The following is a 117,157-nucleotide window of genomic DNA, read 5'->3' on the forward strand; positions in this document are numbered from 1 at the left end:
GTTTGACCGACAATATTTTCGATCATCATATAAAAAATCGCCACGTGAATAAGTTTTTTTGTTGTTGTTGTTTTAAATAAGTATTTCAATACTTTTATTACTAGCATATGTGGTATGTGGTATGTTGTTCTAATAATTTACATTCATGTTGTCTTTTTATAAGAATTTCACCATTATTTTTTGGGGAAATGATCGTTTACCCAATTTCAGCTTAACAATTGCCCACTTGCACAACGAAGAGTTTAAAAACCCCATTTACCCAAAACACTCTAAGGGATTATTTCCCCTTTACCCAATTAATTCTTTTTTAATTCTTTTTATTAATTTTTGAGACTTTTTTGCCCTTTCCTTCTTTCTCACTTAGAGAGAGAAGTCATCCTCCACCTTGCTAAGCTCCGGTGACCAGTGGCAGCCGCGGACTCCTGTGACCGGATTCTGGCGACCGGTAACCTGATTCCGGGAACCGGTAACCGAAATCCGGCGGCCATTGACCGGAATCCGGAATCCGGATATTATTGCCCCCCAGTAACCATATTATTGCCCCCCAAAAATCATATTATTGCCTCCCAAAAATCATATTATTGCCGTCCAGTGAATTGTATGAACTCCCAAAACCAAAATGAATACACTACATGCACAATTGATCAATTTATAATCATATTATTGCCTCCCAATATCCATATTATTGCCTTCCAATAATCATATTATTGTCTCCCACTAATCATATTATTGCCCCACTAATCATATTATTACTCTCCAATAATCATATTATTGCCCTCAAGTGAACCAAAATGAATACATTACAGATACAAAAAAAAAAATAAAAAAAATCTCAGTATACCAAAAAAAAAAAAAAAACTCTGGGCACCCATCAGAGTGTGAGGCTGGATGGTTTTTTCGCCGGTGCTTCCCCAGCGGCGGTTTGGAGGTCGTTACTGGATTGCGAGGCGGAAGATGCGACCGGGTTGGGTTGGCGAACTAGCCGGTGGTCGGGGCATGGTTGTGTCTGGGGAGCGGAGTCGAATCGGGCTGGGATCACTGTGGCTGTCTGGAGGGGGAAGATCGAGTTGGTAGTTGGTTTGGATTGCTGCCTCGCTGTACTCATTGGCGGAATGGCTTGGAGGTGCAGGTTTGAGGGTTGCCGGCGATGTCGTATCTGTGGCGGCCTGGATCTCAACGGATCGGACTGATCCGATCTGGACTGGGGTTCACAGATCCAAGCTGGGGATCGATTTGCTTGGAGGAGGCGGCGCTTTTATTTGGGCGACGGGGATGGTGGAATGACTGCGTTGCCGGATTCGGTTTCCGGTGAAGAAATCGGTGAGGGGGGAGGAGAGAGAGAATAGATCGGGGAGGGGAGAGAGAGAGAGAGAGAGAGAGAGAGAGAGAGAGAGAGAGAGAGAGAGAGAGAGAGAGAGAGAGAGAGAGAGAGAGAGAGAGAGAGAGAGAGAGAGAGAGTCTGAGAGAGAGAGAGATAGATGAGTGTAATTTATTAATTAAAATAAGGGCAATACTGTCAAACACTGTTAGTTTGGGTAAATGGGGTTAAAAAACACTAGGTGGAGTAAGTGGGCAATTTGTAGACTAAAATTGGGTAAGTGGTCACGGTTGCTATTACTGCTAGTTTTGTAATTTTTATTACAAATTTGTGGATAATATTGGCGGTAGGAGGCGCACAAAGCTAGAAAGTGGCTATTACATGATTTACATCTCAATGGCTGCCTCTGCGTGGCTCCCAAAACCTAGCCGCATCTGTGTGGTGCTCCAACCATGGAGACCTACGCTGGTCTTCTCTCTAAGTGGGAGTTCCCTCTCCACATATTGTTGTTGCTTCTCAACCCTCCAACGTCAACGTTTCTCAACGACAACCCATCCATGCCAAGGGTTGGGTGCTGTCACTGCAAGCACATCTCGCCAGAACGATCTCGACTCGACGAGAACAGCAAGCAAGGAGGAAACTGTAGATGACTTGATCGTTGAATTAGATTCTTGGCAACCAAAATGGGGCAGTCTTGGTTGGGTTGGACAATGAAGAGAATGAGAGATCTGTTGATCTCGAAGGAGGCAGTCTGGCAAGCAACGGCTAGGCAGCTTTGGCAGAAGAATGCAATCTCGATATGTCTTGAAGGAAGGGATGCTTGGGTGCGGCGGAGATCTAACTCAACACCACTCGTCCTCCACCTCTTGAAGGCTGCTGATTGGCGAGCATTGCTAGGGTTGTAGATTGACGTTGGGATTGGAAAGCAGGTTCGCCCCAGCCGCAAACGCGTTTCCAGTGCCTAGAGATGGAAGGCAAGAGGCGACGCTGATGTGCCCCTATCTGAGGGTTCAATGACGGTGGCCGCGATCGGGAGAGCTTCAAGAGACCGGGTGCCCAAATCATCGTTGCCCTTAAGTCTTTTGTACTTGGCCCATTTACTATGTCGTATTGTTATCATAGTCTATAGGCTTGCTTTTTCATTAAGTGAGCAGTGTGTGTCTATCTTTATATACCACTGTGGTACCCCCACAACCTCTTGTCTGTTTTGTTAATGATAACGGATAGGTATATAATGACCTGCTTAAGTAATGACAATTATTCATGGATTAGTTCAAACAAACAAAAAATAAAAAAAATAAAAAAATGAAAGAATGAGTGTGGATTACAAATTAAGGAGTGTGAATTTCATTCTCCTTAATAACTTACTAATGTATTTAGGGATGACAAAAATCCCCAGCGGGGCTCCATTGGATACCAGCCCCTAATGGGGGAAGAATTCGGGGACAAATAGGGAATGGGGATGGGGCGGGAATGATATTGTGTCCATCCCCAAACCTGCCCCAATAGTATATACATATATTTAATTTATATATATATTATATTAATTTATTTTTTATAATATAAAACACAAATATATACATTTACTATTTCACTTTAATGGCTACACTTTTACAATATAAAGGCACCATATAAACTCTAACTTCACAAACAACAACCCAACCATTCCAACACAAAGAGATGTCTCTTGCTTTTGCTCTCGCGAACCCTAGCGGCACCGTCATTAGTGTCGAGCACGTTGCGCGCAATCTCAGTTACGGTTCTACCGTTCGCGATCACCCAAAACGATCGAGTGTGTTGACCTCTCTTTTCTGGTGCATTCCTGATGGGTACGGATCTGCCATGGAAAATCTCTTTTGGCTTTCTATTGGCTGGCGAGGGCGACCATGAAGAGGGCGGATGAAAGGTGGCCTTCGGTTCCGATGTGGTGAATCTCGGAAGGACTAGTGACTAGTCATGATGGATGGCGGCGCTTGTCTGGATTGTGGGGTCATTTGCGGCCATTGGCTGGTTTCTGCTCTGGTGGGTGGCCTTGACGCGGTCGCCGTCGGGGATCTATCTATTCTGGTCTTGGTCCCTCGAATTTTGGGTTTGGGCGTTCGGACTCCGGGTTGTGATGCTGATGGTGGTGTTTCAGGGAGGCAGAAGGTGCATGAAGTGGTGGTCGGTCGGTCGGCACAGGCGACGGCGGCTTTCAATGGCAATATGCTGCAGCATAAGGGTGCCTGACTTTAGGTGTCCAGATCAGATCACCCTTTCAAGATTTTGGGCTGCTTCTAGGCCCAGTTCAACCTTCTGTTGGGCCAGACCTCTCCATGGATTTGGATTTGGGATCCAGGTGGTTTTGGGCCTGAGTTTTTGTTCTTTTATGCTATTTTTATATGTTCTGGTCTGTTGATTTTAATTTTAGGTGGATTGAGCCTTTCTAGATTCTATAAAAAGTCTCGGTATAATTACGCTGTGAGTACCACAATTGCATGCATTGGCGAGCAGTGTCCCTTATGCTGGGTCGAGTCTAGTTTTGTTTGGTTTGCTAATCGTCTGCATACTCGGATCGCAAGTTTTGATTGCTGGGTCTACAATTCTCAAGGTCATGACAATGGTTCATTTGTTGGTAATTATCTTGTGGATGGTGAAGATTTACCTTCAAAATTTTCTAGTGTTTATAGAAAAGTTTCAGAAATGAGCTTTATTGTACAAGAACAAGTGGTTGATGTAGTACATCTTCTAGTTTGTTTTACTTTAGTTTTAAGATCTAGGCTTTTCTGGCCTTTGTATGCTCCCCATTGGGATACCCTTCTAAGCAATTTCAATCGCTAATCAATGAACTTTTCTTTTCAAAAAAACAACCCAATTCCTATCGTTCTCTCTTTCTCTGTTTTTGACTTTTGCACTTACTGAATTATAATTTATGAATTTAATCATGCCTTAATTTTATTTGTTGTAGATTTTAATTTTAAAAAATGCAATATGAGAAAAAAATTATTTTATTTATTAAATTCTTATTGGAGATTTGGGGCGGGCGTGGAGGCCTAATCCCCAATTGGGACGAGGACAGAAAATTCCCAATTGTTTAAGTAAAATAGATTCGAGAGAGAATTGTAGAGAGAGATGTGTATTATTATTGAGAATAGGAGCCCTATATATAGGGATTACAAAGTACTAGTTCTAATGTTACAAGGAATACCAATCCGTGTAGGATTGGGAAATCTAGAACCTTCTCTCCTATTGCTACTCCTAGTTTGATAAGGCACACTAAATCGATATTCCTTCAACACTCCCCCTTGTGCCGCTTCAAACTTGGTGGTGACGCTTCATCCGTTGCCTCGTTAAAAACCTTGCCAGGTAACAAAAACCCTGTGGGATAAAAATAACCCTGGTCGAAGGACAAAAAGAGCACAACACGTCCTTCACTCTTCGAGATCGAACATGTAGACATCATAACTCCCCCTGATGTCGATATCTCCCCCTGATTGCTACAATCGTGGGAGTTCGGATAACTTTCTCAATCCGATGCTCTTCACATGTTTCTCGAAGGTGGATTTAGGTAACGACTTAGTGAATAAGTCCGCTACATTATCCTCTGATCGGATTTGATTCACTTCAATCTTTAGAAGTGATTGTTGTTGCTGATTATAAAAGAACTTAGGCGATATATGCTTGGTGTTGTCGCCTTTGATGAAACCTAACTTCATTTGTTCAATACAAGCTGCATTATCCTCATAAATGCATGTAGGTTCATCTGTGGTAGACTTCAAACCACAACTTCCTTGAATATGTCTAATTACAGACCTTAGCCATATACATTCATGAACGGCTTCATGTAGAGCAATAATCTCTGCATGATTTGAGGAAGTAGCAACAATGGTCTGTTTTGTAGACCTCCAAGATATCGCAGTGCTTCCCATGGTAAAGACATAACCTGTTTGGGAGCGACCTTTGTGAGGGTCAGAGAGGTACCCTGCATCAGCAAATCCCATCAAAACATCATTGTCGTTTTGATGGAGGGGAATAGGGTGAGGCCGGCCACCATGGGCGGCGGCGGCGCTGGCGGTGACAACATGGCCGACGGTCATGTTATGGACGGCGGCTCCATGCCTAATGGGGTCCGATCCCATTCTTCCGTCATTCCTCTTCTCTCTGTAGGGATAAAATAGGCCCATATCAATCGTACCTCTTAGGTATCGAAAGATGGTCTTTACACCAATCCAATGGCGGCGTGTTGGCGCAGAGCTATGTCGAGCTAACAAGTTCACTGCAAAGGAGATGTCTGGTCTTGTGCATTGAGCTAAGTACAATAATGCGCCTATTGCACTTAAATAGGGCACTTCAGCCTCTAATGGTTCTTCGTCCTCATCCTTTGGACGAAACGGATCTTTTCCGGGCTCAAGACTACGACCAATCATGGGAGTACTCACAGGCTTTGCTTTATCTTCATTAAAGCGCCTTAGAATTTTCTGAGTATATGTAGACTGATGGATCAAAATCCCATCACTACGGTGCTTGAGTTCTAAACCGAGACAAAACCGTGTTTTCCCAAGATCTTTCATCTCAAATTCGGATTTCAAGTATTTAGCAGTTTCCTTCAACTCATCTAGAGTTCCAATTAGGTTCATGTCATCGACATAAACTGCTACGATTGCAAATCCGGAACTTGTTCTCTTAATGAACACGCATGGGCATATTTCATTGTTAATATATCCCTTCTCAATCAAGTAGTCACTTAGACGGTTATACCACATCCGTCCGGATTGTTTTAATCCATATAGTGAGCGTTTTAATCTTATTGAAAACGCGCTCCGTGGTTTAGAGCCACTTGATTTGGGTAATTGAAGTCCATCTGGAACCTTCATATATATCTCTGAATCTAGATCCCCATAGAGATATGCTGTAACCACATCCATAAGCTGCATGTCAAGTTTTTCAGAAACTACCAAACTGACAAGGTAGCGGAACGTTATAACGTCCATTACTGGAGAATATATCTCCTCGTAGTCGATTCCAGGGCGTTGTGAGAAACATTGCGCCACAAGGCGGGCTTTATATCTTACCACCTCATTTTTCTCATTACGCTTTCTAACAAAGACCCATTTATGGCCAACAGGCTTTACATTTGGGGGTGTCTGTGTTACAGGCCCAAATACCTGTCTCTTTGTTAGTGAATCCAATTCAACCTGGATCGCATCTTTCCATTTAGGCCAATCTGCTCTTCGTTGACATTCTTCAACAGAGCGAGGTTCGATATCATCATACTCTATAATTCCTTTTGCAATATGATATGCAAATGCATCATCAATCGCCATAGAATTTCTATCCATCATCTCATGTACACTAGTGTAATTTATGGAGATCTCTCTATTCTCTGGAGTTGGTTCTGACATTGGAGTCCCCCAATGATGTCTCTTGGACATAACCATAATCCGGAATATTCTCATGAGATGGATTATTCACATCGATGATTAATGGATTATTTTGTGCCAAACTCGCTTTCTTTCTTGGGCGAGAATCCATCGAACCTATGGGCCTCCCGCGCTTCCTGGCAGGAGCCATGGGCCTAGCCAAAACGTCACCATCACTGTGAGAGGGGACGTTGGCGCCATGCTCATATCCTCTTGAGTTGGCGTCATGTCCTCTAGTTTTAGGGACATCAATCCTTGCAGGCACGTTTGCAGCAGGTATGTGTGATATCGTCACTTTAGCGATATCAGAAAACGCATCAGGCATCGATTCTGCTACGTTCTGAAGATCGAGAATTCTCCGCACTTCAATTTCGGACTGTGCGGTTCGGGGATCAAGATGAGACAGAGTGGGCACAGACCACGACAATTCCTGTCGTTCCTGTTGATCATTGATGTTCTTATCTCCCCCTAACGACGGGAAGACTGTCTCATCGAAGTGACAATCCACAAATCTAGCAGTAAAAAGATCGCCTGTCAAGGGTTCTATGTAGCGGATAATCGTTGGAGAATCATATCCAACATAAATGCCTAATCGTCTTTGAGGACCCATTTTGGTGCGCTGTGGTGGCGCAATTGGCACATAAACTGCACACCCAAATATGCGTAAATGTGAGACATTAGGCTCATACCCAGTCACCATCTGGGACGCAGAAAAGGGTTGAGTGGCAGTGGGCCTCAGACGAATAAGCACAGCTGCATGCAATATTGCATAGCCCCAAGCAGAAATAGGGAGATTGGTGCGCATTACCAATGCCCTAGCGACCATTTGTAGTTGTTTAATGGCGGCTTCTGCGAGACCATTTTGGGTGTGAACATGAGGAACTGGATGTTTAACTTCTATCCCAATGGACATGCAATAATCATCAAAAGTCTTTGATGTAAACTCTCCAGCATTGTCTAATCTTATAGACTTAATAGGATGATCAGGGTGGTGAGCCCTTAACTTAATTATTTGTGCTAGGAGTTTAGCAAATGCAGCGTTCCTTGTGGACAATAGCATGACATGTGACCAGCGTGTCGATGCGTCAACCAACACCATAAAATATCGAAATGGTTCGCATGGTGGTTGAATAGGTCCACAAATATCACCTTGGATTCTTTGCAAGAATGGTATATTGTCTTTGGTGTCCTTTGCATAGGATGGTCTCGATCCTAACTTTGCTAAAGAGCAGGCTTTGCAGAACGAAATATGGGCTTTAAAAACAAGGGCTAATTACTGTTTAGTACCCTGTGGTTTGAGCCCAACTTCGATTCTGTCCCTCGACTTTCAATTTCATCAAAAACACCCCTGCATTATCAAATCTCATCTAATAGGTCCTTCCGTCAACAATCCGTCAATTGGAGCCGTTAACTCGCTGACGAGGCATGCCATGTCAGACCATGTGGGCCCCACCTATCAGGCAAAATTCCAAAATTGCCCCTGCCTCTCTCCCAGCTCCCAAAGAACTCGGCTTTGGCTCAAAACTCTGCATCTTGCCATCTTCCCTCTGTTTCTGCATAGTTTGGATCGAAATTATGTGTAAGTTCCTTCATCTCTTCCTCTTCACTCTTCATGCTCTTATTCGGCATCCCATTGGCACTAATCACCATTCCACCATTCTGCCCCATATTAGGCCTATGCCATCGACCTCAGCGCCATCTCCACCGCCAGAATCCCTCTGTTCTCTCCGCCCACCTCGCGCGGCGCCGCCTTCGCCTCCGGTTCTCGTCCATGGAACTGAAATCTGGGGTCGGGTCTTGGGTCGGGTCGGGATTGGAAGAAAGGTTGGGGCTTTCGGGGAGGAGGCGACATCCCTCTGGTATCGATTTGGTCGTTCGTCGACCCTGGAGCAGGAATCAACGCCATGAAGCTTCGTGTTTTCCGGCTGTTCTTCGACGAATTCTGGCAACGGAATGATCTACATGAGGTAAGGAAATTGATCCCCTCGTCGTACTGTGTTGGTGTACTTGGTTTTGATATTAATTGAGTTTTGATCGAGTTCCTATTTTTGGGTGTTCTTGGCCTTCATCGGAGTTCACTATTCACGATCGCTGTTCTTAAGGTTCTGGGTTCGATTCCGAAGTCGATTCTTGCTCTAGATGTTATGTTGGTACTCGGGTACACCAGATTTCAGAATTTGGGAAGTGATGTGCAAAGCTAGGCGTTATCGAAGAGTAGCCGAATTTTGATTTCGGGTTAGGGGACATCTGCTTGGAGATTGTGTTCGCAGCAACCCAGACTCAATCACCATAATTCATGCAATTGAGGTAAATCTCAGTTTTTCAACTCAATGTGTAGTGTTGTTGCTTTTGGCAGTAAAGGTTTATGGGCGGGTTGGGGTTGCTGCGGCGAAGGGAGAAGGGGTTGTTGTAGGGAGGGAGGGCCTCGCGGCCGTCGGTTTTCCGGCGGCGTGATGGAGCCGTCGATGTAGCCTATTGTGTGCTTTGAATATGGTGGTCATCAGAAACTTCCGGATGGTGAAGTTGGAGGAGTCGAGTCTCTTATGGGTATAAGACTGGAGATGGAGGCATAGAGAACATCCGGCGTCTTGGAATAGCCGGAGGTCGGAGATGGAGTGGCGGTCATTGCAGAAAAGGTGGTGGTTCTCTCTCTGTGGCCTGGGCCTGGGTAGGGGCAAGCCGAGTTCTTCTGGAGCTGGGAGAGAGGCAGGGGCAATTTTAGAATTTTGCCTGATAGGTGGGGCCCACATGGTCTGACATGGCATGCCTCGTCAGCGAGTTAACGACTCCAATTGACGGATTATTGACGGAAGGACCTATTAGATGAGATTTGATAATGCAGGGGTGTTTTTGATGAAATTGAAAGTCGAGGGATTGAATCGATGTTGGGCTCAAACCACAGGGTACTAAACAGTAATTAGCCCTAAAAACAACCAATGAGGATTTTGGTTGAGCCACGAAGTCACAAAAGACTTGAGAAGTAAAATTTGGATGGGAAAGAGCATAGGTGGCGTAAATGCCACACTGAGGCCGCATAGGGACGGCGGCGCCGGCCAAGGACGGCCGGTATTGGGGGTGAACGGCGCCGTGAGGCGCAGGTGCTCTTTCGGTGTCCAAAATCCAATTTTTACTTCTTTTCGTTCTGAAAAATGGATGTCCGTGTAAAGTCTTTAATATACGGATCATCATGTCACGACCTGGGTGTCCCAAACGGTCATGCCAAAGCCTATATGTGTCAGAATCCCATAAATCATCTCTCATAACATGATTGGATTCAATGATTCGAATAGTGGTTGCATACAACCCACTAGATCGACACATAAGTTTCTCTAATACTCGTTTATGTCTGTAGTCATTAGAGGTGATGCAAAGGAACTCTTGTCCATTCTCACAATGTGTTTCCACATGAAAACCATTGGCTCTTATATCTTTGAAGTAATAAAGTTCGAAAAAATATGTCCATGACATGAAAAATAAATCGATACTTTATTAATAATAGCCAATGATTACATCAAAGTTTTCTTGACCAAAATCTAATCCAGCATAAAAATCAAACCGTAGACAAATCGTAGTCACTCAATCCGTTCGGTAATTTCAATTTGGTTGTGACCAGGTAAGGTAAGGCGCGATTTTGGTGGAGCGTTGCTCACTTTTAAAACCGTTCTCTCAGATCAAACCTTGCCTAGACATCACAATTACTCTTGAGTACGCCTAGAGGGAAAGAGTTTGTCACGCCCCGGATTTTGAATGATAAATTCAAATCCGAAACCTGAATAATTACAATTACAAAAAAACCAAATCTCGAAACTTCGAGTTCATTATTACAATTCACTCTCACAATATATTATAAAGCTCAAATGAGCATAACACACCTCACAACTTACAATTGTTGTAAAACTCTAACAATTGCTCTAACCGCACGATCACCGTCCTGGTTCTCCTGTCCTGTAGGATTACCCGCTACACAATTTGAATAGTGTACCGGGAGTTGCAACAACACAAAACCCGGTAAGCTTTTTACAGCCAGTATGAGTAAACAAGAAAGAACTGTTGATTTATTAGATTTCAAGACTACCACAAACCCACGTTACTTTCTCACTCTCATATATATATATAGACACTTATGAGTTACTCTCAATTTAGCTCATAAGATCACTCACTCTCATATATATATATAGACACTTATGAGTTACTCTCAAATTCGCTCATAAGATTTCCCAACATTTGGTAGACAGACTCATATATATATATAGACCCTTATGAGTTACTCTCAATTTCCCTCATAAGGTTACCATATATATATTGACACTTATGAGTTACTCTCAATTTCACTCATAAGGTCACTCCACATTTGGCAGACAGACTAGAGCTCTAACTGAACGTAACCACTCGTCCGGCCACAGACGTGATTACGATTTAATACTATTAATAACCACCAGCCCGGTACGAGAGCGTGATTCACTAATAGATGCCATGGTCACCTCGTGACCTAGTGATCTCCACAGATCACAACAATTTATTGTTCCTCAACAATAAAACTCAACACCTCTCACAATATATTGTTTCTCAACAATAAACTCAATATCTCTCACAATATATTGTTTCTCAACAATAACTCAACACAACTCCAACAATACATATTATTTCACGTAATAATATATATACAGACATTCACACAGGAATGTCTAATAACACCAACAATAGTTCATATGATTGCAACAAAATAAAGCAATTAATTGTATTGGGTTCGTAATATGAACCACGTGAGGTTTACTCACCTCGATAATCCCGCTGCGTCTTCAATTCAGCTCAAAATACGATCCACAATCGTCCACCAACTCAAACCGTCAATCACCTAGTCCAATAATGATCTTGACTTAGCCAACAACTCAAATATGTAATTAAACGACGATCCAACGCTCAGATTCAAATTAAACGATGATCCAACGGTCGGATCTGAATTTAATGATGATCCAACGGTCGGATCCTCACGGATCGCCTTTAGGATCATCCTCCAAAATTATCACGAAGATCCAACGGTCAGATCTTCCTGAATTGCCTTTACTAACATCTCCACAAAATTATATGAAAATCCGACGGTCAGATTCTCACGAATCGCCTTCCGAATCACTATTTCTCAATTATACGAAGATCCAACGGTCGGATCTTCGCCCGTGACCTCACAAAGTCACCGGGACAGTCATACGATCAACATATCCAAAATTGAAGCAAAACCGATGGTCAGATCTTCACAGATCGTAAACCGAAGATAAACGTAAAAACGTTAAATAGTAACGTCAAAACGAAAATCCACTATTTATCAACTTTTTCTAACATGACCATGTTATATATCAAAACGCTCGTATGGATGCATAGATCATCGCCTAGATAATGAAAACTCGAAATATGGTCTGATGCGCCGCCACAAGCGGTGGTCAGTGGGCGGTCAACGCGGCGGTCAACGCCGGTCAACCACCTCAGATGGCAAAGTGACCAACTACAAACTGGTTCAAAATGAAAGGGTGGTCGACTTTCATACCTGGAGCTAAGCCTGGTTCGGCCTAGATCGTCCTAAATCAAGCGTTGAAGTTGGATTAATCTCGTGCGTCTGATCAGATTCCAGATTGAATCAGGGACGTCGAAATCTTCAACTCGTGATCTTTCACTCCACACTCCAAATCGTCAAGCAAGGCCTATATGGGGATGATCAGGGGGAGGAGGAGATCACGAAAATGGGGAGGATCGGCCCGTGCAACGCCGGCACGGCCAAGATCCGGTCGGGTCGAATGCTAGGCTCTGGGGGGCTTCGATCCACGTCTGGGGGCAGCGGCGGTGCAAGGGGAGGCCACCAGGCGGCTGGGCGTGGCACGGCGAGTCCGGAGAGGGCCGGGTCGTGGCCGGAGGACGCCGGAGGAGGGAGATGGGTCCGGGTCGGGTCAGTCGGGTCGGCTGCGTAGGGAGGAGAGAGAACGGAGGAAACCGGGGGCCAAAATGCAAAATTTGCATTTTTTCGTCCTTAATGAATAAATCTGATATTTTTCCTATTTATAGAAAATTCCCAATTTTCAAATATTCATAACTTAATCATACGAACTCCGAATATTGCGTTCCACATGTCCACGAACTCGTATCGACGAGCTCTACAACTTTCATGAAGGGAGTTTTCCCAAATTTTGAACGTATAAAAAGTCAACTTTGTTGACCCCCTAAAAACGTTCGTTTTCGAAAATAAAATCGTTCGAACTAATTCCACAACTTCTCCAAGCTTCGTACTCGCTCCTACTATCGTGAAATCATTTCTAAAAATCCACGGAATTTAATTTGGATTTTCCGGGGTATTACAGTCTACCCTCCTTAAAGAAATTTCGTCCCGAAATTTGAGCGTAAGTCAATTCCTCTCGATTAAGGTTGACCTAACCATCGAATATCCATCTTTCCCAAAGCTGTAGTAATCTACAAAGCCTCAACCCTTGTATAAAAATACATTCCTATGGCCACTAAATCCTTTCATCACAAACGTAAACGCACACAACAACTGCTCAACAACACTCCACATCACATACACAAAATCGTCACATGGATCATCTCATAGATCCTCACATAGATCTTCACATAGATCATCACATAGATCATCACTCTGTACTGGCATACAAGCACAGTAAACACTCCCACAAAGTGTTTCGCTACTCAATTAGCATCACGGTAAATCTCCATAGTAAAACTTAAGCATGCACCACTCTTCACAACCATAGAGATGCATCACTCAAAACAAATCATCCCCAAAAGCACGCCAATAAATTATGTCATCCAATGATGATGACTTGGGCTTGCTCAATCCTTGGGCTAAGCACTAGGGCTGGCCAATTGGGCCTGAAGAAATCGGACCATCCACATTTCGAACCGGCCCAAACCACTTTGGGTTTAACATTTGGGCCTACTATTCGGGCCGAACAATTGGGCTTACCATTTGGGCCTACCATTTGGGCCTACCATTCGGGCTTACTATTTGGGCTTACTATTTGGGCCTACCATTCGGGCTTACTATTTGGGCTTACTATTTGGGCCTACCAATCGGCCCACCAACTTCCAGCTCGGCTACGGTATGAAATTGTACATACCGTATATACGTATGCATACCGTACAGATCGTATATACGTATGCATACCGTACAACTGTATATTCGTATGCATACCGTACAGACCGTATATACGTATGCATACTGTACAACTGTATATAAGTATACATACCGTACAGACCGTATATACGTATGTATACCGTACATACCGTATATACGTCCGTATATCAAGCATATACGAGATCCAAAAATATTTGTAAGAGGTAAGGTTCGAACTCCCGACCTCAAACACGAAGGTTTTGCTCCCAACCACTGAAGCAAGAGCTGCCTTCATTAATATATGCTCACGTGTTATATTTATTATGTCATAAGCGACATAAATAAAATAACGGGGGAGGCAAGGTTCGAAACCTTAACCTGCTGCACAAGGGCTTTGCCCACCAACCACTGGAGCACAAGCTGTGCTTAATATAATGTGTACAAATGTTTTACTTATTATGTCATAAGCGAACATAATAAAAATAAACGAGAGGCAAGGTTCGAACCTCTGACCTCTTGTACATGAGCCTTGCTCTTCAACCACTAGAGCACCAGCTGCTCTCGTTACTATCCATGCAACTTCTTTTATTTATTCTATCATAAGCGATAGAATAACAACAAACTGTCGGTACACTCCACGTGCCACGACACGTCTCTTCCGTGATTTACGGAAAGCAAATCACTTTCGGCTAAAGCTGTCTGCCACAGCGTCTCGAGGTTCCCTCGGTCCCCTTACACGCTCTCCACGCGCCAACAGCTTTTCCGGGTTTCGGGGCGACTTTAATCCAACGCGTGGATTGAATCTCAGAGATCGTCCATCCAACGGTGGAGATCTGCTCACCTCGTTCTATAAATAGGTGCATCCTGGAGAAAAACTGTTCACACCAAAGAAAAGAAATTTTCCCCAGCCATTCTCTCTCAAACTCTGCAGCCTTCCTCTCGAAACTCAAATCCTTTCTTCATCAATTTCAATCCTTCTCTTCTGATCTTCTCTCCCATCTAGTTGATTCAATCCCATCTTTCCTCTGAACTTTCAGATCTTCAATCTTTTCCTCCAAATCTTCAATCCTTCTTTCTCAGATCTTTTCTTCCATTTGAAGATTCGATCTCATCTTTCCTCTGAGAATCTCAGATCTCCAATCACCAGTTCAACAACTCCAATCCTTCTAACAAAATCTCCCTCAAACACTAAACCATGTATTCCTCGATTTCCACATCCTCTCACCCCATGACCCAAGAGCCACGAACTCTGCAACTAATGGAGCTCCAAACCCCGCAACAAATGGAACCACAACAACAGCAACCAACAGAGGAGGGAGGAAACACCCAAGCAGCTGGAAGTAGTGCCAACATGGATTTCTGGCGAAGCCGTACCAGGTGGATTCCTACTCCAGAACAAATAAGAATCCTCAAGGATCTTTACTACGTCAAGGGATTTAAGTGCCCAACTACAGAGCAGATTCACGAGATCTGTCTCCAGCTGAACCAGTATGGGTATGTTGAGGGTAAGAACATTTACTTTTGGTTCCAGAACGTCAGGGCTCGAGAGAAGCAGATGAATAGGTGTAATCAGGCTGCTCCAGTGCCCATGAGAACTAGTTCTCTTGGTACTGGTAGATCCATTGATCTCAATTTTGGGTCCACTGGTTCTACTGGTGCTGGTGGATCCATCGACATCAATTTTGGGCCAGCTGGTGGATCCATTGACATCAATTTTGGGTCCACTAGTTCTACTGATGATGGTAGATCCATTGATCTCAACTTTGGTTCCACCTATTCTACTGGTAATGAAGGATTTATTTACTTAAATTTTGTTTCATATTCTTCCTCACACTTCAACACTAATACCAGTCCAACTCTTTTGGCACAACAGGAGGACAAACATCCCTGCAACAACGAGGAGGAGATCACCAGGAGGTTCAAACTCTTCCTCTGTTCCCCGTGCACGGCGAGGACGTCTTTGGTAACCTGAAGACTACTTCCGAGGAAGGTAGTGCACATGATTACTATTTCGGTGGCTCAGGCGGTTACAACCGTGGATCTCCAGTTTCTCTTGAGCTCAGCCTCAACCCATCCGGAGCTACTGATTAGGCTTAGTATAGCGTAGTTCCAATTTCCTTTTTGTAATAATAAATCAATAAGATGGTGTGCATGTTGTTTCTTCTTTTTGTTTAACCAACAACAACACCAAGGATCGAACCTTGGTCACCCAATACTATTTTCAAAACCATAAACAACTCTACTGCACACATCTTTCATAATGATGCAATAAAAACAATCACTCAAAAAGAATCCAACAATCAATTAAGTTGCACAGAGGTCTAGCTAGCATCCTCTGAGTCAAACCAAACACAAACAATTTCGTCGCTAGAATTCAGGGATTAATAAAGCTAAACACTTCCCATTCAGAAACACCTATAGAGCACCAAACTTAACACCTCTTACGCTCGTGATCTTTAGAACTAGAACACTAACATATCCTTCACTGGGCAGGAAAGTACATGTCTCAAAAGAATGCTACAAATTCGCTCCAAGTCATTATCGATAATTCATATCCTTAGTACCAAATCTAATCATGGTCATGTTTCACCTTAAAGAAGGAACATAGCCACATTCTTCTTCTTTCTCAATACAGTACCATCATGGAAAAATACTAGCTCTAATGAATCTCTACTCAAGTAAACTCTCACCTTGAACTTTCAACTCCTTAAGTTCAGTTTCATTCAATAAGGCGACATTAATATAGGTATCTAACCTGGTATCACCTCGATAACAAACTCCACCACCCTCCTTATAGATAACCTAAGTATCTCCAAATTACCTCACTACACTCAAAAATTTATATCAATCTCTTCCCAAACCACAGAGTCAAGAATCCTGTTCAATGGCTAACACCTTAACCAAGGTGAGTTCTATCAAATGGTTACATCACACAACTACCACTAAAGCACTACAAGCACTGCCATAAAAACTGTTATAAAATAAACACTACTGGCACCACCACAAGGCTGCCATATGCACAAGTCTGCTATAGACATCAGGGAAAAACCCATACTTTTACTCATAACTTTTCCTTCTAAAAGTTCATCACGTAGTGTATATAAAATCACCACACAACCTTCTTAGTCTACACTAAGAATTCAATCTCACACAAGGTCAGCATAATTGCCTCAGAGTCACTTTAATCACGTATCACATGTCAATTACCAAAACTCCACTAAGACGTCTCTTTATAAAACAAGATATCTAATCCTTGATACGTACACCTCATCTAAACATCTGTACGTCCAACTTAAGAAGACAAAATTTATAACAATTCATACTCGTATCCACACTAGGTACGTGCATAGGTCCACACCATGTCCTCAACCAAACACTTCAACAATCAAAAGAACCTCATTTCCATAAAACAATCCTCGTTGACTTAACAGAGTTGAATCAAGAGGTTCCTATTCCTCAAGGATTGTAACTCGCGGCCACTGAACTTATTCCAATACGAACCTACAAGACAACTGTAAGGTTCTAAGTACAACCCCTTCGAATCTCCATCACCTAAGGAGTATAGTATGTTTGGCTAAGACATGTATAACACTTAAAACACAGTATAAGTCAAATACAAATTCATATTAACCAAGTCAATACTATAGGGAAGGTATTCACGTTCCCTAAACGACCTAGCGGCCTAAACAACTCCCAACACTCACGCATACCCAATGACTTAGCCAATACCGAAGAGCACACGATGGGGATCCGCTGCAGACGGGCCATCACTCGGAAGGTATTGACACATCACCAAATATGCACCTTACGCTCTGATACCAAACTGTCACGCCCCGGATTTTGAATGATAAATTCAAATCCGAAACCTGAATAATTACAATTACAAAAAAACCAAATCTCGAAACTTCGAGTTCATTATTACAATTCACTCTCACAATATATTATAAAGCTCAAATGAGCATAACACACCTCACAACTTACAATTGTTGTAAAACTCTAACAATTGCTCTAACCGCACGATCACCGTCCTGGTTCTCCTGTCCTGTAGGATTACCCGCTACACAATTTGAATAGTGTACCGGGAGTTGCAACAACACAAAACCCGGTAAGCTTTTTACAGCCAGTATGAGTAAACAAGAAAGAACTGTTGATTTATTAGATTTCAAGACTACCACAAACCCACGTTACTTTCTCACTCTCATATATATATATAGACACTTATGAGTTACTCTCAATTTAGCTCATAAGATCACTCACTCTCATATATATATATAGACACTTATGAGTTACTCTCAAATTCGCTCATAAGATTTCCCAACATTTGGTAGACAGACTCATATATATATATAGACCCTTATGAGTTACTCTCAATTTCCCTCATAAGGTTACCATATATATATTGACACTTATGAGTTACTCTCAATTTCACTCATAAGGTCACTCCACATTTGGCAGACAGACTAGAGCTCTAACTGAACGTAACCACTCGTCCGGCCACAGACGTGATTACGATTTAATACTATTAATAACCACCAGCCCGGTACGAGAGCGTGATTCACTAATAGATGCCATGGTCACCTCGTGACCTAGTGATCTCCACAGATCACAACAATTTATTGTTCCTCAACAATAAAACTCAACACCTCTCACAATACATTGTTTCTCAACAATAAACTCAATATCTCTCACAATATATTGTTTCTCAACAATAACTCAACACAACTCCAACAATACATATTATTTCACGTAATAATATATATACAGACATTCACACAGGAATGTCTAATAACACCAACAATAGTTCATATGATTGCAACAAAATAAAGCAATTAATTGTATTGGGTTCGTAATATGAACCACGTGAGGTTTACTCACCTCGATAATCCCGCTGCGTCTTCAATTCAGCTCAAAATACGATCCACAATCGTCCACCAACTCAAACCGTCAATCACCTAGTCCAATAATGATCTTGACTTAGCCAACAACTCAAATATGTAATTAAACGACGATCCAACGCTCAGATTCAAATTAAACGATGATCCAACGGTCGGATCTGAATTTAATGATGATCCAACGGTCGGATCCTCACGGATCGCCTTTAGGATCATCCTCCAAAATTATCACGAAGATCCAACGGTCAGATCTTCCTGAATTGCCTTTACTAACATCTCCACAAAATTATATGAAAATCCGACGGTCAGATTCTCACGAATCGCCTTCCGAATCACTATTTCTCAATTATACGAAGATCCAACGGTCGGATCTTCGCCCGTGACCTCACAAAGTCACCGGGACAGTCATACGATCAACATATCCAAAATTGAAGCAAAACCGATGGTCAGATCTTCACAGATCGTAAACCGAAGATAAACGTAAAAACGTTAAATAGTAACGTCAAAACGAAAATCCACTATTTATCAACTTTTTCTAACATGACCATGTTATATATCAAAACGCTCGTATGGATGCATAGATCATCGCCTAGATAATGAAAACTCGAAATATGGTCTGATGCGCCGCCACAAGCGGTGGTCAGTGGGCGGTCAACGCGGCGGTCAACGCCGGTCAACCACCTCAGATGGCAAAGTGACCAACTACAAACTGGTTCAAAATGAAAGGGTGGTCGACTTTCATACCTGGAGCTAAGCCTGGTTCGGCCTAGATCGTCCTAAATCAAGCGTTGAAGTTGGATTAATCTCGTGCGTCTGATCAGATTCCAGATTGAATCAGGGACGTCGAAATCTTCAACTCGTGATCTTTCACTCCACACTCCAAATCGTCAAGCAAGGCCTATATGGGGATGATCAGGGGGAGGAGGAGATCACGAAAATGGGGAGGATCGGCCCGTGCAACGCCGGCACGGCCAAGATCCGGTCGGGTCGAATGCTAGGCTCTGGGGGGCTTCGATCCACGTCTGGGGGCAGCGGCGGTGCAAGGGGAGGCCACCAGGCGGCTGGGCGTGGCACGGCGAGTCCGGAGAGGGCCGGGTCGTGGCCGGAGGACGCCGGAGGAGGGAGATGGGTCCGGGTCGGGTCAGTCGGGTCGGCTGCGTAGGGAGGAGAGAGAACGGAGGAAACCGGGGGCCAAAATGCAAAATTTGCATTTTTTCGTCCTTAATGAATAAATCTGATATTTTTCCTATTTATAGAAAATTCCCAATTTTCAAATATTCATAACTTAATCATACGAACTCCGAATATTGCGTTCCACATGTCCACGAACTCGTATCGACGAGCTCTACAACTTTCATGAAGGGAGTTTTCCCAAATTTTGAACGTATAAAAAGTCAACTTTGTTGACCCCCTAAAAACGTTCGTTTTCGAAAATAAAATCGTTCGAACTAATTCCACAACTTCTCCAAGCTTCGTACTCGCTCCTACTATCGTGAAATCATTTCTAAAAATCCACGGAATTTAATTTGGATTTTCCGGGGTATTACAGAGTTAATACAATAAGTCATTTTATTGATTGAAGGCATAATTGCCATTACATGATTCTTGGAAATAATAAAGACTATAAAAATCTGCGGCATTTTGTCTTCATCGCCAGATTTAAAGTCTTTGTGAACTCGATGTCTTGATCACCCTGATGTGAATACCTTCGTAGGTACATTGCAAATTCAGGTCCATTGATCAGACATTCCATATCAGAAATAGACACCATAAAGAGGATTCTCCCTTGATTGAGGCGCATTGGCGCAATATGCATAGTCCCTAGGACTGGTGGCGTTGGAAAGTGGTGCCCATGGCCAACGTTGGCTCCATGGTTTCCAACCCTATGCCTCCTATGGTCGTGGGATTTTCGCCTTGAGCGATTACCTTCTTGAGCATTTCGATCGTATGGATCATGACGTCGATGGCGACTTTCTCTAGCCATAGGACGATGCTCTTGATAGCTATCTTGAAGCCTATCAAATCTTCTTTGCACAAGTTCATTGCCATGTCTTTCAGTAGTGGCCATAGCTTCAATAAGCTGTTGAAAACTTGTGATCCGTCTTGCATTTACATGAGTCCGGAGTAAGTCAGAGGACCTCATAGCATAGACGGGGAAGGTATTGAGGGTTTTCTCAATCAATTGGTCTTCTGTGATTGTTTTTCCACAGAGACGCATCATTGCTCTGATGCTGAGAGCTTCCGAATAAAATTGCATGACAGTGTCAAATTCAGAGAAGCGAAGATATTTCCATTCTGCTTCTGTATTCGGAAGTATGGAGTCACGAACATTTCCATATCATTCGCGAAGCGCATGCCAAAGCTTTATGGCGCTATCCTCATTTATGAACTCAAACTGTAGGTCACTATCCATGTGACGTTTCATGAAGGCAAGTGCCTTGGAATTATCTTTCTCAGTTTGAGGGTCTGGAGCTGTTTCTATAGGACAAAGCTCTTGGATTGTATGCAATAAATCACGGGAAATAAGGTGGACCTCGACATCAGTGACCCAAATTAAGTACCTTTTGCCTGCATAATCCAATGGAACAAAATCGAGTTTGTTCATGTTTGACATCCTGAAAGATGAAACAAGAACAAGTTAGTTTCGGAGTCAATGCTTCCACGAAAACTAATATAAATAAGATTTCCGAGCTATGCTACCAAGAAATCGATTTCCAAGAATAATTGGATTAGACCGAAACAATGATGTTTGAATGGTCAAAATAGATGCTCACGAACACTCTTAGTCCGTAGCATACGAACGCTCTTAGTTCGTTAAATCAATGCTTACGGACGCTCTTAGTCCGAAGTCTTACGAACGCTCTTAGTTCGTTAATTGCGTGAATCCCCACGATTCCGCTTTTCAAGAATCGAACCCACGTTATAAGAAAGGTCGTGGGATGTAGAAGAAGGGAGGTTTTCAAGTCCCCGAGAAAAGAATAAATATTTGAATTATAGGAACTTCAAAACTTACTCTTGAATACTTACTTGTATTTGGATCACGCGCGTGTCGATGCAGGCATGATGGAGCGAAGCAATCCGAGTAGAGGCGTGCAGCGAATGTTTATAAGGTCAAGCTTGTTGAAATTCGGAGCAAATTCTCTTCTGAACAGTTTTCACTTTGATTGTTGTACTGGTCTCAAAATAACTCCGATAAGGCTGAAATTCGGAGGTCAGATGGAAGAGACAGAGATGAACAACTTTGATGAAGAAATGATTTTGATCCGAGGTTCCGAACTAGATGTTTCGGAGCCTGCAAACAGACGGACGTGCACAGGAAAGGGGAAAGGTGCAGTCGGTGTGCGTTGGTGCTGCAGGGGCAGTAGGGATGCGTGCGCAGGGGCGCGTAGGTGCTGCAGGGACAGCAGATGTGCGGCAGAGCTGCAGGAGCAGCAGTGCAGCGACGCGGGGCTGCAGACTCACGGGCGCGTAGGCGGGCAGCACGGAGCGCAGGGGCGCTTAGCGCTGGGCGCGCAAGGAGCAGGCTGCAGCGAAGGCCTTGCTAGCTCGGGCTAGGGGCTGTTGGGGCAGTAGGCACGCAGGTAGGCAGAATAGTTGGTTTCGGTTTTTGTGGCTAGAGTCGTGCTGATAACGTGTTTAAGTAAAATAGATTCGAGAGAGAATTGTAGAGAGAGATGTGTATTATTATTGAGAATAGGAGCCCTATATATAGGGATTACAAAGTACTAGTTCTAATGTTACAAGGAATACCAATCCAAATCTAGAACCTTCTCTCCTATTGCTACTCCTAGTTTGATAAGGCACACTAAATCGATATTCCTTCAACACCAATATATTTTTATTGGGATTAGGGCGGGGATGGGGGTGGAGAGTGACCCCGGGGCTGGGGATGGTATTCCAAACCGCCCCATTACCATCCCTATACGTATTGTTTTCTTACTAATTAGATTGGTCAGCTTGCCTACCTAATATCTACTTCGTAAAATAACAATTTCTTTTTCCATTTCATATCATATAGATATTTTCTTCAACAGGCATCTAACTATCTTTTGGTGGAATCCACGCTAAAATTCCAATTCATTCTCTCTGGTCCTTGCTCATACCCATTGTAAGCGATTTCTTCGTTTACTACACCAAGTAAATCAAAAATCATGTAGACAAGAGTCACAAGACATAAAAATGAAGAATCACATTCCTCTTCCATAAATAATATTGAATGAGTAGGCAAGAAACCCTATGAACTCAACTAGAATATCAGTAGATCGAGTTAACCCATTACCCATATTAATGACAAGATAACTCAAAACTCTACCCCCAACAACCCCGTTACGGTCAAGTTACGTCAGTCGATCATTATGATCTTTAAAATACTCTAGGACAGGTTCTTTACCACAGTCCTTTATATGTGATAGGACTATAGGGTTTAGGCCATCTCCAACCCAAAGGGCTAAAAATGGCCCTGGGGCTAAATTTTAGCCCTAAATTCTGTACTATTCATTGATCTGACATCAACCGTCTCCAACCCGTCAAGGCTAAATTATAGCCCTAAAATATATTTTAACATTTTGGATTGGTTATATATATATATATGTGCTTATTTTTTAAAGTCAATTGACTTATAGTAATTGAAATAAATTATATGATAAAAAATATTTTTTCGGTTGTATTTTTTTTTTAAAGATAATTAAAAATATCTTTAGCTAATGTTGAAATGAAATAAAACTGCAATAGAATTTTTAATATTTATTTTATTCATGACATAAGCATTTAAAAGTTACACAACAAAGTAAGACAAGGAAAAATTATTAATAAAAGATAAAAGTTACAAGCAAAATTTATTCATAATAAATAAAAGTTACAAGCAAAATTTATTCATAATAAATAAAAGTTACAAGGAATTTTTAATAGATTATAACAATTTATTTGGGCAACATTAATTACTCATCCGAGTCATTGAATGACATTTCCGGGTGGTACTCATTCGACGTCGAACTGGATGACGGAAACAACTCACGGCGCCGAATTTTCTCCATTATCTCCCTTTTCTTTCCGTCATAATACTCTTTACTCAAAGGCTATTATTTTTTTCAAACCAACGGCTATATAGCCAACGGTAAAAAAAAAAAAAAAAAAAGCAACGGCTAGCTGACGTCAGCAACTAGCCGTTGCTGACGTCATGCATATGTCACACAGCACTACACGGGTGGGCCTCCCATTTCTGATCCATTTGGCCCTAAGGGCTAAAGTGCTATCCTAAAGGCTATATTTAGCCCTTGGGTTGGCCTTTTGGCCCTAAAAAATGGCACTTTACCCCTTAGCCTCATGGGTTGGAGAAAGAAATGGCTATTTTTTGGCCCTTTGGCACTTTGGCCTCTTGGGTTGGAGAAGGCCTTAGGGTTTAGGGTTTAGGGGGTGAAGTAATAATAATAATTAATAAGTGAAACTCACTGAATCACACATCGACCTCATTAAAGCTAAACCAATCTGTACTTCTTTTGAAGAAAAACCTTTCAAAAATACAAGATTTTGCTAACAATATAAAGGAAGGGAGACGAAAAACCTTTCAATTCCAAAAATACATGAAATTACTAAACAAGAGTTTAGAAAAACAATGAGCCATCAAGACTATATGTCTATTATTTAGTGACATTATTAGATGAACTTCAAAGTCCGATTTTCTTCCATCAAATAAAGAAAAGAAAGTCATCTAGAATCAACTCACAATACTGATCAATAGCCCATATTCATGACAGTGATAACTAAGTTACTCCCAACAACACAAGATAAATATGTCATTATGATCTTTACCATACTCCCTTACTTATGAAAAGACCGGACGGATTGAAGTAATAAGTGAGACTCATTGAACCAGACACATCAACCACATATGGTTAAACACAATCAATATCCAGAAAACAAGCTGCCTGAAGAAAATATAGGAAAGCAAAAGTAAAGAAGAAAACGAAAAGAAAAAACACAAGTACTTATTATAGTTCCAAAATCTAGTTTTCCAATTTCCATATTCGATGCTTTCAGTCTTCATTAAAGTCACACATTGTTCATCGTGGGACAGATCAAGATCTGTGTAGGTAGGTAGGTAGATGAAGTTGTCAGTGTTCCCATTCCCCAATGCTTTCACACCTTTATACATTGCCACACACAAATAGTACTCCCACAGAAAAGAGGAAAGTTATATTTCTCAAAGTGATAGTGTAACTGTGCAATCAAATATAGCCAGACTGGGTAGGTTAGGTTCATACGTCAGGAAGATAAAGAAACAAAGTGCAGGGTCCCAAAGGTCCCAAATGGGTTTGGACTTTGGAGGATAAATCGTATATTTAGCAAAAAAGAGGAAAAGTTCATGGACCCAATTATCACAGTAAGGAGATAAAAGGCTTTTGTAAAGCCACACACATCACAATTGGTCACATCTAGCTTTAAAGTTGGGAACTTAGTCACTTCTGCAATTTACATTAGAGGCTGGAAACCAGTGTTATAAATAGAGATCACGTAGTATGTAAGAGGTGGAAGTAATTTTGGACAGAATGTAGCTTTTACAGCAATGTAAAACAACGGAGACAGTTCTGCAATGTATACACTTGAACAGCTTGGAAAAGCTGGACATACGAGGATACTTGATTTTCGGGATCTTTTACATCCTTGAATAGCCTCTGTCATCTTCATATTGCTCCATGAACTCATTATTGAACTTCTTGAAACTGTCCATGATAGCAGGCATATCTTCCTCAGCTGGTAAGATGGTTGTCCTCAAGTGGAAGACCCTACATGAAACATAATTTCCACGCTCATAATTTTCATATTTCTATTGCAGTACAGTGTATTACATAAGTATTATGCATCATACTCTCAAACTGAGAAACGAGGATCATTAAAAATAATTACCCATCTTTCTGTCCAAACCCTGAACCAGGAACAGTGGAAATGCCTGTGGCTTCCAAAAGCTTGAGACAGTAGAAAACATCAGGAACTTTTCCAGCGCTTTTAGCGGCCTGTATTGCTCTTGGTGGCAAGCGTATCTGAGGGAATGAGTACATGGCACCTAAAACCAATATTCTCAACTGTTGCTTAGCATGAACAACCAATTGTAAGAAACCTGTATTATTTACTTTATGAATATTTTTACCTTCTGTGAAATTACAAACTACGTTTCTGCAGCTGTTAAATCCATCAGTCATTAACTGTGCTCTTCTCCTCAGAGATTCAAGGATCCCTTTGCTGCCAAGTGAGCAATGTAGGTACCATTAGTTACAGCTTCAAGAAGACATATCTTGACACCGTTCACCACTAATATTCCAGATATCAAATCGGTGAAGACATAAGTTTTCTTTGTACAAGGGAGACCAATAATAACATTTTGATTCTTTATAACAAACTATGGGGATAAAGTTCTTTTTGTCATAATCTATAATAATTTTCAGAAGGTTCTCATGCACATTGTAACTTTACATGAGACTTGTGATAAAAGCTGTGTGAGAAAGCTTAGCACCTACCCTTTTAGTGACTAGTATTGATTATGGAAAAGCAGAAATTTCTACAGCTCATTTGGCATTTAATTCAAAAGTTATTCACTTGTACTATTAGAAGGCATACCTTTCCCTAACAAACTGCTCATATGAAATATCTCCAGGTTTGGGAGGGTTGACCATAAGGCCCATCTGTAAATAGACGGTAAATATTTCAAATGAGATAAATAGTTTTGGTCAGAGAGATGCGTGTCAACTTCCACATAGAAAAACACAACATGATGTATTTGCTCACTCACAAATATTTGTGCAGGAACATTTGGACTGAGTGACACTGATGCAACCTTATATATCTCATCAACTGCCTGAGCATCATGTCAAAACATAAATAAACGTAAGAATTGCGAGTTTAAATACTGAAACTGAATTGAAAAATCACAGTGATGCTTGATTTCAATCTATTTACAGAAACCAGAACATGGCCTGATTAATTGAAAAGGAACTAAGGAAAGCATCAAGCAAAAATTACACTACTTTACCATGCCAACGGAAACTAGCTCAATTCTTTCAATATAAACTGACTTTAACTGGAAATAAGACGCTTTGAGTTTATCAAAATCTTGACCTTGTTGCATATCCCTTCCCTTCCTTTCATAAACTTTAAATCACATTGAGTATTTTTGTTTAAAGTCTAAATCCTACATGTATCTGAAAGATCACATTACTTTACCTTTCTATATAATTAAGAATAACTTATGGAGAAACGAACCTGTGGAGGAATATTTGTCATCTCAAAGTATCCACCACGCTGTCCACATTCACCCCAATATCCTTTGGACACAGTGTGGAAAGAAACAAGCTGGAGTTCCTTGCTTATGAATGGTCCCATACCCATCAACACCTTCCATTGTCATCAGAAATTAAGGTGGTATTAGCTTAAGCTGAAACTATAGGCAAAGGTTCATACAGACAATTCTAATAGATCAGTAATATTCACCTTTCTGGCACTAATAAAGGGGCGCTCATCCTGGTATACATTCTGCTGATAAACTTCATCACCAAGCAAGACCAGGTTTTCTTGGATACAGAAGTTTATTATCTCTCTTAAATTAGCTTCACTAAGACACTGACCAGTAGGGTTACCAGGGTTTATAATCACCATTGCTCTCACCTGACCATATTTCATAAAAATTAGTTGGTAGTACAAACATTCACTGAAAGCCATCACAGTTATTGATCACAGTTATTGAATATTATTTATGAGTAGCATTGATTAATACAATATTCAACAGAAAACAGGCCACACATAAACAGTCATGGGGTAAAGCGGTGAATATTGGAGAGGAAATTATTTCCCTATTAAAGGGTCTTTCAAGTGTCAATTCAGATTGTGCTCCCCCACCCCTATTCAATCGTTGCTCTAGTTTACTCTTAGTATTAAAACAAATCACAACATTCTCCCATAAACAAGCTAGAGAAAAGGCATACTAACAGTAATTCCTTTGGAGCGAGCCATTATAACTGACTGGCGAAGATCAGTAACATCGAGACCCCAGTTCGCAGTTTCTTCCAGGTAATATGGAACAAGAGAACCACCAAATAGAGATATTGCAGCTGAGTAAAGTGGGTACTGTGGAACTGGAACCAGAACCTGACAGCACACAAAATTAAGCATATATATTTGGATATAGCATTGGGATCATAAAAACAACCTGAAGTAAGCAAGGAGAGAAAAGAATAAATGAAAATGGAATATCTCTGTAGAGTAATCTATGATCTGCGAAAAAAAAAAAAATTCTATTACCCCATCCCCTGCACCACGGATAACAGCATTTAAGATCTGCATTACACCTTTACTGGCACCATCAGTGAGAAATATGAGTTCTGGGTCACTGTCATTGGGGCAAAGAGAAGCCATAAGCACTAGAAGTTTACCACCAAGTGAACACATTATCACTCAAAAAGAAAAGTAAAAGGATTTCTATCTGGCCATCATCACCTTGGATAACCATCACGTTTTTCAATGAACTCTGCCACTTCCTTCCTAATTGCAGGAATACCTCGAGAATCACTGTAAGCACCTAGATGAGAAGGAGAAGGAAATTGTATCAATTTTCAACTCATTAATAAAGTTCTCAATTTTTGACAATCATATGGAACAACTTCTCAGCCATAGTTTCCCTATTCAAGATAATGAGGATGAAGCAATCCCATGGTTATAAAAATTGATAAATATACAAACAATAACAAGTCAGATGGAAGTCTGTTTTGGACAGAAAATATCCACGAAAACCTAAGAACTATTAATGAGATAAAACATTTATCCACCTTTAGAAAAAGAAAAAACGTTTCGATTTAACACGACTTGTTCAGATGATCCGAAATTGGTGATCAGGATACTACATACGTTGGTACCACTAGGGAAGAAACCTTGGAGAAGCAAAGGAAGCAGAAAAGTAATAAACAAAAATTGAATTTGACAGAATCACAATCAATGGATATATGGCTTGCCAAAACTTAAGATGGCAGCACTTGCCAGTGAGTGTGCGACTGTGCATGTATGGTGGGATTTGAGGTAGTTAGAGTTTAATCTATAAGAAAGTATAATTATTCAGTACATTTTGAGTTGTCCAACCCTTTTCATGTAATAACATAACATGAAAGGCAGGTAGGGTGAATACCTAGACCACCAGAAGTAACTGAGAGGTAATGTTTAGCTCTTGAAATTGCATCAGCAGGAAAGAGCAGTCCTACATTGGGGTCATCTAATAAAAATGGAGCTTGGCATAGAGCAACCACCTGTAACAGAACATTTACTTGGTCAGACAAGTTGTATAGATATGAATCAAGTTAACAACTCAAACAATTCAATCTGAAAAGCAGTGATCGACCTGGCGAGGAAAAGTTAGAGGCTTCTGTCCGAGAGCATGAGGATTCCCAACATTTGTGAAAATGATCTGCAGACAAGAAATCGAAATAATGAGACAGTAAAAGTGGGAATCACTAGCAAAATAGCCAAGTCTTCCGGGACTATTCATCCACTTAAGTCTGTGTCTCCGATCACAAATCCATATGTTCAATTAGAAGCATTGCATGCGGACCCATTTTCCAAGGGTGCAAGCCAAGAACAACTAAATTACCAAACAAAAGAACTAAACAGAACTGGTATTTATACCTTCTTTCCTTCCTTCTGAAGCTCAGAAGCTCGAAGATACAACTCGCCTCTAACAGCATACTGAACCTTCTTCACGTTCTCATTCAGTGACTCATAGTCCAATGCCTTCGGTGGCATGATTGCTAACAGGTTTCAATTTCGATGACAAGGTAAGGCAGCAGATTTATGTACTCAGTTCCTAACCTGACTAATTTAGAGGAGGTTATGGAAATGACGGTGATTTAAGACCAGATAGATCAACAGGGAAAAAAGAAGTAAAGATGACAATCTGAATTTGAATATTGACCCATTCAATCACAGACTCAAATCCATCAACTCGTCAATTATTTTACTGACTTCTATGCGGCCACTGTCTTTTTGTCACTATGTGTCAATAAGTGGAAGATGACAGCAGTCATTTGAGCCAAAAAATTCAGATTTAAACTATTAAACTAATAAACTGCATAATCCTCATTCTGATTATATACAATAAATTACCCAATTAAAAAAAAGGATCACACTTGCAATTCTGATGCTCATTCTTAACACCTAAACTACAGGAATATGAGCAAGCGCAGTCACATATATCATCTAAGAAATCCTAAACAAGATTGGTCAAAAGAAAGCTTTAAGAGATACCCAATAAATAACCCCAGATGATAAAAAGTTAAAAACCCAACAGATTTAAAAAAGATATGATCTTTCGTTCAGAAATGCCAGAACAAAGAAATCCAAACTGAACAAACAAATGAAAATGAACTAGGAGGCAACAAACACAAATCTTTACCAAGAAAACAAACCCATTGATAAGCTCAACACATGGATATGAACAAAGTCACTGATAAACAAAATTTATAAGCAAAATGCAATCTCAGATAATCCATGACATAGCTACCTGTGAACTAGAAGAGCTGGGTACTCTGAGGAAAGGGGTGGCAGAGTAAGCCAGGTGGGTTCTGGACTGGTAAGCACAAGTTAGGAATGTTAAGAGTGACGTATAAATATGAAGGCATATTATGTGGCACTACATCAACTGACCGCAAATGGCAGAAGCAGAGCCACTGAAAATTTATAAATGGATTATTGGTAGTTTCCCCGTATTGAGCCAAGAGATAAAGATCGGTGCAGAAATGTGGTGCAGCTTAAAACTATGAGTTATTGGTAGATAACGAGGGGCATTTGGCCTTTCGGGTTCATCTTCGTTTTTTGACACATTGTGCAATGGTCACTCTCACTATGTTAGACTTGTAGGTAGTATAGATTCTACAATGGAGTGGTGCATATTTCTTGCCTGGTTTCAATCCTTGATGGATTTTGTTATCTTCGATTAATTTGCTTCTCATAATTGTAAAACGTTTTGAATGAAGATATAAGGCCATCTCCAACTCATGATCTTAAAGTGCTAAAGGGCTAAATTTTAGCCCATTTGGACTCCAACCCAACAACCTAAGGGCCAAAATGCCAAAATACAGGGTCAAAGGTGAGGTTGTAATGCTAAATATAGCACTTTGAGTATCACTTTGCCCCTTTAAAAAAATGGATCAAATTGGTGGTGGCCCACGGGCTACAGTTGATGCTGACGGGAGCATGACGTCAGCAATGGCTAGTTGCTGACGTCAACTAGCAGTTGGTTTTTTTTTTTTTTTTTTTTTTTTTATAACTTTAACACTATAAATACATATGACTTCAACATTCTTGTTCACATCTTCCTTCTACTTCCTCATATATATCTTTCTATTCTAAATCTTTTATTTTCTCCCTATTCTTAATCTCTTATTTATTTTACTTTTATCGAAAATGGCTAGTTCGTCGAAAAGAAGTGTGAATTGGTCACCGTTGGAAGATGAAGAACTCACCGTTGCTTTCGTGAAAGTATCCCAAAATTCCGTCAATGGTACAAGTCAATCGGAAGATGGTCTTTGGGTCCAAGTCCAACAAAAATTCATGGAGATCCAAAATACTATTTTGGTACAAAGGACGTGGGAGAGTTACAAATCACGGTGGCAAAAACACATTTTTCCTCAAATGAACAAATGGCACTCTTGCATCAAACGTGCCGAGAGGAGGAACCAAAGTGGAGGCAATCTTGAAGATCAAGTGAGTATTTTTTCAAAGAAAAATTTATTTTAAAAAATATTTTTTATCATATAAATTATTTCAATTACTATAAGTCAATTGACTTTAAAAAATAAGCACACACATCTATATATATATATATATATATATATATATATATATATATATATATATAAAACCAATCCAAAATGTTAAAATATATTTTAGGGCTATAATTTAGCCTTGACGGGTTGGAGACGGTTGATGTCAGATCAATGAATAGTACAGAATTTAGGGCTAAAATTTAGCCCCAGGGTCATTTTTAGCCCTTTGGGTTGGAGATGGCCTAAGTCTCCGTCGGTTGGTTTGCGGAATACAATTCTTAGAAAAGTCTATTTTTTTAATTTTTCTACATTTAAAATCAAAATTTAGTAATTGGTGAAATACTGAAATAACAATAAAAAAAATCTATATTAGAAAAGAAAATATAGTCTTTAACTAGAATACTTTTTTTATTTATCGAAAATAGGTCAGTCTTTTCATTAAATTCAGCAAGCAGTACAAAAACGAAACACCCCTATGGGGTCGACAGAAAGAATCGTTCCTTAGAACCTTAAAAAACCCTATTCTAATAGAATAGCATCCCCGAAAGTCCCTAGTACACTCACATTTTAGGAAGTCTACGCACCATTATTCTAACAAAAATCAAAAACCTCGAAGTAGACATAAAAGGTAACAATTAAAGCACTGGTTCTTGCGACCCAAAACAAAAACTAAATTGAACTAGTCATAGAAGGTGAGCATCACCTTCCACCCCTCCCTCTGCATCCATCCAACCCCATAGCAAAAGGGTAATCCAGCCCACTTGAAACCCTAGACCAGTGAGCCCAAGGCTGAGGCCCACAGAGCAGTTCAAGGCCCAAGAGGCCCAGCCACTCCAAACTTCGACCTGAGCAGGGAAGGAATCCTAACTGTTAACCCCGATCTTGTTGCCTCACCAACCCACAACCAAATCTCCAGCCAACCAGCACTGCGGGATCAGAAATCCGATCTTCCTATCCGGAGCCGTGAAACCTCATCCACTGTATCACTCGCGGCAGTCAAAGAAGCAGAGACACAGGCCAAGGTGCCACCATCGACCTAGAAATCCTCGCACTCCAAAGAACCACTGCCTCTGGCAGTTTTGTGATTCAAAACACAGCGCCATGCGTAGCAGTCATCACCACAGTTAGTCAAATCAAGAGCATATCCACCATCCTAGCCAATTGGAGTACGTCCACCAATCCAGATCCTATCAAGCAGATATCGATCTCCATCAATTACATCAAAAAACGTCTCCCCTAATCGAAGAGAGAGCCAGACGAATAGAGGTGTCGCCGTCGCTATCCGAAGAGAGAAGCCAACGATGAATTTTGTCTCCGCCACTTATCGAAGGAAGGTGACGACGATAGTTCTCTCTCGAAGAAGAGAGAGTCCGAGTCAGAGCCATTATTGTTAGTTGTTTAATTGGAATACATTTTTTTTTTTTTTAGGAAAATGAGATCATTTCATTCATTTATCCATGGCCAGAAGGCACGTACATCAAATGTTGTCTTACACCAAAAGCATAAATGGTATAAGCTACCAAACAAAGGACATGTGACCCTCACTACTAACACATGCGCTCACTTATTGAGCCTACATACAAGAGATCAAATCCTCACTTCAAGTCTCTCTTTGAAAAGTAAACCTAGTCGCCTAGAGACCTCAATTGGTGTACAACTAGAGAGAACTAAGAAGCAATTAGTAAAAGACTCAATTTCAAGTACTAGGCAAGGAGACCCGGGAACCAAAAGCTTCCCTTTGCCCTTATCTCGAGAATCCTCCGTCGTTACTACTCTAGAGGATTTGCTAGAGGCACGAAAGTGCGTAGTTCTCTAACAAATTAGAGAGTAATACTAACCTAGGATTCCCATAACAAAGAGAAGACGAAAGTAAAGTAAACTTAAAAAAACACAAAGCAGGGCCCAAAAAGAATCCCAACCCAAGCTTCAGCCCAAAAAAGGCCCACAACCAGTGCCCAAACCCAAAAGGACAGACCAGAAGGTGGGCCATACCCAACCCTCCCGGCCCAAGCCGCAGACTGCCTCGCCGCGCCTCCACCTCTGCCTCCCAAACAGTGGCGTCAGACCTGCAACACGACCCATCGCCACCCGACCAACGGGGAGTGACCGCGATCCCGATCCACACCAAACCGCCTCTGCCTGAGTCGAAACCAACGTCCGATCACCATTGTCAGCCAACAAACCCAAACAATCAAACCCAGCAGGCTGACCGCTAACCACCACCAGACGTCACCTCCGCCCTTGGCAAGGACTCATGCCCACTCCGATCCCATCCCATTGTCATGACGCATCCACCACCTACAACCGGGAGAGAGTCGGTAGAACACCCACCGATCTCAACCTCCGAGTCGGAAGCACGCCTCCGAACTAAACTACCCATCCGGCCACCCCCAACGTGCGCCGGCTAGGCCAAAGGCCGTCGCCGACGCCGGAGCGCAGCCAACGACGTTCTAGAGATAGGGGTTTCTCTAGGGTTCTTCACGGCCAGAAAAAAAGAAAACGACAACAAAACTTCTAATTTAATTGGAATACATTTAATAGCCTTTAATTGTGTTATAAACACATTTAAATCAATTCATCTTTTTTTTTTTTTTTTTTTTATCATAATCCCACAGTTTCTCAAAGGCTTTCTAGGCCCAGAGGATTAGTATGCCGATGGGGGTTCCACACCTGAATGCTCTTACCAACTCGACCACCTGTGGTGATTTTAAATCAATTCATCTTATAATACTTTACATTGGATTGCTAGATTTCCAACAATAATTGGGTGGTATTAAATTCCCTAACGACAAATGACTTGTTGGTATTTAATTCATTTTTTGCAATTCTTTGCCGACGAATATTTCATCAACAAACTATTTTTTTTGTAAGAGCCTTATTCACCAGCACATACTATTTTCTGACCACATGTGGTGGTTTCAGTTGTCGTTGGTAAAATGATAAACTTTTTAATTTTAAACTAATTACGAGAGTGTATTTTGTCGGCAGCTCATTTAGTTAGGGGCCATAAGTGAAGACCTCAGTTCATAACTGAGAAAAATACAACGACTCGTAGAGGAAGAAGCACAACTTCGACGCTTGAACAACTGAGAAATATACGAGGGATTGGCAAGACCCCCGCCTCGAAAGCCCAACGCATAACAGGTCCAAGTCCAGGCCCAAGAAGATGAGCCCATACTGCACCAGGCCCACAGCCACGAGAAAATCAGAGCTGAAAGCATTCACAGTGCTCTGAAACCCCAACCGAGGGTTTAAGCAGAACCTGGTGCCTTCGCTCCTCTCTCTCATGCTCTGACGATGACGGAGACTGTGAGGCTGCGCGTGGAATTCAAGGACCGGCACATTCTGAGCAAGTCACAGAGGACCGACGGACTCCGGCGGAGCTGGATTCTCCTGAAACCTCAACACCGCACCATCTCCGACCTCGCCGCCTATCTCCTCCACGTCTTCGACCTCCACGATTCTTGCCCCGATGGCCTCCTCATCTCCGTAAGCTACCTCCTTTGCCCTAATCTCAACCTCAAAGTTGCCATTTTTCGAAAATAAAATGATACGAATTTGTCACTTCAAATGGCCTTCTCTTGCAGATGGATGAGTTTGTGTTGCCGCCGTTTGAGTCCACCTGCATTTTCAAGGATAGAGATATTGTCAGGTCAGTTTGCATTTCTTACTCTCTTTTTTTTTTTTTTTCCAGTGAATTTTTTGGTTTAATGTAAACATTTCTGTGTAATCAGTGTGAAAAGGAAAGGTGTGTCTGAAATTGACATGATTGAGGATGGAAGAAACTGTATTGAGGTTGAAGAAATCGTGGAGAGGCAACTTGCGGATGGAGGTATGAAGCTTCTGGCTAATGAGGAGTTCGAGAAGGAGAAGGGAGGGTATGAAAGTGAGCTAGAAGAGGATGAACCTGACCAGTTGGAAGATATATTGCCAGTTAAAAATGCGCTGGACAACGATACAAGCACACTTTCCAAGAAAAGGAAGCGATCAAATAAACCTGAGAGCTCCAAGTATGGATTTTACTTGATTTTCATGGATTAATGCACCTAATGTTTAGCATGTGTTGGCTATGAGTTGACATAGGGTTTACATGCTAACTAAGTAATTTGAATGTTAAGTCTTTCCTGGAACTACTTATGCTTCAAATTCTTGCTATTTATGAGCTTATCGACGATATTATGGACATTATAAGTTTATGACTGCATCCCTGCGGAACATTATGTATGTTAGGCTGTTATGATGTTATATGCATTTTCTTTGGTATCTGAATACATTATATCTTTCAGGAAGAAGAGAAGTAAATCTGCTACTACTGGAGGATGTTCAGTTGTCCCAGAAGATGTTCAAGGTGATGTCCAAGAGGACAAGAACAGAAGCTCTCATAAGCGTCGTGTCAGAAAGAGTCTTTCCAAGAAGGAAAAGTCAACTACTGGAGAGGGTGAGCTGGATGATTCAACCACCTCTGAAACTGATAAAAGGACCAACAACATAAGTCATTCTACACCCAGTGCAAACAGGTAGCTATTACATATATGGTGATGAAACTGAGCTGGTAGTCATTCTCACACTTTCCCATTTGCTCATTTTTTCTTGTCCCTAATGTTATCTTTTATAGGCACAGTCAGCTTCAAGAGAATGACATAAACGGTGTTGTTTCATCTGACAAGCCTGATGAAAGTAAAAAGGTATTGAATACCAGCTTTACATCTGTCTTGTATGTGTGTATCATACGGTATTTGATTTGTTACTTATTTTTGGGCATCTGTATATATCTGAGATTCTTTCTTAGAGTAATCCTTATGCATGAAGTAAAACTTGGCAACGGAGTAACTCTTTTGTGATTTGGTAACATTTCCTTATTCATATAAAGATTTTGATAGTGTGCACTGAAACTTTTTCTGTCTTGTTGCAGTTGCCTAGTAGAAGTGCTCGACGTAAAAAGGCCAAAAGAATATGGAAGAGGGAAAACATGAGAGCTCAGAAGGAAGAGGTAATGTGATGCTTAAAAATTTGTAATGATTATAGATAAATATTTCTATTTCTCACATGTGTGCCATAAGTTTGTAATGATGCTTAAAAATTTGTAATGATTATAGATAAATATTTCTATTTCTCTCATGTGTGCCATAAGTCGCTTGTATGCAAGCCCTCTGAAAACTTAATGCTTGACGTCATAAGTTCTGTTTAGTACCACCTACATGACTTTACAAAAGGAAGTAGGGGAAATATCATCAATAGTCACTGAGTTATGACTTATTCGACACTTAACTCACTGTATTTTCAAAAATATCACTTAACTCACTCAGTTTTACATCCGTCTTTCACTTAACTCACTGCCGTTAATTCTACCGTTAGAAGCCGTTAAAATTGAGGGTATATTTGTCAAAACACTTAAAAATCATTTTTAACTTAAAAAAACTAACATTTATTAGACTTTTTTTTCAATTTTTTTTAAATTTCTGAAATTTCTAATAAAAATGATTTTTTTAACTTAAATATAATTTGAAAAAAATTGTCTTTTTTTTTTTTTTTAAAGTTAGAAATGCATTTTTTTAGTGTTTAGATAAATATACCCTCAATTTACATTTATTAGACTTTTTTCAATTTTTTAAATTTATGAGATTTCTAATAACAAATGATTTTTTTAACTTAAATATAATTTGAAAAAAAAATTGTCTTTTTTTTTTAAAAAAAAAAGTTAGAAATGCATTTTTTTAGTGTTTAGACAAATATACCCTCAATTTTAATAGCTTTTAACGGCAAAATTAACTACAGTGAGTTAAGTGAAAGACGGATGTAAAACTGAGTGAGTTAAGTGATATTGTTGAAAATACAGTGAGTTAAGTGTCGAATAAGTCATAACTCAGTGACCATTGGTGATGTTTTCCCAAGGAAGTACTTGCTTCTCCATCTTATGTTAATGTCCGGAAGTATGTATGTACGATTTTACAAGAAAGACTACTTGTTCCTCTGGCAATAATCTTTTCTCCTTAGCGTTCCATTTTGCAGTTACATCAGACACAGGTAGGCAAACCGGTTAATCAGCAATCATCTGACAAAGATAATCAGAAATCATCAAACAAAGCTGATCAACAATCATCTGACAAAGCTAATCAGCAATTATCTGACAAAGATAATCAGAAAAGCTCTGAAGAAGATGAACCAAATACAGATAATGATGAAGAAGACAACGTTGTTCCTGTCGTAACTAGGCCAGGACACATTCGCTTTGCACCCCTCGGTAAAGGTATATATGGGTCTGAATTCTCTGATAAACTGTTAACCTTGCTATGCCATTTGACTTTGTAATTGATGTTATGGGTACATCTAGTTGATTAAGGACATCTTGTTAATTATCTGATGTATCTACCTGTTCCAGTGGAAGCAGATCAGAGTTTCCAGCAGAATGAAATTCCAGTGGTATGTTTCAGTTTCCTCGAAGCATTATAGAATTTTTTTTTTTTTTTTTTTTTTTTTTTTCAAATCACTTTGGAGGCTTGGGTAAGTCTGTTAGTTGGCTTATAATGGGACACACCAACTGATGCTTAATTTAATTTATAGTTTCTATTTCACAGTCATGACTAAAACTATTGATGCCATTGAAATCTTTGAATTCCTGCCTCCAGAAAACTTTTCAGTGGAATGGAATAACCAGCAAGAAGAAGGGTCAAAAATGGGGTATGGAGAAAACATCATATTCAATTAAGAGCAACTATGAAGATCTGTACCAAGAGTCATCTGAAATGCCTGGTATTGAAGAAGAGATTCCTGAAAATGATTCCATAGACTTTAATAAGCTTGAGCTCTCTACCAGTGTACCGAAGGTTTGTTGCTTTATTATTTTCATTCTGCTTGATGGATATTTCTTCTCCTCTTCATAGGAAAAATATGCAAAAAATAAAGAGTTGTGGGAGTTAGCTTTGTACTGCCCTCGTTTTAGCTTCTTGACCCTTAATTACTATCTACTACATTAGGATGATATTGAAAATAATTTCCATATTAAATAACTTTTATCCTTCATGTTTCAGTAGTTTAGTATTGAAGATTTGATACAGTAATTTCCATTTAATGCGTTGCAGGAAGGTGATCTAATTGCATATCGGTTGATTGAATTATCATCATGCTGGACCCCTGAAGTTTCTTCCTATCGAGTATGACTCTTTCTTCTCTAAAGTTCTACCGACTATTTGTGGATATAAAGTTAACAATAAATAATTTTCTTGTTCGTGTAGGTTGGAAAAGTGTCACAGTACAACCCTCAATCAAATAAGATTGTGCTAGTACAGGTTCCAGAATATCCCATTGTTTTTGAGGAGACAGATGAGGCATCTGCAGAATATCCCATTGTTTTTGAGGAGACAGATGAGGCATCTGAGGTACAACCAGATACATCCCTTTATGGGGAAGATGGTTCTTTAGAGGTACTTGAGCTACACTCAATCAATAATCATAAATTTGATAATATACATTGTTTCTATTTCATGATAGAAACTACACTGCTGGTGTATGAAATATTATCACTATTTGCACAGCCTGGGTTTATTGTATGATCTAGTTATTGGTGGCTGCTTATTGGTGACAATATTACAGTTCTATATGACCATTTTTTTTTCTAACAAATTATATATGACCATTTTAGCTGCCTGGCAGAGGCTGTGAACTACTAGTTTATATGAATCATATCTGTCATTGCTACTGGTTCATATGAATCATATCTGTGATTTGGTAGCATCTGACAAAATAGAACCTTTGCAGATAGATTATTCTTCTCTTATCGATGTCCGCATTGTCAAGTATGGGAACCTGAACACAGCCAAAGCAGTCACTGGAGATCAAAATGATGTATCCAGTTTTAGGCTCAAGAATGGCATGGAAACTAGGGCTCTATCAGGTTTCAGGCTCAAGAATGACAAAGAAACTCAGGCTGCTGCATCAGGTTTCAGGCTTAAGAATGACAAGGGAACTCGTGCTGGTGCACAAGGTACTAATTAGATTTCCATGCCAGGAATCTATTATTTAGAGGCATAATGAATTTTGAATATATTTTTGTTCACAAATATAGCTCATCTTGTTTATATATGTAGAAAATGGAAAAGCAGGTGCATGGGATGAAATCAGCCAGGCATTGAATGCGAAGAAAGCGGAGCTTTCTCAGGAAGATGGCTGGGGGAAAAATGATGGTTCAGGAAGGAGCTCGTGGACATCTAGGCCCTGGAGGGGTAGCGCATTGGGTCCAACAATGGCTCTTTTAAGAGCGCAAAGTGAGCTATGAGGAAGATCTGTAATAAATATATATGGTCTGTCAATCAGATGAAGTGGGGTTGGTGATTTTGTTAACTTATGACAGTAGTAAAGGGACGTTGTTTTGGGTGTAAAAAAGAAACCTCGACTAAGTACTGTACAGTGGGAGTTCAATTTTAAAGGTCCGTGGAAGAACACCCTTTTGAATCGTGATGATGATGATGATGGTAGAATGTTGCTTAATGAGCTCTTACGTTTCTCCTCAGATATGAAGAGAAACAATTAACTGTTTTAAAATCAAAAGATACACCCTTTGACAGTCTCACCACACCATTTTTCATTAATAAAACCTCACAATGGCAGAAATCTGGGACTTCCAGAAATTTCAATCGTTGGTTGTTACTATCCTTTTCATGCATAAAATCAAATGAGCTTTTCATTTCACCCTAAAAGGCAACACCTTCAATGTTGGACGGGTAAATATATATACTTGATATACACTTATTTCAACTGATAATTTGTCTGCCCAGAAAACAAAATTTTACTAATAAAATCCTATCTGCATAAAGCATACTTGTCCTCTGTACATATTTTCTGTACCCCTCCATACATCACACAAGCACATATGAAACACTTGAACTGCCCGGGATGCCAACCCTACTTTTCAATCTGCAACTGATCCATCCCACCATTCCAGTATGCTTGAAAGACCATGAACCCAAATCCTATGTAAAGCTCTGACCTTCTAATTCTGTCTTATTCATGTCTGTCTTTTTATGTGTTCTGTATTGATTTACAGCTGAGATGGATCAGGAACTGCTCTGGCTCCTCACCTTCTCTTACTATCTGCAGATAATAAAATGCATCTTTAGACTCGCAACGAAAGAAACAACAAGAATTGATTAGCAGCAAGCATCACATATGAAAAAGAGAGACCAAGTAATGAATTTCAGTTTTTTTGGTCAGTATGCTGAGTTTCTGTTCATGACTGCAACCATATAGAGTATTGGTAATGCTTTCTGATAAAAGTTACTTGTAACTTACTGTGATATTGAAAACTAGAAACATTTTCCTTTTTTGTGGCTTGCCTATTTGTGGTTCCAAAACATGTTGGATGTGTGGTTAGGGGTATTAATCATAGGCTAGATTTAACTGGAGTGATACAGTGTTTAAATCAGAGCACCTTGCTTGATGAAAATGGATACAGGGTGTTTCTGCTAATCTGCTCCTTTACAGGCAAAATCAGCATATTAGGCTACACCGCTACAGCAGCCATTTCCCCATCAACACAAATCAGAAGTGAAATGATCCAATATTAGTTCACAGTGACTTGGTTGATGAAAATGGATGCTCTGTGTTTATGATAATCTCATTTCTTTACAGGCCAATCATGAAATTATTCATCATCTATATTAGCTTGTGCACCAGTATAATCGTTAGCTTTCAAGTTTTACATTATACTAAACGTTGCTAATTAAAGCCCTGGCGAAATTGGATTTGAAAAGCAATTACTCAGGGGCAGAAAAAATTCCTATTTAAAAGAAGTATCAGTTATCTTTCTTCCTGCTAGATTTAGCTGCTTCACTTACCATTTGTAAAAAAAAAAAAAAAAAAATACTCTAATTCACTAATGTGCATTGGTTATAAAAAGGAGTAGATACTATAAGACAAAATAAGCAATAATAAAAGATAGAGACGGACAAATTGCAATGTACCTGTACAGGGGCACTCATAGGCAAACCCATATGCTCAAGGAAACAGCGTCCTATGGTCTCCCAGTGAAGATGGCTATCCTCAAATGTTGCATTCTGTCCTTTCTCATGCAAAATATCACATCCCAACCAGACAAATAAGACACCAGGTTTATGTGCACCCACAGTCGCATCTGGAGCTAGCAAAAGATATGCTGATCCAGAATGAAGTTTGGCAGACCGATGCATCACCACTTTGTTCAAAGAAGGCCACTGGTACAAAACAGGGTTAATCACCTCTGCAGCTTCCCTGGTCGCTTCAGATTGTAATTCATTTTCAGGGTTAATAATGTCAACATCCAACATTAGCTCTTCTCTGTTGCTCACATTTTCGGCTTGGTTGCAATCAGTGTCCATCAGATCATCATCCAAGTCAGGTAAGGAAAACGACCATGAGCGTACCAAATTCCTCGAAACTTTAGGTGATTCTTCAACTGAGGGTAGCAACATTAGAGGTGGAGGTTTACTCCCTCTACGCTCTGCAATAGAAGGGGAAATCCCTTTACATGTCGAACATGTATTTGTCACTTCCAAAGTACGATGAGCTGAAAATGCCTCTCTAGGTGAAGAAAGAGATTCTTTGAAAGGTAACTGTGAGCTATCGGCTATGGAACTATGCTTAATACATAATGGATCTGCAGAATCCAAGCCTGAAGGTGAAGGCTGTTGAGAAGACAAGTATGACAAGTCCGACCAATTAGAAGATGAGGGTGAAAAGGTAAATGATGAACTAGAGTATTCAGAGGTTGAAGGGGAGAGTGTTGGGGATTTTGAGCTAAACTTAAGATTGTTATCAGGAAACCAAGAACAAGAATCGGGTGACCCACAGTCAGTTGTCGGAAACGATAATGGATTGGTAAGAGCAACAGAGTGTCCTACTTCCCGACATGTATCTCTTATCCTACTTGGGCTACTAATTGGATAACACTCAAAGGAATCTGGTGAACCACAAAAGTGGCTTGGCGCTGACAATGGTGATAAAGGCTCAGTCAAGGAAACAGGGTCTTCTTCTTCTTTGTTAACTTCCACAACCATATCCAATCCATCACTGGATGGGGTAGTTTTACAGTTCAGCTCAGAAGATGTGACCAAATCCTTCATAATTCCACTAGCAAACTTTTGCCGCAATCTGCCCCATCCATTTTCTCTGGCTGGAAGGCAAGTTTCCGATTCAGTATTTGATACTGAAAATGGTGGAACAACCCCACCTGCAAGTGCCTTACTGAAAATTTCGAAATCCAGATCATATTCACCAACCTTTCTTTCACCCACCGGAATACAAGTCACTGCAGCAACCTTATCGCCTCCAGAAGCAACAGTTTCTTCCTTTTGGTTTTGGACATCTCCCTTGCCGCAATCCTCTGCTGAAAGACCACTGGAAAGAGCGTCCCAAAATTCTGGTGGCTCCTTGCCTTCATTGATGTCCACAGTTGGACCCTTTGCCCTCTCATACTGGATGACCTGAAGGGCAGCTGCTCTTGCTTTGTCTGACATCATTGTGTTGCAATCCTTTCCAATCCAGACATATATAGCAGATGGAACATGCACAACAAACGCACCACGAGAGTCAAGTCCTTGTGGACCTGGATGGTTTAACATCTTTGGCACCAGATGAAGAGGATCATAGGATGAATGGGGGGCCATCCTGTACATCCTTAACACAGAACTCGGGCTTGCAGGCACAGCATGCACCCGCTTCTGGCACTGCAGAAGTTGACAAGCAAAACCCATATTCGGGTTGGTCACCCCTCTTGCTGCCTTGACATACTGAAATGCATCTTCAAAGCTCTGGCCCTCCCTCCACATAAGGTATGCAATGACGAGAGCGGTCGACCGCGACACTCCCTGACAACAATGCACAAGAACTCTCCCACTTTGCTTCCTGACATCTTCAAAATAATCAAACACATCATACAGAATGCTCGTAATGTCCTCGGAGGGGCTATCTTTCAACCAGAGCGTCTTGTACACAAGATCATTCTTGAAATACTCAGGAGACACAAACCCAACACAGTTGAGCACATGGGTGATGCCGTTCTTCCTCAAAACCTCACGGTTCTTAGCCACAGCATCACTCCCCAAGTATATATGCTCCGCAATTCTGGAGCACTCTTTATCAAAAAAAGCAAGCTTATCTTTCTTAAACTCAAACTCTCTCCCAGGCACAGGCAGTTGGGGGGGATTCGAACCCGGAAAGGGTTTAGCCGACCCTCTAGGGGTTTGGGGCTGAGGCCAAACACCAAGATCATCAGAACCCGCCTTTGGCCACTCCTTAACATTACTCTTGGCTATTGAAAGAGGCTGAAGTGGAGGCAAGCAAGACCTTACTTTACTATTGAGCTGAGGCTTTGGATAAGGATTAGGTTTGGAAGGTGAACGGTCACTCCATGACATGGACCGGAGATAACTTTTCCGGGTACTATTTCCGGCGGCAAGCCCACACTCAGAATCTTCCTCACCCAACATCTCCGTTTTCCCTCTAAATTCTAATTGCTACCCCGACATTAAAGGATTCTTCGTGGAAAAGGCATAGCAACCATCAAGCTTGGAAATTGGCATTAATAGCATTGAAAATCCCATATTTTCCCACCTAAAACACTTGACCTCTCTCTCTCTTCTTTGAAAAGTATCTAGAATCAGGCAAGGAAATTCAAACACGAAAACGACCCAGTAAAACCCTCAACTCGGGCGGGGCGCATAGATTCTACCAGCATAGACAAGCAACAAGAAAATCGAGGCCAAAGGGTTATTTTTCAAATCAAATCAAATCAAAAATCAAAGTCACTTACTTGAACAATTCTATATATCAAGCAGGATGGTCTCTTGGTTTGTATGACACACACACTTTTTCAAGTTTCAAGTTTCAAGTTTGAAGGAAGAGACTGAGTTATGGAGGGGCGAGTTGGGCTGAGTCAGGTTGGGTAGAAGGAGAAAGAGAAGGAGAAGGAGAATGGGTCAAAGTGCCACGTCAACAGGGGAATAAATAAAGGAAAGGCATGTCAAGTCTTGTGATGTCATTAATCAATGTTTCTCTTTGTCTACTAACAGTTAAGTTTCTTCGGGGAATATTATTTTGGAATTTTGGCGAATATTATTTTGGTATTAAAATAATAGGGGGTGCCGATAGGGTGCACCAACGCTACTGTGCTGCCGCGGTCGCCATCGTAGACTCATAGTGGTTCGAGTCCACGACTAGACTTTAAATCAAAGGTTTTAATTATTCATTAACGATGATTAAGAAAACTGAGGCGTGAATAATGCGCAAATTAAATGTGTTTTGGATTGTAATCTTCTTTTGTTGCAAACTTGCAATATGTAGTTGGGGGTAAAGTTGTTCATACGAAGCAATATTGAGTGATGGAGCGCTAATTTATTATTGTTTTGTCAGAGTTTAGACTTGAGTTGAGGCCAGACATGTGGTTAATTTTGGTTTAGTATCAAGAATATCAAGTTAAGGCTTTAGTATTTATACGAAAAATCTTATTTTAGTCTCTTTGCACGTTATTTATTTATTCTGCATTCATTATATTTAATTTTTTTAAGTACGTTAGCAAACATTTTATCTCCACACTTTTGAAAAGTATAACCGAGCAAACGAAATTGTTGACCATCTTGAGTTCTTGACAGCAAACTAGGGATCACTTCCTTGCCAAATTTGTCACCATTAGTGTTATATTATATACTAATGATTTTTTATTTTTTTCATGAAGATCAAGTCATCCAAAGATGGCACTCTAATTTTTATTCCTACATTCTAGTAACTTGAGTTGTTACATCACTAAACCGGATCAACCCTTCGAACATCAGTGTAAACAATTGAAATCAATGAATTATAGTCTAATTTATTTTATATATCATACATATGTCTAATAAGAACATTATAATTGTTGTTGTAGGGTTCTGTGCTATACATTATCAGCTCGTAAATTTTGAGTTGCTTGAAGTAAATATCATAGATTATTAAAAAAAAAAAAGAGTAAATATCATAGAACTATCCCAACAAGTGGGAAGTCAAGTTGTTTCAAGGCAATCTATCGACTGCTGAGGGACTTGTTCAAAATTATAAAAATCGAAACCAGTGATCCTCCGAGGTCTTCGGAGCGAACTTGCAAAGCAAACCCTAGGGTTTTGCACGTTGGCGGCGGCGAACACACGTTCCCCAGACCAAGCATCAGCAAGGCTCCAGCGAGGGTAGTGAGGTGACGGTACGACGACGTTGCGATGCTGCAATTAGCGACGGAGGCGTGGGTGATCACGGTGGAGGAGTTCTGGGTCGTCTAGGTGACAAGTCTTGTTCTTGGTGATCGACGACGGCTTCATAGCTCTGTCGAGCAGAGGGTTCTGCGTTTTATTGAAGGTGGTCGGTGGCGGTGGTTGAGTCGCAGCGGGCAATTGCTCGGGTAACAAGGACCGGGAACTCGGGTTGCGGTCCAGGTAGCGGTGGGAGGCCGGATTAGCCTGGATAGGTTGTCCGGTTGAACGCTGGAGGAGTACTTGTTTGGGTGGTTCGCTGATTGACGATTGATGTCGTGGTGGAAGGGCCGACCACCGGAGCTGCCGACGACGGTGGCGACGATGGCTAGGCAAGGGAGTTGGGCTTATGGTTTTATAGCTTGGGTTTGGGCTTTGGGCTTTGGCCTTTGGCCTTTGGGCTTGGGCTCAACTCGAGTCTGCAAACTTCAAAGAAACTCAAGAAGACCAACCTGTTGCCGAGGTTGTGGGCTGCTATACTCTAGTTTCTTTTGCTATTAGATTTTGGATGCAAGTCTTTTTTAGGTAGGGGTAATCTCTATGAGCTTTTCGAAGATGTTTCTAGTTGTTATTTGTACCACAATTGCGTGCCGGCAGGTTAAACTAGATGAATGATTTTTCCTTAGAAAGCGAGGTTGTTCTTGCTTAGTTAGGCTTGTTTCATGCGAGCGTTCCTTAGACTTTAATGAGTTTTAGCTTGGCTTAGATAGGTTATCTGGTTTTTTTTTTTCCGGATTTTCTTATGTAAGTTCTGTTAGACTCTGGCCTGTTTTATGGCTTGATTACTATTGAAATGAATCTCTATTCAAAAAAAAAAAAAAGGCAATCTATCGACTTAAGAATTCATTGGCCGACATTAAACAACTGCTATTTTGATTGGTAATTGCTCCACTTTTTGGTGAAATAATATTAATTTTGACCAATCTTACGAAAAAGCAAAAAAAAATATTAAGAACAATAAACCAAATCTAAACCCCTTTGTAAAAATCAGAAGACCAACAACCATAAATCCCAGATCCAATCTATGAAGCATCAACGATATAGTAAAATTTTATGTCTATTGTTATGTAATATCTTTAAATTAGCAAGTGATTGTCTTAAGATGATGATAGATTATTCATTATTGGGCAGGAATTGCCATACAAAGGGGCAGTCTCTCACAAATTAACGATAGGAGGTCCATACGCAATGAGCCCACTTTATAGTTCTGCCGTATCTTGCAAAATTGCAATCCATACTTAACAAATCACTTATATGCAATTGAAAGTATTAACTTTTTTAGTCAACAACGATGTACTTATTGTGGAGTTTTGAATTTCCCAAACCTAACTAATAGGATGGACCATGAGTTGACTTGACAAGCGCAACATGTTAAATGAATGCTACATTTTTAAATTTTATGTACCACTAGCTAGCTAGTCTTCAATCTTGACATAAAGTTTGTAGTTCCACTTGTTCATCTTCAACAATGTTCTTGACAATAATACCAAAAGATGGCCTCTAATTTCTCTCTAGTGGCATTTCAAATCCCATCTAGGAAGCACCAACGACAATTATCTTCAAATTAATTAGCAAGTCACGATCTTAAAAAATTGATAGATTATTGGGTAGGAACTGCCATACAAGACAGTCTCTTACAAATTACTGATGGGGGTCCATAAGCAATGAACCCCCTTCATAATAAGAGACTGTCCTATTCTACAATCCATACTCAACAAATAAGCGACATGCAATTGAAAATATAACCTCTTTAGTCAACGACGGTGTATGTAGTGTAGGGTTACGAATCTCCCAAACCTAAACCTAATAGGATAAACTTGACTTGAGATTAACAAAAGCAAAGCACAACATGTCGAATGAATGAATGCTACATTTTTTAATTTTATGTACCACTAGCTACTCCTCAATCTTGACATAAGTTTTGATGTTCCACTTGTTCATCGATCTTCAACAATTTTGTTGACAATAATACCAAAAGATGGCCTCTAATTTCTCTCTAGTGGCATGATTTGTTTGTCTACTCGGTTGAGAGTTAAGAAACACATTATCATCATCATCATTAGCATGTTGCAATGTATATAGGATTTGATCTCGTTCCTTAAACACACAGTACATATTGATTAACTCAAGAAGAATAAGTTGGTATTAAACAGTTACTTATTGTCGAAGATGTATGAATTAATATATATTTAAGTTTGTTTAGCATATATGTCGTATACATTTATACATATACACGCTTGAGTAAAACCTCATTTTCGTTTCAAATTATTTAAAAATACTCAATGGGAAAATTTCAAGAACAGTACATGAAGTATTGGTCATTCTAACATTTCGTGAATCAACTTTTGTTAAAATCAAAACGGTACATCAAGTTCAAATTTCTACCCAATTTAAGTACATGCCGTTACGGATTCCGTTAGTGAGTGTACCTTCCGTCAAATTTTTAGGGGCAAATCAGTCACACCCTACTTTCCCTCTCTCCCTCAGTCTATCCTTCAATCCAAAATCCAGCCTTTCTCTTATTGACCGCAGTCTACCATTGTACTTTGACCACCGCAGTCAACCACCACACTTTCCAAGTCTGTGGTTGCGGCATGGAGGAAGAGAAAGGGTTGGTTCTGTGGTAGCATCGAGCAAATTCCGATAAGTCAACTCTATAACAACAATAGTCAAACTTAATTAACACTACAATTCGCTCCCCTGATCATCTATAATCCCTAATCAAACCCCAATTTTCACAAAATTAGCAACTAGAAGTTGAACCAAACCCCTAAAATCATGCTCATACAATCCAATTCAGTCCACCAAAACTCGTTGAACTCTAAAACCATAGAAATTTCAACCAAACTCACTCAATAGTGCCTGGACAAAGTCTCCGCGGCGGCTGCCTCCACCTCATCCCTTCTCTAATCAACCCCATCGTTGCTGCCCAAGCTCAGCATCGTCGCCGCACAGACCTGATCCTTCTCCGACTCCAAACTCGCCCCCACACCTACGTTCGCCAGTACCTGAAACTTTTTGACCCTATTGACGAATCCATCTTCGGCGGCCCTCTTATTCCTCTCCACCGCTCGCCGGCCGGAGCACAGCCGATGACTCGCCGATATCCTCATCCCCACTTCCATTGTCAACTTTAAGATTTCATATAAAGGAAAAAAAAAAAAAAAAACAAACCCTTTTCAGATCAGAACAAGGCCCCCAAAACCCAGATAGTGAGATGATCCAACTTTTACTTTGGGGTTGAAATTGTAAGAGAAGATGACATATAATGTCTATTGGGAGCAAGCAAAGGGGAAAAGAGAGGGTTGGGTACTTGGGTATGTGGGAGAGAGAGAGAGAAAGCCAGAGTCGAGAGAGAGATAGAGAGAAGAAACTGTAAAAATATCATATTACCCTTCAACAAATAAATAATTACATAAGGTTAACGATATTGTTGACGTCATACACCAAAATTGGGTCGAGATTTAAAAGTCATGTACCGTTTTGATTTTAACAAAAGTTGATTCACGAAAGATTAGAACGGGCCATACTTCATGTACTGTTCTTGAAATTTTTCCATACTCAATAAAGAATCATGGATTTGGAATTTTACTACTTGTATGAACTCTAAGAATCTTAGACCCTTACAGTAGCAGTCAACGACGTCAGTTGCATACAAACAAAATCTATGCAATTTAGAAGGATATAGGTAGTAATGGTCAATTGAGGTGGCTGAGAAAGAAAGACCAACTTTTGTTGTAATCGTCCATTCGTCCCCACCCATATTTGTATTGGTCTTTAGCTAATAGCTAATCCTCTCGTGGCGTCGTAATTTCCACTACAATTGAGTTGATTGCAAATATATAATTTTATTAGTATGAATAACTATGGTAATAAAATTAAAGATTTTCATCTTGGAATAAGAGATGTTAGCTTCGTATGACTTGCGAGTTGCGACAATTACCTTTTTATTTTGGTTAAAAATTTGGTATCAATTAAGGCAGCTCTATACTTAATACTAGTAAAGATTTGAATCTGTGACTAATACAATATTACAGTTAGATTAATATAAACAATAAGATAGGTTTTATATCTAACATAACATTATCAATTTTATAATATACTTGTTCTAGATTTCATAACTACTGTTCTTGACTGGTCAAACAAAAGAATGTATTTTGCTCTTTTCTCCTTATGTATGTAAAGCCACCATAATCCTTCGTTTATGAGTTGAATTACATGCTCCATGATCTTTCATTTGAAATTAGGAGGCTGCGGGCCAAAGAGTCATTCCGTCTATTGAACCTATAGAAAAATGTCTTAGTGTACAAAAGGGTTTTTTTTTGAGAGAATGAAGTGTACTAAAGGGTTAGACACAAATTCTCAATATTCTATTTTCTTTTAGTCCAAATACACAACTTATTTAACCCATATTATAAACAAACTAATATCAATTTATAAGAGATCATATTCGCATCAAGTCATAAAAATATCAGGACCGGTTCTGGGATTCAACAAAAATGATCCAGTATAGATTGGCAGGACTCTAAGAGACCACGAGGACAAGACACAAGGGACATTGTAATGTCTGCCTATAAGCAGCGCAGCCCAATATAAGTTCATCTCGGACTCTGCCTCATCTTCTAAATGTTACTCACACACGAGCCCGATATAAAGCCCAGCACAAAATTCAAGCCCGCCCATTTAGACCTTCCTCTCTTTCCTTCCCGCACCACCTCCATTGTTGAAGCCACAGGTGCTTGGCAGCAGCCATAGTCCTCTGGAATGGCCGCACCGCCATTCTCTGGAGCCCATTTCGTCTCGGTCTCAACTACCTCTCTCACTCTCTCCTCCACCATTTCGCAATTTGATTTCTCCCTCTATCTCACACCACTCATCTCCACGATCTCTGCTATGCATTCCCCTCTCTGATATGTATCACAGTCGTCTCGGCGTCCACCGCCTCATCTACCGCAGCCGCATGGTGCAGTATATAAAAACCGGCCTCATCGATCACGCCCTCCAGGTGTTCGACGAAATGACTCAGTCAAATTGCCGCGTGTTCAGCATAGACTACAATCGCTTCATTGGAGTGCTGGTCAAGCACTCGCGTTACGACCTCGCCGAGCATTATTACTACGAAATGGCGCCGCAAGGCTTCTCTCTAACCCCATTCACTTACTCGAGATTTATTTCTGGGTTGTGTAATATCAAGAATTTTACTCTCATTGAGAAGCTTCTTCGAGACATGGAGAGGCTCGGGTGTGTGCCTGACATTTGGGCTTTTAATATATATTTGAATCTTCTCTGCCAAGAAAATAGGATACAGTTGGCTCTGCAAGTGTTTGATAGGATGGTTGAGAAGGGGAGAGAGCCGGATGTTGTATCGTATACTATAGTTATTGATGGGTCCTGTAAAGCTGGAAAGTTTGATAATGCAGTTGAGGTTTGGAATGGTATGATTAGTCAAGGGTTTAGGCCTGATACTATTGCGTGCACCGCGCTTGTTGTTGGCTTGTGTGCAGGTGGAAAGGTTGATTTGGCTTATGACCTTGTAATTGGTGAGATGAAGGGTGGAGTCAAGTTCAATAATTTGATCTATAATGCGCTGATTAGTGGGTTTTGTCGAGCTCGTAGAATTGATAAGGCACAGGCAATTAAGTGGTTTATGAAGAGGAATGGGTGCCAGCCGGATTTGGTGACTCACAATGTGTTGTTGAATTATTGTTGTAATGAGTTCATGTTGGAGGAGGCAGACAAGTTGATGAAACAAATGGACAAGAGTGGGATGGAACTCGATGCCTATAGTTATAATGGGTTGCTCAAGGGCCTTTGTAAAGATAATAGACCCGAAAAGGCATATTTGTTGATGAGGAACGTGATGGAGCCAAAAGGTTTGTGTAATGTTGTTTCATTTAATACCATCATTACAGCATTTTGCAAGGCAGGGCAGACTAGAAGGGCATACAAACTGTTTGAGGAAATGTTTCAAAAAGATATTTTACCTGATGTGGTTACATTTACCATCCTGATAGAAGCTTTATTAAGAGAAGGTAGTTCAGATATAGCCAAGAAGCTTCTTGATCAGATGACAGGGATGGATCTGTTACCTGATCGTATATTTTACACTACAATAATTGATCACCTATGTAAGAGTGGGAAGATTGCAATGGCTTTTGACGTTTTCAATGATATGTTAGAGAAGCGAATCACCGCTGATGTGGTTTTGTATAATGCACTCATTAGCGGGCTTTGCAGGGCTTCAAGAGTGACTGAAGCCATGCATTTATATGAGGAAATGCAGACTAGAGGATGCTGTCCTGATGAGGTAACTTTCAAAGTGATAATTAGAGGTCTTATAAGAGACAAGAGGCTTTCTGTGGCTTGTGGGGTATGGGATGAGATGATGGAGAAGGGCTTTACTCTGGACAGAGTTCTTTCCCAGACACTGATTAATGCTGTCCATTCAAAAGATGTTGCATGAAAATGGAAAATGGTTTGTACTTTATATACACCCCCCTTTATATTTTTTACCCATCCATTCATACTTTTTATGCTAAGTTTATGGCCTAGCTCCAAATTTTACTTGACTGATTTGTTATGGGGGAAGTATTTAATAGCTTTGTTTGCACTACTGACAGCTCTGGCAGTTCATTTCTTCAAGAGCACATATAACTTTGCCTTTGAATAATTAGACCATCAAATTTCAATTATAAGCTGCTGAGCATATATGCGCGCATTAGTGACTGCATGATTGTGCTGTTTATGTAAACATTTTGGAACATAGTGCAGGGACTTGTAACCCTTGCTCAATGCTAAGAATGTAGTTGGGAGAAATTTAAATGAGCTATAGTCTACTTTCACTGATATTGTATGCTAAAGGAGCTTAATAATCACATTCTTAAATCAGTCGGCTAACTAGTTACATATTTTTAGTGAGTGTTTTTGCTATTTTGAATATGCATGGATCCTCATCCGCGTGGTGATTTAATAATTGTTCCTTGCGATCTCCAGTAGTAGGTGATTCTTCTTTTTCAGTGATATAACTTTTGGTGCTTATCATTTATGAGTATTAAACTTGTGGTTTTAAGAACTATTGAACTCAAGATGGTTGATTGCGTATAGCCTATTCCCAGGACGATGTGACATTGATTATGCTATTCTTTGGTCTGTTGCAGTTTCCATATTTTGGAGCAACTGGATAGTTGGTGATTTCATCTCAACAAGCCTGTCTTGTTTCTACCTTGTTCCTCTTCCTGGCAAGGTACAGAAAATTCAAGGGGAAACTTTTAGCTTTTGTGGCGGTTTTATAAGTAATAAATTAATTAATTACTTTTTTAATCAATATTTGTACAAGCATTTTCCTGTTTGAGTGAGAAACATTAGAGATGTAGGGAAAAGAAAAAAAGGAAAATAGGCAAGACCTTGCGGGTTTAACCCTTGCATAAATTGTCATATCCTGTTTACTTTCATTTGTTTCTGTTTTTGTCATGAAGATCTAGTTCATTGACAACAACCGAAAACATGTAAACTATTCGAGGGATGTGCTTATTGAATTATTAAAATCTTTGTTAAATTCTTGTTATGCAGTATTACTTCACTTATTGCTTGACTCGCTATGCTCTTCTCATTAGCCAATAATATTTTGTTGTGCATGCAGTGCAGGATGGAACCTTGGACAACCAGATAATTCGAAGAGCATTATGATTACATTGTATGTTTTGTCTCTCTCATTGACATCAAAATGCAATGAAGTTACTTTAACTTACTTTCTTTTTATTAATCTCCCTGCCCCTTCCTCTTTCTTTCGTTGCGTCTTCTTTTGCTTAATTACTACTAGCACATAATGGTATAATGTTGCTGTCTAGAAAAATTGATAATGTGAGAGGTAATTGCTTACTTTCTCTATATTCTCCTCCTGTGATTTTTGCCACTTCTTTGAGCAAGAAGTGTAATTGGCTGCTTAGTACTAACTTTATTTCTCTCATTTTGTAAAAGTAATATAAACTAAAGAGGCGCCTAACAAATTTTTTGGGTATACTCTGAAATATGAAGTCAACCTTCAGTATCATTGACTTCATGGCCACTTTTAATCTTGAAGGATACCTACTAATAGCAGAGTATGGATCTAGATGATAGTAGTGGTCACATCAAATATTGATTATCTTGATAGGATGCGTAACTTTGTTAAATAAAAGTTATATCTATTCTGTTGTCTCTGCTTGTAATCTTTCCTGCATTCTTTGACGTTGGATAAACATGACCGTATATCAATAGCAATTTTGTTTTTATTTATTGTTCTCTCCACAACTTTCTTTCTTAGCTTAATGGCTGCCTCAGCTACTTGAATCCCTTTTGATTTTACATTCTAAATTGTCTTAGGATGCACCATGGCGCTCCTTGAGGTAGTTCTATGTAGAGGCAGCAGATCTGTATCAAGAATATTAGTGTGAGAAGACTATTAATCCAACTTGGGCATGAAATCTGAATGTGGATGTGGACATACATGGCTTGTTATATGGGAAATGCAGTGAGTGTAACTCTCTTTGTCGAGAATTTACTGTATTATTTATATCAGGGCTGGGTGTAGTAGTTATATGCTGAAACAGTATTATGAATGATAATGGATTGAATTATTTATTTCCTGTAGGGCAATGCAAGCAGCAACTGCTAAAATTTTTGGCCACCTCCTGCTGAAGAAAAGCAGATGAAAGAATACGAAGCTTTGTTTTCTGTATATTAACTATAATCCGGTTTGTTGCAGTTCTGGAGCCTTGAGGAGGGAAGAACAATCAGGACAACAACCAGGGAACCATTTTTGCAATTAATTGATTACAAATACATCCAAGGAACCATTTTTGCGATTAATTGATTACAAATATAACTCACAGTACTGACGAGTTGCTTTTCAAAGACTCTTGAATTCAAGTTCCAGCCAGTGGTTGCCCATAGCCCAACTCTGAGCCACAGCAGAATATCTTCGGTTATTGAGTTAAGATGTTCTTTGCTCAGAGGTGAGTTGAATGTTGAGTTTTTCGTCCAGAACTCGGAGGAGGCTATATATCCATTTCATACACAGAGGAACAGAATTATGTCAAAGTTTTAGATGAATATTGGGTACCATTGCTCTCGGTCAGTATTCAGATTTTTGTTTCAATTTTTCGTAGGAACATTAGTCCTTACTGATAGTATGAACATGGTAAACTGTCATAGACGTTCAAGAATACTATGAATTCAACTGAGAATGAGCTCCTCTTGCTTCACTTCCATTATGCCATTCGTTACTTTTTTCAGGAAGTGGTTGATAAAGATTCTCAATTGGCAAATTTAGAACTTGTATCTTCTTTAACACTTGTATCTCTAAAGGGAAAAACTAGGGGAGATGAAAGTAAAGGTTTGTCTTTTCCTTTTTTATTTTTCGGAGTTGCGGGTGCATTTTCCTCGGAATGAAAGTGAAGGGCTGTCTTGATACAGCAGCACTTGAAAAAAGTTGCCACCAAGATTACTTGCCTCCCATGCTGAGCTATGTTTGATTCTTTGCCTTTTGATAAATCATCCTTGAAGTTTTCTTCAAGTCATCCTCTTATCTATTGGCCTCGTATCAAAATAAAATCCTCACTATTATCATTCATCTTCAAGTCTTTGCTCTTCTTCATTACCTCTCCACGCTACCATGCATCCGCCTCGCGATTCCAACCCTCATTTTGGCAGCCCATATCAAACACAGCAGCAAGGCCAATATCCCGAGTCACCACCACCTGGTTCATTTGTGCCACTACCACAGTATCAAGGTCAGCCCTCTGGACCACCGCCACCCAGTCCAGAATATTCTGAACCCCGGCAACCGATTCTGCGTGAGCCAGCCCCAACCCGTCCCCAGGGGAAGTATCAAGGCCGCCAACATCGGCCACTTGGTCCATTGGTGTCAATTCCTCACCATGAGCAAGACCAACATCCTCGGCCAAAGAAACAAAGCCGCCATTCTCAGCCACCACCAGTACCATTGGCACCAACTCCTCACCATGATCAAGACCAACAACATCCTGACCCGAAGCATCAAGGCCACGACTCCCTGCCACTAGTCCCAGGGGCGGCACCAATCCCACACCATGCTCAAGACCACCAAACGCCACAACACCATACACCACATGGTTCGCATGGACAGCGACACGGTTCACAGCGGTTGCGCGTGCCAGAACCTCAACAAACCAACTTCTTCACATGGTCCTTAGGCGTGTGCTGCGCCATTTTTTGGATCCTCGTAATCTTAGCAGGTCTCATTGTCCTCATTGTCTATCTCGTCTTTCGTCCTCGGACCCCAAAGTTCGAAATTTCCACTGCCACACTCAACGCAGCATATCTCGACATGGGGTATCTCCTCAATGCGGACCTTACTGTGCTAGTAAACTTCACCAACCCGAACAAGAAGGTGAGCGTCTACTTCAGTCCTATGTACATTTATGCTTACTATGGGAGCACCCTCGTTGCTACCACATACATTGAACCCTTCACTGCACACAAGCATCAGTCCATGTTTGCAAGTGTTCACATGGTGGCTAGTCAGGTTCCTCTCGGATTGCTCGAAAGCCAAAGGCTGAAGAAGCAGCTGGAGAACAGTAGAGCCGGCTTCGAATTCAAAGGCTACTTCAGAGCACGAGCTAATTTCGGAAGCCTGTTGCGATACTCTTATAAAATACACGGCGACTGCAACGTTGTGTTCTCTAGACCTCCTGATGGGGTTATGGTTCATAGAAAATGCAAGACAAGACATTGATCATGGAAGCTTCTAGAATTTATTTTTCTCATCGGATTTGTTCCTTTTACTTTTGTATCCATGTTGATGAGCATTGATTTTGAACTCCATCAGTAATTCGGTGTTCATTTTTTTCTGAATGTTTTGCTCCTTCTTTGATATATTACTCTTCCTACTAACCTGACAAACTGATATTACTTTAGAGGTCAAGAGTTCCATGTCTCATTTTTCTTCAATCTCATAAGTAATGCAACACTTATTCATTTGCCTGTCTATAACAGCTAATTGTTCATCCTTCTACAAAACATGAAACATACATGTTTTGAAGGCGAAGCCAGTTCAGAATTCGCATCACCTCCGTTTTTAATGGGAAACTCGTTACATTACATTTTCATGGTACAAAATCGAATGAGAGGCTTCTGAGAGCAGGCTATTTACAGAAGTACAGAGATCAAGTAGTGCAGGTCTTGGCCAGCGCCTTCATGGTTGTTGCACATGCCAGGAAAATAAACATTCAGGAAAGCAAGCACTTCGGCTCTTCAATAAGCCAGAACTCAGTAAAGCACTCCAAGCAAACTAGTAACACTGCAAGAATGAATTTGCAAACACCTCACTAAAACCTTCTGTAATGATCCCTGGTAAAGAAGGGATGCCTTAGGGCTTCAGGAGCTGTTAGCCTATTAGAGGGCTCAAATCTAAGGAGACCTTGCAGGAGGTCGATCAGATCACCAGCTGAATGATCTACATGCTGCATCACTATATTCTGACAAACAAAATAAATTCGTCAACTTCAGAGCTGAGAAATGAAAAAGAAATTCACAGAAGTTCCAAAATGTAACAGTGTAATGAAAAAGTGTAGAATATTATTTACCTGGAGACGATGTAGCTTTAAAACAGATTTAATACTTTCCCGAGAATTTGCACCTTCAGGCCAGTCCAACCTACCCCTCCTGACATACTTCTCAGCATGGCGGCTGAACCAAAAACACATAATTAGCAACAGAAAGAGTAGTGAATTTAACTGAACTAATGTTTTCTGAAACTAATACAATAAAAATTATGTTGAAAACCCTCCAATGGCACATACTCTGCTCTTTTTAACATGTGCTGTGGCAATGGACCTAGTACCCTTTCCATCATAGCCAGGTGTTCTAAGTTCTCATGTGTCTGAAACAAGGCTTCTCCCTGAAATAGTTTCAATTCTTTTTTCCTTATCAAACTTATTTGTAGAGACTTTCTTTAACATATTATGGCATCAGCACAATATAATGAGACATACCGAACACAACTCTACCAAGATGCAGCCAATACTCCAAATGTCACATGGATAACTCCATCCAAGTCCTGTAAAGTGTATAATATGAATGTTAGCCAAAAAATACATAGATAACTAATACTTGAAATGAAGAAAATTGAATGCCAGGAAAGAAAAAAAAAAAAAACAGACCTAGAATGACCTCAGGTGCGCGGTAGTGCCTTGTCGATACAATATAGTTGTGCTCTTGATGCTCATACGCTGTGCTACCAAAATCAATAACTTTGATAGCACTAGACTTTGGCAACCTTCTATAACAGGTTCCATCTTTTGGCGACCGGGATGTGAACTGTAATACCAAATAAAGAACTTCAAGACTTGAGGATATTGAAAAGCCCTTAGTAAGGGAATGCAGGTAGTTAAAAGGTAAAAGGAAGAAGTGGGCATTCAAACGTGTCATTTGAAGGGCAAAAAGGAAACAGAAAATAAAGAAGAACTGCAATCTTGTAAATTCAATGGCCCTCAGGCAGACATACCCTGTAGTCCGGTACTTTAATATATTCTGGCGAAACAAAAAGTATATTCTCAGGCTTCAAGTCAGTATGGATGAGACGCATATCATGTATGACTGCAAAATTTTACAACCAAAAAAATCATTAAATATCATAGTATTGCACTTTTTTTTATTAAACTCAATATCCTGCCACATTCTTCATGTTATAATATCATATATCCAAAAATGATTCCTAAATAATTACATAGGGCCTTTATTTGTGTTTTATTTAAAAATACGCTGAAACTACCAGTAAATTGTTTAATCACTGCAGGTAAATATTGCATCCAGAAATGTTACTATAAACTTGGAATGGGATAAGAGAAACAACAGAAGTCCAACTACACACATGCTACACATTCCAATAGTTGCCTGCCAAGCTCGCGGACAAGATCAACCGGAAATGGGCGATAATTATTTTTCCGGAGGAAATCATATAAGCTTGGTCCAAGCATCTCAAATACCTGTTAAGACCATTTAAATTCAAAGAAGTCTTAACCCCCAAAATATTTGTGAAGTTGGGGAATTATGTTATCAAAAATCAAGCATATACTTACTATACATATATGGTTACGATAGTCAAACCAGTTCCGTATTTGAACACAACTGCAAAGAATAAAGCCACTTAACAATTGACACAAAATTCACTTCAAAACTGACCAAGTAAAAGAAATAAAAAATGTTACGAAATCTATACTCACCGACTGCCATTTCTGTCATACTTTCCAAGCAACTGTAGCACATCAATTTCTATCATTGCTGCTTCACGGTATTTCTTGATACTTCTGACAACTTTTATAGCTACCATCTCCTTTGTTTCCCTGTCCCAGCATTCCAAAACCTGACCAAAAGTTCCTATAGTCATGCAAAGAGTGCAAATATGAGAAGACAGACCACCAAAACATAATTTATCTAAAGATAGTTGTAGACTCGGTTAAGGAAGTAACCTTCCCCAATTTTCCTGTGAATTTTATCTGAAAGTACAGAAACAAGGGTGTAAGAAAGAATGACATATAGTTTAAAACAGTAGCTAAAACAAGGTCTTAAAATGACAACAAATTTTCTACACTCGTATAAATTTTGACACGAATGCAGGAAGAAAAAGAATGTAATAAAAAGGTATTAACAGGCGTACCTTCAACATTTCAAATACTTTTTAAAGAAAACCCAGAAAACATGAAAATATGAAAAGTTTAAAAAACCATCAATGTGGTTTAGCTGGTTGTGAAGTTTTACAACAAAAATCCTAAATGAAAAAGTTTACAATATAGACACATAAAAAAAGCAAAGAGAAATATTTAAGGTGATTGTAATTACAGCGAGAAGTTAAATTCTCTCCAACAGCAAACATGTAATGTCCATCCTTGTCGTCCTCTCGCCATGGGGGAGAGCCTTTTTGAGTCAACCCCTTTACAAAAAGACTAGGATGGTCTGGGTGTACCCTCGGATGTCCATAGCTTGTTCCATTTCCAACATCTTGCTCATAATACATTCCTGACTGAGCCTACACACAGCCATTGATTTCATACTCCACCATACACACAGTAAAAAAAACAACTTAAACCCCTTAGCTATCTATCATTCATTTCAACGATTTTCCCTCATCTTATCTAATCACCCAACACAAAACCAGTATATGCAGAATGAATAGATCACACAGATGCATGAAAACCCGAATACGAAAAACATATCCAGCTTTCACATCCCTCATACATCCAGATCATTACAGTATCCATATTCTCAACCTCAAAAGTTCATATCATCAAATTTTTCCCATATGATATAAATGGGAAATTGAACAAGATCAGATTTTTTCCAGCCACTATCTTGGAAAATTGATTCATTTCTATCATCTATACCAACATTTTTAACACCATTTCCCACAAAAATCAAGACTTTTGACACAAATGCAATGCAAATTGAGCTGAAATGAATACTCCAAGGCTAAATTTAACATCACAGAACAGATTAAAGCCTCAAGAAGTGAAAAAATTGGGCTGAATTTTGATAATTTGGATGAAATAGAGGATAAAGATTGTACCTTTGGGTGGGATTGGGGGCCGTCCCAAGCGAACCTGGGCCTCTTTCTGGGACGCCGATCAATATGAGAGAGAGGAAACTCCGTCACGTAATCCATCTCCATACGATTCAAATCCCCAACCCTAATTCACTCAAATGATCCCAATTTGGCTCTGATTCCTTTAATCAAATTTGGTAACAAGAGACAGAATCCCTAACCCTGTTCTTTGTGAGGTACCGCCAGTCGTCGGATGCGATTCTGGGGATTAATCTGGGCTCTTGGTTTGTATGTGGACCCGTTTAGTTGACCACACTTAACTAATTATATGGTTGGATTCAAACCCTGGTTGAGTTAGGATATTGGGCTTGAAAATCTTGGGCCGGAAGCCTTCAACGAAAAAGAAGCCACAAACTCCAACTCCAACTCCAAGCTTCCCATCGTAGGCAACTTGCACCAGTTCACTCAATCTGGCTCATCGCCGCCCCACCAAAATCTATGGCGCCTCTCGAAAAAGTACGGTCCAGTCATGCTCTTACACCTCGGTCGCGTACCAACCCTCGTAATCTCATCATCTGAAGCAGCAAAACATGTCTTGAAGGATAATGATCTCCACTGCTGCAGTAGACCGACCCGCCTTCACGGGCGCTCGGAGACTCACCTATAATTATCTAGACATCGCATTTTCGCCTTACGGTGAGTATTGGCGAGACATTAGAAAATTATGTGTGCTTGAGCTTTTCAGTGTGAAGAGGGTTCAGTCGTATAGGTCCATTAGGGAAGAAGAAGTGGTTAATTAAGATGATTAACTCAATCTCCGAGAAATCCACTACAACTGTGGATCTTACTGAGAAGTTGTTTGCTCTCATGGGAAGCATAACTTTCAGTGTATTCAATTCTAGAAGCGAAGACTTGACTGAGGGGGTTGTAAATTCCAGTAATTTAAAATGATGGCTATCCATCAGGTCAAATGTTCCCCTTTTGTAGATTTGTTTGAAATCTAACTTTGGAATTGAGGCGTTTTTTATCTCATGCTCGATTTCGTTGTATTTGAACTCTTCAGCATTTAGGAGTTATACTCTTTTTTTTTTCCTGAAGATGCTCATCATATTGACATCTCGAGTTTCTTTCGGGTTTTCATACCGAATACTAGTAGAACTAGTTGAGGGATCCAGAAAAATCATGTTTGGAACTGGATTCTTTTCCGGTCTTTCTAATGGTTTGAATCCATTAGCCTTCTTTGTTTTTACTGTAGGCACTTTCTTGTCCTTCAGTATAGTTTTCATAGAATCCAGCGTTTTTTGCTGTTCATTGATTTTTCTACTAACACTTGTCAGCTTTTCTTCTTCCGTTTTTGGAAGTTCCTTGATATAATCCAGTTTGTTTTCCAATTTTTCTAATTGGTGGATTATAACAGGTATTTTTTCTAGATGATCTTGATATCTAGATATTTCTTTCTGCAGGTTCTGATATTTTTCATCAGAAGATTTTAATAGAGAATTCAGTCTCTCTATTATCAAAACAAACATTGTTCCCATTGGAGATTCCCCTGCTGAGCCTTTTACAAGCTCTGATACCAGTGATTTGCGGATCTAACCAATGCTCAAATAATCAAGAGGTTTTTGTTCCTCTTTGAGAGTATATAAGAGATATTCAATATCCCGATCTGGGTTGGAGTGACTCGATCTGGGTTGGGTCATCTGATCCCGATCCGGGTTGGAGTGCTCCCACTGGGATCCTCCGTGGTGCGACGAAGATGACGCTTCTTCGAGGCTGGGCTCCGATCTGGGATGGAAGTCCTTCTACGCGTGTCGGAGATGACATATCTTTGACGGAGTTCTGGAAAAGGCGGCGGGGCGGCACTGTGCAGGGTCCGACGGTGGCTGTGGTTGAGTTGGGTCAGGCCCGATTGTCAAGTTGTGGGTTTCCTTCCCCCTGGATTGTTATTGCTTGGGCTTGGCCCTTTTTGGGCCTGGTCTGGGCTATCTATGTTATTTATGTTGCTAGCTTTATTTGCAGCAACTGTTTAATTATGTCGCGTCTTTGGCGTGAAATAAATCTCTACACTTGTTGTGGAGGAATAGTCGGGTCTTGTGCCTGGGAATGCACTCAATGTGCCTTGTCTGCTCTAGGTAGGCGGCGGTTTTCTTGCTTTGTCAAATGGTCGCTACCGCCTAGTGGCAGGGTGAGACTAAGTGTCGTCGGATCTTTTTTTCGGCGGCAACATAGTAGGAAAGCTGTGCTAAAGCGGGTATTTATGCTATGTTGTAATCGGGTTACATATCGAGTTATCTTTCCACAATGTCACTGTTATGTTAAAGCAAATGGAGTAGCTAATTGTGCACTCTTTGCTAGTTGGTGCTTGTTAGAATACAAGTCTCCTGTAGAGATTTCTGATATTATTTCGGAAAATACTCTAGATGCTTATTGTAATCAGGGGTTTAGGCTCAATGTCCCCCCCTTGTATTCGACAGTTTCACTAATCAAGGCTTGAGGGCAGCCGCACCAGCCCTTTATTCAAAAAAAAAAAAAAAAAAGAGATATTCAATATCCTGCTTAACTTTATAGATCCTAGTTTGGATACTAAAGATGAGATCGCAGTAATTAGGAGTTTCTCTTTTAAGACTGTCTCTATAGTCTTTCAATTTTTTCAATTTCTCTTTTTCTTTTTTCAATTCTTTTGTAGTATTGTGGCAGATAACATTTAACTCAAGTCTGTCAACGATCGAAATTCTGAATAGTAAAGCTTACTGTTTACCGTTGAAAATAGAGGATGAATGTTAACATTGCATATATATTTAAACAAATAAAACTCTGATGGGCCCACCACGTTTCAACAAAACTTTTGTTATGCAAACATTGAAATAGCCAGCAAAGAAAACTGAAATAGACATCAAAGAAGGGTATTGATGGTAGGAAAATTGACAAGATGGGTAGGTAGGAAGAAAAGAGAGAAAAAGTTGTGTAAAGAGGAATAAAAATAAGACATTGGGGTGTATGAGAAGTATTCTCGTGGCTTTGGGGTGTATGAGCATTAACCCATTAAATAAATACAAGCCAAAATATCATCATTAAATTAGGGAAATGATGGAAAAGGTCACTTTAGATAGTGAAATGATAAAAAGATCACCTAGTTTCCCACTTGATAAAAAGATCCATAATGAATTGTTAATAATATTAATTTAGTCCTTATGAATAATGAGGTGATGTTAAAAAAGGTCAATTTTTAATTTTTTTGATTCCGATTCTGCCCTTGAAGCCTAAAAACTGATCAATACGTACATAGATTCACCAACCCAAACCCTCACCCCTCTCTCCCTGCTCCTTGTCTCTCATTTTGCAAACCCTAGAAATCTCTCTCTCTCCGTCTGGCTCTCCCCTTCGCCATTCTCGTAATCTGCAAGTGTTCGCTTGCAGAAAGCTAATTTCGATTTCAATTCAGTCAAATTCCTGCAATTGATTCGTTGATGATGGCCCACGGAAAAGTCAGTCTCGCTTAAGAACTCCTCCCCTCGCCGATCTTCTCCACTACCAAAGGTTTGTGTTCTTCAGCTTCTCCTCTATCCTTATCTCTCCGCATCGCATTCAATTTCTTTCTTGTTTTTGTTCTCTTTAATTTTATTCCATTCTTTGCTAGATCTTTCTCTCTGTGGTTCTGGTATGCATTTGAAATTTTTGTTATTCCAGCCAATTTTGAATTAGGGCTGCTACCTCTAAAGATTATGCCGGTATATGGATTAAGAAATTGTTGGATGTTGTTATTGGTTTGCGTTTTGATTTTGATTTTGAGATGTCTCAGACTCGGAGATGGCACAGAGGGAAGAGTTCGAGATGAGCGTCGCAGGATCTGGAGAGGTGGAGCCTTCGATCAGTCAGATCCTTGGAAAGATTGACAGGTTCACTGAGATTGTGAGTGTTTTCGGTTCTTGTGGATCCGCAGTTTTGATTTGTTGAGTTCATGTGATGTTTGGAAGGCTGAAGAATCAGGTTGGTAGCTCTCTTCCGCAAGATCGTCCCTCCACTCACCAAGTACTCGCCGGAGACCATTATGCTGATTGTGTTGAATCTGGTACGAATCTGGAGATGGTGAGTTCGAAATCGGCGACCACCGGAGAAAGTATTCCTTGCGATTTCTGCAATGAGCAGGCTGTGATGTTGTACTGTAAGGCCCACAAGCTTCGGAAGATATCTGAACTCTTCCTTTATACTCAGCGATCTTCGTTGTTCTAATCTATAATGCTTTTAAAGCTCTTCCTTTGTCAGATGGTATTAGTCATCTCTCCCATTCATTCTCTTTGTAGTTTTCATTTCCCAGGAACGAACCCTCATAATTCTTGAAGGTTTAGTAGCAGGGATTTTACTGCTTTACGTCTGCTTATATTAAATCAATTTGGATCTTTAATGCATGGTGGGTGGAACTCTATTCCATACCATATAGATCTGGGTCTTACTATATATGAGTAGAGTATCCAGATTTGTTAGATTAATCAATTCATTATCATAAATTTGCAGCGATGTGTGCCAAAAGGATGTCCCAGTGGCGCTCATAAGCTTTCACAATTGTAGCCTTGATGCCAAAATAAAGACCAACATAGGTGAGTTTGGATTCGCTATATGTTTCTCAATTCAATTTGCCTGTGAATCTGTGAGTGTTGCTTTAAGTTTGCTTATATTAAGTTCGCTCATCTTACCTGAAGGTATTCCCTCTCTCTCTCTCTCTCTGTCATTATCGATTTATGCCTTTTTTTTTTTTTTTTTTTTTATTCGGTAAAGAAATTAAGGACCTGTTTAGTTTATTTGAAAATCTGGGAAAGAATTCAAAAGCAGTCATTTTGCTAAGTTATGGGTTATAAGGACTGCACAAAGTAGACAGCTTTATTTAGAGCGAGTGTGCTGTTTACTTTGATTTGGGTTTTTTTTTTTTGGTTGAGAAATTTTGGAACGCAGAAGTCTTTTTTGTTGAATGGGATTGAAAAATTTTGGTTGACTGAATTCATAGATTTTGAAGCAGAAGGTAGCATTTCAATAGTAATGTCGCTAATGAGTTGAACAAGGTTTAGCTTCTAACTTCTAAGCATGTCCTTCATCGGCACCTTCTCATACCTCTAAATTGAGCTTTACCGCATTTGGTTCTATGTGATAAGTTTTGATGGGAAATTGAACCGAAATACTTTGTCTCATGAGCTTGGCTTTCTAATCATCTTATGGAATTTGTTGTTCAGGCTTAATGTATCTTGCATGACACATTGATATCCAGGTTTAGTTTCTTTTGTGAATTGTGATATACATTGTTTGTGAAGTTGCTTTGGAGAATGAGATAATTCTTAAAGTATGTTAAAAGTTTCACATCACTTGCATATCTTTGTCAAGTTGTGTAGTTCAAATGGATTCGTGTATTGAGTTAGATAGCATTTTTATCAGCATTGTGTACTTGTTTAATTTCTTCCCCTGTTAGAGTTATGATCGGCACTGTAAACTGGGAGCCAAACTCTCTGCTAGTTGTCCTGTAGGCAATGCCAGCCAAGTATGCTGCATTATGCTAGTGTCATTTGTCAGTAAGGACTAAGGAATATGTTTCACCTTTACAATGTGTGTATTGCACTTGTACTTGCAAAAATCATTACGGATTTGAGCTCGAGTTTTACAGATGTTTCACCTTTAATTGATCTGTGTTGGGTTTTTGCAGGGGACGATTACAAGATTAAAGTTTGGAACTACAAGATGCATAGATGTCTTTTTACTCTTCTCGGGCATCTAGATTATATTCGTCCCGTGCAATCTCACTTTTTTTATGCTTGAAGCTTTGTTGAAAGATTTGTACAATGATGTAAGTTTTATAATGGTCTATGCTACATGTGCTCTATGCCTTTTAGTCATTCTCATTAAGGTTTATGAACCATTCGTTTGAAGGCAATGATTTCTTATTCTTGGTCCCCATACAGAGGATTTCTTGCCGAATCATTGTTAACCTCAAGTCACTGTCAGTGATTTGGCTATTGATAGTTACTTGGTTAGTGACATGGTCAGTTACTTAGTGACATGTGATTAACAGTGGCTTGGCTATTAACTTGTGACTTGGCTACTGACAGTTACTTGGTCAGTGACATGGTCAGTTACTTAGTTAGTGACATGTGATTAACAGTGACTTGACTATCAACTTATGACTTGGCTACTGACAGTTACTTGGTCAGTGACATGGTCAGTTACTTAGTTAGTGACATGTGATTAACAGTGACTTAGCTATTAACTTGTAACTGTCAGTGACATGTAATGTGACATGGTCAGTTACTTAGTTAGTGACATGTGATTAACAGTGACTTGGCTATCAACTTGTGACTTGGTTAGTGACATTGTCAGTGACATGTAATGTGACATGATCAGTTACTTAGTTAGTGATATGTGATTAACAGTGACTTGGTTATCAACTTGTGACTTGGCTACTGACAGTTACTTGGTCAGTGACATGGTCAGTTACTTAGTTAGTGACATGTGATTAACAGTGACTTGGCTATCAACTTGTGACTTGGCTACTGACAGTTACTTCGTTAGTTACATGGTCAGTTACTTAGTTAGTGACATGTGATTAACAGTGACTTGGCTATCAACTTGTGACTTCGCTACTGACAGTTACTTCGTTAGTGACATGGTCAGTTACTTAGTTAGTGACATGTGATTATACACACCAATTTAGGTCACTAGTTAAGTCATTGACTCTGTCACTAACCAAGTTACTGGCCAGTGAAGTTATTGGCAAAGCAATTATTATGTCATTACAGCTACAATATTGCTCAACAACTTTATATATCATGGAGACTTGAAAATTAGTTACTTGAGGTTAATAGTTGCCCAGACAGTGACTTGAAAATTCCAAAATATGTAAGTGACATGCAGTGTGACTTGGGTCAGTGACATGGATTTAATAATGACCTGACAAGTGACAAGTTCTTGTTCCATTTTAGATATTGTATTTTCTTAACTAGGTTCTGATGGTGTGAAGATCAAATGGTTTCAATGACCTAATATCAATAACTTCTATGTCATACCCCTTGTTCACCAAGACCGGCTGTTTTAGCTCTGTGGTCTTCATCTTAGATTCTTAGGTGACATGATCAAAATTACTTTCATTCTTAGGTGACATGATCAAAATTACTTTCACAAGTAAATTGGTTTAATTCTTGCTCCTCACCTAGATTCCTCTTAAGGAGATTTCTACTCACCTAGATTCACCTCGAGGAGATTAGTCCTCACCCATATTGGCTTTGAGGTGATTTCTCTTCACACAAATTCGTCTTTAGGGAATTACTTTACTCCTTACCCAGATTACTCCTCACCCATATTAGCCTTGAGAGGATTTCTTCTCACACAGATTAGCCTTTAGGGAATTACTTTACTCCTCACCCAAATCTTCCTTGAGGGGATATCTCCTTACCCAGATTTTCCTTGCGGACTCCTTACCCAGATTACTCCTCACCCATATTAGCCTTGAGAGGATTTCTTCTCACACAGATTAGCCTTTAGGGAATTACTTTACTCCTCACCCAAATCTTCCTTGAGGGGATATCTCCTTACCCAGATTTTCCTTGCGGACTCCTTACCCAGATTACTCCTCACCCATATTAGCCTTGAGAGGATTTCTTCTCACACAGATTAGCCTTTAGGGAATTACTTTACTCCTCACCCAAATCTTCCTTGAGGGGATATCTCCTCACCTAGATTCCTCTTGAAGAGATTTCTACTCACCTAAATTCACCTCGAGGAGATTACAGCATGCCACAATGACAATTCAGGTGGTAAAAATGATTGTGGTAATGCAGACAAGCAAATTCAATGGAAAGGGAAAAACAAAAGTAGGGCAGTAAACTCAATCATAAATACAATACATACCTCAATGTATAAAGTCAACTTGAAAATTATCAATACAATACATGTATATAGCAATGTATCTCTTTACACGACTTAAAAAAATTATCAACTTAGCATACTGAGCAGTATACTAACTAAGAAATACAACTACAATGTGATATCAGCTTAAATACAGTAGTATTTTACTATTAGAGTTACCATTTGTCCTCTAACACCTGATTCTCACTATCAATTCACTTTGATTAAGCAAGTCCATGGTAGCCCGAGTTAAGCTCTTAATTCAATAAATTTTACACGAATGTTTCAGACACTACACTGAAAATAGTAGTTAGGTGTAAATTCTATCTCAATGCTACGCTAGAAATCATACAACCATAAATTCTTAACATTGACTACCACACAGTTTACCATCTCCATAAATTGTGATGCCAAAACTATAGCAGAATCAAATTTAGCAAAAACAACAGAAGCATAACGATAAAAAGTTAAAAACTTCACATAGACATACCCAGGAGCAGCAACTTTTGTCTACACATAAACCAATCCACTACAAAAAACAAAATCAAATCAACAGCAAAGATATTGAGTAAGATATTGAGTAAGCTATTGAGAGAATTAGCTTGAGTTGTGCTTCATAAATTATAGAGGCAGAGAGCCAAACAGATAACCATTGAAGAAGAACAAGTAACAAGGCCTCGATCTCCATATGCAGGCCAATACCACACACATAATTTTCCTTTGTCTACCTATAACTCCAAACAAACTCTTATAAATCCATTAAACTGAGCAATTCATCAGCAAGTTTGTCATCTCATACGACACTGCTGGTCGATTATCAAGTTATCAAGAATATCAATAAGAAAATGATAATTAAAGCTATAGCCTATAGCTTTTTTGGTGGAAAAATCAGGGATGCAGTTAGAGAGATACATATGCCTTCGATCATATGACATTCATGTGTTTTAATATTAGAAAGCAAGTCTTCCTCCCAGAATCAAACCAAAAGGCAGAAACTTGATTAACTAATTAATCAATTAAATAAAAACTCGAGCTTTATTGTTATTAGAGCAAAGTGGGTAGACCTGGAAGGGATCTACGGGAATGGAGGTGCAGTTTCCGGGAGGATATGGCGGCGGAAGTGGCTCCGAAGACGGTGGCCATTTGAGATCAATATTGAATAAGAGGAAACTGAAATCGAAGCCAAGGAAGACGATGACGGCACCAAGAGCCCGATGAAGATGAAGATGAAGATGAAGAAGAAGACGAATCTCCACCAGAGGGGAATAGGCTTCTGCCAGACCGCCACCCGTAGCGGCCGACGCGAAAAAAAAAGAAGCTCCTCACGCAATTGATTCCTTAAACTCCATCAAATTCACGCTAGATCTTGAAAAGCTCAAAAACGAAACCGGACCTGAGGAACTCCCGGAAATACGCGCCATCGCTACCAAATCTCTCCAACTCCACAGAGCCGATTCAAAGCTCCTGCTCCGGTGAAGAATGCAGAAACGACGTAGTAGCGGACCGGACGTGCTGGACGGCATGGGGGGGGGGGAGAGAGAGAGAGAGAGAGAGAGAGATTTTGGTTAGGGTCGAGTCCGAATGGATTCAGACGAGCTTGGGTAAAGGAAAGGGAAGAGAGAGAGAGAGAGAGCTGTGGCAGCTTTGGTAATTAAACTTAACCTTAGTGGCAGGTTGTTAATAAGTGACCTTCATTATCATGAGGATATTTATGGTGACTGGATTATCATAAGGTACTTTAAAATGACCTCTTTTATCATTGTGCCTTAAATTTTTAAATGCAAATTTTGACAAATACTTTTCACCGACCTGAAAGTATATTCCTTGTCTGCAGCCAACCTACAAGCTTACAATTCTTATATAATAATGGGAACAACATCGTAATATAGTTATATATATACACTATACTCACTCTGCATCTCTTGCAACAAGATCGACCGGTGCAGAAAGCCAGAAAGATCAAATCAAATATTAATCGATAAAAGCTCCAATGGCTCTCATCAACACCTCCCTACTAGTCTTATGGGTTCCTTTTCTCCTCCTTCTACCTTTAGTACTGCTGCTTCTGAAAAAGAATGAAAGTCCAAAAAAACACTTCCCGCCAAGCCCTCCTAAGCTTCCCATCATAGGCAACTTACACCAATTTGCACAATCTGGTTCACCAGCTCACCAAAACCTATGGCGTATCACGCAAAAGTTGGGTCCAATCGTCCTCTTACACATCGGTCGCATACTGACCCTCATAATCTCCTCAGCTGAAGCAGCTAAACAAGTCTTGAGAGATAATGACATCCTCAGTTGCAGTAGACCCGCCTCCTCTGGGACTCGAAAAATCACGTGCAACTATCTAGACTTGACATTTGCGCCATACGGTGAGTATTACCGAGAGATAAAAAAGATATGTGTGCTTGAGCTTTTCAGTGTGCAAAGAGTGCACTCATATCGGTCCATTAGGGAAGACGAAGTGGCTAAGATGATTGATTCAATCTATAACGACGTCTCCGCTTCTTCTTCTTCTTCTGTTCATCTCACCGACAAGTTGTTTGCTCTCATGGGAAGCATAATATGCAGGATTGTTTTCGGGACCAGTTTTGAGAAGAGTGATTTCGACCACGACAGATTTCATCGAGTGCTGCAAGGTACTGCAATCATGATTGCAGGCTTCTCTGCAGCTGATTATTTTCCTTCTCGTATCGGGTCGATTATAGACCGGATTTCTGGTAGACATAAAGAGCTTGATAAGTTCTCCAGAGAACATATCGCTTTTTTCAGCAGGTGATTGATGATCATCTCAAGCATGGGAGGACACAACAAGAGCATGAAGACATAGTTGATGTGCTGCTTAAATGTGTAAAGGAGCTTGGTTCTGGAACTGCTCAGCTTGGTCATAATAACATCAAGGCCGTCATCATGGTAAGCTAATAATTCCACTGCCTCTTGATTTCTTTATTGAGAAAATCGTTTATTTATATCTTAATTACCTTAATGTAGGAGTATTCTACACAAAATCAATTCTATATAACCCTTCTAGTAAGGCCTTAAGGGAATCTCCTTTCTTCGCTATTTTAAGGGATCACTTGTAGGATCTATTTTTCGATTACATATTAGCATCTGAACCGTTTAGTTTTTAGGTCTCCATAAGCAGATCACTTATGCAAATTTTAGCCAAACTGATAATTGCTAAGGTACCGAATTAGATCAAATTAATGGACGAATCAAATCTCGTATATGAACTGTTCATAATGGTAAATCCTTAACTAGTATGATTTGTGATTCAAGATTTATTTCTAGGTGGAATAGATACTGGTGCAATCACCATGGAGTAGGCGATGGCTGAGCTTGCTAGGAAGCCGAGACTTATGAAGAAAGCACAAGAAGAAGTTAGAAACCTCGTCAGAAACATAGGGAAAGTCTCTGAAAGTGATATCGAACAACTTCAATACCTCAAGATGATTGTGAAAGAAACAATTCGATTGCATCCTCCAACTCCTCTGTTTCCTAGAGAGGCCATGTCTCCCTTTAAAGTCCTTGGTTATGATATGGAACCAAAAACAATAATCCTTAGGCATTTTTCTTTCAAATTATATATGTCTAAATTTTTTTTCTTGATAGGTCATCTATGCCAAATTTCATGTTGTGTTAATGACACAGTCAGAAAGTAACCTAGGTTTACAAGGAAAAAACCTAAAACAAGAATTATGGAGTCCACCAGAGATAGATGAGAAAACTCTCAATTTGATTGATAATATGATAAAAAAGATATGTTATGCAGTCGTTTAAGGTTGCTTATATATGGAAAAAGAAACTTAGGGCAAAAACGTCATGGCATGGCGACCAAACAATTCGTGTAATCTTTTTTTATCATCCCCACTAGCTGCCATGCATAATGCATAAAATTATTCAAACAAAAACCCTAACACGTCACATTATCATGTCATTTTTGTAGCAAGAAGTAAAATCTAGACTGAATTAATTGAAGATACTGTACTTCACTACTTCAAAGTGAAGTGAAGTATTGTCAAATTATATCATAGGCAATTTTGAGCTGGGATCTGCTGGAAATAATATATGTAGTGACCCGCTCTCTTCACCGTCTTATCCAGTCATCCACCATCAATATCGATTTCCATACATAACAAAATTTCCAAAATTGATTGAATTAAATAATTGATCATCGATGTCATAAAATAGATAGATTGCTAATATTTTTATCATTTACCAAATGTTATAGTTAGTAAGCACTCATAGTATTGAGAAGATGGATCCTGCATGAAAAAAATGAGACATTATTTATGAATTTATAAGAGTTTAAGTCAACTGTATCTATTGATAATTGGTTTTGAATGCGAAACATAGATTATTATGGTATCAAAACCAGATTATTCCACATAGGGATTAGAATCATGATATCTGCACGAGTTGACATTATTGACATGAAGAGGGATTAGGATCATGATATCTGCACGAGCTGACATTCTTGATATGAAGAGCAAAAGCAAGGGTATGGGGTATAAAGAATTCTCGAGCGTTTATCGCCATGATCCCTCCATATTTTAGGAATTGCATTACAAGTCCTGTCTCTATCCTATGAGGAGTTTGTCTCTGATTTAGCTTCTTCCTCTTCTTTTTTTGCTTAATGGGAAAAAGTTTTGTATTACGAGTCCTTTCCCTATTGTATGAGGAGTTTGTCTCTGGTTTAGCTTCTTCCTCTTCTTTTTTCGCTTACTTAATGGGGAAAAGTTTTGTTTTACGAATTCTTTTCCTATTTTATGAGGAGTTTGTCTCTGATTTAGCCTCTTCTTTTTTCACCTACATAATGTGTTAGCGTGAGTCATGACTTAACATTAGGAATATAATATATTGTAATTATTTTGTAGTTAGTACTTACCTATTCTATGTGTGGTAGAGAATAGAGACGTAAGTCAATTGTATTCCTGTAATCCTCTTTATATACCTGCACTGTGAGATAAATAAAATATCTGAAATTCATTCTCGCAACCTTGTTTTATTTGACCTAATGGGGAAAAGTTTTGTTTTCATCTACACGTACAGCTCTCCACCACACATTAGTTTTTTTAAACTTAAATAAGGATAACATAGAACTGTTATTCTGGGTAAGAATCAAATCAAGGTTCCTTACCAGATTCTATTTACAATATTTGACAGGAGCCTCTTTTCTTTCTGTACATCGCCTGCTCTTAATTTGTTCTTCTTTTTCAAATCAAATTAGACTACTCATAATACACCAAGAAAAGAGCATCTGGATAGTCTTTTGGCAGCCTGTTGATGTAGAGGTAGAATCGCAACAAGTCCTCCCTTGAAACTGTTTCAGTGTCAACAACCTCATCATTACAAGTGAGCACCCATAAGTCTACTGAATTAACTCTCTTTATATTACCACCACACATTAGTTGCAATTTGTCTTTCAGTTACTAGTTCGCAATGGACAAAAGCCATATTGATCAATTCGATCAACATGTGGTCGAAGACTCTTTGTGGACGCAAAGGACATCTCTTTTCCACTGTAAACTTGGTTGGCCACTAAAATGTCTTTACCTGAAAATTAATTGAGTTAAATAATTGATCATCGATGTTATGATTGCTACTAAAATTTTAATTATAATGATATACAAAACTATAGTCAATTACACTGATGCCTCATTGCTTCTCAGCTAGCTATCTAGGGGTCACACAACTCGAACGATCAATATATAGTAACCAGCGTTCTTTCATCGACCTCTAGAGATTATCAGTTAGACATAAACATGGATCATGTCTTTTCTTTTTCTTTTTTGATCAAAGATCATGTCATTTTTGATTGGCTAAAATATTGGTGGCCTTATCCATCAAGGACAGGAGTGATCGAAATCGGTTTTTTTTTTTTTTTTTTTGAAGGGTCGAAATCGGTTTGTTTGTCCAAGAAGGATTCAGTGTTAGGGTATATGGGCCTGCATTTACGGATTAATTGTCTTGGTTTCCATTTTAAAACGATAAGGGCTTCACAAATGGATGAACTATCAATCACTAATAATCAGCTAGTGCTAGTCACATACGTACACGGTAAATATAATATACATGTATATATATATTGTGGCTATGTTTATTCCAATCTGCAGTAAGCTTCGAACAATGAAGATGTTCTTAATTTGTTTATTTTCTTAATATGACAATTAAACCAACAACTATGCAGTCGTAAATCTCCATCTCACCTCTATTATATCACAGCCGCCCTACTTTTGCATACAATACGACAATTTATTTTCACCAACCTGGAGAAGTATAAAGTCCCTTCGATCTTTCAACGCCAATTTTTTTCCACAAAGACAATCGTAATTATGTAATGTGCACGTTACTTGGTCTGCAGCTCTATCTTATATAAAATCGATGAAGAAGATAATAGCTCATATCTCGTTGAAGCTCCAATAAATGGCTCTCAACACCCTACTACTAACCTTATGGCTTCCATTTCTCCTTCTCCCTCTACTGGTTTTACTGAAAAAGAATAAAAAGCCACAAAAACACTTCCCGCCAAGCCCTCCTAAGCTTCCCATCATAGGCAACTTGCACCAATTTGCACAATCTGGTTCATCACCTCACCAAAATCTATGGCGCCTCTCGAAAAAGTTCGGTCCAATCATGCTCTTACGCCTCGGTCGCATACCGACCCTCATAATCTCATCAGCTGAAGCAGCAAAACAGGTCTTGAAAGATAATGATCTCAACTGCTGCACCAGACCCTCCACCTCGGGGTCTCGAAAACTCACCTACAACTATATAGACATGGGATTTGCGCCTTATGGTGAGTATTGGCGAGAAATGAGAAAACTATGTGTGCTTGAGCTTTTCAGTGTGAAAAGGGTGCAGTCTTATCGGTTGATTAGGGAAGAAGAAGTGGCTAAAATGATTGACTCAATATCCAAAGAATCTGCATCTTGGTCCTCTAATTCATGTGTTAATCTTACTGAGAAGTTGTATGCTGTCATGGGCAGTATAACTTTCAGGGTTATTTTCGGGACAAGTTTCGAGGGAAGCGATTTCGAGCACGATAGGTTTCATCAAGTGCTTCATGAAGCTGAAATCATGCTTGCAGGCTTCTCTGCAGCTGATTATTTTCCTGCAATAATTGGGTATCTTATAGACAGGATCTCCGGGAAACATAAACAATTTGAAAGGGTATCCGGGGAACTTCATCACTTTTTTCAGCAGGTGATTGATGATCATCTCAAGCCAGGGAGGACACAACCAGAGCATGAAGACATAGTTGATGTGTTGCTTAAAATAGTGAAGGAGCAAACTGGTTTTGGAGCTGCTCAGTTCGGTCATGATAACATCAAGGCACTTCTTGTGGTAAGCTCAATTAATTCCCTCACTGCTTCTTAATCCTGTGATTCTTATTAGAAAAAGTCGTTACTTGTATTAAAAATTAGAGCACTCGACTCAAGATCAACCGATTTTAGTCGAACAATTTTAACTTTCATATCAGAGAGGCGCAATTCATAGTTTCATACACATGTTGCTCAATTCGGTCACATCACATGTACAGATGTACTCTGTCACCTGTTATAACTGATCCTCAAGTTTGGATAAGTCCGGCCGGCCCCACTCTTCTAAAAGGCGTTGTAATGTGCATATCTTATCCCATGCTGAAAGATTGAAGCGTTACATGACTGCGTAACAATATATATCCATTGTCAATGCATATTAGCCTAGATGTGCTTTGCCCATTCCAGTATAACTCATCCATGTTTTGGTCAAGTCTAGCACAAGTAAAATTTCCCTATCATAGATTCACAGGTACATGCAATTTTTTGTGTTTATCTTTCCAGTAACGTAACTAACATGATATACACAGACCACAAATTATGAATTGATCATGTTAGTCACATATCTCAAGATTATACAAGATTAATCATAATCATCTAGTACACGACGATACACATGACAAAGATAGTAGGTCATTCAGAGCAGTTTTCTTAGAGCAATTTTTCAGCCTGGCCACATCATTATACTAGATCTGAAACCTTCCCAATTAGTTTTGTACTAGATGCTGCTCTAGCTTCAGCTTAAATTTTGCTAATCATAATGACATTTGTGAAACAGAACTTATTTCTAGGTGGAATAGATACTGGTGCAATTACCATGCTGTGGGCGATGGCTGAGCTAGCTAAGAATCCTAGACTGATGAAGAAAGCACAGGATGAAGTTAGAAGCTGCGTTGGAAACAAAGGAAAAGTCTCTGAAAGTGATACGGAACAGCTTCCGTACCTCAAGATGATAATCAAAGAAACACTTCGACTGCATCCTCCAGCTCCCCTAATGCTTCCAAGAGAGTCCATGTCCCCCTTTAAAGTCCTTGGGTATGATGTTGAACCCAAAACACTAATCATAATTAATGACTGGGTAATTTCACGAGATCCAGAATTTTGGAAAGACCCAGAAGAGTTCATCCCAGAAAGGTTTGATGATAGCTCTGTCGATTTTAGGGGGCAACACTTTGAGTACTTGCCATTTGGAGCTGGTCGGAGAATTTGTCCGGGAATTTACATGGCAACAACAACTGTGGAGCTTGGACTTGCAAATCTGCTGTACAGCTTTGATTGGAAATCGCCAGAGGGAATGAAAGAAGCTGATATCAACATGGAAGAAACAACTGGGGAACTTTCCCTAACTATCTCCAAGAAAACTGCTCTCAACCTTGTCCCCGTGAAGTTTTCTTGTTAGGAAAATCATAAGTTCTTTTGAACAATTCTGAGTTGTAAAATAAAGTTTGAGAAATAAAGGTTTGGACTGATACTAAAATGCCTGTTAGTGGGTATAAACTGATATCCAGTCAAATTCCCTGGTTAAGATGAATGTGTAAGATTCATTTGAACAAACTGAAAATTAGAAATCAACAGAAACAAAGAGGAGCAGAGACCATTGACATTAATACTCGTTTTCAACTAACTTCCTTCCATTCAAACTTTTCTCAAGCCTTTTGTAAAACTGAATATGAACAGGAATACTAAATTAAATTTAAAAAGAAAACAAAAACTACATTACAGTAACAAGATTAGCGGAAACTCCCCTGAAGGCATCAATATGAAAGATTCACTTCGGCTGGAAGTACCCACCACGCGAAATCAATCGATTACAACATTTTATCTCTGCAGTGGGGAACCTTGACGAGTAAATCTGTTAGAAACTGGCATTTTCTTTACTGTTCTAATTTTGAAAGTTCACAGTAAATACACAAAATAAAAACTATAAAGAGTGTTACTCATAGAAGAGGTTCAGCAAGCTCCATTTCATTTGAACTACTCTGTTGTTCTGTATCAGAGCGACTGAACCCTACAAAGTCCAGCCCAAGCCACTGCCAGGGCCAACATATATATCTAGGTCCACCCAGGCCTCTCCTTAAGTCCTCCCGATTTTCAAATTCTTCAAGTTGACGGGTAAGCTCCTCTACTCTATCTCGGAGCCTGGATGCCCTCGAGTCTGCCAATCTTAAGGATTTCTCCGCAGCATCTCTAGCTGCCATGGCAGCATCTGCTGTCTCTTCTTTGAACTTGAGCTTCTTCTCTGACTCCACAATTGCCTGCTTTGCCTCTTCAAGTTCCTGCTTAAGTGCCGATAACTGCAGGTGACAATCATAGTCATTATTCCTAAGACTTAAGAACATGCTAATGGCATGATAAATTAAGGATCCATTTGGAATGTGGGATTTCAAATTTAGGGATTTCAGCTATTGCTTTGATGTTAATGCCACTGATGTAATGATAATAATACATACATATTTGTATTTGTAAGAGAATATTAAAGAAAGAGAAAAAAAATACGGAATTCAAAGGACTAAACCTGCTTACTTCAAATTCATTTTATATAGAGTCTATACAATTCTTTCAAATATTTCAAAACTGTAATCCCTGTTTCTAAATCCTTTCTTCCAATCAACAATAGAGGTTTGCCCACAATGCCATAGCACACATCTAACTTTTCTTGAATCAGTTAATCATATGTATTTAAAATATTGTGATCCGAGAATCTTGGATCTTGGATAGCATGAGATTAATATACTCCCAACTTCACCCATATGTCACAAGCATTCAACAGGTTTTCATTTTGATATGTCTTATATCAGCATGCACAATCAGCGCATAGCTTCCATGAATGCATAATATAGTAATATACCATGACTTAGTCCAACCCTAGTACCCTACCACACTCCTTTACTGCCGAAATAAAACCTAGGGGAATCCATTTACTATAAACTATCATATGAATTATACAAATGCCAAGTTAGATGACCTCAGCTTGTTTCTTCCACATAGGTATATTATATGAGGATTGTAATAGACTATGATCCAAAGAAGAAGATTTTATTAGACTAATAACAGAAATAATATCAGACCAACTTTGAAAGGGTACCTGTGCCACAAACTCTTGTTCTACACCTGTGCCTGCTGCAGCTTCTTGCTCTGCTGCGACTTTCCATCTTGTTATTTCTTCTTCAGCAGCAGCAATGTCCATCATTAGCCCTTCAATCTACACACAGAATGACTTTATGATACTCCTCAAATTGGTTCATGACCATTAAGTGGTACAAAATCATTTATCATATATGTTACAGATTACCTCATATTAGACAACAATGAATTATAGAAGGTGAAGCACAATAATTAGACAGTCAATAAACTTGAAATAACATACACTTTCATTCGCTAGTCTCTCCTTCTCTTCAAGTTCCTCAATTTTATGCATTCTATGGTCGAGCTCCTTAGCTTGGGCCTCTACATGCTGTTTAAGTAAACTCATCTCTGCCCTTAATACGGTAAAGCAGCACACAGAAAATAATACCATGTCAGGACAAAGCGTATAGTGCAAAAGCATACAAAAAGTATGAATCATTCCTTAAATCAAAGCTCCAATTATGACACATACGTAAAATCCATTGCAGCTTAATGATTTTGAGCACAAAAATGTACCTTAGTTCTTCCACAGAATGCTGCAGCTCTATAATCTCCAGCTGAGATGCCTTAACAATATTCTCCAAAGCACCAGCCTGTGTGCGGTATACAAACATATCATTAACACAGACGAACTAGTTTGGATTTGAAACAAAACCAAACTTCAGAATAACATTCAACACAGAGAAACAATAAGGGTTACTTACTAATGTGTATACTTCATCGTCCTCGGCCTCAAGTGCATCCACTTTCCGATTCCCCATATGCTTATTAAATTTAAAATCTATCCCAGCCTCCCTCAAACCATTCTCTGCAACTTGAAACAATTCCCTTGTCTTAGAAGATGGATTTGATGTCATCCTATTTGACAAAGCGCTCCTAAGTAAGGATCCAATTTGTTCCTTTTCTTTAACTAACCGAGTCGCTGTTTCATCCAAACTCTTGATTTCATGATTCTTTTCCTCAACCAAATCCCTTGCTTTTTCCATAACAATCCTCGTTAATTCATAAATAGATTCCATCCCAGCCAAAGATGCACGCAGGTTCTCCTCCATGTCTGTTTCTTGAGGGAGAAACAGGGATTCCGAATAATCTGACTGATCCAAATTGTTGGCATCAACTATTTTCATAACATGATATAGCCGGTCATGAATTTTCGACACCAAATTCAACTGATCAACGAGTAAAGGCCTCTGCTCTTCCATTTTCGAGTCCAAATTCGTCAACTTATCATCATACTCTCTAGCTAACTGCCTCAACTCGGAAGCCTCACTCTCCGCCCTTCTCAACTTATCCTCCATCTCCCTCTCAATCTCCGACATTTTCCCACTCCTCTCTGCAACACTTTTCTCCAAACTCTCAACCACAGACGTCTTCTTCGCAACCTCTTCTGTCAAACCACCAATGGTGGCCTCCAGCTGCGAAATCTCAATGGCAATCTCATAGTTCCTCTGATCCATCTGCTCCCTAGTTTCGTTCCTAGACTTGGCAGTGGCCTCAATCTGTCTAACAAGCTCTTCCACAATCTCATTCGTCCTCTTTATAACCCCGTAAGCCACCGCCGGCAATCCGGTGGTGTACTTATTCGACCTCGGCAATCCCCCCGCCGCGAAATTCTTGAAATTACTAACTTTACCTGAAATCTTATCAATCCCAGACATGAGCATATGCGTGGAATTCCCAATCTCAGCCCTCATTCCATCCTTCTCCCTAACGACGTCGTCTAACTGCTTCGCAATCTCATCCTTGTGCTGCAAAGCCTCGTCTCTTGCTCTATTAGCTTCTGCCAATTCCGCCGAGACCTTCTCGTTCGTTCTGGACAGTTCTTCCTTCTCACGCAAGGCCTCGTCTCTCTGCCTCCCCCACTCGTCTCGCTTCCTAATCGCCTCGTGCGCCAGAGCCTTTAATCTCCCGAACTGGACTTGCAGGTCCGATTTCGAATTCTCCACCGCCTCCCGCGCCTGCCGCTCGCGATCTAGCTCGGCGAGGAGCTCGCGGAACCGGTCGGCGGAGATTTGTTCCGGCGACGAATTCTTAATCACGATCGGCACCGGATCGTCGCCCTCTACGTCGCTGAGCACCGCATCGGCGTCTTCGTCGCCGCCACCGCTACTCGCCATTTGGCCAAACCTTTTGCTATCGCCGATTACACAAACACACTCTCATTCCAACAGAAATCCAAACCCTAGGGCTTTCTGGAAGCCGAAATAGGCTATGGAATTAACCGAGGCGTGTGATCGTTGGAAATTTGGGCGGTAAAATAAGGCGAGGAAATTACTGGTAGCTTCAGAGAATTGGGGAAAGGGATTGCGTACCTATAGAGAGAGATGGATGATGATGATGATGATGATGAAGATGAAGAAGGAGAAGAAGAAGAAGACAAGGGAGCGTAGTAGAGACGACGAGGACAACGATCAGTACCAACCAGTCTCCCTCCCTCTGTTTCTTCGCTAATAATTCTTTCTTTTTACGGCCCAGCAAAATCAATGATTACGTGGCCATTGCTTCCACAAGATTTTTGGTCCCGTCGCGTATATGCACGCGCCGCTCTTATGCTGCCACGTAGGTTTTGGGCCTTAAACCCACACGAGCCAGTTTCAAGTAGGTCCATTGCACTTCGGGCTAACCCATCTTTTGGGATTTTAGGCCCAGTTCGGTCTGGCCAGTCTTTAATCATGCTAGGGACGGTCCGTTTGCCGCCTTTAATGAGAATGACAGCTTACTCTTTTTTTTTTTTTTTGGGTAACGCAAGACATATCCATCGATATAAATCATACGACCTTATTAGGTTAAGCTTGAGGGATCCGAAGACCACTCATCGATTTGTTCTCAAGTATAAAACCACTAAAATCTAAAATGGAAACTCCAAAAAAACTAAAATCCTAAAGGAATTGTAAAAAACTAAAATGCAACTCCCTAACCCTATACCGCCCTAAAATGGAACCACTGTCCTAAATGTAGGATGACTGCTTACTTAGAAACAAGTCTTCATGGGTAAATCTAATAACTACTGTATATTTTAACAACGAAGTAAAATGAAAATTTTAGTATTGATGAGAATATTTAAGGGCCCCATATTTAATTTTGATTTTATAGAAATGTGATTAGTCGGTCGAATATGTCAATCGACGCGGCTATACGATTTTTTTTTTTTAAAGCTACGGAAGACATATCCATTGATATAAGTCATCCAACCTTACTAGGTCAAACTTGAGGGCTTAAAACTTGCCTGTGTAGATGAATTATGTGGGAAAATGGATTTTTCTCTTTAATTTTCAGCTACCGTTTTGAAAGATTTATGAGGGCTTTAGGTTTCCAAGATTTTTTTTTTCATTGGCAAAGAATAGCATTATGTGCTTCACGCTCTTCACTTTGCTTTGTTAAAATAGAACACGTTTTATCTTCTCATGTCACTTGATTGACACAACTCAATTACTAAACAGGATGTCTGAAGCTTTGTTGCCCTTAAAAATAGATAAATAAATAAATAAATAAATAATAAAAGTGTCTTATAGTCGGTAATGTATTATGGGTCTCCAACTTGAAGTTTTTAAAGATAATATGAGTCTCCAAGTATCATTGATCTCCATTTTGGGAGGAGGAGGAGGCAGAGATGTGACGGGGACGTACATGTCATTTAGGGAAGGGTGGATCTGACCGGGACGCCGAGGGTTTAACAAAGAACGACGGAAAGATGGGACTTTAGTGAGTGGCGATTTTGAGTTGGCCATCTTGGCCCATGAAACGAGAAACATGTTGGTTGAGTAGGCATCTGCAATGCGATGGTCGAATGTGCATGCCACCACCATCCCTCCACACTTGAGCTCAGTTGCCTGCAAATTTGTACATTATTTCAACAAGAGAAATTTGGTCAGGATATTCCTTCAATAAGAACTTGAGATGAATACATTATTATAACTTTTGGATAGCGATAGCGACACTTCAATTTTAGCATGCTTTTCAAGGATTGTTTGCGTTAATATTGTGTTATATATGCCAAAATCAAGTCGGCTTTAGGTCCTCATTTAATTATTTTTCGAAAACAAACTCTGAGTCTGAAGTAGTACACCTTGAACCCTGGAAATCTTCAATTTTGTATACCCTAAAAGCTTCACTGTAATGCAGAAATTAGTCCCAACTCCCAAGCAAAAGACTATTACTGAGCACAGTATGAACACTATCATTAATTTTTTTGTATTGTAATTAACACCCTAGTATAATCTGGTCAGTTAGGCTTTTAGCGTTATTATACTCTTTGTATTATACTCGTACAAAGTTGCTTTCTCCTCCTCTCTTTTTTGGCCTTTAGTTGCTAGGCTGCTTTTGCTAAAGGAAATGGGTCAACTTCTGGTCAAGATTCTACACATTCCATAGATAGCTAGAAAAAATTAGAAGGTTGAAATGAGGGATAACAGGAATCAAGGTAAACCTGGACAGCTAGAATTCCATGCTTCTTGATGGGAACCAATTTGCCTTCAATGGATTCATCAGGGTTATAAAGGTTGAGCTCCTTAAGCTCAACGTCTGCAAAAGCTTCAACGAAATCAACCCCACGGTTGTTGCACAGAATCTCAGGCTCCCCAACAGAGTTGGCCACCACCTCACCCGAAAAGGCATAGTATGTCACCAGGGCTTGGGCCAGGGCCTTCTTCAGAACCCCGACCCTGGCCTCGGCCGCAGAGGGGCTGCTGTGGTTCTTGTAGCAGAAGAACACTCCCACATCGACCGGAGGAAGAAGCAAGTCGAGGTTGGAGAGTGGTAGCCAGTGCTCTTGCAATGGCAGTGCAGCGGCCACCACTTCTTGCTTCCTCGTACTCACCTCGAATTCTCTGACTCCAACCATGTTTCTTTGTTATTTGCTAATTACGCTTGGTTTGGTTTGGTTTGGTCTGTGGTGAGGACACTAGCCGGACGAGGCAGTCAATTTATAGGCAGCAGACGTTAGAGAGTGAAATTAATAATATTATTGACAATATAATGGTAAAACTCAGCTATAATCATTCACCAAATGACGTTGGTAGCTATTTGTAATTCTAGCTAATTACTTGATATTATAAAAAAATATCTTGAATGGCTTAAATTTAAATGAACTAATAAAAAAGTTAAAAACATATATGAATCGTTTGATGAACAATGACTACCATTAAACGTACAGGAATCAATGACGAGGGAATGATGAGCTAGCGAACTAACCTTTCCAAAATCTACCAACTTCTTTGGAAAAGTTAGTGAGAAATAAGAATAACTCCAAATAAGTAATTCATGATTGTGAGTCAGTGACAATGACGATTCAAGCCTAGATTTGAACAAGGAAAACGATTCATTCCAATTAAGTTGCTTTGTCAAGTCAATGGGGAAAATTTCTACTTTTTACTCAGAGCCGTTATTACTTATGCATTTATTACTAATCCTGTTGGAATCTCTAATTTGGTGAAGTAAGTTGGAAATGATCCACGTGTCTTAGTCAGAAACAATTATTAGGTCTAAATCTATTATATAAAGCAAATTGTTGGGAATGATGGTTAAATTTTTGAAACTCCTATTATGTCCTTTTTTTTTTTGAATAAAGGCCTATTATGTCCTTTATTGATTGAATTGTTTAAAAAATAAAATTGTTGGGAATGATGGTTAAATTTTTGAAACTCCTATTATGCCCTTTATTGATTGAATTGTTTAAAAAATAAAAATGATATTACAAGGCTAAAATAGTAAATAAACAAAATCAGTATTTTCTTTTCAAGAAATTACAAATAAAAAATAAGGGAAAAAAAACCCACGTTCGTAACCGTCAGTGGTATTTTGTTGCCTTCAAATTTTTTTCTTTTTGTTTAATTTCCTTTAAATTTTTAATTTTAAAATTTGTTTTATAAAAGCAAATTGGCAGGCACGGAGTGCATGCCAAGAGGCTAGTATTAATAAAAGTAGGGAGAGAATATAGTAACTGATAAAGGCTCAGTCCATTTTTTTTCAACGAATCCGTCTACTCATGTTACCTACTCTAGCTACCCATAAGTGCCTTTTTTTTAAGTGACTAAAACTCTCTCTCCCGAAACCTAGCACAGCGAGAGCGTTCTAAGAGCTAGTTTGAGATTGCTGTGACTTTTAAATAAAACTGCTGTTGCTGTGTTGCGAGAATAATCAGCAATGAATTAAAACAGTTTCGTGTTTGGTAAATAATATTTTTAAAAGTGTTGTCAATACATAAAACAACTACAGAGCGTGTTTTTATCCACAACAGCTTCTAAAAGCAACCTCTAGGCTGCTTCTAAAATCTGCTATCAGTGACTTGTAACTTTCAATTAAAGCTGCTTTTTATTTATTTACCAAACACATTAAAAGTAATCCCAAACGGGGCCTAAGCTTGTTATTGCTCTCGTCTGACGGTGGTCGACGGCAGCATAGGCTCTGCCACTTTGTTTGTTTGGGTTGTTGTCGGACGAGTATTGCTTTCTAGCCTTGGTCTTTGAGATCGATTGGTTTAGTGGTCGGTGTCAATCTCTAGTTCGACGCTCCTCGGTAGCAAGGACGGTTAGGGGCACCGAAGCAAGAGATGGTGACTGCATGGCGGTGGGAGTGAGGTCGGTTTTGATCCAACTCTGCCTTAATTAGGCGGCGGCGTAGGCAGCATCGAGAAAGACGCCAGCGACCTAGTGTGCGAGGTTTCCAGATTCGTACGTTCTGATTCTGGGCTTGTTGCATGGGGTTTCTCTGATGGCTTCGGCGAGGTGCAGTCAAGGCGGCGTGGTAGTCTCTTGCGGTGTGGCGGCAGTGGCAGGTGAGTTGCGATGTCGGCTAGACTTGGATTGGGCCACCCCCATTTGGTTTTGGGCCTCTTTAGTCCTTTTGTTTTTTTGCTAGGTCTGCTTAGTGCTTACCAAGGTTTTAAATATCGGTATTTTCATATCTATCGGTACTTTGAAAAATGGAGATATCGGATATATCGGGGATACAGTGTACGAAAATATCGTTTTTGAAAAAAGTCAATTTATTAGAAATTTAGAACTACATATAAATACATATGAATGTCAACATCATCTACATCCAAAAAGAGACTCTAGGCGGTTGAAAAGCCGCTCGCTGGTCTACGAAAATGCAATAATCAGACCAAGACATATGACCCATATAGTGCGAATTGTAGTGATGAACATGATAGTTATAGATCTCTTTAGAGCTGCCGACTGTTTCCCCTATAAGGGGATAATAAGGATGAACCCAACTAGATGACTGATCATATACTTCTCCATATTGATTATATCCATAAGCATCATAACCAAATTGATTGTTGCCTTCATGAGATTCATTTGAGATCCCACTGCGCTCTGTGCCTAAACTGATAGAGTCAAAACTTTAGGCAATTGAAGAAACATCAGATGGGGTACTTTGATCATCAGTTGCACCTCTAGTCCTCCTCCCATATCGGGTCTTCTCTTGAGCACCATGACCAGCTGTTCTCACTCCGTGGTCTTCATCTTGGGTGGCATGATCAAAATTACCTTCACAGGTAAATTGGAATCCTCCATCCACAGAAGATTGTCCATATTCATATCTTTCACCTCCACCACCTGTTCCGCTTCCACCCTCTCCACCATCATTAGAACTATCTGGAGTTGCTGTACCACCCCACGCATCATCACTATCTGAATTATCTTCTGGGTTTTTAACAACTTCTTCAGATAAGATTCTCTCTACATTGATTCCAGCATTAGTTGCAGTTTCTACAACTTGTGGAAGAGGTCTTCCAGCTTCATCATCGAGGTGTGCAGGCATAATCCAATCATGAAGTGGATCAATGCCATTATGAAGCGGCTCGCTTGCAACATGAAGTATATCTATATAGTTGTTTTCATTGACCACATTATTCTTTGCCTGTTTATCTTGCAGCCTCAGCTTCATGTTGTAGTAGCAGTATACAAGCTTTTCCAACTTCATAAAAAAATAAGTAGTGACATAAGCCTACTGATTGTACCCCAAGGAGAAGCCTCAAGAGCCTACACAAAACAAGAACCGACTTTATTAAAAAGGGGACAAAGACGCAAGCCGAAGCCTTCATCAGTTATTCGTAAAATAAAAAGGGAGGCGGTTGCGGTCGATGTTTGGGAAGAGCAGGATAATCCGCTCGCGGTAAGCATGAATGCCGCGGCGGTACCCCTCTTCCAAAGAAGCTGCCCGAATACCATCTGCAGATCTTTCTCTTCGCTGAAGACTCCTAGCTTCCTCAACAACCCGCTCGTACCTCTCTTTTGTCGTCGCGACCTCAGCTTTGAGCTGTTGGATCTCGGCCTGGGCCCGGTCATAAAGCCCCTTGAGTGAGCGCAGCTCTTCCTGTGCGGAAAGCAAGCGCGCCGAACCAGAATTCTCGCATCGCTCGGAGCTAAGGCTTTTACGGCGAGGACGAGAAGAGCCGACGTCCATTTGGGCGTCTCGGGAATTATCTCCAAGATGATTTTTTCGAGAATCCATTTCCAAGTGAGAAAGCCAGGCCCGAAGGCGACGTCGGGTAGCAGCATCGTTGAAGTAGATATCAAGCGATCGGGAGCGGGAACGATCAGAAGAATCGTCGGAAGAAATTGGGATCGGGGCGTTTGATGCATTGGATTCTGGGCTCGTGCCGGCTATAGCTCCCTTCCCTTTTGTCCTCCCACGACCTGCAGGGATCTCATTGGGCAGGTCAGCGCAGATGCTGAAATTAAGCTGAACCTTACGGTCCTTAGAAGGCATTTTTTGGATATCCTTTATGACTTAGCTAAGCAGAGAAGACAGAGATGGAAGTAATGAATGGAGGCACGATGAGGCCAGGCAAAGATCTCACTGCCGATTTTGGGAAAAGAACCTGTGGTGGTCGTTCCACGCAAACTAGAATCCATTGCTTTCATAAAAACATTCTTCCTCAAAAGGGCCCAAATCGGCAAAGCATGAAATTAGGGCACAGGAGCAAATAAAGTGCTCCGGGACAGCAAAAAGCAGGAAAGCAAAAAAGAAAGGGAATGCTGAATATCACTAAGATAATTGTACTAGATAAGAAGTCAGATGGTATCCTCGGCGTCATCTTCGGAGGGCCTATCCGCCGGATCCATTCCCGGGATCCAATCATACTCTGACGAATGCACTCCCATTCCCGCATCAAATGTGTCCGGTTCATCAAAAAATCTGTCCTTCTCGATTTGCTGGCCCTGAACCCACCCCAGGCGATAATACTTGCAGGAGCTCTTGTGGATCTCGTTCTGGTTCAGCTCGAATTCCTTTGCCCTGTTGGCAATTTCATTTCCTAACTTGGTCTTCAGCTCACTGACCTCCCTATCGTTGGCATCGGCCACCTTACATTTTCCCTCAAGGGCTACACGTGTTTCCTCTAATTTTATCGCATTGGCTGCAGCTTCATCCCGGGCTTCTTTTATGAGTTTCCATAGCTGAAGTTCGGAGGCCTCCATTCTCATCATAAGATGTTGCACCATCGATGAAGACTGCATTTGCGAAGAGCAATATTACGAAAATGGAAAACTAAGTGATGATTGGAACACTATTTGCAATGACAAAAGACAAGGGAATTACCGATTGCAAGCCTAGAGCAAGCTGCGCTGAGATATCTTTCATACTCAAACCGGAGAGCTTCTCACGATCGGCGTCATTCAAGGCCAATGATTGCGCCACCGCCAAACATGCTTCTTTGTCGAAAGCAATGGGATCACCCTCTAGCACGTACGAGTCATCACCCTTGGGGAAAAGAAGTTGTAAGGGGAGCTTCAAGTTTGACGAAGAAACATTTGGGCAAGCCACAGGGTGAGTGTCGGGGAGGGAAATTGCAGAATGATCACTAGCTGACTTCCCAGGTGAATTCGAGAGATTGGTTTGAAGCAGGGGGAATATGCCCGAAGCTTCCTTATCGCCGCGACTAGAGTCGGCCTCACCGCGAACGTTCTCAAACCCGCCGCGGGCACTTCCGGTAGTGCCCTCGATCAGTTTCGGCTTCTTGAAGGATTTCCTTCCCTGCGGTGCGGGTAACTTAACGCGCCTGATGTCCATTCCGACACTTTCTCTTTTCTCCGACTCCTCTTCGGTACTAAGGCTTGCTGCAAACAAAGCAGAAGTGCGTTCAGTGAAAAAGAATTTGCGTTCCAACTCAATGACATGTTGAAGTAGTTCTTCCCCTGATAGGTTGGGATCCAGGGATTGAAGACAATTAGAATATATTGCGCCGGCCCGAGATTTCGAGACGTCTTCAAGGTCCACCTTAGAGGCAAAGTTGACAGCACTCCATTTCCGGCACAGCAAGTGCTGTTTTATCCAAGCGATGCGTTCCTCGTCAAGGAGGGAATCCACCGAAACAGGAACATACGCTACACGTGAGAAAGAAAGAACGACGTCAAAATTTTGCATGAGAAAGTAAAAAAAAAAAAAAAAAAAAGAGTAGGGGGCATACCAGCACGCTTGGAGAAAGCTTTGGGGATAACGGTGGGAATCGCCGGTGCGGCCCACTCGCCTTGGACCATGAGCGCTTCACTCTTCCAACCAGAGAAGCTACATGTCCTATCTTCGAAGACTTTCCTCAGTGGACGTGGCGAGAAGTTGAAAAACCAGTCGGTCTCGGCAATGTGTGCCAAACGGTGGCAGAAAAGAAAGTCGCTGATCCCAAGTGACACCTCCCACTTTTTCCCCATGACTAACAACCCGGCAAGAAGCATATACGAATTTGGGTTGAACTGCATCGGGTGCAAACCCAATATCCGCCACATAATTTGAAATAAAGGGTGGAGAGGAAACCTAAGGAATCGGAGGTGATGTGGGGAGAGTACCAGGGCATCACTCGGAACACCTTTACCAGAAAAAATATCGGCGACGGCGGGAATTGCGCAAATGGACACCTGGTCCGAGTCAACGATATTATCTCTTGTCCTCTTAAGCTGAAACTCTTTAGGTACCCAAACGGTGAGTTCGGCTCCCGAGTCCTCTTCCATGGAGTCACCCGGGCACATCCTCCTCGACATGGTGTTTAGAAAGAAGGAAGGGGATGAAATTGTGGGGGGGGGGAGTATGGGAAATGGCTGGGAAGTTTGGAACCAAAGAACACCCAACACGAATGGACTTTTAGAGAGGGAAGATTGGGAGAAGGGGATAGATTCTTACCTAGATAGGGGCACGTTGCTTCAAAACACTCGAGTTTGCGTCAGGGGGGCAGCGTCAGACGTTGGAGCAGCTGAAAGGTTGTTAAGGAGCAAATGGAGGTTGATTAAGGAAGTTGCAGGTCGGGAATGGAGGTTGAAGAAGAAGGCATGGGAGGAGAGAAGGGGAAGACAGAAGTAAAGGGGTAAGGCTATGTTTGGTATGGCTGGGCTTTTCAGAAAAGCTGGCTTCTGCTTATTTCTAAGAATAAGTGGCTGAAAAGCAAAGCTGCTGAGTGTTTGGTAAACTAGCTTTTTATAAGAGCTGTCAGTGGTAAAAGCAGTGGCAAAGTGTTTGGTAAGTTCAAACTGGCTTGTGCTTTTTATTTGTGAAATGACCAAATTAGACATGAGAGATTATTTTGCTTTGATTGTTTGGTAATACAATATTGTTCAAATGCTCTTGTTATCATTTTTAATCTTTATGATGTCCTTATAAATTTTTGTTAACTTTCAATTTTTATACATCATGGTGACCATATGATTAATATTGGACAATTTTAAAAATAACTTGTACAAATATATTAGTAACATTAATAACATTTGGTTCTGATTGGCATCAAGTAACCACAAAAAATATCATAACATATTTAAATGTCCACGTTATTTAGCGCACTCATCAAACTTTGAGTAATGCTATTTTTTATTGATTCCATATCTTGTGCACCATGACCATGATATTCTTCTTCTACATCGTCATCCATCTTTATCCCACCACTTGGCCCATCACCCGAACTTTTGAGCAAAATTACTGTCTTTGGCTCTTTGCTATCAAATGTAGTCCAAGCTTTAGTACCTATGACAAACATATGAATGCAAAGTTCTAGTTTAAACGAGCAGGAAAGAAAACTTGACAAAGGGTATAATAATAGCTATACGGCAGCAACATACTAAATTAGCAAGGATCTAAAGGTATTGTATACTTGTAAACTATCAATCAGGAAAGCAAGGACACAAAGGAATAAAAAAAAACCCACATAAGAAAGCAAAAGAAGAAAGATTTTGGTCTGTGGTTATCCAAGTATGAATGTTTAGCTCTCACATGCAGTAAGAATTGCTATTACGGAACCTTCACAGAAATAACTCATATGGCAATATGCACATATACACACATTATGATATTGCTTTACCAATGCCTTATCTGACCTTACCACATTGACCTTTGCATTAGTAGTAACCTCTTTTGCACAACTTGCAAAGAACAGGGTGTTGTTTGATTACTCAACATGACTTCGTGCAGGGCTCATGGTGCAAATGATGGCTGTCCTAGCGTTTCCTCCCAAAGAATTTTGCAGTATGTGTGCTAGCTTGGAATCTCAGTAAGGTATGTGTCCATTTCTTCCCATGCTGCATCCATTAATGAAATTAAATTCATAAAGATGTTAAAACGTGTAGAGATTTTATAAATAAGTTACCATATTAAGAGTTTACTTGGTTAACATACACTCCATTTAATCCAGTGAGACTAAACTAACACAAGTGACTTTACCTGCGCAGAAGGAAAAGAACCTCCTCCAGGTGGTTCCGGTCTCTCAGTACCTCCTCTGAAAGTTTCTGGACACCTGCTTCGTAGAAGAGTTGTAACCAAATAATCTATCTATGAAGGGACATGAAAAGCAGTGTTAAAGAAAAAAAAAATCACTTTCACAAAGGCAAGCTAAGATCTAGCAATACCATTGGACACTGGAAACAAATTATGATCACCGTAGCAAGAAAAGGACCAACAAGATAGGCATCAGAGAACCCATAGACCTGCACACCTTTTACTTGCATCTGGAAGGTTAATAAGAACATGAGCTTAATAAATTAAACAAGAATATGCATTTAAACATTTGGAAGAATACAGAACCATCAACATGCATTTAAACAAGAACATGAGCTTAATATATTGTTTCTACATACTCATAAATTCTGTCCTAAAGAACCGTGAGTGACTTGTGGGGCATAAATCAAGAACAGAATGCAGTACTTCTATGTGAACTAAAAAGGCAAATGAACCAAAATTTATTCCTTGTAATCAGCAGTTCAGTACTAAAGTAAAACATACAATTCTAAATCGGAAAGTAGCTTACCCAGTGTTAGTACCCGAAAAATCACACGACAAATAAATATGTCGTCGCGGCATATTTTAGCATAAACACGCAATTTGTATAAAATTCTGTAAAACTATAGAATTTTATACCCATCTCTCGACTTTAACCCGCCAAGCAAACACACCCTAGATGTGGACCCAAGCCACATCCACGCATTTCTGGGGCTTGCAGAAGTGGGTATGGTGTGGAAGGTTACGGAAACATATAATGCTCGTCTATTGGTTTAACGTCATCGGTGGTCTCGATCTTGGGCTCGAGATCCAAGCCCGGTAATTTAAATCAATAGCGAATTGGTGAAAATGAGGTTTGGATCAACCTTTTTCCCTAAAAACTCAAAGCCCAAAGAAAAGCCCAAACCCAAAAGAAATAAGATAGTCAAGCCTTCCCGGTCTTTCTTCTAGCTTCCTTTCCTTTCCCCGCAGCTGCCAAACACGCTACTCGACCCAAATATCCAAGAGGAATATCGATCCCTCCTGTCAGTTAGCAAGGATTACCTTCCGACCGATAGGCGGATGTCCTCTCCCCCCTTGAACGATGAGCTCACAACCCCCTAGCTTCCCCTTCTGCCTCGTTCCAGGTTTTGTGCCACCGCAGCTGTCTCTGCTGCGACCTTTGCTCACTGTTGCAACGATCTTCTCCTCTTTCCAAGACTCCATCCCGCAAGAAAGCTCTGATCTCCCAGATTTTAAGGCAGAAATCCTGCATGAGCTAAAGGAGAAGCATCTTACCCAGAAAACCAAAGGGCTTGAGCCACCATAATACCCCTCCAATTGAGCCTATAAAACGAGAGATCAGGAACTGAAATTATCATCAAGCAACAACCCAAAAAGCTGAGAAACATTAAAAAGCCTCAACTCTTCAAGCCTCCAAGCCTCTAAGCACAAAACCTAGCTCTTAGTCCCTTTTCTCCCAAAATCCCCCTTCAAGCTCGTCTTCTAGAAAACCCGAATTCAAAAATCCCCAAATTCTTTCACCGCAGTATGTTTCTAGCTCCCACACCATCTTCACGCTGTCAAGCCTCACTTGATATCTGAATCACGCACAAGGTTCTCTCTTTAACATCAAGGTATTGAGTTAATTTTGGCCTAGTCTTGCTTAATTCAAAAGAACCCCCACACCCAGATTGCAAACCAGTCCAATCTCTTCCATGCAACCAAAATCGGAAACATTGCAAACCTGAAAGGGCATGAAGAGAAAAAGAAAACCCCAAGATTCAAAATCAGTCCAATCTCTTCCAAGCAACCAAACTAGGAAAGAAGCTACAAAAACAGAGAAAAAGACAACTGCTAAATTGCACAGCAAATCATGATTGGTCATTCATCAACCACTGCAAGTGGCCTAGTGGTTCTTGCCTAGTTGGGTGTGCTCCCCAACCTAGGTTCGAACCCCGAAGCTGTCAAAGTGGCGAGGCACTGTGCTGCAATGCACAGTTGGAGCATTTCACATGCGCCGAAGGGGTTTATCTTGGGCCTAGGAAGCCTTTGGGTTCCCCTTGACAAAGTCAAAAAAAAAAAAAAATGATTGGTCATTCATCCTGAATATATGGTATTGGAGCTAATTACAGAAAATCAAACTTCCATTGTTGTCATATTATTCAGCTAGTTCATGAACAAACCCAAACCCAAACCCAATTAGCTAAATACATAAAATCAAACTACCAGCTAGCTCATGAACAAACCCAATTGGTCCTGACCCAAACCCAAAAGACCTGGAGACGGATTTGGTGGCTTTGGACTGCCTCTGCAATTGGATTTGAAGAGGGGACCGCGATCGCGAGGACCTGGACCGAGGAAGGTCGTCTGTAATATCTTTAAGAAAGGGAGGGCAATCGCTGGTATTATCAAAGTGTCATTAATCTACAGTGAATAGAGCTACAGTTGCAGAAGCGGCTTCTGGCTTCCAAAAGCTGGGGTCTCCAGACTTCTGCTTTTCCAGCTTAAAAGCCAGGGCTTCTGAAAGAAGCAGGGGTGAAGCTGATTTACCAAACACTTCTCTTGCTGTTGCTTATAAGCACAGGAGCAAAAAAGCCCCCCCCAAACATAGCCTAAGTAGGAATTGCACGGCTGCGGGATGTGTAAAGAGGAAGAAGTTGACTTATTTAAGAGGTCTAAGGGAAGGAAAGAATAAAAAATAAGGAAGAGAGTGGGATGCATAGGGAACGTGAGTAAGGAGTACAAATGATCAGAAAACACTTTGAAGCAAGCATTAAAGAAAGAATAAAAAACAAGGTTGCATAGGAAACGTGAAAAGGGAGTACAAGTTATCAGGTAAAGCTTTGAATTAAGTATTGAAGAAAGAGAAAAAGTGTCTCTTGTCCCGGAGAAGAAGTTGATATGGGTCTAAATCAAAAGGTAATGTGTTGTACATATTTCCATAGGATAGTTTGGGGGCATGGAAGAAAGATTGCAGTCTCGTAGATCGAATAGAGAACTAGTAAGGCCCCCACCATGCAGAGAAAGTCTTCCTTACAACAGAGCAATTATGCACCGGAGGACTTTCACGCCGCGATGGAGAATAATTAAATAAAAGTTGTGTTATGGTGGGTGCTCCATGAGAGTTGAGGTATTATATCACGGTGGAAATCGTTGAGGTCGGATTGCGCCACGGCGAAAAATGTCCTTCTTAGATATTACCGTTGAGGCGACTGACATCCAAAATATAGACGGCATGGCTCGAAAGATTTTTTCTTTTTCCGCTCGGGTTCCCGCGCAAAAAGAAAAAGGGGGCATTGTGGGAACAAAAGTTTTCGGTAATAGCTTTTTGGGCACAGCAAAGGAGAATCCCGCCAAGGGAGGAATATTAAGTTGGGCGGAGCACAATATATTCCCTCAAGGTGGATTTGGGTGAAGCGAGACACAATCCCTTCAAGGAGGATAAGATTCCCTCAAGGCGGATTTAGTGAGGGTGGATTAAGTAAGGGTGGATTTAGCTGAGGTGAGATGCAATTTCGTCATGATGAGTATGAGTATAGTGGAATCCATGACTCCAACTTGTCAATATTAGCCCAAAATCAGTTGCATTGCCGAATAGTCGGTCATGTATTATGTCAAAAATGGGCTTTGCAATCAAATAGCCGACTAGATTCTTTTCTTTTTCTGGAAAGAGGAAATTGACTAGTTCATGGAGACCAAGAATGAATGTAAAATCTGTCATTTTCAAACCCAAACTCCTTGTTGGTGTCGACCTCGTAATTCCCAAGTTTACCATATAAACCCAGACGTCAACAACATTGGACCCAGAAAATGACAGTCGTGTTACAAAGCCCTTTTGACTTGTTGTGGAAGGTAATTGCCTGTTATCTCCCTATTGATATACTTATCATCCAACCTCTAGAACATCATCAATAATCCAATATTAAGTATATATTAGTCGATCACTTGTAGTTGTTGCTTAACCCTAGTTGTTTCCTTAATCTAGCATTAGTTTATTCATCCCCAGTTTCAGAGGTCTCTTACTTGTTAGTTGAGCTTTTCCAATCATCCCCATTCTGATGCTTAATTTTCTTATATTGATTAGTATTTATTAATTTGTTATATGCATTAGGATAACATGGAAATTATTTTAGTTATTCATTTATGATTTGCATATTCTTATTTTAATTCACGTTTCAAATAAAGCATTTTTTTTTTTTGAGGTTAATCAAATAAAACATTTTAATTCATGTTTCAAATGGAACAAGTGTATAAATTAAAAAGTTGCGTGCCTGGTTTTCTTGGAGGCCCGGTTACGTAGATATAATATTCTTCGTATTTCTTAATGAATAAGAATTAGTTTACTTATTCGTGTTCATCACTCAGGATTGTGATTGAGTCATAAGTCAGAACCTTGTTTTCATTATATTTATTCCTGAAATTGCCTGGGAGTTTCTTGAATGTAGAAATATATAGAAGTAAACTTTGCAACTATTTCAGTGGTTGGTAACAAAACTGATTTCAAATGGTCGGCTTTCGGTTGAATCAGTCACCTTTGGCTGCGTTATATGATCTATGTTCTTGGTCTTGGTTTGTTTGTTGTGAGAGTTTGAGAAATGTCCATAAGGAATGTTCTTGTTCACATTTAGAGCAACTAGCTATATTAACCAAGTTTCAGTTTTTCCCAGCAAATAAATAGTGCAGATTTGGTGTGTTTCCTTAACTTGGTGATTTTCTAGATTCTGTTATTGTACTTGCGATGGGAAGTAGAAGCTCCAAAGAGTCGAGTTCTAGGTTTTCTCATAGTGGTTCAACTGCTTCTTCTTCCTCATGGAATCAGTACCCGGAATCAGTACCATATGCTCAGCAAGACCCGTATATTGCTACACCTCAGCATCACTATGCACCCTCCTCACAACTGCCAAGGAGGAGACTGGACAGGAAATACTCAAAGATATCTGACGATTATCGCTCCTTGGATGAGGTTAGAACTTATGCAGCATGTTTTTGTGTCTGTACGTCCTGCTTTTCAAAATCACTTCATTTGTCATGGAATAAGAGACACCTAATGAAATTGACAATATTGATTGACGTGATGAGTAAGTGACACCTAATGACAATATTGATTCAGCATGTTTTTTTTAACTTTTCTGTGTAAATCTAGCTTTGACATGACAACGTTAAACTGTATCCAGTATTCTTATTCATATAATTGACCACAGGTTACTAATGCTCTTGCACAAGCTGGCCTAGAGTCTTCTAATCTGATTGTTGGCATTGACTTCACAAAGAGCAATGAGTGGACAGGTTTAGCCTTATTACTTGAGATGCTAATAAGTTCTTTGGTTGAAGGTAATGCATGCAATATGCTTAAGATTTGTTTTCTGCCTCTTTATTAATTTCAACAGGTTCGAGGTCATTTGGTCGGAAAAGCTTGCATCACATTGGAACTGGTCAAAATCCCTATGAACAAGCAATATCGATTATCGGGAAGACATTGTCCGCTTTTGATGAAGATAATCTAATTCCATGCTATGGGTTTGGAGATGGTAATTGAATGCAGAGCTTTGTCGCAGGCATTATTTCTATGTTGTTTGGACCATGAAAATGACATATTTCTTGTCTATTCTTGTAGCATCTACACATGATCAAGATGTCTTCAGCTTCTATCCAGATGACTGCGTTTGTACTGGATTCGAGGAAGTGCTGACACGATATAGAGAAATTGTTCCAACTCTTCGACTTGCAGGTGCTGTAGCCTCTAATTGTTCCACTTGGTCAATATCTGTTGCATTATCAATACCAGCAAATTTATGAAGTTGTACATTCCTGTTGTTGTTTCCTTATTGCAGGACCTACATCTTTTGCACCCATTATTGAGATGGCAATGACTATTGTTGAGCAAAGTGGAGGCCAATACCATGTTTTGCTGATCATTGCCGATGGTCAGGTACTTTGGTTTAAGCTATATATTAGAACATGACTCACCAGAGAGAATGAGCATGATTTTGAACTATTGAATTACAATACCTCTAGTTCGTTCTCAGAAGCAAAAATCTTAGTCTAGTTGTTGCTTCCTATTGCCTTACGAAATATTGTCATTGTCATAGGTGACAAGAAGTATTGATACACAACGTGGTCAACTAAGCCCACAAGAACAAAGGACTATTAATGCAATTGTAAGAGCAAGGTAAATTTTCCTATATATTAACACTTTCTTATAACCTCAGCGGAGATCTTCCATAACAAGATTTTGGTTGCTGACCTATACTTTCATATGCTTAATTGTTTTTTTGGCAGCAATTACCCCTTGTCTATAGTATTAGTCGGGGTTGGAGATGGGCCCTGGGACCTGATGAAGGAATTCGATGACAACATCCCTTCTCGGGCATTTGATAACTTGCAGGTGAGTAATGGTGTCACTTAGTTATCCAAAAGTAGGTTACTTGTCATGTACGTTCACACCTCTTAATTGTGTTATAATTCTCAATGACTAATTTTCGTGATGTTGTAGTTTGTGAACTTTACCGAAATCATGTCAAAGAATGTGGATCTATCGAGAAAGCAGACAGAATTTGCTCTTTCAGCCTTGATGGAAATACCTTCCCAATATAAGGCCACCATAGCGCTAGACCTGTTGGGGTAAAAATTCAAGCTTAACATGCAAGTAGTACTTTTTTCCAGTTTGATCTTTACTTGTAATAATATGAAAATCTGTTTCCTTGATCACGCAGAGTACGAAATGGGAATTCCCCAGACAGAATTCCTCTTCCCCCACCTGCTGCAGTCTCTTCCGTTAGAAACAACACTAGACCTTATACTGGATACGGCTCAAGCAGTTTTCAGCAGCGGACAGCTCCTCCTCATACTGGATATGATGCAGGAGTCAGCGCACCTCCTCATTCAACATATGATAATCAGGTGCTTATGCATCAACGATCTAGTTATAGATTCATCAACAAATAAATACACAATCACGTACCTTACCACCTCTTATCTTTTTGTTTTTCTCATAATGCAGGTTTGCCCCATCTGTCTTACTAATCCGAAAGACATGGCCTTCGGTTGTGGGCATCAGGTAGACTATTTTCTCTATGCAAAGGTTCATGACATTGAGTTACAATAAGGATGCATATTGAGATTGTGGATCTTTTGTTTATTAGTAATTTTTTGGTCCTGGTTTTGTGTTGCAGACTTGTTGTGACTGTGGAGAATACCTCCAAGCATGCCCCATTTGCCGGAGTTCAATCCAAACTAGAATAAAACTCTTTTAGTCTGAATTTTCTGCACATAGCCAAGAATTTTAGTGCTCAGATAATCTCGTGAGTTATGCTCAGTTGAGTGAAAGCTGGATCAAATGCTTATGTACCTGGGGCACAAAGTGGAGGAGTATCATTATCCATTTGTATAATGTAATTACATGCCATCAGAAAATATTATGTCTCCGGATGCTCTTTGCTAAAAGATGGATAGTTCTGGGATGTGCAGGAGTACTCTACACTGTCTTCGTTGTGATGTGTTTCCTGAAGGAAGTGAGCTTGTTGAAGGTTTAAACTGAACATTTCCATTAGAAGCCTCTTTGTAAAGTAAACCACTGTGGTTCATCATGCTTGATGATCTTGTATATAAGAAAATTTAGGATTAGATCAGAGTTGGCCACAAGTCCGGGCCATCCTTCTCTCTCTTGTTTTTTTTGATTGATTGGTTTTGTCTTGTATAGTATTTTGAAAAACAGATACGAATTTGGAATGTCTGACAGAATTTGATTAAAGTATTTGCTAGCTAGTTTTGCCATATTTATGATTTCCTCTTGCTAAAACCATTTGATGTTTGAAGTATGAGCTTACTAAAAATCGATATTCATGCACGATCAGAAATTAACTTCAGCTAAGATCGCCAAGGAAACTTTGCATAAAGAAAGAAAACTATGATGGGATCTTTGGCTTGGTTCATTCCATTCAAATTTTTTGTTCAAATCCGGACTGGACTGCAGCTTGATTTTGCTCAACCATTTCATCCATGACCCCCCCCCCCCCCCCCCCCCCCCCAACTCAAGAGCTTGAAATTCACGTATTCCATTCACCGGGGATAAATACCAAATTATACAAATACAGAACATGACCGAAAACAAAACTGACACATTCTCTGAAAGCAATACTGTTGGTAATCTAGTTTACGGCACAGAAAGATCTGATTGCAAATTGCTCTTCAATTGCCTTCCCTCAGGCTCACGAAGGAATTCCCTGTCCTTTATGTAGGAGTCAATTTCTACAATAACTGGGCTTAGCTGTGAATCTCCTTGTTCTTTTAGTGCATTCAAGAAGTTGTCTGCAACCATGTTCAACAACTTCACGAATTGATTTCTATACTTTCTGAAGAGAGAATAACCCGCCATCTGTTAAAACATTCAACGTATTAGGTCAAAGCATTTTCTCCTATTTTGTTTTTTTACAGTATGTGAACTTTCCGTAACAACTTACACGTAGGAATGCTGCAAGTGCAACGGCAGTATATCTGTTCGCAGGAAGAGCATTCACAAACCTTGCAAGCCATGCCCAACCTTCTTTCAGGCCATGTACATTATCCATCTCCGTCTGCTAAAACAGTTCAAGTAAGATGCTTAGCGCATACCAGCAAACTAGATCGTATTAACCATAACTAATAATTGCTAGAAAACATTTCAAAACTTAAGCTTGAATCGTATGGACAAACCTGAACAAGTGCCCCATATAGCTTCATATAAGATTCTAATCGTGTCAAATAACTGTCAACGCTCTCAATCTTTCCTTCGTCATCTTCTTGGAATCCAAGAGCTTTATAATAGGTATCATTTGATCCAAATGCTGACTGCAGTAGTTAAAAATTCATAATCCGTAAGAGTATCCACAGAAAGAACAAAAAAAAAAAAAAGTGTCAATGTCCAAAATTTATGGCCAGCAACGTTGTCAACTCCACAGCATGCCATGGTCACCTATTAATGTTCCCTCCTAGCAGCAAATAAGTTCATACAATACAGCCATCACTAGACTCTTTTGCATTAATTATTAGCTACTCAGAATTCGGAATTCATCTTCTAATCAAAACAAGAACTAGGATATAGAAGTGTCTTTTAAGGTTGAAACATTATGCAGATAATAATCTTAATTGGCGAAGTGAATAATCTGCACCGCATATCTCTGGTTTTAAGACCTTTTTAACATCTAATGCTAGGTCCAAAGAGCAATTATGATTACTAAAGAATCAAAAATGCAAGGAATTCCGTTCATAACTGCCAAACACATCAACTCAACCACAATAGGGAAGATTCTGATGCCAACCTCGACCACAGCACCATGTATGCAGCATTATATATGCAATGACATGTTGCCAATGTTGATGTGATGAAGGCTAGCAGCAGTGTCTCCTAGAGAAAAGAAAGGAACGAAAAAAGGATCAAATCAAAGCTTTATTTTGGTTATTTTATTCCTCTTCCTCCTCAAATTCAATAAAAATCATTGCAAAGTCAAAAAAAGTAATAGTAATAATAATCGCAAAGAGCGTTTGATCTTTTCTGAACAAACAACTTGAGAGGGTAAACAGGAGAAAGTGTGAATCTGCAGGTTGCAGATTAACAATCATGAACTTTTAAACAATCAATCCATGGATTGAACACCAGTTCAGCATCTCTACTCCTTATTGTGTGACTTTGGCATCAAAATAGGTATATATGTCTCCTGTAAATAAGATCTAAATTATACTAGACTTGATCTTTGCTAAAAGTTTTCACATCTCCTCTTCATAATCAAAACCAACCAACAGTGGATAAGGTTCCATGGTTTGTATCAAATTGATAACAAATCAGAAGAGAACTTTTCTATACACCCACTTATTGATCAACTAAATGGGACTAAGGATCAAATAGAGAGGCAAAAGACAATTAAAAGACTTATGTCAATTAAGACTTAAGAGATTCACTTACCCGTGAGTAGTGCTTTGGAACTGTATAGATGCAAGCTTTGTGTAACTCAGCAAGGATAAGGTCCATTGCATGTGGAACCTGATTCACATATACAAAAATGTAGCATGATCTATGTTAAATGGTACAAATAATATCATTATGGAAATACATTTGAACCATAAGGACATCATCTACATAAATGTCCACATGCAAACACATGAAAAGAGATGGTAATCTCTTTCATTAACAACGTGCTCTATCATCAAGTTGTACCTTTGAAGTAATGCGAACAATGACGAATGCTTGTGCAAATGCAGGATTCCCCGGGCGTTTACAGTTGGAGACGACCTGTAATATCCAAATAACCAACCATTCAGCATAGTTTTAACATTAGTACCTGTCCTATTAGAGGAAGTGGAATGTCAAAAAAGCATGATAACAGCATGATATCCAAACAAAAGTGGAGCATTCTGATACTATAAATAGAAAACTATAGATTTCATGTACTGGAATCTGAACAAATCCTGGACATTGTACCCAAATACACATGTAATTAAGGAACAAGAAATGGGCGTGTTTTGCAGGTCAAACAATTGACATTACCTTCTTTGCCAATGCTGCAGTTTTGATAGATTGTGGGCAACGTGCATCGCAAAAGATCTTGAGTAGATCATATTCTTTTTGTCTGCAAAAAGTACATTACTTGCATCTTCAAAATAATTTTTCTCGTAGCATTAAGAGTAAGAGCTTCAACTTTATACAACTAAAGTATCTTGATCATATTGATATGGCTTAGTTTTATGACAACAGTATCAGAGTTACAGTTCTTTTTTAAGAAAAAGAAACGGTACATGGGAAATATATTATTGTAGTGAACTAAGAGAAAGTATGGCTATAAAGGACATGATGGAAAACCAGGGTTTAGTTTTGGACATGGCTTTAATGATGGAAAAACATAGTACAAAACGAAGATGAAAGGAGTAGGTGATTGGCCTACAAAATCCTAACTAATAGCAAACTTCATGCAAGACCAGAAATATCATCCTGTCAGTCTTCTACTTAAATGAGCAAAACAGAGAAAATTTTTCAAGCCATAATGCATGTACCAAACCCCCTATGAAAGCAACTAGATGGCACATGTGCAGAAATTCAATACAGTAAGTAGTATTACAGAACAAAGCAAAGCATTAAAACAATGTCAACCAGCAACATTATGTAATTGCGCATCCAGCTCACCTGACATTTTCTGTTGTTCCTGTAATTTGTTGGATCAACTTAGCAATTTGCCTCTCGTACTTCCCAAAATTCTAAAAAAAACAATAATAATAAATAAATAAATAAAAACATGACATGAAAAACTAGCATAAAAGTAGAGATTAAAATATAAAAGAGAAGATTAGAATAACTGTAGTGCAACAATTCCATAATGATATTATAATAAAAATCATCAAAAACAGGAAACAGTATGAAAGAAAAATATTTAAGATGCAGAGAATGCATTTAGGAAAAGGAATCCACAACGATATGCATTCTAATAGCAAGCTCCAGAAACAGAAATTCAAATATATATTAACCCAAATTGGTAGTTGTAAACAACTAGTGAAAAGAACAGCACCAATCATTGATTCAAAAACTAATAAAATAAAGCCTTCAGAGGTTGAAGTTAGTCTGCCAGCAGACCTCATTGGAACTTGATCTTAGTGCCTGGACTTCTTCATCCAACTGTTTTAACTTTTGTAGTCTCCTCTGCTCTAAATTTAAAGCACTTTCAGCTGCCCTGATTTTGTTAGCTGCCATCAGTTAACCAAGTTCATGCCTTAGATGATGGAAAATTTTCTTCAACGAACAACTGAAAATGCAATGATGAAAAAAAGGTTTAAGAGAGTTTCTCTTTCCCATTTATGAGGAATACCTCCTGCTGCTGGCTTATTTACTTGAGGTCCACCGGATTGAGCATTAGAAGTTCCCAAATTGGCATCAGTATCAGGCCTCTTTGAGGCTTCAGAAGCTTTTTTTGCTGCAGCTTCATTAGCTGCTCTTCTCTGAGCTTCCAAAGCAGCTCTTTTTGCTTCCTCAGCTCTCTTTGCTTCCTCAACTCTTTTTGCCTGCACTTATAATATTATCTTATTAGTAATTAGTAATTGTGTAAGACTGCTTAAAGATCCAGTATATACACCAGAGCTCTTTTATGGAAAACAATATATATACGGGACAGAGGTACCAAGGACAACATGGCAAGATGTCTGGCAAACCAGTTATGGATGGGAATACGGGATGAATGGAATAGCTGATGCAGATGAACGGAATAGCTAACTGGAATTTAACTGAGATAGGTCAGTTGCATTCAGAGGAATGCTTTTCTAGCACGAATGTGGGATTTGAGGAAATTGGTGTGGAACTCTAGATATCAACCAAGTACCCTAAAGTTCATTTCTTTTCTTTGCCCTAAAGTTTACGGAACAGCTTTTACTTGAATTGCAACTCTGAGACTGAAAACGGAAAAAAAAAAAAAAAAAATCTGTGCAACACATCAAAGAGGACAGGTAAAGACATAACATAGCAGGGCAGAATTGAATACACAATATCATAAAATTAACCAAGAAAGTAATTATGGTATAGATATAGAATAAGCCAAAAGACCTCAGCTTCCGCTTTAGCTCGTTCTTGTCGAAGCTTTTCTTCAGCTTCCTTTCGTTTAGCATCTTCATAAGCTGCATCAATTCTTATTTTTCTTTCTTCTATTTGAGATCTGACTTCAAGGTCTCGCTGGACAACAGTTAAGTGATTATCAAGTGCTTCCGCTCTACAGGGTATTACAAGGAATTGTTAAAACTGTTTCCTTGAATATCTATTGATTTAACTAGTAAAAAGGAAAAAACAAGCATGGAGAGATTACTGGGAACCAAGAAATAATAAAAGAGCATTAAATAAGGAATTTCAGATTTAATGTTGTCTTTAATATTTTATTTTAATAGTAAGGTTTTCTTAAATGGAATCAGAAAGCTTAGGTAATTAAGACATGATTACACTTATATCAGATTAAACAAACGGAACAAATAGTCATGAACAGTACTTTAGGGAGAAAAAATTGAAACATGCAATCTTACATCTTGCGTTGATATTGAGTGTCTAGTTTTCTATCCATTTCAGATCTTTCTTTTCTATATTTCTCAACTCGAACAAGTGCAGAAATAGACTTGTCAGTTTCACTCTTCAGTTCTGTCTCTAATGCTGATATTTGGTTCCTAATTTCCTCCTGCAAGTCAAGCCAATCACAATTATTAATACACCAAGGATGAAAGACCACAAACACAAACCAAAATTCAAATGTATATGCTGTGCATTGACACATAATAAAGCATGAGCTTCTCTAATGTGTCTTACAAAGTCAACAAAGTAAATACTTCACTATGAACAGATTAAATTGAAATTTGTATTAATGCAGCCTTAACAAAATAGCGAAATGAACATCCTATCTCCTTACATTAGTTGTAACCAGAAGGAATTTTGGGACAGGGAGACAGAGGGTACAGGGATACCACCAGAAATGAGTAGTTATTATAATAGCACAAAGGACGAGAGTTTGTGAACATACTGAATATCATATAGCTAAATACATATATATAGTGTAGCTAACGATTCTCAAAGACTATGATACACCATAAACAAGTTTAAAATAGCAAGACACTTAAACCACCTACATAGCTACACACCTTAACTTTGAACTGATGTTCACGGGATAGCTCGAGCAAACCACTTTCCACTAGATCAACCTTCTCCATTAGGTAAGGTTCGGCGCCAAAAGATGATTCGTCACCAGAATCATCACTGTCACTAAAAGATAGAAAGATAAAATGAACCATAAATCATACCTTTTAATAGGGGTCTGTAAAATACCTAAATTACTATAGTGAAAAGACTTCTGAAGCTAAATCTCTAACAGAAATTTAGGAAGATAAGTAAAAGATATCCGGACTATCTTCAATGACTGATCTTGAATGCCTAGCATATATGATAATAAAGATAACAAACTACAAGTGCAAATGGAAAAAAAAAAAAAAAAAACTCAAGTGCGTGATACCTGAGATAGAGTTCATCAAAATTAAACCGTTTAGCAACCATGGACTTCTGATCATGAACCTCCTCATCTTCGGCGTCAATGTTGTCCATGTCATCCTCAAACACACGCATAACAAACGGGCTACTAGAGTTTCTCCCATTACTCTTCCAATTGGATATATCCCTAAATAATGCAGCAGATGACAAATCTCAGAAAAGCAAAGCTCTTCAGCCATTAGTAGCAAAAGATGAATCACAAATATCCATACACACCTTGATTTATCTTTAGCAAATGGGAGTGGAACCTTAGAACCGCTGTTGATCTTGATTTCAAGGGCATTTAGCTCGGAAACTAGATCCTCAAAGGTCCAATCAGGGTTAGGGTCAAGTGCAACACTGTATACTTTTTTGGGACAACGAAGTTCCAACTTAACACCTCCCCTAAAAACACAAAATCAGACCAACCCAAATCAACAAACTCACACAAGTATCATAAAGTAGGATCCTTTCAGAATAATCATATACTGATTTCAATTACCCAGAAACCAAATAATCATAAAGAATAATAATTTGCAGAAAATAAAACTGTGTACTTACATTGTCATTGTCTAATACACCGATCAGTGGCTCAAGTAGGGTGGAATAAAAACCCTAAATCAGTAGCATAGAAAGGTAAATCGCCGAACTTTGAGTTTGAATTCTGAGACTTGAAGAGCAATTGGAATTGGAGGAATTCGATTGACAAGGTAAAGCCCGCGAATTGTTGTTTGGAGTTTAAGTTGGGAATCGACACTGAGTTCGCGCGTTCGTATTGGTCTTTCAGACCCTCTCATTATATGACCACCCAGTGGCGTTGGGTTTGCGACCGTTGCCGTTGGGTCAACTGCTAGCAGTTTTTTTTTTTTTTTTTTGCAATGCTATATAGCTCTGGGCCCGATACTGGGCCCATTGGTGTGTGATCCAATGAACAATTCTGAAAGGCCTGACTGTCAACGGTGATGCTATATTCATGCTTCATAAGTTAAAGAGTGATCACAAAATTCGTCAAAGGCCAAAATCTTGAATTTTTTGCTTTATAATTTTGAAAAATTATAAAAAAAACAATCGGGTTGATATATTCGTATTTCATCAGTACAAGAAATGCTTAAAAATCATGATTTGAGAGTAGAAAAATTTCGGTGAAAAAATAAAATTTTGAGATTTTGCACAGAGTGTTATAACCAACGATTTTGGATAAAAAAAAAAAACAAAAGGGGCATGTGGACCAAAAATTGGGGGTGGTTCTAGTTAGACCTCCAAATTTGATATTTGGATCTCCATATTTTTTCAATTATCAATAGACTTTATCAACTCATATGAAAAAACAAATAAGGACAAAGAAGGAAAAAAAAAAAAAAACAAATATTCTTCTTACCTCCCTCATTAATATAACAATTAATTTTCTTTTGGACAGTCTCATTAATAAAACATGAGAAAGAATTGCGTGGGGCACCCGCACCACGTGGCATGTGCGGCATACCAATCACTGCCTAGCAGGGGGTCTTTTGGGTATTGTACATTTAGGGAGCAATGGCAGTTTCGGAAGAGAGGAAAAAATTTCTTTGTTCTGATTGGGTGGCCCTAAAGCCACGTGGTGGGGAAACCCCCACCTAAGAATTTCTCATAAAACATTCAAACTTTTTTTGGAATTTCCTTATATTACTTATATAAATTTATCATTTACCTAAAATAATTAATTTCTACATATGGCCCTATTATTTAATACAAGAATAAATTCAAAATAATCTGATTTGGATTTTCCTTAAACAGCTAAATTTATTGAATATTTTGGTGTAGTTATTACTAATTTATTTGAGAACCAAAGTCTTTTATACAACCATCATTTGCTCAATCACCGTCCGATTGAAATCGGACGGTTCACAACTCTCTTCTCCTCTCTCATCACTTAGCTGTAAACCGTCCGATTTCAATCGGACGGTGATTGAGCAAAAATTCCATGGTCAGCAGCTGACCATTGGAACGGGATCGTATACAACCATCCATATTGCCAAAAAAAAAAAAAAAAGTTATGATCCGGACTAAAATAAAAATATTGATAATTGTCTATTTGTTCGACCCCTCCAAGAATCACTTTCTGGTTCCGTCAATGAAAATATACAAAAAATGTAGGCATGCAGCTCCCACAAAATTTTTCGTGGTTGAATTGATAGAGATTTAAAATAATAATAATAATAACAAAATCAACAACAGTAACAACAACAAATTGTTGAAAATATATATTAAGGAGGTGTACTTAGCTTTTTAAGTATTTAAAAATGTAAATTTGAGGTTTAATAAGTAGGGGAGGTCTAAATATCAATTTAGAGGTCCAACTAGAACCACTCCAAAAAATATTTCTGGTGAAAAAAAAAAAAAAAAACCATGTTTGGATTCCATGGTTAGTCCTTCATATACTCGCTTGCTTTTGGCCAAATCCACCGAGGTTCACAACAACTAGCTTCAGTTGCATAAGACCTATCCATTTGTGGGAACCTCATGGCTAATGCTAGCCCTAATATATCTCAAGTATCTTATTTTGGATTGTCTTTGTCTTTTTGGGTCAAGGGTAAACCAATTTTTACCAACGATTGAGGTTTTTGTCAATAAAGGTGTTGCTGTTTAAGGAAACTGAATTTGGAGAGAATTGAGTCGTGCTTTCATTGATAATAGGGGCCTCTTTATATAGAGGATTACAAGACATAGAATCAAAGTTGTACAAGGAAAGATAATCGTACAATTAATCGGATATCTATGAATATCTCCGAGAATATTTCTAATTCAAAACCCTATTACAACTAGGTCAAGTAACCTAGAGTTTGGGCCAGACACATATTCTGGATTTACTTGAACACTCCTCCTTGTGTCGCGCAAACGTGGTGCTCCTCTCGTTGCCTCATTAAAAACCTTGTCAAGTAACAAAAACCCAGTGGGACAAAAATAATCTCGGTCGAAGAGGAAAAAAAGCACAACACACCCTTCACGTTTCGAGACCATACGTGTAGACATCTCCCCCTGATGTCTGCATCTCCTCCTAATGATTATGGTCATGGGAGTTCGGATAACTTCCGCAAACGATGCTACCAACACGTTTCTCGAAAGTGAAATTTAGGCAATGACTTAGTGAGCAAGCCTACCACACTTTCCTCAGATCAAACCTAGTTCACTTTGATCTTGAGGAGAGTCTGTTGTTGCTGATTATCCTTAGTGTTGTCGCTTTTGATTTAGCCTTGCTTCACTTATTCAAAATAAGCAGCATTATCCTAAATGCTCGTAGGCTCATTTGTGGTAGACTTCAAACCACAATTGTTCGAACATACGTAATTATGGATACATTCATGAACCACTTTGTGAAGAGCAATAATCTCTGCATTGTTCGAAGATATAGCGACTAGGATCTATTCTGTAGACCTCTAAGATATCACGGTCTTATCTATGGTGAACACTTAAACAGTTTGGGAATGACCTTTGCATGGGTCAGAGAGATACCCAATATCAGCAAAACCTTCCAAAACACATGTCGTTTTGGAATGGGGATAGTGGACGCAGGCCAGTGTTGGCAGCGTTCCTGGTGTGTGATGGGTCCGAATCCATCATCTCTCTGTAGGGATAGAACAAGCCCATATCAATCATACATCTCAAGTACCGAAAGATATCTTTTACACCAATCCAATGACATTGCATTGGCGCAAAGCTATATCTAGCTAACAAGTTCATGGAAAATGAGATGTCCGGTCTTGTGCATTGAGCTAAGTACAATAATGCGCCTATTGTACTCAAGTATGACACTTTTGCCTTTAGCACGTCTTCATCATCATCATTTGGACAAAGAAGATCATTTTCAGGATCAAGACTACGGTCTACGGACGATCATGGGGGTGCTTGAAGGCTTGACCTTGTCAAAATGCCTAAGCATCTATCAACACGATGCTCAAGTTCCAAACTGAGACACAATCGTGTTCTCCCAAAATCCTTCATCTCAAACTCGGATTAGCGGTTTCCCTTAGCTCTTTAAGGGCTTCCAATGAAGATCATGTCCAACATGAACCGCGATAGAATCCAAAACTTGTTATGGAAACGCGCGGGCATATCCCTTCCCAATCAAGCAGTCACTTTAGTGAGCGTTTCAACATTATTGTAAAAGCGCTGCGTGGTCTACAGCCACTTGACTTGGGTAAATGAAGTTTACCATGAACCTTCATGTATATTCCGTATCTAGGTCCCCATAGAGATACGTAGTGACCACATTTGCAAGCTGCATGTTCAGTTATTCGGAAACTACCAAATTAACAAGGTAGTAGAGTGCAATGACATCCATTACGAGAGAATATGTCTCATCGAAGTCGATTCCAGGGCGTTTTGTGAGAAACCTTGCGCCATAAGGTGAGATTGTCATCTCTTTTTCTCATCACGCTTTCTAACGAAGACCCATTAGTCAGTAGGTTTTATGTTAAGAGGTGTTAGCATCATTGGCTCGAAAACCTTCCTCTTCGTTAGAGAATCCAACTTAACCTGGATCGCATCTTTCCATTTAGGCCAAATCTCTCTACGTTGGCATTCATTCATCAACGGAGCGTGGCTCGATATCATCGGACTTAACAAACTCAAGCGCTACGAAATGCGCGACTACATCATCAATTATGATGGAGTTTCTATCCCACGGCTCATGTACACTAGTGTAATTTTAAAAGAGCTCTATATTCTCAGGAATAGGTTCTGACGTTGAGGCGTCCCCCAACAATAACCATAATCCGGAAGATTCTCATGAGACGGATTTTGAGTCTTAATGATCAAATGATTGGAATGTGCCAGAGTGCCACTCTCTTTGGCGTTAGCGCCATGCCTACCTCCGTGTAGGGTGGCGCTATGTCCTCTCGTAGGGACGTCCTTCCTTGCAGGCATGTTTGCAACAGATATGTGTGATCTCGTCACTTTAGTGGGGATCGAGATGAGACATAGTGGGGACAGACCAAGACAATTCATGTCGTTTCTGCTGAACATTCGTGTTCTTATCTCCTCCTAACGACGAGAAGACTGTCTCATCAAAGTGACAATCTGCAAAACATGCGGTAAAGAGATCGCATAGCAAGGGCATTAAGTGGCGGATGATTGTTGAAATCTCAAATCCAACGTAGTTGCCCATTCGTCTGTGAGGACCCATCATAGTGAGTTGTGGCGGCGCAATTGGTACATAAATGGCACACTCAAATATGCTTAAGTACGATACTTGCACCTAGTCACTAGCTGTAACGCAGAGGTAGATTGAGTGGCGGTGGGTCGTAGACGAATTAGCATAGCTGTATGCGATATTGCATCACCCCAAGCGGATATAAGGAGATTGGTGCGCATTACCAATGTCTGGACTACCATCGTAGTCGTTTACCGCGAGACCATTGGGGTGTGTACATGAGAATATGATGTCCAACATCAGTCCCAGTGATATGCAATAACCATCGAAAGTCTTCAATGTAAACTCTCTAGCAATGTCAAATCCAATTGACTGAATAGGATGATCCGGGGAGTGAGCCCGTTGTCATATGATATGTGCTATGAGTGTAGCATAAGCAGCATTTACAGGTGGACAATGACACAACACGTGACCAGCGTGTTTGTGTGTCAACCAACATAGGCCTCATCAAAAAGCCCGCGGATCAAGTGGGCCGATGGAGGCCCGCCGGCCCTGAGGGCTAAAAGCCCGGCCCGGCCCGCCAAAGGCCCGCTAGGCCCAGCCCATAAAAGCCCGTAAAATATTATATATATATATATATATATATATATATATATATATATATATATAAACACACACAAATATATATCTATGTGTGTGTGTATATATATGTAGATATGTGTGTGTGTGTTTATAAATATATATACACACACATAGATATATATTTGTGTGTGTTTATATATATATATATGTGTGTGTGTGTGTGTTATATATAGATATATCTATATATGTGTGTGTGTTTATAAATATATATATATATATATATATATATATATATATATATATATATATTTGTGTGTGTGTTTATATATATATATATATATATATATATATATATATATAAATAATATGTGTGTGTTTATATATATATATATATATATATATCAATATATCATGTATGTGTGTGTGTGGAAGTTCTTATATTTCTATATAAAATATGTGCATATATATATATATATATATATATACAGGCGGGTTCTGAAGCGGACGTCCGCACTTTGCTAAAGTGCGGACGGCGACGCAGCGGCGGTGTTCCAGGCTGCGACGGCGGCTCGGGGCTTGGCGGACGGAGGCCGGAGGCTTGGCGGACGGTTCTGGGCAGCATTTGAGGTCGGAGGAGGTCGGAGTTGCAGGTTTCTGGGCAGCGAGCTCACCTGCAACTGCAGGTTTCTGGGCAAGGCTGCAACCACGTCGCCGGCGACTCCACCGACTGCAGACCCGTCCGTCCGACTCCTGGCGTCCGTCCGGCAAGCTCCGCCGCTCCGTCGCGCCCCGAGCCGAGCTGCAGCATCGACGTCCGCACTTTAACAACAGTGCGGACGTCCTCTTTGGAACCGCTCCGTATATATATATATATATATATATATATATATATATATATATATATATATTCTAAATATCGGTTGACCAATTCGATCGGATTCGAAAATATGGTGAAATTGGCTAAATTTTTTACCACACTCATAATTTATTGTAATAAACTCATCCAACGGTCGGTTTTTCAATCAAGCGGTTGGTTTCTCCAAATTCATCTTCCACTTCATAGTTATTTTAGAATGGATCTCAACAATTTAAATGCAATGTATAAGTCATACAACTTTAGGAAGAAAATTGGTATAGGCCAATGTGTTTGTAATTAAAATTAATTTTTTTTATCTTATGTCCATGCACATCCATCGATGGAATATATACAAACGTGATGTGAAAAAATAAGCACGTTTCGCGGTTGTCACGTCATCGGTCAACCAAGAAAACATATAAGTGACTACGGTTGACCAATCCGATCGAATTCGAAAATATGGTGAAATTGGCTAAATTTTTTATCACACTCATAATTTATTGTAATAAACTCATCCAACGGTCGATTTTTTCATTTTCTTTGAATTAATAGGGGTTGCTCTTTGGAGTGTATGATATATAAATATAGGTTTATAAGAGTAACTACGTTTGACCTAGTTGATCGAATTCGAAACAATAACCAAATTGGCTAGATTTTTTACAACCACCATAAAATATTACAATCTCTCAATCGAGCGGTTGGTTTCTCCAAATTCATCTTCCACTTCACGGTTGTTTTAGAATGGACCTCAACAATTTAAATGCAATGTATAAGCCATACAACTTTAGGAGACAAATTAGTATAGGCCAACGTATTTGTAATTAAAAATTGAAATTTTTATCTTATGTCCACACACATCCATCGATAAAATATTTACAAACGTGATGTAAAAAAATAAGCAAGTTTTGCGTTCATCACGCCATCGGTCAACCAAGAAAACATGCAAGTGACTACAGTTGACCAATCCGATCGGGTTTGAAACTATGGTGAAATTGACTAAATTTTTAACCACACTCTTATTTTATTGTAATAATCACATCCAACGGTCAGTTTTCTCATTTTCTTTGAATTGCTATATGTTGCTATTTGGAGTGTATGATGTATAAATATAGATTTATAAAAAATTAGTGCCTTTAAAAATTTATTTATCAATAAATTAGTATCTATATATAAATAAAGATTTTTTTTTGGTACAATATAGAATTATAGATATGTTATCTTTGATTGTATTTGATCATTATCCAATGAATTTCCAAAGCTTAATTAAAAAAAAAATATTTGTCTTTAAATATTTATTTATACATAAAGCCCGCAAGGCCCGGCCCAAAAAAGCCCGCAAGGCCAAGCCCGGCCCGGCCCGAAAAAGCCCTCAAAGCCCGCTTTATATGGACGGGCTTGGATCCGTCTATTTTTAATAAAATCCGGCCCGGCCCGGCCCGCTATTATTTAAAAATATAGAAAGGCCCGGCCCGTTGACGACCCCTAAACCAACATCATGAGATATTTAAACGTCTGCAAGTTGGATGAATTAGTCCACAGAGTCTCCACAAACTCTATGTAAGAATAGAATGAGTATTTATATATCATTTGCATAGGACGATCTCAGTCCTAACTTCCCTAAGGAACAGGCTTTGTAAAATGAGCGAGAGGCTTTAGAAGCAACCAATGAGGATTTTGGTTGGGCCTGAGCGTCTGAAACGCTATTTGAAGCAAAATTGGTGATTGCAGCATCACCTGGGGCGCCATCACCATGATGGACGCCATCCATGGTGTCATGGATAGGGACTGTGTCAGCCTTAGGCTGGTGGTGGACGGCGGCGGTGCCCTGGGCAGCGGCGACGGTCATACCTAGTCATGGAATCAACTTTTGATTCGTGCTTCATTTTGCTCGAAAAATAGATGTCCGTGTGAAGTATTTTGTAGATGGATCATCATATCATTACTAGGATGACCTACTGTCATGACAGAGCCAATATGTGTCTAAATCCAAGAGATCATCTCTCATAGCTTTATTGGATTTAATAGCTCGAATAGTGACATAGGGTCCACTAGAGAGACACATAAATTTCTCTAAGATGCACATTTGTTCACAATCATTAGAGGTATTGCAAATGAACTCATTTCCTTTCTCTACATGCATTTTCGCATGGAATCCGTTGCTTGAATAGCTCACTAGGGTTCGATTCTCCCTATGAGCGTAGAGAGTTTCTATGACGGTAATCAAGGTGCCATTGGGCAAGCTGAATTTGGGTCATTCCATATCCTTGAACTAATTCTGATGGCCTAGCCATTGTAGTCACAAAGTCATATGCTCAGAATCAAAACTGAGTCATAATGAAAAGAACTCGAAATTGTATTCATAAGCCAACAGAGTACATCATTGTCTCTTAACCATTAGGATAATCTAATCCAAATGCTAGCTAATGCAAAACAAAGGTAGAAGTTTGACTTCTTTCAGTAACTCTAAAATAAATATGACCAGGTGAGTAGAGAGATGTCGGTGGAGCAAAGCTCGCTTAAGTACCACGTACTTATCTCAAAACCTTCCTAAACATCACACTCATTTTGGATGAGCCTATGTGAAGAAAAACTAAACCAATGGCATTTACTACAAAGTATATGGCAATTGCCTATTACATCTCTTGGAAAAATAAAGACTTAAACAGAATTGGCGATCTATTGATCCCAGCCAGATTTGTAGTCTCCAACCCTTCACTCTAGATCATCTTCTTGATCTTCTTGTTCCACATAATGAGCTTCTCTTGCTTCACAATATGCTTTGTAGGCTGTGACAATTTCTTCACGAGCTCTACAAATGTGTGCCCAATGACCGGATACTCCACATCGAGAATATACATCTCTTTGCTCAGACTCCATTAATTGAGGCGCTTTGAAAGCGTTATTTAGATGACTCTTAGTGTTGGTGGCGCCACCAACATGGCCAGGAACGCCTCATCTCTCTTTCCACGTTGACCTCCCTCTCTCTTTCCACGTTGACCTCCCTCTCTCTTTCCACGTTGACCTCTTCGGTTCCGTATTCGCCTATTTTGGCGATTACCTTCCCAAATAGAACGATTATATGGACCAGAACGTCCAAAAGTATCCCTAAGATTAGGGTTTCGCTCTTGGCGCCCTCTCTTAGGGGCGTGACTATAATTGGATTCCGAAATATACTCTGTTTCTACGGATCTCGAATTATAGTTCTTCACAAGGATGTTGTCATGCTTTTCAGCGACATTCATAGCTCCAATGAGCTCATGAAACCTTGTGATCCGTCCTGCAGTAACATCGATTCGATAGTTCTTAGCAACCATCAATGCAGAGACGGGGAAGGTAGAGAGAGTTTTCTCAATCAACATCGCATATGATCTCTTTACTACAGAATTCCATTAAGGATTTAATGCGAAGTGCTTCCGAGTTGTAGTCAAGAACTAACTTGAAATCACAGAAGCGGAGGCTATGCCATCTCACTTCTAGGTCAGGAAGCAGAGAGTCACGAACGTTGCCAAATCTTTCTTCGAGTGAGACCCACAACCTTCTTGGGTCTTCTTCATTCATACACTCGTACTGGAGCGAATCATCCATATGACGAGTCATTTGGCTTTCGCCTTATTTGCCTCTATTTGCTTTCAAAGCTTGAGCTTGCTCAACAGTTAGCACATCCTGGCTAGGCTCGAGAATCGTATCCAGGATTCCATCGGCCTTGAGATACTGGCGGACATCACGAACCCACCTGTGATATCCAAAGCCAGTTGTTCCCAATGGAACAAAGTTTAATTTGTTCAGGTTACTCATCCTGAAAGAGAACAAGAAAAAGAGTTAGTTTTGGAGCGGAAAAAGCTACCACGAAAACATATAAAATTTATGAGCGTAGTCGCTCCCAAGAAATTTGGAGTTTCTGAGCGTAATTGCTTCCAAGAAATTCAATTCCAAGAGGGGTTAGATTAGATCGAAACAATGATGTAAGTGGTCGTTGATCATAAATTTTCTACAAACTCTAAGTTTGGAGATCTCAACAAGCTCCAAGCTTGAACTGAGCACGAACCCCCACAATTCGGCTTAATTAGGTCTCCCCTATGATGAAAAAAGGGGGGTAGAAGAAGGGAGTTTGCAAGTCTCCGAGAAAAAGAAGAGAAATTGAATAAAAACTAAAAAAAACGGGAACTTTTAGTAAAAAATACCTTGAAATAGGTTGCCGAAAAAAGTGGTCCGAAAAAGTCGCCAGTGTTGACGTGGCACCGATCTGCTGACGTGGTTGATGACGTCAGCGGCTTGGGCTCCTCCTTTTTTTTTTTTTTTCTTCTTTCTCTTTTCTGCCGGTTTTCTGCAGGAAATTCAGTCGACCGGTTCAGTATCTTTTAGGCTGGGTTTTTGGGATTTTCTTCTGGTTCTTGAATCCTGAAATCGAGATGCTACTGCTGGCAAAATTTGGTAGCAATTGGAGGTCCGGAATGTGGTGAACCGGTGGAATATTTGCTGCGGGTTGTTTGGCGGTGGCCGGTTCTGGTGGTTTTGCCTCCGGTTCTGAATTCTTGGGGTCGAGGGCTTCAAGTTGTGTGGCGGAGGCAGAAAAGGTTTCAAGGTTTTGTATTCGGATTTAGGGATTTAGCTCCTTGAATCAGGGTTTGGCTATTTGTTTCAAGGTTAGGGCGTCGTGCTGATAACGTGTTTAAGGAAAATTAAATTGGGAGAGAATTGAGTCGTACTTTCATTGATAATAGGGGCCTCTTTATATAGAGGATTACAAGACATAGATCGAATAAGAGTTGTACAAGGAAAGATAATCGTACAATTAATCGGATATCTATGAATATCTCCGAGAATATCTCTAATTTAAAACCCTATTACAACTAGGTCAAGTAACCTAGAGTTTGGGCCAGACACATATTCTGGATTTACTTGAACAGTTGCAACTTCTTTTTTTTTTTCGGGAAAGTACCACCAAAAATTCTTTGCTTTCTTGATCCTCTTAAGCTCTCCTAAATAAGATGATGGAGCTACGTAAGTTGAAATAGAATGTTTGCCGGGGTGCTAAAGAAGATGGTGTAATGCGGAATGATTGTACTCGCAAGACAATTAGAGCACCGGAAGAAAGGATCATTTTCATATGATCGATTCGTGCAAAGCATGCATCTCGTCCCAATAAAACTTGATTTGCAATCTCTTTCTTCCTCTCAACGGTCTACTTTTAACGTTGAAGTATAGAATTAATCTGATATCTTGGAAGGAACAGCTAGCATGGAGCATGACATA

At 39.8% G+C, this 117,157-nt stretch overlaps 13 protein-coding genes, 1 long non-coding RNA gene and 1 pseudogene across 27 annotated transcripts; 7 read left to right on the top strand and 8 right to left on the bottom strand.

Annotated features, from left to right (window-relative positions):
- Positions 1–25,155: 25,155 nt before the first annotated feature.
- On the bottom strand, positions 25,156–30,449 carry LOC133709533 (glutamate--glyoxylate aminotransferase 2). 3 transcript variants are annotated; one of them, XM_062135310.1, is made up of 14 exons: positions 30,257–30,449; positions 29,383–29,504; positions 29,099–29,164; positions 28,889–29,006; positions 28,207–28,288; positions 28,012–28,099; positions 27,700–27,858; positions 27,205–27,378; positions 26,977–27,108; positions 26,507–26,572; positions 26,335–26,399; positions 25,868–25,959; positions 25,627–25,783; positions 25,156–25,505 (listed from the first exon to the last, which is right to left on the bottom strand). In XM_062135310.1, the coding sequence occupies exons 2-14, from the start codon at positions 29,497–29,499 to the stop codon at positions 25,376–25,378; spliced, it is 1,446 nt and encodes a 481-aa protein (XP_061991294.1). In that variant the 5' UTR covers positions 29,500–29,504; positions 30,257–30,449; the 3' UTR covers positions 25,156–25,375. The 3 variants fall into 3 exon arrangements, with proteins under 3 accessions (XP_061991294.1, XP_061991293.1, XP_061991292.1); XM_062135309.1 differs by having other exon boundaries at positions 29,383–29,569; positions 30,257–30,448; XM_062135308.1 differs by having other exon boundaries at positions 29,383–29,565; positions 30,257–30,447.
- Positions 30,450–34,611: 4,162 nt separating this feature from the next.
- Positions 34,612–39,977, top strand: LOC133711987 (coilin). 4 transcript variants are annotated; one of them, XM_062138064.1, is made up of 14 exons: positions 34,612–35,009; positions 35,108–35,172; positions 35,255–35,530; positions 35,807–36,037; positions 36,136–36,205; positions 36,433–36,510; positions 37,530–37,767; positions 37,900–37,940; positions 38,147–38,344; positions 38,600–38,671; positions 38,753–38,845; positions 38,888–38,941; positions 39,276–39,501; positions 39,605–39,977. In XM_062138064.1, the coding sequence occupies exons 1-14, from the start codon at positions 34,818–34,820 to the stop codon at positions 39,790–39,792; spliced, it is 2,022 nt and encodes a 673-aa protein (XP_061994048.1). In that variant the 5' UTR covers positions 34,612–34,817; the 3' UTR covers positions 39,793–39,977. The 4 variants fall into 4 exon arrangements, with proteins under 4 accessions (XP_061994048.1, XP_061994047.1, XP_061994046.1 ...); XM_062138063.1 differs by having other exon boundaries at positions 34,613–35,009; positions 37,515–37,767; XM_062138062.1 differs by having other exon boundaries at positions 34,624–35,009; positions 38,753–38,941.
- Positions 39,978–40,169: 192 nt separating this feature from the next.
- Positions 40,170–44,493, bottom strand: LOC133711986 (protein-tyrosine-phosphatase MKP1-like). The gene is made up of 2 exons (XM_062138059.1): positions 41,477–44,493; positions 40,170–40,607 (listed from the first exon to the last, which is right to left on the bottom strand). Exons 1-2 carry the CDS (start codon positions 43,976–43,978, stop codon positions 40,536–40,538), a joined length of 2,574 nt encoding a protein of 857 aa, XP_061994043.1. The 5' UTR covers positions 43,979–44,493; the 3' UTR covers positions 40,170–40,535.
- Positions 44,494–50,108: 5,615 nt separating this feature from the next.
- LOC133708443 (pentatricopeptide repeat-containing protein At1g13040, mitochondrial) lies at positions 50,109–55,005 on the top strand. Of its 3 annotated transcripts, none has more exons than XM_062133901.1 (5): positions 50,109–52,238; positions 52,921–53,006; positions 53,408–53,456; positions 54,125–54,272; positions 54,393–55,005. In XM_062133901.1, exon 1 carries the CDS (start codon positions 50,676–50,678, stop codon positions 52,224–52,226), a length of 1,551 nt encoding a protein of 516 aa, XP_061989885.1. In that variant the 5' UTR covers positions 50,109–50,675; the 3' UTR covers positions 52,227–52,238; positions 52,921–53,006; positions 53,408–53,456; positions 54,125–54,272; positions 54,393–55,005. The 3 variants fall into 3 exon arrangements, with proteins under 3 accessions (XP_061989885.1, XP_061989883.1, XP_061989884.1); XM_062133899.1 differs by having other exon boundaries at positions 50,110–52,238; positions 53,403–53,456; XM_062133900.1 differs by having other exon boundaries at positions 50,110–52,238; positions 53,403–53,456; positions 54,507–55,005.
- Positions 55,006–55,127: 122 nt separating this feature from the next.
- On the top strand, positions 55,128–56,601 carry LOC133708445 (NDR1/HIN1-like protein 13). The gene has a single exon (XM_062133907.1). The coding sequence runs from the start codon at positions 55,416–55,418 to the stop codon at positions 56,514–56,516; it is 1,101 nt and encodes a 366-aa protein (XP_061989891.1). The 5' UTR covers positions 55,128–55,415; the 3' UTR covers positions 56,517–56,601.
- A 139-nt stretch (positions 56,602–56,740) lies between these two features.
- Positions 56,741–60,572, bottom strand: LOC133708444 (serine/threonine-protein kinase AFC2-like). 3 transcript variants are annotated; one of them, XM_062133904.1, is made up of 12 exons: positions 60,345–60,572; positions 59,621–59,807; positions 59,251–59,277; positions 59,005–59,158; positions 58,861–58,909; positions 58,653–58,767; positions 58,287–58,378; positions 57,943–58,099; positions 57,775–57,839; positions 57,583–57,680; positions 57,367–57,469; positions 56,741–57,258 (listed from the first exon to the last, which is right to left on the bottom strand). In XM_062133904.1, the coding sequence occupies exons 1-12, from the start codon at positions 60,444–60,446 to the stop codon at positions 57,109–57,111; spliced, it is 1,299 nt and encodes a 432-aa protein (XP_061989888.1). In that variant the 5' UTR covers positions 60,447–60,572; the 3' UTR covers positions 56,741–57,108. The 3 variants fall into 3 exon arrangements, with proteins under 3 accessions (XP_061989888.1, XP_061989889.1, XP_061989890.1); XM_062133905.1 differs by lacking the exon at positions 59,621–59,807 and having other exon boundaries at positions 60,345–60,463; XM_062133906.1 differs by lacking the exons at positions 58,653–58,767; positions 58,861–58,909; positions 59,251–59,277; positions 59,621–59,807; positions 60,345–60,572 and having other exon boundaries at positions 59,005–59,145.
- A 3,987-nt stretch (positions 60,573–64,559) lies between these two features.
- On the top strand, positions 64,560–66,173 carry LOC133713060 (uncharacterized). Its single transcript, XR_009847740.1, has 3 exons — positions 64,560–64,586; positions 64,833–64,915; positions 66,007–66,173. It is a non-coding gene; the product is annotated as an uncharacterized LOC133713060 (long non-coding RNA).
- A 4,018-nt stretch (positions 66,174–70,191) lies between these two features.
- LOC133708453 (cytochrome P450 71B35-like) lies at positions 70,192–71,634 on the top strand (annotated as a pseudogene).
- Positions 71,635–74,510: 2,876 nt separating this feature from the next.
- On the top strand, positions 74,511–77,024 carry LOC133712715 (cytochrome P450 71B34-like). Its single transcript, XM_062138818.1, has 2 exons — positions 74,511–75,548; positions 76,302–77,024. The coding sequence occupies exons 1-2, from the start codon at positions 74,628–74,630 to the stop codon at positions 76,920–76,922; spliced, it is 1,542 nt and encodes a 513-aa protein (XP_061994802.1). The 5' UTR covers positions 74,511–74,627; the 3' UTR covers positions 76,923–77,024.
- A 169-nt stretch (positions 77,025–77,193) lies between these two features.
- LOC133712714 (uncharacterized) lies at positions 77,194–81,058 on the bottom strand. The gene is made up of 5 exons (XM_062138817.1): positions 79,354–81,058; positions 79,166–79,242; positions 78,891–79,002; positions 78,609–78,725; positions 77,194–77,817 (listed from the first exon to the last, which is right to left on the bottom strand). The coding sequence occupies exons 1-5, from the start codon at positions 80,764–80,766 to the stop codon at positions 77,461–77,463; spliced, it is 2,076 nt and encodes a 691-aa protein (XP_061994801.1). The 5' UTR covers positions 80,767–81,058; the 3' UTR covers positions 77,194–77,460.
- Positions 81,059–82,155: 1,097 nt separating this feature from the next.
- LOC133711163 (coniferyl alcohol acyltransferase-like) lies at positions 82,156–83,536 on the bottom strand. The gene is made up of 2 exons (XM_062137327.1): positions 83,076–83,536; positions 82,156–82,479 (listed from the first exon to the last, which is right to left on the bottom strand). The coding sequence occupies exons 1-2, from the start codon at positions 83,487–83,489 to the stop codon at positions 82,156–82,158; spliced, it is 738 nt and encodes a 245-aa protein (XP_061993311.1). The 5' UTR covers positions 83,490–83,536.
- A 3,973-nt stretch (positions 83,537–87,509) lies between these two features.
- On the bottom strand, positions 87,510–89,941 carry LOC133711010 (uncharacterized). The gene is made up of 3 exons (XM_062137168.1): positions 89,064–89,941; positions 88,196–88,980; positions 87,510–88,107 (listed from the first exon to the last, which is right to left on the bottom strand). Exons 1-3 carry the CDS (start codon positions 89,626–89,628, stop codon positions 87,670–87,672), a joined length of 1,788 nt encoding a protein of 595 aa, XP_061993152.1. The 5' UTR covers positions 89,629–89,941; the 3' UTR covers positions 87,510–87,669.
- Positions 89,942–90,296: 355 nt separating this feature from the next.
- LOC133712948 (uncharacterized) lies at positions 90,297–93,193 on the bottom strand. 2 transcript variants are annotated; one of them, XM_062139063.1, is made up of 5 exons: positions 93,014–93,193; positions 91,477–91,575; positions 91,292–91,399; positions 90,954–91,149; positions 90,297–90,598 (listed from the first exon to the last, which is right to left on the bottom strand). In XM_062139063.1, exons 1-4 carry the CDS (start codon positions 93,062–93,064, stop codon positions 91,069–91,071), a joined length of 339 nt encoding a protein of 112 aa, XP_061995047.1. In that variant the 5' UTR covers positions 93,065–93,193; the 3' UTR covers positions 90,297–90,598; positions 90,954–91,068. The 2 variants fall into 2 exon arrangements, with proteins under 2 accessions (XP_061995047.1, XP_061995046.1); XM_062139062.1 differs by having other exon boundaries at positions 90,949–91,149.
- A 2,410-nt stretch (positions 93,194–95,603) lies between these two features.
- On the top strand, positions 95,604–99,093 carry LOC133708647 (E3 ubiquitin-protein ligase RGLG2-like). Its single transcript, XM_062134121.1, has 11 exons — positions 95,604–96,290; positions 96,529–96,613; positions 96,715–96,855; positions 96,942–97,055; positions 97,159–97,256; positions 97,417–97,496; positions 97,607–97,712; positions 97,821–97,948; positions 98,041–98,227; positions 98,328–98,384; positions 98,500–99,093. The coding sequence occupies exons 1-11, from the start codon at positions 96,066–96,068 to the stop codon at positions 98,578–98,580; spliced, it is 1,302 nt and encodes a 433-aa protein (XP_061990105.1). The 5' UTR covers positions 95,604–96,065; the 3' UTR covers positions 98,581–99,093.
- Positions 99,094–99,365: 272 nt separating this feature from the next.
- On the bottom strand, positions 99,366–106,175 carry LOC133712560 (mRNA export factor GLE1). Of its 4 annotated transcripts, none has more exons than XM_062138662.1 (15): positions 105,900–106,175; positions 105,576–105,743; positions 105,325–105,486; positions 104,957–105,077; positions 104,351–104,499; positions 103,884–104,046; positions 103,156–103,348; positions 102,924–103,033; positions 102,480–102,550; positions 101,847–101,928; positions 101,517–101,591; positions 101,265–101,342; positions 100,019–100,153; positions 99,787–99,903; positions 99,366–99,701 (listed from the first exon to the last, which is right to left on the bottom strand). In XM_062138662.1, exons 1-15 carry the CDS (start codon positions 105,905–105,907, stop codon positions 99,480–99,482), a joined length of 1,854 nt encoding a protein of 617 aa, XP_061994646.1. In that variant the 5' UTR covers positions 105,908–106,175; the 3' UTR covers positions 99,366–99,479. The 4 variants fall into 4 exon arrangements, with proteins under 4 accessions (XP_061994646.1, XP_061994647.1, XP_061994648.1 ...); XM_062138663.1 differs by having other exon boundaries at positions 99,787–99,900; positions 105,900–106,173; XM_062138664.1 differs by lacking the exon at positions 99,366–99,701 and adding an exon at positions 100,624–100,709 and having other exon boundaries at positions 99,787–99,900.
- Positions 106,176–117,157: the final 10,982 nt, after the last annotated feature.

The sequence above is a fragment of the Rosa rugosa genome, chromosome 5, assembly GCF_958449725.1.
Source record: "Rosa rugosa chromosome 5, drRosRugo1.1, whole genome shotgun sequence".
NCBI classification, from domain to species: Eukaryota; Viridiplantae; Streptophyta; class Magnoliopsida; order Rosales; family Rosaceae; genus Rosa; species Rosa rugosa.

Coding starts and splice junctions, on each gene's coding strand:
- LOC133709533 (XM_062135310.1), bottom strand. CDS start 29,499: ATGCCACCGAAGGCATTGGACTATGAGTCACTGAATGAGAACGTGAAG. Junction 27,379..27,699: donor CTCGCTCCAAAGGAATTACT/GTTAGTATGCCT, acceptor AAATATGGTCAG/GTGAGAGCAATGGTGATTAT. Junction 26,573..26,976: donor TGACAAATATTCCTCCACAG/GTTCGTTTCTCC, acceptor CATGATGCTCAG/GCAGTTGATGAGATATATAA.
- LOC133711987 (XM_062138061.1), top strand. CDS start 34,818: ATGACGGAGACTGTGAGGCTGCGCGTGGAATTCAAGGACCGGCACATT. Junction 36,038..36,135: donor TCTACACCCAGTGCAAACAG/GTAGCTATTACA, acceptor TATCTTTTATAG/GCACAGTCAGCTTCAAGAGA. Junction 36,206..36,432: donor AGCCTGATGAAAGTAAAAAG/GTATTGAATACC, acceptor GTCTTGTTGCAG/TTGCCTAGTAGAAGTGCTCG.
- LOC133711986 (XM_062138059.1), bottom strand. CDS start 43,978: ATGTTGGGTGAGGAAGATTCTGAGTGTGGGCTTGCCGCCGGAAATAGT. Junction 40,608..41,476: donor CTATGAGTGCCCCTGTACAG/GTACATTGCAAT, acceptor TATTATCTGCAG/ATAGTAAGAGAAGGTGAGGA.
- LOC133708443 (XM_062133901.1), top strand. CDS start 50,676: ATGTATCACAGTCGTCTCGGCGTCCACCGCCTCATCTACCGCAGCCGC.
- LOC133708445 (XM_062133907.1), top strand. CDS start 55,416: ATGCATCCGCCTCGCGATTCCAACCCTCATTTTGGCAGCCCATATCAA.
- LOC133708444 (XM_062133904.1), bottom strand. CDS start 60,446: ATGGAGATGGATTACGTGACGGAGTTTCCTCTCTCTCATATTGATCGG. Junction 59,159..59,250: donor TCACAGGAAAATTGGGGAAG/GTTACTTCCTTA, acceptor GCATGACTATAG/GAACTTTTGGTCAGGTTTTG. Junction 58,379..58,652: donor ACTATTGGAATGTGTAGCAT/GTGTGTAGTTGG, acceptor AAAATTTTGCAG/TCATACATGATATGCGTCTC.
- LOC133712715 (XM_062138818.1), top strand. CDS start 74,628: ATGGCTCTCAACACCCTACTACTAACCTTATGGCTTCCATTTCTCCTT. Junction 75,549..76,301: donor ACATCAAGGCACTTCTTGTG/GTAAGCTCAATT, acceptor TTTGTGAAACAG/AACTTATTTCTAGGTGGAAT.
- LOC133712714 (XM_062138817.1), bottom strand. CDS start 80,766: ATGGCGAGTAGCGGTGGCGGCGACGAAGACGCCGATGCGGTGCTCAGC. Junction 79,003..79,165: donor CATTCTGTGGAAGAACTAAG/GTACATTTTTGT, acceptor TACCGTATTAAG/GGCAGAGATGAGTTTACTTA. Junction 77,818..78,608: donor AACAAGAGTTTGTGGCACAG/GTACCCTTTCAA, acceptor TGTCACCTGCAG/TTATCGGCACTTAAGCAGGA.
- LOC133711163 (XM_062137327.1), bottom strand. CDS start 83,489: ATGGTTGGAGTCAGAGAATTCGAGGTGAGTACGAGGAAGCAAGAAGTG. Junction 82,480..83,075: donor ATGGAATTCTAGCTGTCCAG/GTTTACCTTGAT, acceptor ACAAATTTGCAG/GCAACTGAGCTCAAGTGTGG.
- LOC133711010 (XM_062137168.1), bottom strand. CDS start 89,628: ATGTCGAGGAGGATGTGCCCGGGTGACTCCATGGAAGAGGACTCGGGA. Junction 88,981..89,063: donor AGCTTTCTCCAAGCGTGCTG/GTATGCCCCCTA, acceptor TCTCACGTGTAG/CGTATGTTCCTGTTTCGGTG. Junction 88,108..88,195: donor TTGCTCTAGGCTTGCAATCG/GTAATTCCCTTG, acceptor TCGCAAATGCAG/TCTTCATCGATGGTGCAACA.
- LOC133712948 (XM_062139063.1), bottom strand. CDS start 93,064: ATGTTTCCGATTTTGGTTGCATGGAAGAGATTGGACTGGTTTGCAATC. Junction 91,576..93,013: donor TGGACTGGTTTGCAATCTGG/GTGTGGGGGTTC, acceptor TTAACCTTCCAG/ATGCAAGTAAAAGGTGTGCA. Junction 91,150..91,291: donor GTTCTTTTCCTTCTGCGCAG/GTAAAGTCACTT, acceptor TAATGGATGCAG/CATGGGAAGAAATGGACACA.
- LOC133708647 (XM_062134121.1), top strand. CDS start 96,066: ATGGGAAGTAGAAGCTCCAAAGAGTCGAGTTCTAGGTTTTCTCATAGT. Junction 98,228..98,327: donor ATTCAACATATGATAATCAG/GTGCTTATGCAT, acceptor CTCATAATGCAG/GTTTGCCCCATCTGTCTTAC. Junction 98,385..98,499: donor CCTTCGGTTGTGGGCATCAG/GTAGACTATTTT, acceptor TTTGTGTTGCAG/ACTTGTTGTGACTGTGGAGA.
- LOC133712560 (XM_062138662.1), bottom strand. Junction 104,500..104,956: donor AACATCAGTTCAAAGTTAAG/GTGTGTAGCTAT, acceptor CTTGACTTGCAG/GAGGAAATTAGGAACCAAAT. Junction 104,047..104,350: donor ACTCAATATCAACGCAAGAT/GTAAGATTGCAT, acceptor AATACCCTGTAG/AGCGGAAGCACTTGATAATC.